Genomic DNA, 113,372 nt, shown 5'->3' on the forward strand with positions numbered 1-113,372 from the left:
CTGTCAAATAAATAAAATCTTAAGAAAAAAAAATTCCATCAGCCAAAAAAAAAAAAAAAATCATGAGCATGCATCCAACCATATGCATATTTACTTAATATATTGTTTAACATGCATGTGTACTTTACTAATACATTCTGTACATCATAAAATATACACACAAAAAAGGAACTAAAAGGATGAGATAAAAATAAGTGGAAATTGGAGTTGCCACACTTTTCTTTCCACATTCAGTGGATCATTACGCACACAACTCTGGGATGCAAACACCCCAATTTGGAGACTACCATCGTAAGCACTGGCATTCAGGATCCACCTTCTGGGTAAGCAGAGAGGAAGGGTAAGATTATTAAAATTAAGAACAATAGCAAACATATTTTGTATTCCTTCTCTATCTTCTATTGGCCAAAACCTAAAATTATTTCCACATCACACAATTCCTTTGAATTCAACATAGAGCAAACAAACAAAATCATGGGCAGGGCCTAGCGTGGCGGAAAACTCCTATACAACCTCAGCCTTTCATGGGATCAAACTGAAAAGACTCCATGTGGGTGAAATCAGTCATAAGCTGGGCACCAAAGAAGGGAAGGGACAAGATTGGCAGACAGAAGAAAGAAGGAATTTCCAGATGGGCCAAATAACCACAGGCTAGAGTGAAGAAGATATGGAGATGTGGGGAGATGGAAAGAATCTTTCCTGGACTGGAATGAATAGACCACTGACAGGAGAACAGTAATAAGGAGGGCAGTTGTGTGTGGGATGGTGGGACAATCTATGCCACCATTTAAAAAATACTTCAGGTTAACCTCAAAGATAACTGACAACCATTATAGGTCTCCATAAAGTGGTCAGACCCAAAGGATGTTTGGAGAACTCTCATATAGAGGGTGTGAGAGGTCTATTAGGCAATGAGGCCATCATCCCAGCCCAGAGTGGTTTGGGACCCACACTGGGTACTAGGAGCAGTGGAGGGGATGGCAGGAACAGAGAAGGGTGCAAAAAGAATTGATAGGGCATGGAAGGAGTACAAAAGAAAGAGGGAAATGAAAAGAACAGTACCCAAAAGAACAGTACCCAAATTTTACAGGTTCTCACCACTCATGGGCTTGTCCACACATAGTGATTATTGACACTGTTAACTTGAGACAGACCAGCCTTTGTCCAGAGCTTTCCAAAGCATGGTCTTCAGGACTTTTCTCAGCTTGGGGCTGCTTAGCACCAGGATGCTGGAGTGCAAACAGATGCCTGCATAGGTAACCACTTCCCAGGCCCAGTACCAGTGACTCTGGAAGACTGATTTTCATAGCAACAACAATCAGAGACAGGAAATATGATGTATAAAAGACAAGAAAGAAAACAAGTGACTTTCAGGGCCATGGTGTGAGCCTGGGTACTAGGATCACATGCTCCCAGTCTATGTTCCCTCATCCGCCCCAAGTGCTGGTACAGTGAGAACATGAACAAGAGCATGGACACCAAGAACAGGAAGAATGGGATCAACCATGTAAGCATTGTATGAGGTAGAATAAGAGACCAATAGAAGGGTTGTACTGTCAGCCAGGGTGCTGTTTCCTTGGGAACTCTGGGGGGTAAGCATCTGCATAAAAATTCTAGTCCCAGTGGCTGATGAGATGACTCTCAGGCCAGCTAAGACCAGAGAGCCCAGCAGCAGCCTGGGCATTGACTGAGAAATCCTCCACTTCAGCCAGAAGAAGACAGGGTAGAAGAAGACAGTGATCTTCACACAGTAGAAGACAGCAAGCCACACAGTGAGCCAGGAAGTGAGAGTGTTGATGAAGTTCCAAGGGATCTGGTAATAGTCTATTTCAGAGAAGGTCAAGAGGTTGTTCAAGATGGCCACCCCATGCAGGCAGAACTGGGAGGCGGCCAGGGAGGCCACAATCATGTCACCTGCAGGCAGCACCCACATTGCATTCACTCCATGCCCAGCACAATAACCATGAAGCCATTCTGCAACATCGCAGCCATCAACTCCAGGAAGAAGAGGACCACAAATATCAATGCAGGTGAGGAGGACATCATCTCCAGGAGGCTCTGCTCACACTGGGAGACTGGGATACATCCACAAGGAAAAGTGGCCTCTCTGGCTAGGCCACTCTGTTGAGACCAGAGATCCAAAAAGCTTTCTCCTTGGATTCATACAAAAGCCCAGCTAATAGCAAATACCTCCAGTCCCACAGGATTTGAAAAGAAGATCCCTGTGATCTCTCTTGACATGCAAATCACTTCCAGCTCAATGATCCATTGTCTATATTTGCCTATCCTGTTGCCTGCTTCTTACCAGAGCCAGGGAAAGGGAAATGTTAACAGAAGAGAGGCTGCATGAGTGAATGAAAATACTCATATTTTATACCTTATTTCTTAACCATATTATTTTTTTTCCTGACTTTTCTTTAAAAGATGTCCTTATCCTTGTTTGGCTCACCTAACCCCAAACCTTCCTGGATCCTTCATGTCCCAGTTTAATATTTTATTCACTAGTCTGTACACATTACAATAAGGCCCATCTCTTGAATGGGTAGAGTAAAAAGTCATCCATATGCACAAACACCAGGAAAAGGCTCATTTTCTCCTCCACTGACTACTCATGCTGCCTAAAATGTCACTGGCAGGCTCCATATTGAAATTTGAGGAGTCTCCAGTTAAAATGTGTATTTCCCTAATGTTAACATCAAATCTGTTAGCCACTAATGCCTTAGCTTCAATGTGCTTAGCAAACAGAAATTACTCCTTTCCTAAGAAGGCTCTGAGGAAATGAGAGAGTAGGTAAGTCATGAGAAGGGAAAAACAGAGAAGGGAAACTGGGAGACCAGATCCAGAGTGGACATACAACTGGAGCCAGGGAACCAAGAACTGGGATGACAAGAGGAGCTCAGAGCAATCCCATGGGGTGGGAGTGGCACAATAAGAGAATAGCAACCAACTTGTTAGAACACCTTGCCGTTGATAAGGTGAGTGCACACACTACATTTTGCCTCTACAATAAGAAAAAGAAAAAAGCAAAAGGGAAAGAGGAAGAGAGAGGAAGGTAGAAGGAAGCAGAAGTGCAGGAAGAAAAACAGGGAAGGGAGTCTCCTCTTCCACTATCAAAGATCCTGGAGTCACAGTCCTCCCCAAAGCCACTCACAAATAAAGGCTTCTCTCCCACTCAGTATGGTCTCACTCAAAACTCCACAGTAAGAGGTCTATTGTGAATGATGAAAGAGAATAAAAACAAGAATAAACATTTATAGAAACCTCAGGAAAAAGAGTTTGTTTTTAAAGATTTTATTTGACAGAGAGAGAGAGACAGCAAGAGAGGGAATACAAAGCAGCAAGAGTTGGAGATGGACAGGCAGGATTCCCGCTGGGCAGGAAGCCCGATGCGGGGCTCAATCCCAGGACCCTGGGATCAGGGCCTGAGCTGAATGCAGACGCTCAACAACTGAGCCGCCCAGGTGACCCAGGAAAAAGAGGTTTTGGCTACCTCTCAAACATGGCATTTGGTTGAAGAACTGCTTCAGTTTTCTCAAAAGATCACCAAAGAGCAGATAACCCACTCTGATCAATGGTTTAAAACTCAGCTTCCGTGACCTGATTTAGTTCTTTGCATGTTTTCCCCTGCCTTCTCCTTGAAGATAGCAGCAATGAGTGGCTCCTGCAAGTTTCACAATATTTTGGCTCTTCTTGTAATCCTTTTGGTGAAAGGCCAGCTTCATGATGTCATCAAGAAGCAAGTTGAGGCCATGGCACACACGCCCTGTTGCCATCACATGGAACCAAGTATCCCCCGTGTACTCACAGGCAACCTCGTGACTTACACGGTCATCAAAGCAAATACTTTGCTGGATATGGTTTTCCCGGGACTCTTCCTTTTCTACGGTTGATAGCTCTTCAAGTGTTTTCTTGTGTTTCCACACTCCTCTGTACGCAGGTTGAAAGAGTATTCTTCCGTGGGCACCAGTTCATCCATCTCTCAGTGCGCCACTAGATGTGAGCCTTAGAGAGGTCCCATGCCCCATGCATCGTCTGCCTCCAAATGAGGCCATAAGCAGGACAACTCATTTCATTGTTTTTGAGGCTCCTTCTAATATATACCACCAATCTAAATACCATGTGTTTCTCACCACAGTTTGGGGCATGTTTCTGTTTTCTAAAGGTGTCTCATGGTTGAAAATAAAACTGATAAATCCTTTTGTAGCACAATTGTCAAAAAAAATGTTTAGCATGATGCCTGAGTCGCCTGTGAAATTTTGCTGTTGTCAACACATAACAGCAGAAGGTCAGATTCAAGTGGATAATTCTGAAGAGACCTACCTGCACTCCCTTCATTTTGACTCTCTACACTAGAAAAGGACTTTTTTGGCTTCTGTTCATGAGGGAGTTTCTTTTGTTTTTCTCTTATTACATTAAAAAACACACTGGGTCACTTTAGTGACATGTAAAAATACATATTTCATTTAACAGCATTTGTAAATCCTGGTGTCCATTCCTGATTGGACCTATGAGTGACCTGCAGTGTACAAATACTTCCACATTCTTCCATGGTTTCATCAGGTAATTGATGGTCTGTGCCAGGGAAAGGTGGAGGAGGAAGGAAATAACAATGTTTTTAAAGGCTACACTGTGCATAAACATGAAGCTAAATTATGCACTAATTTAATAAGATTTCCTGGCAGAATAAGTTCAGAATATTCTTCTGGCCCTACAGACCTTCTCTCATCATATATTCACGTAAATAATTTTGAATAAAACACTGAATTTATTAGAAATCCAGTATAAAATAGGGGTGCCTGGGTGGCTCAGTGGGTTAAAGCCTCTGACTTCAGCTCAGGTCATGATCCTAGGGTCCTGGGATGGCATTGGGCTCTCTGCTCAGCAGGGAGCCTATTTCCTCCTCTCTCTGCCTGCCTCTCTGCCTACTTGTGATCTCTGTCAAATAAATAAAATCTTAAAAAAAAAAAAAGAAATCCAGTATAAAATAGAATTGTAGCTTTCTAAAAGTAAACTTGAGTTTACAATATCCTTGTTTTTCAAAATGTATAAGCATAGTTAAATATTGCCTAATATTCAGGTAAATTTATGTATTTTCCTTTTAGCTAAAGAAAATAGCACTTTAAAGTTATTTTTACAATGATAAAATTTGTTTGCAAGGAGGTCCAGAGTCTAATTTTATTCTAATTCCAAAAATTTTAGATTAGTTTTTTTTTTTTTTTTTCTCTCTGACTTGGACCATCTGAGCAATGGAGAGTAATAAAACTAATTTCTAAAGGAATAAATCAATGCTCCTTCCATAATTCCATAAACTTCACTCAAATGTTTAACATTTGGTAGAAGGATAAATCATGTTCAACTCCTAAATCGGCAGTTTACAAACCATGCCTTGAAGGAAGTTCTCATGGTAGACACAGCACAAGATGAGAACTGAAGAAGGGCAACCACAGGCACCCACTTCCTTTTCAAACAGAGCAGCTTTGGGGTGCCTGGGTGGCTCAGTCACTTAGCCTCTGACTCGATTTCAGCTCAGGTCATGATCTCAGGGTCATGGACGGAGTCTGCTTGTCCCTCCCCCACCCTGTGCATGCATGCTTGCTCTTTCTCTCACTCCCTCTCTCAAATAAATAAATAAATCTTAAAAAACAAAACAGAGTAGCTTTGCTCATATCTAGTTTATATACTTACACAAATATATATATATATATATTTGTGTAAGGTCTCAGTTAAAGACAGGACTGCACCACAAAAAGCAAATTTGGAGCTGATGTCCCAAATCGAAAGTCAAAGAGGGAAAGAGATTGAACCCCTACATATTCTTTCACCCTCTCCCCAAAACTCTTCTAAATTGACTATACAGAGATTTTTAGAAATTATTTTTCAAGCCTTCAATCTACAATAACAGAATGAGGGAAGGAAAAAAAAATTGGGGAGAAGCTGGAAAGTAGATGGACAAGTAGCCAAAAACATAGCAGATCTGAGAAAACTAAAGTCTATGCAAGCAGAAGGAAAAGTAAGAACTAACCTGACTTTTACTCTGGATTTTCAGTACCAGGAGCCTCTGGAGAAAAGTTGCTAAACATTGGTTATAAGTCAGTTTAAGATTCAGATTCCCAGTCACTTCCTCCCTTTTGTATAACTAGGCAACCACTCTTTCTCAGCCTTAGGGAAAGACTGGCGGTTATTCTCTGGAGACAATAAAACAGGGTCTCCAGCAGGGTGAATACCAAACACATCTGAGGTAAGGGTACACTGAAAATGACAAATTAAGTAAACTAACATCTTTCCCTCACTTGGGTTCCAAGAACACTGGCACCCAGGCCCTCAGCTTCCAGGCATGAAGTGAGTGTAGACTTTTCAAAGAATCCAAGCATTCCAAGAAAAAGATGTAAAGACACTATCAGAGATTCCTCAGATAATTGGCCCTGCCAGCATTCTACAGTGAAGCCTGGGGTCAACAATCTCATTCACAAGTTCACAGCTTCCAGTCAGTCCTCCACCCCTTACTCAACAGGAGCAGAAAACAAGAAGTTTAAAGTATCTGAGAAAATTGGAAGATAAAATGAAAACGAAGCAAAAAAAGAGCTACTTGTAGGAAATTCATCAATGCGAGGAGAAAAAAAACTTTCCTCACCAAAATTGACATTCTCAGAGAGTTCACAGTATCCAAAACAACCAAATAAAATAATGTTATTAAAAGAAAACATTCAAAACTTTTAAAAATTTCACTCAAATTAAAAACATGATTAGCTAAAATTAAAAACTCAATATAAGAGACAGAAGATAAAATTTACGAAGTATCTCAGAAAGGAGAGCCAAAAAACCCCACAAAACCATAGGTAGAAAACAACAACCCTAATCCAGGATATCGAATATCCAACTAACAAAGATTCTAAAAGGAGAAAAATAATAAATGAAGGGGAAAATCCCACCAACAAAATAACTGAAGAACTAAAAGACATAATTTTTTCTATTAAAAGGGCATTCCAAGTATCTGGGCCATCATAAAGTTTCAGAATATTGAGCATAAATTAAGGATCCCACAAGCTTCTCAAGAGGGCAAGAAGTGAAGAGGATACCATATTCAAAATATTAACAATTTGAGTATTTTTTAGACTTTTCAAAGGTAATTTTAGAAGCTAAAAAGACACTGCAACAATCATCTCTGACCTAGAATTTTCTATCTGGATACTCAAGTTCAAGGGCAAAATGGTCTATTCAGACAATCTTAGTCTCAAAACAGTTTACTTTCTATCTAATCTTTCCCTGGGAACCACTCCTTCAAAGCTAGAGTACAGCGTGATTAAGGAAGACATGGGGTATAGACAATGCAAGGTCCAGAATGAGAGACAGGATGACTGTGAAGACAGATCTCAGGGTGGAGAGAGGTGCACTGAGCATGGGGACAATTCTAGACTGGAACAAAATAAGAGGGTCTAGGAGAGACTTTCTCAGGCAAATAAAATCTTAGACTACTAAATGTGTCTGAAATTACTGGGAAGGATTTAGGCCACTGATGAAGAATTTGAAAGCAAAAGGCAAATAAAACAAGGCAATTATTAACACAACAGGAAACCAAAAAAGTGCACAGGAAAGAAAAAACAATTGTGGAATGCATAGTTCATCATGAATAACATTTTTTTTTCCTTAATAACACATTGCCATTAAAAGAAAACATGTTTCTCTACTCACAAAACCAGAAACCAAAATGCGGGAGTGGAGTTTCTCACACCAACCAATTCTCCAACTCTCCAGACATCAACTGGGTACCCTAGAATTCAACTCTGACACTAATTACTCAAAGTTAGCACAGACCCACAGGTTAAGGACTTAGTTCCCCAAGACTGCACCTACTTCCGAGGCCAGTCTCAGGCCTCAGGCTATCACCTGTACTTCTGACCAACCAGCTATACGTTGGAGGGTCCTACACTTCCTCCTAGGGTTCAATAATTTCCCATACCATCTCACAGAACTCTGGGAAACACTTTAGTTATATTTACTGCTTTATTACAAATGATTTAGATAAACAGCCAGATAAAGAGGTACAAGACCCAGAAGAGTTCCAAGTATAGAAGCTTCTGTCCCCATGGAGTTAGGGTTCCCCACTCTCTAGGCATTTGAATGTATTCACCAACCAGGAAGCTCTCTGAACCTCCTCATTTAGGGATTATATGGTGGTTTCATTATGTAGGTACAATTGATTAAATCATTGGCCACCAGTGATTGACTCAATGTCCAGAGGCTGAGGTGAGGCTCAAAGTTCCAACCTTCTAGTCATGTCTGGGTCTATCACCAGCTCCATTCTGATGCTAGGGCCACCAGCTACTAGTCATGTCATGAACATCAAAAAGACATTCCTGGGGCACCTGGGTGGCTCAGATGGTTAAGCATCTGCCTTCCATCTGCCTTCAGCTCAGGTCATGATCCCAGGGTCCTGGGATGGAGTTCTACATCAGGCTCCCTGCTCAGGGGGAAGCCTGCTTCTCCCTCTCCTTCTGCCTGTCATTCCCCCTGCTTGTGCATTCTCTCTCTTTCTCTATCAAATAAATAAATAAATCTTAAAAAAAAAAAAAAAAGACATCCCTATCACCCCAGAGATTCCAAGGGTCTTAGAAGCTCTGGATCAGGAACTAGGGTCAAAGACTATATATTGGAACAAAAGATGCTCCTTCCATCCCTATCACTCAGAAAATTACAAGGGTTTTAGTAGATCTGTATCAGGAACCAGAGGCAGGGACCAAATGTATATTTATTATTATGTGACAGTCATAACATTTCAAATACTGAACACTGATTTAACCAACATTACGATAAAATTACATTGAAAAGTGAGATGGAAAGGGTCTGCCATGGAAATGGGGTAAGGAAGAACTAAGTTTTCATATTCCATAGAGGAAAGTATGCCAGAGACTGAGAAATCAAAAGTAGGAGTACAAGCATATAATTTAGAGACAAGATACACACACACACACACACACAGGGGCAGTGAAAGCAGTTGCTTTGGGAAAGAGGAGGTTGTTAGAGAATGGGAACAAGAACCACTGTTTTTCAAAACAAACTGGTAGAAATATCTAGTTCTTTAAACTAGATGTATATATAAGTTTGATAAAATCTTAAGAAAAAAAATTAGAAAAGACAACAAGGAGAGAGCTAGAAGCAAATGTAGTCAAATTATTCCTCCTTGGTTTTTGTAAATAGCAGCGCTTCCTAGAAGCATGGACTCATTTTCCCCTTGCAATTAAGTATTGGACTGCTATCCTCCATAAACAGGAATTATAATGATCTAATATTACTCATAATCTTATTAAAATCTTCCAAGTATGTGTTTTTCATAATCATTTGGAGGAAGAAAGGGCAGAAGTCAATATATGAGTCATGTTTCTAAAATGGCTTAATCATTCTGCTAAAAAAAAATCATAATCTAAGATTTTCCATTGTTGAAATGGTGATTGTTCTCCTAACTTTTTTTCTCTTCACACCCCTCCATCTTGTCCCTCCTGGGATCCTCAAACATCCCCCATCCACCATTCATCATATACCTCTCTGGAGGCATACGGGGTGAAGGAGGCGTGAGACAGGAGGGAGTGTTGGTGATAGCATATTATAAAACACTTCCTAGGATGAGGCCAAAATGTGCTGACCATGCTTAATGGTGTGACAGTCCTGGGAACTGGGGGATAAAATAAAGGGGCAAAAGAAGAACACAGCATCCACTGTGTTCCCACCATGATGTGGGAGCTTACGTGTTTCCTCTTAAACTCAATAAAGGAGTTTAAAAATGCATTCCCAATCATCCAGTGACTCCTGACAAGTCCCTCAGAGAGCTCCCATCATTTTGTCTGCATGTGCAGAAATGAAAGCAATAAAGGGACTTCAGTGGGCTGCAGTGGTCAAGTTTCCAACTGGATAACCCAAGGGAAGAATTGCAGAATGGCTGCAGGAACACTGGGTGAGGGAGTGTGAACCTAGTAGGCACTGGGTACTGGGCTCCCGGGTAGGTAGATTGGTAGACTGGTTCATTTTCCCCCATCAGACCATGGTACTAAAAGTCAGAGGAGAGTTTTTGTTTGTTTTGTTTGTTTGTTTGTTTGTTTGCTTGTTTTTAATCACAAGGCGTTAAGTAGGGAGCTCTAGGAAAGAAATACAATCTCAAATTGAACCAACATTCACTGAAAACCTAATTGTGGCTGGCATTTTGCGAAGCACATTTGCATACATCATTTTCTCATTTAATTTTATTCCTGCCATATGTGCTCCAGATTTCGCTCTTAGTACTAGATACACTGTCTATACCTCTGTGTTTTTCCTAAGGAAAATACAAAGAAGCTGTTTCCACTCTGCCTTTGCCCTGAACAGAAGACTGGGATGCCGCATGCCACATGTGACCCAGCGCCTGGTGGGACCAAAAGAAACCAGCTTTATCTCCTTGCTGTTTCTCAGTAACCGGGTCTCAAATTTCGGAACCAAGATCGCTGTTTGGAGTAATGAACAAGTGCCTTCTTATATTCCTGTTTCTCCTCTTCCCCATAATATTTCTTATCTACCACCAGGGGACAATGCATAAAGACACCCAAGCAGACAAACATTAGAGAATCTGAGAAAATATCATGACATTCCCAAGAAAGCTACAAAAACACGATTTTCATCGTAACATTCTATGAATTCATATTCATTTAGAGCTGGTTTGTTGTAAAGGACATATGATGTAGATTTGGAAGCCCTGGGGTTGGGTTTTATTTCTGTCACTTTCTCAACCTATAACCTATGATTATAGGTCTTTTCCACCTGGGTGTGTACGATTGCAGTCATAAATACTTGCAACTCTATGAACGTTAGATGAGGCAATACATATAAAAATATTTGTGTCCATGGCTAAGCTCTATATAATACTGATTGAGAAAAAGAGCCACAGCCCAGGAAAGATAATGGAGACAAAGCAAAAGAAACACAAAGCAAACTCCTTGCTATCAGTCTATTGGTTTCCTTTTCTGAAGGGAAACTTATTCCCATGACATTCCTGCTCCAAAATCTTTCCTCGTTTACAAAAAATTGCCTTTTCTATTCCTTACTTATGAACAAATCTCAACTCTTTTCATGGCTTCTCTGTAATTTTTTGGAATCCTGCTTCTTTTTCTTAGGATATAAAGCAGTAGTACCTGCTGCATCTGAAGCTTTTGAAAGGGGTCTTGCTCGTGGAAAGGGCACCAAAAATCAGACTAAATGTCCTCCAAATTTCCTGCCAGCCTGAGAGTCCACATCTCTAACCCTTCTTTCTTGTTCCCAGTCACTCTTTGGGAACCTCTACCTCTTTTTTCTCATCAGTCTCTTTGGGAACAAGTCCAACTTCACCAGCTCTCCAAGAAACACCTTCAAGGTACTCATAATCTTCAACATGCACAATTAAGATACTTCATTATTTTAAAAAATCAACCTAATAGTTTCTGATATTTTACTTCTATTCTGAACTTGACATTTTGGCAAGTAGTGGCATCCGCACCAGCAGGGCATCCCACCAGAGATCACATCTCACAGTAGAAATTGTGAGGTACATTATGGCAGAAGAGTCACACTCACTGAGGACAGCCTCTGTGGAAGAGGAAGGTGGGCTCTTTGATGTCATGAATGTGCCACCTACCTTAGATGGACAGGTAAGAATGACCCACCTCAGAGGAGGGCTGCATTCCCAGAGACAGAAAGGAAGGCATGACTCTGAGCCTTCCGTGAATTGAAACCTGCTCTGACCCAGGTCTAGAAAATACCTGGAAAAGAGAAGAAATGTGGAACAGAAATGAGCATCCTCTAGAGAAGCCCTGCTTCATGCCCCTGATGACATGTGAGAACACCTTGGTTGAAATGACTTGAGGATTTATCTTTCCCTGAAGAACTGTTCTGACATGTGCATAAGGAGGCATATGTAAGGATATTCTTTGCTGCTCTGTTTATAATAGCCAAAATCCAGAGGGGAAAAAAGCATAAATATCCTCAGATCAGCGGTTCTTAATGAGGACAGTGTAACCCTCTCTGAAAGATACTTAGAATTTATGTGGGTGTTTAGATTTGTACCATCTTTGAGGTTACTATGGGCATTTATTGGTGGGAGGCCATGATGTATTCTGCACGGTGAAGAATTTTCCCAGCCAGCGAGAACTCTGGGTGTCCTGCCAGATAGCCCTGTAGGTGAAGGACAACTGAGCCAAGAATTTAACAGAGCTATATATAAACACAAAGTAATTTTTGCACAGCTTTAATACACAATGAGTCTTTTAAGAATGGAACAACCAAATAAATTGATATATCAGAATTTTGTGAAGTTTGAATCTTTGCCACAAGTTGTTCATCATCTCAGAGAAATCCTGAAATCGATAGCAACATCATCCCAAGTATTTAAATCAGCAAAAAACACACCTAAATTTGTCTTCGTGTGGGGCTGTAGCCATCCCTTAAGTCCACACTTGGTGCAAGCATCTGTCTACTTTATGATGTCATCTGTGGCAATGTGCATGAGTCATTTATACATCAAAATAACATATTCGCTTATTATAAATTGCTCTTCTTTATATCATTATACTGCACTTAAAGGGCTGTATAGATTTTAAGTCATATTTTAAGTAAGCCATTTATGAATTTCATTTCAGGATAATATAGGAGGTATTTCCCAATATTTTATAAGAAAGGGGGCATTGATTCAGATGGAGTATCTTTAATTATATAAAGTGATACATTATACTATGGAATAATCTGCAAGAGTTAAAGGATTAGCTAAATCTATATAAACGGATATGGAGAAATCTCTAAGACAGTTAAGTGAAGGAAACTACTTCAGGGAAACATATATAGCATATACAGGTAATACCAATTTATATAAAGATATATACACAAAATCATAAAACCATGTATGATGATAAACATGTATAGAGAGAAAAATGCATGGAAGAAACATCTGAAAGTTTACAAAATGAGCCAATAACAAGAGGATAGAATCAGGAATGGTAGTCAAGGTGGGTTTCCATTTTATTTGTAATGCTTGAATGTATACACAGAGAATGAATGCAGACATCTGCAACATAACTAAAAATTGCTAAAGTAAAAATTTTGAAAAGAAGTGCCAGGGGGAGAAAAGCTCTAGCCATGTTCTCACAGTTGTCACTCCTATGTCCTTGCCTAAATTTTGATGTGGCCCTGTGCAGCAGTAGCCTCTGCTGCTAGAGGGACCTCCCAGGTGCCAGGGCTCTCTGACCCCATTCTGCAGTGCCCTGACCCCCTCAGCTTTGGTCGGCCATACCTGGATTACTGCATCCTTCTGCACAAGAGATAGGAAAGCTATGACTCGGGTCTCACCTTTTAATCAAAGGTTTGTCACTCCAGGGAATGACACTGCATTATCACCATTAGCCATCAGGAACCTCCTAAACCTTCACCCAGTATAGAAAAGCCAATTTCATGCAGCCATTGAGGTAGGACTGAGTCAGACTGGGCTCCCTCCTGCTGCACCAGACCAAGACTGGATTAAGCATTAGGACACTCCGGACACAGAACAAGAAGGGGCAGGAGCATCAGAGGAGGATTGGGAGGAAGTCCTGAGCCTTCTTTCATCACGGTAGGGTAGAGGGCTTGATGCACTCCAAAGAAGCAGGCACCTATCCCATGATCCCGCGTGACTGAATCAGAATGATCTTGTGGTGGGGGGTTATGGTCAGCAAAAACTGCCCCCCTCCAAAGTTCACTGCACTGTCAATAGTAAGTACAACAAAAAAATCTGGAACTTACCCTCTGATGAGGCACCTACATCAATAGAGCAGTACATTCACATAGCCCAGTTTGGAAGATGTTCTTAACAGAAAAAAACACATTTGTCTATAGTAGTAACAGCTATTTCCCCAGGTTGCAACAGCCTGGGGGTCAAATGATGCATCTCAATGGCACTAGGTTCTGTGTGCCCTGCCAATCTGGTCTGTGCATCTCCACTCCCCCTCCCCCCATGGGCCTCCTCGCCCCCACACAGCTGTGCAGGGTTCTGCTCCCACAGCTGTTGGGCTCCCCGCTGTCGCTGTCCATCCTGGCCACTGGTCCGCCTGCTCATGTCCTCATATCACCACCTGTGTCCTGCGGCCCCCACACTTAGAGGAGCAGTCCCCCCTCCAAGGAACGTGCTCTTTCCCTCAACCTTAGAAAGTCAAGTCTTTAAGTCATCGATTGCACAGAAATTCTTTCCCTTCGGGAGACATGCTTTAGACAGGTAGCTCTGCGCCAGGATGGCTGAAGAAGCTTCCTTGATGAAAAGAGCAGTGTGCTGTGACAGCCGACACAAGATCTGGAGACGTGTGCAGAAGAAGCCACCACTACCACTTTCCTATGTGGCAATGTTAACGACCTGTATTCAGACTTTTATACGGTCTTATTTCTTTAGGATTGCCTTATCTCCGACCTCTTCCATGAAGAGTGGGAATTCTAAAATTATGCTGGATTGATTCTGACCTTGTTTCTGGGACCTAATAGTATTCACAGAACTGAAGATCTTACTAAAAGAGGGGCCTTTAGGAGATCATGTGGTCCTGCCCATTCAGGGAAGATCTTATCACCCCTACTCGAAGCCAGGAGACCTCAAAAGACTTGCCAAGGGTGTTCTAGCTAGTACAGGATGGGGGAATCAAAGACAGAAGGAAGTTACGATTACCCAATTAAATCAGGACATTTTTCACTTGATTGCCTGTGAGTGTATCCATGGTTCTTGGTGTCAAACTCTCAACTCCCTAAGGACCAAGAGTTTCTGGATAATAATTATGCTTGTTCCCCGCTATTCCCACAGACTAGTTACAATTCCATGCTTCTGCAAGATTCAGTGATAAACGTGACAATAGTCACAGTAATGACAAAATTAATGCCATTTTTCTGTTAATCTATTGGTTTTCGCTTTGGTTCTGAGAATTGCAAAATGACAGCAAGAGATGTATTTCAAGCTGGAAAATTGATAAAGGAAGAGGGAACCACAGCAAATCCTCACCAGGAAATGAAAGACAAATGAAGAACTGAGTAAACTTGCATCTCTTCCAAACAAATACCACCTTTGGGCAAAAAGCCAGACCCACAGGGAGGACTTTGAAGATCCTGGCACCCAGAGAGAGAGCTGGAGAGCAAAGGCAAGGCAGACAGTGACCTTTATTTTCAGTCCAGCTAGACTGTGGAGAGATATAAAGCAAAACCTACGTCACAGGGCAGGAGCACAGAGCAAAACATGGGGCTTAAAAGAGGAGAAGGTAGGAATAGAACACATTAAATAGAGAAAAAGAAAAATATCAGCATAGTTGAAATTTTCAACTGTTTCATTCTCTTACCAAGCAGCAGAGCAAACAAAAAGATTGACCTGATCATGGGGGACTGTCCTTGGCATCCTACACTTCCAAGAAAACCAAGAATCTGAGTCTAAAAGCCCCACATAATGACTTAGTTTCTATGGGGAGAGAGAAGAAGGCCACATCCCATGTGGTACTTCACTGCCAATCTTCACAAATGTCCCCTTCAAGTATCCAGCCATTTTTCATCAATGTTCTACTCTGGAAGGCACCTGCCATGTCATGATTTCTCCTCTTGTCCTCTTTCAAACTAGTTTCTGCCTGGCCTCTCTGGTTCCCTGCCTCTCACTTGCCACTGACAATCCTTTTCCCAGTCTCCCCAGCTGCACACCCCACTCCACCAGACAAAATCCTGGTTAACCATTCCAATTCAAGCTACAATTCTGATGGGTGGGCTTTTTCCCCACACCACAAAAGTCTGTAACAGCTGGGGGGTCTTTCCATTCAATTTTGACACTATCTACCCAGAAACAGTGTCAGATCCCACAGGTTACTCACTCAGTCCCACTAGACTGTCCCCCACTTCAGATGCCAAAGCAAGTCCAAATTTCCACCTGTGCTTCTGACAGACTGGCTGTAAATTAGGAATTATTATGCCCCTCCTCAGAGGGCGCCTCAAAAAACTGAGGAAAAGGGTTTACTTACTAGATTATCAGTTTATTATAAAAGTATATAACTCAGGAACAGACAGCTGGAAGAGATGCATAGGGTAGGATATGTGGGAAGGGGCACAGAGATTCCATACTGTCTCTGGACATACCACTTTCTGGCATCTCCACTCATTCACCAACCTGGAAGCTCTCAAAGGCCTTTATTTTAGGTTTTTAATTGGGACTTCATTATACAGTCAGGATTGATTGAGTCATGGACCACTGGTGACTGATTCAACCTCCAGCCTCACTCCTCTCCCTGGAGGTCAGGGTGGGACTGAAAGTTCCGACCCTCTTATCAGGGATTCCTTTCATTCCCCTAGCAACAAGCCCTTCCTATGGTGAACTAGGAGCTTTCCAAAAGTCACTCATTAGCATGGCAAAAGATATCTTCCCCACTCTCTGCACAGGAAGTTCCACTGTTTTTAAGAGTTCAGTGCCAGAAAAAGGACTAAGACCAAATATATATTTCTTACCAGGTATGGCAATATCCTACTGATTCATCATCATCTCTAAAGCATTTTCCAGAGGCCAGAAATTCCTCCCAGCACACCTACTTCCATAGAGATATGGTTTTCTAAAATAAAAAATATGACTCTCACCAATATGAATCTACATGAATTGGTGGATTTCCCTCACCTCCCCATCTAACTGGCCAACACACCCTATTATTCCATGAGTAAAATGTCACTCCCACATCCTTTCCACTCCCTGCCCAAGTTTGAACTCTTATTATTTCTTACCTGTAGAGGCCACGTTTAGGTAACAGGTGTGAGCACTGAAAACCTGACCAAGGCAAAAGGGACCACAGTGACTCCCAGCTGAATACAAACAGGCTCATGAAGGGACCCACCTCAAAAGAGCCACCCTAACTGAACAATTACAACCAGGCACCGTTCCTAAGATTACCAAAAAAGGAGAAATTCTATACATCCCCTATACATCTGCCCTATAACTATGGCCGCTCACCACTGCTTCACAGACAGTCTCTCCATTGGCGTCCTGCCCTCCATTTCCCTGAGGTATTATATTCAGTACTATCTCTTTAGTTCTGCCTTAGATGAATCTTTTACCACCTGTCCCACCGGCTTCCACCTGATCTGTCACCCCACATTTGGGGGGCCCCCATATGATTGGGAGATACACCACATTATCTGGACCATTATCTCTGCTTCCCTCCTCCCCTTGTACCTACAGTCTCTCCTCTGTTGTCCACCAGAGCTCAAACCCTCATCTGATCCTGTGCTCTCATGCTCAAAACTTTTGCTACACATCATCAAGGCCAATTCTACCCTGCCTTGTAGAGTTTATCTCCCGTCTCTTCCTCTTCACCCCAAGCAAGGCTATCACAACAGGAAGCCTGCCATTTCCTGATCAAGCCATCTTCCCACTCTAAAGTCAAATGGCTGCTGCCTGCTTGGTATAAAACAAGGTTTGCTGCACTATGACTCCCACCCTCCCCTGAACCCTCCAGAGCACTCTGCTTCAAGCCTTCCCATCTCTCCCAGGGGCCAAGACTGAGACCCCTAACTTGTCCCTGCTCTGCCCCCACCCCACCCCGATCTGTTCTCTGCACACTAGCCAGTAGCCCCTTGAAGAGCTCAGGCTGAGCACGCATCTTCTTTGACTGACTCCTGCTAAGGGTCCTCAACTCACTCAAACGAAAAGCCAAAAAGTCTTTCACATGGCTTAGAATGTCGTGTGTGTGCTGATCCTCTCCCAGGACCTCTCTAATCCCATTCTCCCTGCTGCTTGCTCTGATCTGAACCACTGGTCTCCTTGCCTTTCGCTGAACCTCTGTACACATGTGTCCAGGGCCTCGGGCTGTTTTCTGCCTGGGTTGTTCTTCCCTCCAATCTAAATCTGTATGGCACATTGCTTCCTCTCCTTAAATTCTCTGCCCCAAACTCACCTCATCTATATCAAATAGAGACCACCTCGCATAAACCTGACCCCCTTCCCTGTTTCAATTGTTCTCCCAGTATTTCTTACCATCTGAAAAACCCATTTATTTGTGTACTGCCTGGTTCCTCCCCCTGAGATGTAAACTCAGTGAGGACAGGTCTTTTTTGTTTGTTTTCCCTGCTTATAGGTATATCCCAACACCTGGAACAGTGCCTCACTCACAGTAAAAGCTGAATACATTTTTGTGGGATGAATGAATAAACTGCCCTATTGAAGTCTTTCTACTTCATTCTACTTGTGGCCCAACACAAAGGCTACCTTTTCCTTTGACAGGATATTGTTCCTGTATCCAGGTGGCTGTCTCCTTCTGCCTCCACCTGAGGGCTTATGGGAGCTGCCTTCCACTTGGGTGCATACCACACACACACACACACATGCACACACACGGAGGTACTCCCAAAAGGTAAATGAACCGTTTGCATGAGTGGAAGCCTAAGTATCAGAGAAGTAAGAAAAAGGGCCACACTCCTGCTCCTAGGAGGCAGAAACCCAGAATTCTACTCCAAGTCAATCTGAATCCAAAGGCTCCCAAACCTCCTTTCCATTAACCCTCAGTACCTCTCAAAAACAAATAGGAACTTTCTCCTTGCCCAACCAGAAGAATTATTGGGGCATATAATTAAACAGGATCAAATTGAGGCTTTAGCAACAGAGAAACCGACACCACCTCAGTATCATCTTCAATAAAATCTGGGCATCTTTGGACTTTTGGACATTTTTTTAAGTGTCTTGAGCATTATTAAGTAAAAATAAATTCTGAGTTAAAAAATATTTTTAAGTAAATGAAACACCAAATACAATAAGTACAAGTTTTGATTTTGGTATAATCAAACGTGCTTCCAGAGAATTATTTAAAAAAAAATAGAAAGAAGAGAGGGAGGGAGGGGTAGGAAGGGCAAGAGAGGGCAAGAAAGAAGAAAAAAGAGAAACACTGTTGCCATTCTTTCTTCATGGGTGCTCTGCCCAGCTTCAGGATAAGAGGACTGAAAGGGAGTAGAGAAGCATCTCTCTCCACCTTGTACCTGCTGGAAGCATTGCAAATAATGACTGAACTCTCCTCCAGCCAGCGCTTCCTAGGCAACTTGGATCCTACTTTCTTGCTTCAGTTCCGGATTCGCAAGAACTGAACTGAAGCAAGAAGGTAGGACAAGCCCTCATCAGGCCATGACAAACTCCTCCCTCCCTTCCTACCTGGACCTTCCCTTCCTCCCTTCAGAGGCTATCACTGCTGGGATGACACAGTCAAGCTCTGAAAGCTACTTTCTAGCCTATAGCCTACCCATTTTCATAATAATGAAAATCACTCTTTCATATTATGTCGATAATTATTCCCATGCTATTCTAAGATTTTATAAGGGGTAAATTAGCTATTGATAGCATACCTGAAGATACAGATGCAGATACCTACTTCTCCTCACCAGGTGGCGCTCAGATTTTATGACCCTTGGCCTGGATACTTTCCCAGCTAGGGGATATATTTGGAGAAGTGTACATTAATTTCTTAACAGAGGTGGTTGTAGCTGTATGTTCAAACATGCATGTTTCTGTGTGTATACATTTATAACAGTAACTTTCTAACTGGGACTTCGAAAAAAGTATGGATTGCTCCATTAGAATCTCTTTTATTGAAAACGTATTCAAAGCAAAATTTAAAAGGAATCAAATATGGACAATTAATAAGGTCCATACTTATTAAATACTTCTTTTATAAGACAACAAGGTAATATTACCTCTGGCCCACAGGACCAGTAGCTTAAAACTGAAAGCGTGGGTTATACCAATCTACATTCCAGTCCTCTCTAGAGGTTAGTTTCCCAGAACTTCCAGACTAGGCTAGCAATAAAATTGTAAGTTTTTCAAATAAATTTTGTTGTCCCAGTCCGGAAGACAAAGCTGACAGTTTGTTTCAGCCCTTTCCTCTCTCATACTAGCTAAACAAAAATTGACTTTACAACATAGGTAGTCTACCACTCCCTGTTCTCTTCCTGTGGTCTAACGAGTAAACATTTCGACAAGGACCGAGCTCTCACTCTTCTCCTGGGGGATTCTGGTATTTAACACTTGTCTCAACTTGTTCTTATTAAATTTCTGACGTGCCCCAGTTCACTGAGACACATTTGTTCTCTCCCTCCCTTCTACCTGCCTAAGCATTAATGGAGCGTATTAACTTCTCAGGGTAGCAATATTATCTTCTGAGGCAGTCAAGCAAACAAGTTAAGGTAGAAGCACAAGGAATTCTCATCAGACACACACAAATATTAGTATAAGGAATTCTGAGTCACAGCCCCTTTACTACTGACCACTCCATGACTGGAGTGTCACTACTCTAGAATTCCATGAAATAACAGGACAGACCGCAAATTGGTTTTATTTTCACTCTGGAATGAGATCAGTTAAGCCTGGGGGGTGGGGGCAGGGCACCTGGGTGGCTCAGTGAGTTAAGCGTCTGCCTTGGGCTAGGGTCATGATCCCAGGGTCCTGGAATCCAGTCCCACATAGGACACCCTGCTTAGAAGGGAGTCTGCTTCTCCCTCTGCCACTCCCCCACCCTCCCAAGCTTGTGCTTTCTCTCTCCCTCTCTCTTACTCTCTTTCTCTCTAAAATAAATAAATAAAATATTTTTAAAAATAAAGAATTAGAAAAAGAATGGGGGATGAGGAAGATGTTGAGGGAAAGCCCATACCTAAATATGCACTCGGATGGAAGGCAGAACCCCAAGTGAGTTCCCACTTCACACTGCCATGTATCTCCCATCAGCACCAGAAAGAGCCCCATCTCTTTTGTGGCTGCTACCACCCATCCTCCATCTTGAGTTTCCTCTCTTCTGGGGCCCATGCTAGAATGGGGCACAAGCTCATGGCTTTTTCACTACCTTCTTGCCTCTAAAACAAATGAAATGCTTGGGAGGATTCTAATATTGCAGAGGGAAACAGAAGCTTAAGAAAAACAAGAGCAGGCAGAATTGCAATATCTTCTGAAAGTGTTAGTGTCATATTTAGTCCCATAATGGCCTCATAATCTAAATGGATCAAGAGTAATTTCTCTTAGCTCCTGCTTTATTCTTCTCTTTCCTCTTCTTGAGGTCTGAGCTTCAAGCAAACATCCCTTATAATTTAGGGGCTGACACTACTTAGTCTCCTCCTTCCTTCAGCAGACTTACTATTATTCCCTGATTCTCCAAATCTATCTTGCAAATAACCCTGTACAGGAGGACACAAAAAGGAAAGCAGAAGCAGAAGCATCTGCTTGCATCCTTTATCCTGTTGGTACCCATCTCATCCACAGTGCTGTAGCTGCTTAGGACCAACATCCTATTACCACTTCCCCCATGTTTTAGAGGAGGAAGCTGAGATTCAAAACAGGTGATTTCCCCAAGGTCACATAGATATCCAGTCATAACAGTAGCACTTTCTAATTGATATTTTTTTCTCCTGAAATCCTCAGGAAAAAAAAATCCAAATGGCCTCTGTCTCGAAACAGTCCTACTCCTGGTATGAAGAGTTACAACTACTTAAATCAGGTGCTTTCCTCTTATCAAAGTGACATGGGAGGTGGGAGGGACAGACAAAGGTACAGGGGAGGGGGAGGGCGATAACCAGGCAATGGCATTGCTCATAGGCTGCCTCTGTTTAGATTTAATCAATTTAGGAATCATGGGGCTAGCAAGAAATCTCCTTTAAAAACAGAATTACTAGGGACGCCTGGGTGGCTCAGGTCATGATCCCAGCGTCCTGGGATTGAGTCCCGCATCGGGCTTCTTGCTTGGCAGGGAGCCTGCTTCTCCCTCTGCCTCAGCCTGCCATTCTGTCTGCCTGTGCTTGCTCTCTCTCCCTCTCTCTCTCTGACAAATAAATAAAATCTTAAAAAAAACAAAAAACAAAAAAAGAAACCAGAATTACCAGGCGCCTAGGGTGCTCAATCATTAAGCAGCTGCCTTCAGCTCAGGTAAGATCCCAGGGTCTTGGGATTGAGCCCCACATCAGGCTCCCTGCTCAGCGAGAGGCCTGCTTCTCCCTCTCCTACTCCCCCTGCTTGTGTTCCCTCTCTCTGAGGGTCTCTCTCTGTCAAATAAATCAAATCTTTAAAAAAAAAAAAATTAAAAAAATTAAAAAAAAAAAACAAAACAGAATTACCTTTTGGAAAGATCAAGCCTCTTTCAGAGATATCCAGACCAGTCAGCCACATAAACTCTGGGAGTCACCCAGTGTGACAATTCAAGTGTAGAATGTTTAATCAAGAGTAAAGAAATCTTTAAAAACAAGGTGTTCTTAATACAAGTGAATATCGTACAGCAGTGAGAGTGAGTTAGCACACAACTGCATAAATAAATCGCACAAACATAAGAGTAAATGGAAGAACTCAGATACCAAAGAATGCATATCACGATTCCATTTCTAAAGCTTGAAAACAGGCAAATCTAATGCATGCTGTTTTAAGCCAGGAGAGACGAAGGTAAGGAGGTAGGAAAACAAAATTTAGGTGTTGCCTACTTCTCTTTTTTTTTTTTTTTTTTTTTTTTTTTTTTTTTTCTGGAACTTCAAGTAGGGTCCATAGGCCCCAGAGTTGGATAGACCTGGATTCAAATCCTGATTCTGCAACTGAGGGATTTTGAACTAAAGTAACTTAAATTCCCTGTGCCTCAGGTTTTTCCATCTATAAAATAGAACTAATAATACCTTCTTCAAAGGGTTGGTGTGAGAAGTAAATGAAATAATGTATGTGAAGTGCCCTGGCAGCATGCGTAGGTGCAGTAATAAATGGTAACTATGATTATCCCCACCCCTGTTGCCTGATGGTAAACCAGGATCAGAGAACAGATAGGTAAGAGCACAGAGGCGAAGGAAAGGGTAGGACCAAATTAGTCTTGTGATCAAAGATGTGCAGAATTCACCAGAACACATTCAGAGAAGGCTGTTCTTTCGCTTCCCACTGCCCACACAGTCTCCTGCGCTTTGCTGCCTCCAAGTGCAGGCCAGCCTGAAACAGCCAAAACACAGCTGTTTGGTCCCATCTACACAGGCCCCTGCTAAGGAACTAATACCCATTTGATAACCAATTTGCACTAATGTTCTCAGAGTTTTACTGGCAGCTTACTGCGTTACCCTGCTGGTTAGGTTGTGTTTTAACCAGAACTTTATGGACGTGACAAGGCCTTGACCTAGGCTAGGTGAAATTTCCCTTTATCCCAGATCAGCAGAGCCAGGTGAGGCTGGGGAGGGGGAATCAGGGCAGGCAGGGGATGGGACAACATAAACATGGAAGTGTTAAGGTCCAGGTTATGGGAGCATGCCAGAAACCCAGGAAGTAGGGACATACAAGCTTCCCTTCCTTCTCAACTACAGAAGGAGAACAGGGCCAGACAACTTGGGCTCTTAAGAGGAAAAACAAGTGTCCCTCTGAGAAGCCTTATGAGTTAAGGGGCCAATAGTTCCTGGGGAAGCTGAACAGAGAAAGACTTTTGAGTTTGATTTTTATGTTAAATGATGTCTTGGGCATCCACACAGGGAATATACAGGTCAACAACCAGAAGGAACAAACGGCTGACACCCAGAACATGCATGGACCTAAGGATAAAGGGGGGAGGGGGGAACACTTATCTATACTGACGGGAAGACTGGGGCCATGGTGGTATCGATTGCAAAGTGCACAAGGTACCGTTTCTGGGTGATGACATTGTTCTGGATCTTGACTGAGGCAGTGGTTATGAGGGTGTATGCCTTTGTCAGAACACATTGAACTGTACACTTGAAATGGGTGCAATTCATTTTATGCAAATTATCCCTCAATAAATTTGCTTTTAAGAGAAAAAAAAAAAAAAGCTGATGCCTTAGTCACTGTGATTGTTCCACTCCAGATGTTCTCTAGAAAACCTGTAGGAGAACCTCAGTAAGCCACACCTCCAACGATCTCCTAGCACCTCAGTGTTTGTATGGTACCTCACTGTTAGGGAGCACTTTCTCCACTTTGGATTATCACATCTAGCTCCAGAAATGGGCTTGATTAATCCCGTTTGATAGCTAAGGAAACAGAGACACAGAATAGAGCCGCCCTATGTCTTCTGACTCCAAATCTTGCCATCTTTCCTGGAATGGGCTTCCAAGATCCCGAGTCCAAGGAAGCTAAGGTCCAGGGAGTATGAAGCGGCACTGCTAGTTAAGGGCAGAGGCCAAAACCAAAGGCCAAATGGAATGAGGAATTGTCAAACTGGGACCATCATGAATGGAGATAGAAGGTGGGCTTTCGTTCTCCTTCTGCATCACTTCCTGACCCTGGACAGAAAAGCAATCTTAAAACCAAAGTGAGGTTCCTTTCCAGCCCTCTCCACACCGCCTCTCACTGCATGGAACAGGCCCCCACCCCACCCCCTTCAGTCCCAAGGGGCTCATAACTTTAACAAACTACAGCAAGGAACACAGGCATTACCTCACCGCAGTCTGGCTTATTTCCTAGCAGCAATTGTCCAAAGCTTGCTCCATTTCCCCCCTTCTGTTGGCTATGCACCCTTCACCCGCCCATTCCTCCTCCCTGCTGAAATCACAAAGCTCTGACCCCTGTGGGCCTGCAGGAGCCTGGGCCTCCTTCCCAAAATACTTACCATTAGAAAGAGGCCCCTGGTGCATAACAGAGTATAACCCAGGGCCCCTCTGTATACATTCTAAAAGCATGTCTGTGTGTGTGTTTAGGAGAAAAATCCTGGGAGAATCTCAAAACAGGATTGGTGGCAGTTAACTCTGGGGAGAGGAACTGGAGGGTGGAAGGAGGGAGGGTGCTACTTTCCATTTTGCTTCTTATCTCTACAAAGCGAATTTTCCAACCAAGGAGCAGGGATTACATTTACTTATTTATTTATGCCAATGAGGATAGTCTGGGCCAGGAAATTATACACCATTTTCTTCTCATATGTATCTATATAAAAAAGAAGAAAGCCTGAGAAATATTAATTTTTGAAAATAAAGTATGCATCTGTAATGCACCACCTCCTTTTCTCCACAGTGACTGAAACATGCAGTTTAAATGATACAAAGACTATGAATGATTCACCCAAATGAGATGGAGCCAGGAAGGGGTATACGAAGGAGAGGACCTAGGAGAGGAGCCTCCACCATCCTCAGTGGGTCTATCACTCCCCTTTGAGCCACCATCACTCCCATTTCACACCTCAGCTGGGGTCTACTCCTGTCTGTCATTTTAGTCATATGCATTTGCTTTATGCCCTAGCCCTCAACACTCCTCCGACCAATAGCTTGTTTAGGGCAGGAACTGTCTTACTCTTCTTTGATTCTCTCAGAGCTTGATGTGTGCAGACTAGAAAGTGAATAAACATTTGTTAAACATAATGTAAGACAGTCTCCAAGAGGATGGGAAGGATGTGAATTGTCTCCCGATAGGGCTAAAGCAGCTGGACCTGCTCCCTCTCAACACCTGTGCTGAGAACCCTTCACGGAGTCCTCTCTTTTGCCCTGTGAAGTGCATGGTAACGTGTTTACCAAGACCTTCCCTGCTCTGGCCACACCTGCCTTTCTGCCCTGCTCCCAAGACAAATCCCATGCCCCAGCAGTCAGACTGGTCCATTTACCACTCCCAGAGTGCACCTTGAGGCTCCCTGCCTCAGGCCCTTGCCTTTCCCAATCTCTGCCACTGAAAACCCAGCTCACACCGTCTACTCCCTGAAGACTCACCTAAAGAGCCTTGAAGGCTGGGCTTGCTTCCTCTTTCAACCCCCTCGCTTCTCTAAGAGTTGTAGCCCACCTTGTACTATGGTTCTCTAACTCTCCCCTACTGCAGCATAAAACCCTGCCTTCCCCGGTGCCTATTACTTTGCTAGACCTTTAGAAAGGTAGAGGTGTAGTGCAAGTCAGAGGTAAAATTAGGTTAAAGGCTGGATCAAGACTGGGTTGGGTTTAGGGTTAGAACCGGGCTAGTCAATTCCTAATCCCACTCACTAGGCGGCGCCCGCAGTCTCAGTCCGGTCAACACGCCTCCAGTTTTGAAGTTTATTACCTGTTTAACAAGTTTCCTTCCTGCCCTACTGTCCCTTTAAGAAGGTGATCCAGGTGAGGCCGGGCTCCGCCCCTGGCGCTGGCCCCGCCCCCCACCCCCGCCCGGCCCTCCCTTCTATTCCAGTCCTCGCGACCTGACCCAGCCGTCTGGGCCGAGGTCCCAGGTCCCGGCCCGGCGCCATGGAGCGGCGCTGGCCCCTGGGGCTTGGGCTGCTGCTGCTGCTCTGCGCCCCGCTGCCCCCAGGGGCGCGCGCCAAGGAAGGTACCGACCCCCGCTCCCGCCCCCACTCCCTCCTCTGGGGCTCGGCCGGCATCCTCGTCCAGGAGCCGGCATTCCGGAGGAGGCCCTCTCCGCGCCCCCCTCTCCAGCGCTCTTGTTTTACCCCGCAGCCAGGCGACCGACTGGCCAGGCCAGTCTTTGGTCTTTGACCCCCCAAACAACTGCTTTCCCGGGTCAGTCACCCTAGCCTACAGTTTGTGCCTGGTGGTGGGGAGGGAGCTCCTGACCGCTGCGGGGAGGCAGGGTCCAGACCCCCACCCCAGGGATCATGGAGATCCCTCATTCCCAGGCGGTCTCAGCCTCAGTTGCCCAAGCCAGAGATCCGGACCATATGAAGTCAGGGGTGGGAAGTCGCTTTATGCCATCCTAGGCCCGAGGACAGAGGGACCTGATGCTGGGGGATGGATTAGAACTCAGGGTGCAGGGGTTCCCAGATGTACAGGTCAAGCCTTCCATGTGAAGGCTTGCACACCCTCTCTGGCGCTACCTCCCAGACTCAGCTATGCCTTGTACCCACACTGCGCACCCCCAACCACAGGAAGAGCAGGCCCTTTGCCAGTAGAAGCGAGCCTCCCCATCCAGGAACCCCCTCAAAGGTCCCCTGTCCACACCCTAACCACTTATGACCTCCAGGGGCTGAGATTCTCTTTTGCCTATCCACCCTTCCAGTTCTGCAGCGGGTGGATCCCCCAGGCAGCACCAGCCCCTGCTGAGTGAGAGGGTGCAAGTCTTGTGTGTGGCTGCTCTTCCCAACACTTCCTGCCTTGACTTTGGCCAAAGACCCAGACGTCCAGTCCTTGGCCCAGCCCTTCCCCGACTCTGCCTTCCTCCCTTCACACTCTGGAGGAAGACAGACTAATTCCTAGAGCTCTTCACTCCTCCTTCCTGGGCTAAACCTCAGGAAGTCGCAGCTGTTAGGAGCAGGATGTGGAAGCTTTGGGGCTGGGGGCCCAGGAGGAGGAATGTGGGTTGCATGGTGTAGGGCCTCCTCCCCCAGAGGTAACAGGCCCCTTTTCTCCCTACTTCAGTCACTCTGATGGACACAAGCACAGCACAGGGAGAGCTGGGCTGGCTGCCGGATCCCCCAGAGGATGGGGTAAGTGTCAGGGGAGGGAAGGCTCAAAGCTGCAGGCCAGTGGGAAATGGGCGGAGAGGTGGGTGGAGGAACAGAGAAAAGAGCAGGAAAAACTGGAAGTGTCTCCTCAGGGAGGGGGAGGGGAGGTGAGTCAGAGCCTCCTGAGGGGGGTTTTGGGGGGGGGGGGGTTAGGCTTTGCCCCATGAAGAACGCTTCAATGCCTGGTTCCCTCCCTCCTTATTCCAGCGAGAGAGGGCTAAATACTTAGAACTTGGGGGTGATGAGCCCACATCACCCAGGGAGAGGATGAGCCATACTAGAGATGGTTGAGGGCTACGAACCAAAACACCAGATGTGACCTCAGTCTGAGGTCTCATCTGTCCCAATAGAGTTGCACAGATAGGCTTCAGAGGGTCAGGGAACTCCATAAAAGTGTATATGCTAAATTGTGTATATGTATATGGAGAGGAGAGCCAAAGTTTTCACCTAACTCTTTAAAGGGTGTTTGCCTCCCCGAAGTTAAACGCTCCCCCCACCAGAGGTCCTGAGCCCTCAGCACCTTCTCTATCCTCCCCAGCCCAGGCACACCATGCGTTCCTTCCGTCTGAACCTGCTCCAAGTCCCTTCCCGCCTGGGGTGTTCCTAAAACCTTGTGAACAGAAGTAGGTTTTTGTGAGTCCCAGAGAGCACCTTCCACCACTCAGCAGAGCCAGCCACAGAACCATGGGAGGCTGACCGCTTTGGCTTCAGCTTCCAGGAGTTTGGCCTCAGGCCCTCCTCCCCTCTAGTCCTGGACCCCTTTCCCCTTCCTATTCCAGTAGGAATGCAGCCTCTATTTCTGGGATTGGGGTCACTTGCTTACTTTCCCTCTGGGTCCTAGGGTCCTGGCTCTACTCTTCCTTCTCCCACAGAGTGGCCTATAATTAGAATTAATAGACTAAACCATAATGTATCCTACAGGAGGGGCTGCTTGGAAAATCCTGGATTAGGCCAGCTGTAATAGGTGCCTCATCTCATAAACTAGCTAATCACTCCACAATGAGGGCTGCAGGTCCATTTGCTGGCTCCCACAGGCCTTCACCCCCTACCAAGTATGTACCAGCTGTCCCCAACCAAATAACTCTTCCCTTATTGGGCTGGAGTGGAAGCAAGACCCCTTTTGCAGCTCAAGCCAAACAGCTTTGCACCAGGAGGGCATAGAGACAGCCCCAGTCACATACTCCTGATGTCTACCTTGCCCCCTCCCCTCCTTATCTTTTCAACACACACACACACACACACACACACACACACACACACGCAAATTCAGGCTCCCCAGAATGTACCCATGGAGCAGCCAGCAGCCTAAATGATAAGCAAAAGGATTCTTGCTGCTGATCCTGGGCATCTGGTTCTCCCCCGTCTGTCACTGCTGGGACTTGGAGAGACAAGTTACAGCTGGGAACATCTGTGCCTGGCTCCAGCCGCAGCTATGGCAATCTAGCTAATGAGCTGCACATTAACCACCTACTACCCTTCCACCTGACCTCCATCCCAGACCTTCCACTTGGGCTTCCCCATCATACTTCCTCTTAAGAACAGGCCCTGCATGTCTTCACTGCCGGGACTCCCTTGCCCAATCTTTGAACTATATACCTCATGGATTTCTGCCCCTGCCGCACCCCACCCAATTCTTAGTTAAGTTAATGGTGCTTTCTCTTGCCTTTTCCCAGAGGTGACTGTAGCAATGAACACCCTTGGAAAAGGAGATATTCTGAGGGCCTCAGACTCCACTATAAGATAAAGGGGTTGCAACCAAAATATCAACGGAATATTTTATAGAATTTGAGAGCTCCTTTTTTAAATCCATCTAGCCGAAAAAAATACATAAGAATGGCTGAGAATTTTTGAAAAAGAATAATGGAATAGAATACTTGTCCTACTAGATATCAGAACATACAATACATCACCTATAATTAAAACATGTGACATTGCACAAGAATACCCAGGTCAATGGAACAGAATAGAAAACCCACATACATGAGACTTTAGTATGTGATAACATTGGAATTGCAAATCAATGTGCAAAGTATAGACTAGATAGTAAATTGACATTCGGATGTCCATAATTTTAAAAAGAAGACAAGTTAGAAGAATGCTGTAAAGTTACATCTCCATTTCACACTATACACAAAAATACAAATGCTAGGGAGATTCAAATCTAAACCTAAAAACCAAGCCTACAAAAATATTAGGAGAAAATATAGAAGATCTTTATAAGCTTGGGATGGGAGAGCTTTCCAAGCACAGTACATAACCCAGAAATCATAAGGAGAGAAGAGAGATGTGATGATGTGAAATTTTTAAGGTACCAACATCAGAGACATCATTAGCAAATTAAGTGGCATGATGGGAAGAAAACATTTGAAACATATTTCAAGCAAATTATTAACATTTATAATGTTAAAAAAAAAAAAAAAAGCCTCATCCAAATGCATACTCCAAAAAGATAAGAACAGGCTATCAGGCAAAGTTTAGGAACAGATAATTACATAGAAATAGAAATAGCCAGTGAACAAATTAGAAATGCAAAACCTCCTTCTCAAAAAAATGTAAATTAAAATGGCAAGAAGCTGTGTTTGTGTCCATAAGATAGGCCAAAAGTAAAGAGATCGTTAATATCCAGGTTTTCAAAAAATGGGGCCTCATGCATTGGTGGTAAAAGTGTAAATTGATAAATCCTTTTTGGAGGCCAATTTGACAGTATCTTCTTTAAACATTTATAATACTTATCCTTTGATACAGCAGTTCTACAGAAATCATGTAGAAATCTGTACATGTTTACTTAAAAAAAAAAAACTAGAAACTACCTAAATGTCCAACAATAGGTGAATGATTAAATGAATTATAGTTCATTCATACAATAGAATACTATTTTGTGGTTTGTTAAAAAGAATTAGATCTGTTTATACTCTTGTGAACATCTTTTTTTAAGATTTTATTTATTTATTTGAGAGAGAGAGAGAGTACGAGTGGGGGGAGAGGGAGATTCTCTACTGAGCTCGATCCCAGAACCCTGAGATCATGACCTGAGCTGAAGGCAGATGCTTAACTGACTGGGTCACCCAGGCCCCACTTATGAACATCTTTCAAAGACTTTATTTGTTAAGATAAGAGCAAAAAGCAGGTTACAAAATAGCACTTAAATTTTTTAAAAATATATATACGTTAAAAACACATCCACACAAAAATCTTCAGCCATTTCTATAGAGGTACTGAAAATGGTGTGGTGAGCTTTATTCCAAGTCGTTCAGAGTGGCTCCCTGTGAAGGGGTAGTCGGGCGAGAGGACATTCACTTTACACTATGTATGTTCTCTGACTTCGACTGACAAGTGCGTAGAGACATAATGATCAAGAGCATAAACTTGAACCTAGAGTGCCTGGGTACATGCCCCAGCTCAGCCTCTTAACAACTGAGGGCATAGGGCAAGTCCTTTAACCTTGCTGTGACTCAGTTTCCTCATGGAAAGTGCTTACAACGGTGAGTGGCCCGTTTGTGCTATGATTATTAGTAAGTTTGAAAAAAATTATTTTAAGGTAAAAGCAATTAAGGGGACATGGACTGCATGGTGTCCAGGAGTCCACCCAGTCCTGCCTGTTGTTGATTTTGATAGTGACCATAACTGGAAGGAATATTAGAGAGGGTGAGTTCCCCCTATACAGAAGAGTGCTGTGCCCGTTCTTGCCCTCCAAAAGCTTAGGGGCCTTGATATTAAATGCAGTAGCCTCTTCTCTGAACAAACAGGCAGAGAGCTTTTGGACTGGGCTTATGCCATAACGGTCTCCCTTTAGGGCACTTGAGAGCTCTGCTAATGAGAGCCAGTAAAAACTGGTGCTCAAACTTCAGTTGGGAGTGGACTCATCCAAGGCTGCAGGCTGTCTTGCCTGTCCTGCATATCTCAATAGCTCCTCACCCCAAACATTTAACTGACCTTCCTTGGGACCAGGGGTGGGAAGAGAGCAGGACAAGTAGCGTGAACCCCTGGAGCCCTGACAACAGCTTCCCCATCATCAGCTCCACAAAACCAGAGTTTGGGGAGCACGCGCTGACTTGGCGCCTGACTGGGATTTTCCTCCCGCAGTGGAGTGAGGTGCAGCAGATACTGAACGGGACGCCGCTCTACATGTACCAGGACTGCCCCGTGCAAGCAGGCGGAGACACTGACCACTGGCTGCGCTCCAACTGGATTTACCGAGGGGAGGAAGCTTCTCGGGTCCATGTGGAGCTGCAGTTCACCGTGAGGGACTGCAAGAGTTTCCCCGGGGGAGCCGGGCCTCTCGGCTGCAAGGAGACCTTCAACCTCCTCTACATGGAGAGTGACCAGGACGTGGGCATCCAGCTCCGACGGCCCTTGTTCCAGAAGGTGCTTTGAGACCCCCACCGTTCGGTCCTAACGCTGGTCCCTGCCTCCCTCCTCCCTGTGACCCCGCTCCGCTAAGGAAAAGGCAAAGTGGCAGAAACAAAGAGGGTCTAGGTGTCGAATAAGGAGGAGAATGTGGGCCTAGAGCTCAGAAGGGGTGGATGTGAATAGAGCAGCCCCCCGCTTAGCCGGGGGGTGCACGTCCCAGAACCCCCGCTGGATGCCCGAGCCGCGGGCAGTACTGCACCCCAGACGTGCTGTGTTGTTTCCGTGCACCCATCCCTGCGCACACGAGGCACCGCAGGAGAGGACTAACAGTAACTAGTAAAGAACGACGACAGTTAGAGCAGCATACGGTGACAAAGGTCTTCGGACTGTAGTCTCTTACCCTGTCGGTCTCTCTCCATCTCTCTCTCTCTCTCTCTCTCTCTCTCTCTCTCTCTCTCTCTCAATATCCCATTGTTGGGTACTCACCCTTTTCCTTCTGGTGATGCCGTGAGCGGACAAAGCGCCCTGGGAGGAGATGAGGTGAGGCCAGCGGCGAGGTGTTGAGTCCTGACGCTGGGCTTGCGGTGTGACGTTGGGCTTGCGGCGTGATGACGCAATGACGTGACGCAGCGTGAGGCTGCTGTTGACCGTCTCACGAAAGGTCGGAAGGGGGATCACCTGTTTCGGCGGCGGCTGACGGCCGTGGTTAACACCTGCAGCCCCCAAAGCCAGCCTGCGGATAAGGAGGAGCCGCTGTGCCTTTTCTTCCGCGTCCCATCTTCGGGCTCAGCTTACCCCCTCCCAGGTTTCCCGGTGCGGAAAGAGTGTTGCTCCCAGTGCCGGCCTTGCCCGTTGCAGAGGCCAGCCTCCGCTGAGCTAACAGCCTTCCCTGGCGGAGGCTGGGAGGAGGTATTTGGACTTTTGCTATCAGCACGCAGGGCGCTGGTGTGCGATACGCCCCTGCGAGTCCGCCTGGAGTTGTGTAGGGAGACCGTTCTCGGCAGGCTGGCTCTCTAATTGCGTCCGTTTCTTTCCTGCTCGGGAAAACGCACTGGAAGGCGGAGGTATACAGAGCATATTATCATAGGAAGTGCTCGCATTTTTTTTCCAAAGGGAAGATGTTGTAAAGTTTATTATTAGTAATAAATTAATGATGATGCACTCTATAACTGATCACCTCATTGGCACAGAGGTTGGGAACACCTTCGAGTAATGGAAATTATATGGGCTGTGGCGTCTCACGGCCTGGATTCCAGTCCTGTCATGTAGTGACTGTGTGATCTTGGACGAGGTCTGGAACCTCTCTTAGCCTTAATTTCTCTGTCTGTCAAGTGGGGCTGGTAATCCATTCTGCCTCATAGGTTTATTGTATGGACCCAAAGAGCATAACACACATAAGATGCTTAGCTCACTAGCTCACAGGTAATAAGCCCTTGGTTTATGGACGTGTAAACTATGAAGAATTACACAAATAATCGTTTTCTGTTCCATGGAAATGAAGCATGACTTCGCCATAGCCCCTTTCCCCCTGCTCCTTCCCAGGTAACCACTGTGGCTGCAGACCAGAGCTTCACCATCCGAGACCTGGCATCTGGTGCGGTGAAACTGAATGTGGAGCGCTGCTCCTTGGGCCGCCTGACCCGCAGAGGCCTTTACCTCGCTTTCCACAACCCAGGTGCCTGTGTGGCCCTGGTGTCTGTGAGGGTGTTCTACCAGCGCTGTCCCGAGGCTGTGCACGGCTTGGCCCGGTTCCCCGACACTCTCCCTGGCCCTGGCGGGTTGGTGGAAGTGGGAGGGACCTGCTTGCCCCATGCCCAGGCCAGCCCTGGCCCTTCAGGGGCGCCCCGCATGCACTGCAGCCCCGACGGTGAGTGGTTGGTGCCCGTGGGGCAGTGCCACTGTGAGCCAGGCTATGAGGAAGACGGCAACGGTGAAGGATGCCTGGGTAAGGAACCTTGAGGAGGGGGTGAGGAAACGCAGAGGCCGCTTGGGGGAGGGAAGGATGCCTGTCCCCCAAGGAGACACATGTAGGGTGTTTCTGGTACAAAGGCTTGGGGGAGAGGGGTTGAATGGGGAGGAGTCTGCCCTTAAAAACTGGACATCCATGGCTCTCCTGCATTCTCTCTCCAGCTTGCCCTAGCGGCTCCTACCGAGCGGACACAGATGTACCCCATTGTCTCAAGTGCCCTGGACACAGCACAGCAGAGTCTGAGGGGGCCACCATCTGTCCCTGTGAGAGCGGCCATTTCCGAGCCCCTGGGGAGGGCCCGCAGGTGTCATGCACACGTGAGTCCAAGGAGGCAGGGCTTGGTTATCTGCAAGGAGGTGCAGCCCTTTGTTGAGCCCAAGCTAAGGTTGGAATTTTCCAGAGCTTTCTTATACTGGGCATCCTTTAAAGCAACAAACCCTTAAAGCTCCTCCCTTGCGCCTTACTTTCCCTAGAAGAATGCAGAAATGAGGTGATTCCTCATTTCTGGAATCAGATCTCCCAGCACGGTCTTCAGAGGTGGAAGGAGGCAGGGGCCAGCAGCTTGGATGAGAGCAAAGCTTAACGGCCCCTCTTCTCCTTACAGGGCCCCCCTCAGTTCCCCAAAACCTGAGCTTCTCTGTTTTGGGGACTCAGCTCTCCCTGCGTTGGGAACCCCCAGCAGATATGGGGGGGCGCCAGGATGTGAGGTACAGTGTGTGGTGTTCTCAGTGTCGGGGAGCAGCGGTGGACGGAGGACCCTGCCAGCCCTGTGGGGGAAGTGTGCACTTTTCACCGGGAGCCAGTGGGCTCACGGTACCGGCTGTGCGTGTCAACGGCCTTGAGCCCTATGCCAACTACACCTTTAATGTTGAGGCCCAGAATGGAGTGTCGGGGCTGGGCCCCTCCACGCAGGCCAGCGCCTCCCTGAGCATCAGCCTGGGGCATGCAGGTGAGCAACCAGGGCAGAACTGGAAGAAACCAGAAGGGCTTAGAACCACAGGGACAAATGGATGGGCAGGAAGCAATCAAAAGGCCATTAAAGTTACTTCCTCTTTCTTTCCAAACCCACTGGAACTCCCCCGACTTACAGAGTCCCTGTCAGGCCTGTCCCTGAGGCTGGTGAAGAAGGAGCCACGGCAGCTGGAACTGACCTGGGCAGGATCCCGGCCCCGCAGCCCCGGGGGGAACTTGAGCTATGAGCTACATGTGCTGAATCAGGTGAGGGCGGGGCTGAGAGACCGTGTCCAGTGTCCATGCCTGGGCACACCCCAGCATCCCTGGCCTGGGTGATGGGATGGAGGGAAATCTGACCACAGTGAACTGTGCAGCTTTCTCAGGACAAAAGCCCACAAAGAGCCTTTGCCCTGGCCATCCCCCACCCGCCCCACTCCACGTGATCCCAAGACTGCCCATCCCCTTCACCGGGTCTGGCTTGGCACAGCCCAGTTAAGGTTAGCTCTCATCAACAGGACGAAGAACGGCACCAGATGGTTCTGGAACCCAGGGTCTTGCTGACTGAACTGCAGCCAGACACCACGTACATTGTCAGAGTTCGAATGCTGACCCCTCTAGGGCCTGGTCCTTTCTCCCCTGACCATGAGTTTCGGACAAGCCCTCCAGGTGGGTGGATTCTCCTGTGTTCTACCCCAAACACACACGCACCTGTCATCCCTCTGAGGCTTCTCAGACCGTGCTCCAGTCAGTGACCTTTCCCCTTCCTGTATGCATGTGCACAGACGCACAGGAGCTGCCCAGGGTGCAGGGAGAGCCCCACACATTGGCACACGAAGCCCCCGCCTCTTCATAATCTCCTCAGATACACCTTCTGATGTGATGCTGCCAGCCAGCTCCCTATCAGACGTGCTAATCCCTCAGTTTTGTGCTCATCAGTAGGCCTTCCCAAGTGAGTGGTCCCAGCGTGAGGCCTCCATGTGCTGGCCCTCTTTCACACACACATACACCCATCTCCTTGGGGAGGGGGCACACGCCTGAGGCCCACTGAGAGCCCTGCCCCTGAATGTGCCCTTTCAGCCTCCATCATCCCGGTAGACTCTGAGCCCTCCAAATTTCCTCATCCCATGTGCCACAGTTTCCAGGGGCCTGACTGGAGGAGAGATTGTTGCCATCATCTTCGGGCTGCTGCTGGCTATCGCTCTGCTGCTTGGGATCCTCTTCTTCCGCTCCAGGTGCTGTCCCTGCCCCTCCCCGGCCACCCTCTGTGCTCCCTCGGCCTGGCCAGAGCCCCAAAGGCAGCCTAGTATGAAAGCTCTGGCATACCCCCACCCTATCCTATGCCCCCATCCCCTGTCGTTTGTGGGGGAAAAGCCAGCCAGAGGCCCTTGGGTGCATGCAGTCATGCCGAGACTCTGAAGAAGCTGCCCCCTCACCCCCACAGGAAAACCCAGCAGCGACACCGGCAGAGGCAATGTGATCGCGTCGCCAACGTGAACCGAGGTGAGTGAACTGAGGTGAGCCGGGGGCACCTGTGTGTGTCTATGTGGGGAAGGTTATTGGGAACTACCACTGGGATGGAACCAGAGAACCCACATTTGTAGGCCAACTCTGGGAGCACAGGTTGGGGCTGTTGACTCTAGGGCTTTTCTGTTTTGCTACCTAATTAACTTTGGTTAATTAACTTTGTTCTGATAGCCCCACAGAGGCTCTGTGCAATTACCTGGTAGCTCTTGGTGCCACTGTTCTGGCACCCGGGCCCTGGGCAGCCTCCCCCATCCTGGCTGGCCAAGTCTGTGGACTGAGGCTCAGCGGGAAAGGGATTGCTGGCAGGCTTCCTAAAGTCCTCTAAGGCATGTGGCCTTCCTGCTGGTCACCTCATTAGGTGCCCCACCAAAGGGGGAGTCAGTGGTCCATCCAAGTGTAGGAGTGAGAGTGAGCCTTGTCTGTGAATGTGAATGAGGTGTGAGTGATTAGGGGAGTATGGCTAGCAGGGGTGAGGAGGAAGGGCAAGGAATTTGAAGTGTGGTCAGTGAGCCGTGGGAAGATTAGGTCACTGGAGGCCGTGAACGGCTTTCAGGCCCAGGTTCTGGCCCAGTGCTCTGGGCCCCTGGGAGCAGGGACACAGCTTTGCACATGGACAGAGAAAGACCCCATTGCTACAGAGACTTTCTCCCACTTTAGCCAAAATGGGACTCCTAAGGGAACAGAAGAATCAGAAAGCTCGGGAGTGCTTCTGGCCTCACCTCTCCTCACCACCCCCCAAAAAAACCCTCCTGAGCCTTACAGTTGGAGCTTCTGTGGCCGAGCACTCCCTGTTCTCCCCACAGAGGACAAGCTGTGGCTGAAGCCTTATGTGGACCTCCAAGCATATGAGGACCCTGCCCAGGGAGCCCTGGACTTCACCCAGGAGCTTGATCCAGGCTGGCTCATTGTGGACACTGTCATAGGGGAAGGTGAGCCGGGCAGGTCCCCTGTAATGTGGCAACCCAGAGCTCCTAGCCAGCCAGCCTCTCAGCTGGCCCAAGAGCTCCTAGATGAGTTCCTTCCCTCTTCTACCCTATGTTCTCCTTGAATTACTGTGGTCATGTTGTACCCCCTTATCATGTGTCTGAGAGCCGCCCCTGCTCCCCACACAATCTGCTTCTGTGGTTGTGGACTTTCTGATGAAGCCTACACATGTCCTCCTTGTCAACAGAGGGGTCACTATGCCCAGGCCCAGGATATTCTCACATGGTTCCCAAATGTGGGAGAGATTCAGAGCCTCCCTCTGAATCTCCACCTTCTACCCCACCAGAGGCCCAGTGTCCTTGGGCTGCCCTGATCCCTTGGGTCAGCAGAGGAAATGAATCTGAGCAGGAGAACAAAGCCTGGCAGTGTCCTTGCCAACTGTGCAGCCATGCCAGCTGAGCTGTGACCGGAGGATCTTGCAGAAGAGAGGAGGCAGTGGTCAGCTTCCCTGGTCATTGGTGCGCTGGCCCCGGCCCCGCCTGCCCTTTGTAAACACAGCCCAGAGCCACTGCATGACCGCCTTCACCGGGCATTTGCCGAGCAGCTCCTGTTAGCCAAGAGCTATGCTCATGTGGGAGACAGTCCTAGACAGGTCATAGAGCTACACTCCTCTTCCAGACTCCTGTCCCCTTCCCAGGAAGGGCAGCCCAACCCCGTGGCAGAACAAGGGCAAGCCACTTCTTCGATCAGAGAAGACAGGAACCTGGGGACTGGGAGGATATGGCTCCCCGTCCCCTCAGGGGAGCCTGACAGGGCATCGGGCCACGGCCTATTTTCTTTCCATCCAGGAGAGTTTGGGGAAGTATATCGAGGGACTCTGAGAATCCCCAGCCAGGACTGCAAGACTGTGGCCATCAAGACCTTGAAGGACACCTCTCCAGACGGCCAGTGGTGGAACTTCCTTCGAGAGGCAACTATCATGGGCCAGTTCAACCACCCACACATTTTGCACCTGGAAGGCGTTGTCACAAAGAGTACGAGCAGCGGCCCCTCGGAGCATGGGGAGGGAAAGGAAAGAGGAGGAAAGGAGGGCATGAGACCACTGGGAGTGATGGGAAGAAAATGATGCCAATGGCAGGAAGTCTAGTTCTGGGTAAAGATGGGGCAGAGGCTGCCGTGCTGACGTGTGCTTTGTGTCTCAGAAAAGCCCATCATGATCATCACAGAGTTTATGGAGAATGGAGCCCTGGACGCCTTCCTGAGGGTGAGGAGGGCAGAGCCAGCTGGGCAGGGGAGTGCACCGTGGATCCCTGGGGTTGGCTCCTGGTTTGGGAAGAGGAGACCCTGCCCATTCCCTAACCTGCCCACTCACTGTGCTGCAGGAGCGGGAGGACCAGCTGGTCCCTGGGCAGCTGGTGGCCATGCTGCAGGGCATTGCAGCTGGCATGAACTACCTCAGTGACCACAGTTACGTCCACCGGGACCTCGCCGCCAGGAACATCCTAGTTAGTCAGAACCTGTGCTGCAAGGTGTCTGACTTTGGCTTGACCCGCCTCCTGGACAATTTGGATGGCACATATGAAACACAGGTTAGAGCCCTGTACTCATGACGCGCATGCACACATGCGTGCGTGCAATTATGTGCCATATATATAGTCACGTGCATGCGTAAGGAGACATGTTTTTGTGGACATAATAATTACTCATCCCTTTGACAGTTGTTTTCTCACCCACTCCCCCCACCATGCCCTGAAACATGTCACCTTTCTGTCCTACATGCCCCATTAGGGAGGAAAGATTCCCATCCGTTGGACAGCCCCTGAAGCCATCGCCCATCGCACCTTCACCACGGCCAGCGATGTGTGGAGCTTTGGGATTGTGATGTGGGAGGTGCTAAGCTTTGGAGACAAGCCCTATGGAGAGATGAGCAATCAGGAGGTGAGCCTGGAGTACTTCTCCCCTCATGTCACCCCTAACTCGCTTCTCATCTCCTCCCAGAATCCTCCCAGGGCTCTTGCCTGCAAATATCCTATTCCTTCTTCCTGACCCGCAGCTTTTCTGCACTCTTGTTCTCAGTCCCCTTTGTCTTATTCCCTGTTCTCTTTACTACTGTCAGGGGCAGGTAGAGGCTCAGTTGCCTCTATCTTATGTGAACAGAGATTTCTCAGGGGCCACCAGAGAAGGTGAGCTTCTCCCTCAAGCCTGCACCCCGTCCCCACTGCAGGTAATGAAGAGCATTGAGGATGGGTACCGGCTGCCACCTCCAGTGGACTGCCCTGCCCCTCTCTATGAACTCATGAAGAACTGCTGGGCCTATGACCGTGCCCGTCGGCCCTCCTTCCACCAGCTGAAGGCACACCTGGAACAATTGCTTGCCAACCCACATTCCCTGCGGACCATTGCCAACTTTGATCCCAGGTACCCACATTGGAGAGGGCAAGGGCTTTCAGAGGGCAGACCTGCAAGAATGGAAGTAGACATTCAGCTACATTCACTGAGTTCTGGGCCTGTGGATTTCTGGGAAGAGCACAGCATACTCCTGAGGCAGGACTGTAGTCAGCGTCCTTGGGGACAGTCCACCCTGATGGGAGAGCTGTCTAGCCCTAGCTTGGCGGTAGAGAGGAAGCAAGTGCACAGAGATGGAAAGCCCATAGAAGCAGTGCTGACAACCTGATACTGACTCCAGGGAGCTTGGTCCCGGGTGGGGAAGACAGAGACCAGCAAGTACCGGTGGGCTGCATGTCGCGCGGCCTTGTGGGTCTCCCAGGACACATGGCCAGCATGGGTTGGGGAGCAGAGGGCAGGCTGATTACAAATAGTGTAGCGTTGTTTTGGGCCCAGGGCCAGAGATGAAGCTGGAGAGGTGGCAGGGTCAGTGCCAGGAAGACCAGCTCTGCTAAGAAGTTTGCACTTCACCCTGAGCATGGAGAACTGTTGACCAGTTTTTAAATGGGAGGGGCAGGATCAGAATTGTGTTTTACCAAAAAGGTTACCAGAATGTGAGGAATGAACTGGTGGCAGGAGTAAGGTGGGGGAGATGGGCAAGGCTGGACTTTGAATGCTTAACCAAGTAAGCCAGCCCTGGCATGCCAGCCTCTGTATCAAACCACCATATATAACCTTGTTTCTGGGAGAAAATGTGCTCCAAGTTCCAACTTTGAAGCTATCTTTTGGAGCACAACTCCCTCGTATACTAGAGAGTGCATGTGCTAATCTTTCTGGAATGCTGAACATTTTTCCCCCAGCAGATTTACTTTGCTAATGGTTTTGGCTGTGGTTGGCTTTAGCACAGGAACACTCATTGTCTTGTGGGTGTCGGAGGGCAAGAATAACAGCCGGGCTTGGAGGGGGCGAGCAGTGGCTGCTCCTGGCATTCACGGGGGCCACTCTAACAACGGCAGGAGCCTGTGCGGCTTCCCAGGCCTCTGCTCTCCTGCCTTCTGCATCCCCTCGGCTGGGATGGTTGACTCTTGCACATCAGCCCCTAATCAGGCAGCACTGGCCACGCTGACGGAAGGTGGGCTAGCGGTCTGCTGGTGTGCAGGCCTCCCAGGGCGGCCACTAACTCCTGGGCCCGTCAGTGCAGCAGGACTGTCAGCCTGCCCATTGCCCTGAGCAGACCAGGAATCGGGCCAGGAAATGAGTTCACAGACAATGGCCAGGCTAATCCACAAAGTCCAGATAATCTCTGTGCTCAGACACCCAACTTGAATGCTGGCTGCAGATGCTCACAGGCTGGGAAGCTGGAGGGGGAAGGCAGAGGACAGCGCCTGCCTCTCCCACAGGACTGAGGTACCCTGCATCCCACAGGGTGACGCTTCGCCTGCCCAGCTTGAGCGGCTCGGACGGGATCCCCTATCGCAGCGTCCCGGAGTGGCTGGAGTCCATCCGCATGAAACGCTACATCCTGCACTTCCGCTCAGCGGGGCTGGACACCATGGAGTGTGTGCTGGAGCTGACGGCCGAGTGAGGACCCCGCGGGCCTGGGCTGGGAGGACTGCTGGGAGGTACGCCCACACTCACACTCCCCTTTCATCACCCACAGGGACCTGGCACAGATGGGGATCACACTGCCAGGACATCAGAAGCGCATTCTTTGCAGTATTCAGGGTTTCAAGGACTGAGCCCCTCCTTCACGCACAAAGATGAGGGCCGTGGTCACTCCCCACAGTCCTCACCTCAGCCTACGAGATGTAGGCCTTTGGTGCTGCTCCTGCCCACCCTTCCCTGAGGAACTCACCTCTGGGCCTGGGGGCCTTTGTTTTAAAAAGGGAGGTGGGGGTAGAAATAAAAAGGTAATTGGGGGAGGGACCTGGGGAAGGGTTTAATATATACACATATACATATATATTTTTGTAAATAAACAGTTTTCTCCTTTACCCCTGGCTTCTTTATCCTTGTTATTTCCTCCAACCCACCCATGAGGGTTGTAGGCACAGAAGAGTTGACTCCTAAGAATTCTGGAAAACAGGGTTTTTTATTTGTAGCTGTAGCCACAACCTGGCAGCATGGGGGTGAGTGGGAATGTCCAGGCCGGTCTGCCCGGCCCAGTCCAGCCTCCTGGAGTCAGGGCATCTCCTGGCCTCAGCAAGCAGAGGACGCAGCTGCTCAGGTGCCAGCCAAGGGCATCGGTGCAGCAGTGAAAGCAGCAGCGCTCAACCTGGTGCCCCCACAGGTGGGGTACACCTAGAGGATGGTGCGTGGTCCCTGCGGGATGGGGTGGGCTAGAAACCCGGAGCTGGGACTCTGCAGCCCTAGGCCGTGCTGGGACCCCCGGACAGGGTGCTTGGGATCCCGGGGTGGGGGCTGGCGTGGAAGGAGGGGCTGGACATCAAAAAAATAACTGAAGGGGGCGCAGGGTGGTCTGAGTGTGGGTGGTACGCTGATAGGGAAGGGACTCGCCCATCCCCTGCTTAGGTCTGGGCTCTGGCAGTGTGGCACTTCCGGCAGAGCACATGGCCATCCAGGGGGAAGCAGCCATTGTCATCCGCCTCGATGGACAGCGCTTTCCCACAGTCCTGGGAGACAGGAAGAAGAGTCTGCTGGTGGAAGGCCCCTGTGTCCCCCCACACCTCCATCTTTAAAGTAGGAAGACCAAATGCCTCATGGCTTGGCTGATATCCAGGTCACTTCCTATGTCCCCAACCACACACACCCCCAACTCCTAGCCTCACCTCTATTGCCACTCTTGTCCCCTAGACCCCTCCCACCCAAGGCAGGCAGTGTGGGTAGAGCCATTTCCAAAGCACCCACCCAATAAAAGGACCTCACCTCTCCCACCTGCCTCAGCTCCCTTCTCTGCTTCCTTTAACTTCACCCAGCACGTCCTCCTACCCCTTCCCCTCCACTATAGCAAAGCACAAGCCCCTTACCTCCCACTGGTCACATTCTTTCTTGGTTTATCCAAACTCAGGTACCCCAAAGCCCTCCCCCTCATCTTGCACAGGGACAGGAGCACTGGACGGGGCAGGCTCGGGCATCGCCCCCACCACCACCCAGCCCAGGGGGCCGGAGGCACAGCCAACCTCACACTTGTAGCACTTCATGTGGAAGTTCTTATCCAGAGCCACCACTCGCACGGTCTCCTCGCGGCCAGGCTCAGGCATGATGGGTCCTTCGCAGACAGAGCACCTGGGGGCGTACTGCCTAGAGGGGCCCAAAAGTGGGGCGGGAGTCAGAATGGGGGCACAGGGTACCCAGGCCTATCCATCAAGTGCAGGGAAGGAGAGGACATGCTGGCTGCATGGCAATGGGGCAGACATCTTAGCCCACTTGCCTCACATCCCTAGGCAGAGGAAACTCAACAGGGGACTCCTAAGACAAGCCACCTTCGAGGGCCCTTATCAAGGGGAATTTCCTGCCTTTCCCCCACCCTCCCAAAGGCCCATCCACTCCAGGGACCTCTGCCACGAGGTCTTTACCTGGTGGTACAGACCACAGCCAAAGATACCCTTCTCCAGCCCCCATGCCTGGACCCGGGACCCTAGCCTCTCCTGTCATGCAGGTGTCTCTGCTCCACTGGTGGGATGGGTGGAGGGAGGGATGTGAAATTCTGGACACATCAGGTGGAATTCTGAAAACGTACACCTCAAACACTGGTAGAGGTGGGAATGAGACTGTGCAATTTTCCCACACCGACCTCGAGATACACTGTGGGATTCTGCTGAGGACCTAGGAAGTAGCCACCTTGTAAACAGTGTTTCTAGGAGAACACCAGAACTCCAAAAAGCTGATCTCCAAAAGAACTTTCAGAGCCCAGCCTGTGTGTGAAACGAAGTCATTCCAGCACACATGGTTGAACCTGAGACCACACCCAAAAGAAGCCTCAGTGAACCCAAGGCCAAGTGGGCCCTACCAGGAGTGCGACTTGCTACCAAGTTCTGAGACCCCTGGACAGCTACATCCAGACAAATGGGGCTCCTGCTGTTGGGCAGAATGTGGGACCGGAGAGCGAGGCCAGCAGTGGAGTGGTCTTGGACTTGGGAGGGCAGCCGAACTCTCAGACAACCTCAGAGAAGAGCCCAGGAGACAGGAGGTGGTTCCTCACTTGTGGTAGTCAGGTACACAGTGGGGCCGGTTGGCCTGGTCCACAATGAAGGAGGTGCCTTCCAGGGGGCAGGCGCAGACCACACAGGTGAAGCACTGCGGGTGGTAGGCTTTGCCCGTGGCCCTCAGCATGCGGTCAGTGATGGGCTGCCCACACGTGTTGCACTTCTCCAGAGTGTCCTAAGGAGGCAGCAGTAGGGCATTGGCAGGGAACTGGCACCCAAAAACCAGCCGCGAGGGCACATCTGCCCTGCACTGCCCCCCACCCGCTGGCGGAGGCTCCAGGCAGCATCGCTCAGCCCCAACCCGGACTCACAGTGTAGCAGCCCTCGCAGTAGGGCGCCCCCTCCAGGCTGTAGAACTGCTGTCCTTGAAGCTGCTGCTCACACTGGTGGCAGGTGAAGCAGGTGATGTGGAACAGCTGCCCCAGAGCCCGGACCGCGGGCTGTGTGCGTGCCAGCGGCTGACGGCACCGGCCACAGGACTCTGGGAAGGCCGGAGAGGACAGAAGTAAAGAGGAGAAAGGAGCGCGCGAGGGTCCGGCCACCCCGACAGGGAGCAGAGCCAAGGTGCTGGCCAGCACTGCAAGGCCAGGGGCGAGGTCCCAACGGCTCTCCAGGGAGCTCACCGTTGACAGCCACGTTCTGCCTCTGAGGGTGCTCCATGTCATGCATCAGCTGCTGGGTCAGCTGCTCCAGCTCCTCCACCTCCTTCAAAGTCAGAGGTCCTGGGGCCCCAGGGGAGCGTCCCTGAAACGCCAACACTCTCTTCATACTCTCCCGAGGGCCACCCTCTCTAAGAACTTTCCCCAGCCAGCTTGCTCACTTTCTTCCAAGACAGACTAACTCCCCTCCCATCTCCCAGACACTCAGGTTTGACTCAGAAAGCTGCTCATCCTCCCTCCCTGACCCCCAGCACCACAAGATCAAGGGGAAGGGGATGACCCTTCCGCCCACTTTGCCCAAACCCCCCAGGGCAGTGACGGACAGGCCAGAACAACTGAGCAGACAGAGGCCACACACACACAGCAGCTGAGGTTACTGAAGCACCCGACACACCAGGCCACGCGTCAAGTCCACGGAGCATGCTCAGACATGGCCCCCCACAGGAGAGGTTGGCACGTGATGGCATGTGCACCCAGGTGCACACACACCTACCCGGCCCGCCTGCCGCCAAGCGCCCCTGTCAGCGTGAGGATGCAACACAGGCGGGAATCACAAGTTAAACCCCCCAGTGCCATCTTCTGGAGCCCAGCCCCCAGCTCCCCAAGCAGGGGTCCAGGAGTACCAGACCCCACTCCCTTCCCCGTAGGCCTCAGAGCACCACTCGCCAGACCTGCCTACCCTTCTATTAATGGCATCCTGAGAGAGCTGGAGATGGGGGTGGGGGTGCCGGTAAGGTTAGGGGGGCACCTCCAGTCACCCTGAGCCCTGCCAGGGACTGTGTGGCCTGTACCAGCATTTCTATGACACTCCAACAGAAACACTATGTTGGTTTTCTCTGTACTGGATAAGCCCAGCCAGGACTGAGGCCCCAACCACCGAATGTTCTACCTGCCAATCCCCTCATTCCTGTAACGCCTGGAACCTCAAAGCCTCCCAGCTCCCTCTCAGCCCTGGTTCCCCCATACTCACACCTGCATGCATCCAGAGCAGCCATCAGCCTGGGGAAGCAGGGCTTCATGGAGGCTCCAGCTCCTAGCCCTTTCCCCCCCAGACTCCTACCACCCCCTGCCCTTCCATGACTGTGGCCCCTTCCCCAATGTAAGCCTCCCCATCTCTTCTCCCAGTCTTCCCTTCCTAGCATCTTGGGGACAGACGAAGGGCACTCAGCCAGCCCTTGCTCTCTGGAGCCACCTGAGGTGTCCATCCCATTCTTTTAAGTATGAGCTATCCATACACATCAGCTCCCCATGGGTATGCACACACCTTCAAGACCCACTCCATCCAGCCACAGTTTCCCCTCTCTGCCTGTCAGCACCAATGTCCCAGCTTCAACATCTATGGTCAGACCCCTAGCTCTTCCACTCCAACAGCTCCAAATGTCCTTCTGTCTCGGGCACCTTCCACCACGAACACTTTGGACCCGAGATTCACCCGTCTCAAGTAAATCTTCCTCCAAGACCCTGGTCTTGACCTCCCAACAATCACCTTCCTTTCTCCTTTCCCCTCCGTACCTACTGAATGCACCAACTCAGAAAAGGTTCCTCTGCTTCCTGACCGTCCCCAGGTATCTTGTGCATCAAAACCTTCCAGCTTGCCTCCCCCAGGTCTGGTCCCTGAACCATCTATTTCAACAAGGCCCTTGCAGCTACTCATGCCACCCTCAGCCACCATCGCTGGCTTAGCTGGCCCCATCTCAACCCTGGCTCATGCCACTGCCCGCTTCCTGCTTCTGCCTCCCAGCTGCAGAAAGTAGGTGGAGAGATCCCTGAACACTGCAGAGTGAGTTCATAAAACACTGCAGCGCCCTCTGTGCCCTCCAGCCTCAGCCCCGGGGGGGTGGGGGGGGGCTGTCTGGTATTTGGCTCCTGCAGATTCCCAGTCGCCTTCCCCACAGCAGCTGTTCCAAACCTTTCCATCTCCTAGAGCCCCTGACTGCATCGCCCCCTCGCTCACCGATGACCTCACCTCCTACATGACTGAGAAGATGGAAGCCAGCCAGCTCCAGCTCCCTGCTCATTCCTCCTCTCCCAGAAAGCACAGTGGCCATAGTGCCCTTGCTCTCTGGGAATGCCTGGGGCGGCGGCATCACCGTGTTCCCTCCAGGAGGCCATGCCAGCAGCAGCCCCGGCTCGCAAGCATCATAAACCCCTCTTCCAACAGCTTCTTCCTCCCGGTTTTCACACACGCACACTCTCTTCCCTGCTGCTTCACCTCCCTGACAACCTGGGGGCAGGGCAGGCTACTCTGGCAGCTCCATTTCTCACCACCTACTGACTCACCTCCTTTCACTCTGTCCCCAACACAGGGCGCCAAAGGGCCACAACAAAGTTATCTAGGACTTCAGAATAGCCAAATCTCTCACCTTAGTCCTCGTCCACCTCAAACCCTGACTGAGGAACTCCTCCCCCATCACACTGTCTTGAGACCCCGCCCTGACTTGTGACCCTCTTCCTCCTGCTGCCCGTCTTCCCCCTCCCACCTGGCCAGCCTGAGCATCACCCAAGGTTCTAACTGCTAGACCCTCAGCTCCTCTTCTCAGCATCCCCTGGGCCCCTCAGCAGCCCCTGCTGCTCTGGTATCATCACACGCTCCTCAAGAGTTCGAGGCCCTCTCCTGAAACCCAGTCCTCCATTTCTAACTAGATGACAGTTCCAGCCGAGACCAAGTCCTCCTGGAACCTGTTGCTCAACACACTGACAGCTGGGCCCCTCCTCTTCCCGTCCAAACCATTTCCCCTTCTGGACTTCTCTATTTTGTCAGCAATACCATCATTCCCCAACACACCCCTCCTCTTCCACTGGCTTATCGGTTACCAAGCCCGGAGGCTCTTCCTTTTTAACAGTCATCGTATCTGGGCTTTATTTTTCACTGCAACTAACACTACCACGGTCACCCAGGAGTGAACTCCCCTGCATCACTGACCTCCCACCTCTAGCCCATGCTTGTGCTGGAAGATTTTCCCCCAAAGCTTCCAAAAGCACAGCTGTCACCAGCCCTCCAACCTGGCCACATGACTCCTCAAAACCCAGTACCGACTCTCCAGGACTCACAGGCTCCCTTGGTGTGTTGTCTTACTTCCTCCTCCCTCAAGCCCCCACCTATCTCTGTAAGTCCAGCTCTGCCTTACTGCCATAGGAACTACTTTCTCTTCTCCAAACACCCCGGCATAACTGTGCCCTTGAGTCTTGTTCATGCCGTTCCCAAATGCCCTTCCCTCTCCTCTCGGGTACCTCAAGTCCCACCAATCCTTCAAGGTACACTAGGGCTGTCACACCTTTCCTAACCTGCAGCCTCCCATGTTGATGCCTGTCTGGAGCTCCTGTAGCAGCAATTCTGTAAAACTCACAGGCACTTGCATCCCTTCAACTGTGCCTGCCCACTAACACATTCATGCCATCGACTAACACGACAGTTTGTAGGACTATGTGACCGGCAGAGTCCCCTCAACTCAGATCTTGCCCCCTGCACCAGAAAGTAAAAATGGTCAAACAGGAATGATCACTTTCCTATGCTTAGCATTCAAGAGCTAGATAGAGATCCCAGGCCTTTCTATGAGTTAGCTCACTTAATCTTCAGAACCACTGTGTAGGGTTACAAGGTGGGGAAACTGAAGGCCAAAGTTCACCCAACTTGCCTAGGGTCTTGTGAGCCAAGGAATTCTATCCCAGGCCCATCTGACTCACTCAGAATTCACCTCTTCGAGAGAGCTCTTCCCTCCAGATCACAGTGCCTGGCACTCAGCGGACACTGGCTCAGCCAGTGTTTACTGACACTGTGACTCTTATCATCAGATGGGCCCCAGGGCACTGAGAGTGGTTCAGAGCAGCAGAGAGATTAACTCAAGAATCCAAGAAGGGGAAGAAGCAAGATTGGACCGGTGATGATCTCATCCCTCCATTTAACATTCTAGTGGGCAGGGTGCAAGGAAAAGTCCACCTTAAGGCCCCACCCAGACCCAGAACCTCCAGAAAACTTTTTCTTACCACTCACCCACCAGGCCAACTTCAGAGGCTTATAAGTCCTATCCCACTGTGTCCATGTCCCCCTCACTCTCTGAAGCCACCTCTGCCCTCATTCTCTGGCTCCTGACTTAGCCCCTTCCCCAGCTCCCTGGTCTCAGCCTGGTCCTCCCACCCTTCCTCACCTGATTTTGGTTTTGAGCCGGTGGGGGCACCGGATGCTGTTTCTCCTGCACTCGGGGCTTCTCCTTCTGCTGAGCATAGGTGAAGCTGGGGGGTTGAGGGGAGCCTGTGCTACTGGAAGAGGGAGGTTCAGGGGACCCCAACTTCTGACTGGGCTGTGACCCGGGTCCACCTGGGGCTCCAGGGCTGAACTTGGAAGCCACAGGAGTAAACTTGGGAGGGACTGGGGAAAACTTAGGGGCTGGAGATGGGGTTGGGGGTCCTCGAGGCTGGATGTTAGCCAAAGGCACAGGCTGGGAATGAGCCTGGGGCTGGGGCTGCACCTGAGGCTTGGCTTGGGGCTGCACATGGAACTGGGTCTGACTGGGAGGCTTAGCCTGAGCCTGGGCCTGGGGCAGAGGCTGGGAGCTAGAAGGGGACTTCCAAGGAGGCAGGGGTGCTGTGCCCCCAGCTGCAGGCTTAGTACTGGACTTGGGAATGAATGGAGTGGCAACTGGTGGGGGTACATATCCAGAGGACACCTGCAAGGAAGGGGAGGGAAGGGAAAAGAAGCTCCGTTAGAGGGGTGGGTGCCTTTCCTCCCTGCCCTGCCTCTCCTACTCTCCTGTCTCTTACCCGGGCTTTGAAGGGATCATTCCTGGTCATGTCATCCAGCAGCGAGGACAGAGAGTCGATCTCCAAATCAATACTGCTCACCTTCTCCCTGGGCTAGAGGGTCAGGGGTCAGAGCAGGGATCCCAGGTCTCCATTCCCACCTCACCCCCATCAGGCCAGAGGTGCAGAGGTCAGAGGTAAGGACTCGCCTCTCCTCCCTGCCAGTGTCCCACTGTAGCCTACCCTCCCAAGCCACCATACCTGTGGTGGGGGAGGTATGGCAGCCTCAGGCCCTCCCTCTTCCTCCAACGGAGGCGGAGGGGAAGGGAAGATCTCCTCCTCCAGAGCCTCAGAGGGAAACGGTTCCTCCACAGGCGGAGGGGGAGGTGGGAAGGCACCTCCTAGAGCACCCTCTGAGTCGTCGCCATCACCAAGGACAGGAGGCGGTGGTAGGGGAAAGTCTGAGGTAGGAGAGCGAGAGAGAACAGTCTGGTGAGAAGACAGTCTGCAGGCAACCCCTCCACCCCTTCCCCAAGCTACTCTCCTTCTACAGCTCTCACCCCTAACCCAAGAACTCTCCCGGGGCCCCCGAGCTTGCGGGAAAGAAAGGGAGAGGCAGGGCGCCCTGGGAGCACTGGGTCAGTAAAGGCGGGGGACTCCACAGTGGGGTGATGCAGCTCCCGTTACACTTGGGAAAACGGACCCAGAGGGGAAGATTCGTGCCCCACATTCCCGCCTCCCACCCCCAGGCGGGGGACTTGGAACGGTCCCAGGAGCCCTGGCTCCCAGCCATGAGCTCCACGATGAGGTAAGAACATCTGCTCGGGACAGGCTAGCTGCGCCCAGCCCCCTTCGTGCAATCAGACCCCCAAACTCCCGAGACCACTGCCCCCGGCCCGGCGCATACTCGCTGCCGGGGTTCAGCCGCCAAGCCCAGCCGCATACCTTCAGGGGGCGGCGGGGGGATCTCGCCCACCCGGCCCATCTGCGCGCGCTGGACCCCGGCGGCCGAGGGAGGCTCGCTGTCTCCGGGCCGGAAAGGATTTACTTTGGGCTTTGGGGCCACCACCGGGCCGAACTTCTTCTGTGGGGCGTAAAAAGCCGGAGCCGAGACCGAGACGGAGATCGCGGGTGGTGGGCGGGGGGCCGCCATGGCCAAGCCGGGCTGCTGGGGGGAGGTGGCCAGGTTACGCGGCGCGCGGCCGGCCCGAGGACCCCCAGCCCGCCCGGCTCCCCGCCGCGCCCGCGCCCCGCCCCTCCCCGTGCGCGGCCGCCGAGCGGTTCCCTACTCCTCACCGCGGGCTGGAGCGTGCGCGCCGCGTCTGGGGTGGCCGCCTCGCAGCCGGGTCCCAGGACTCTGCGTTCGGGTCCCGAGCAGCCTCCAGCCTGGGCGGGGAGGGACGCAGGGAAGAGGGAGGGAGGGAGGGGGCGGGAAGAGAGCGGCGCTCAGACCATACAAGGAGCGGCCCGGAGAGGGGGGCGGGGAGAGGCGGGGAGAGGCAGGGAGGGCGGACCCGGCAGGAAACTCCCCCAGGAAGGGGCCCTGCTCCGGACCCCGGGCCCGAGGCTCTGCCAAGGTCCTCCCGCCCCCGCCCCGCCGCCCCCGCCGCCCCCGCCGCCCCGGCTGGGCTGAGACCTCCCCTCCCCAGGCACAGGCCTCTGATGTCATTTCCTGACTCGCCACCACCACCACCAGCGCCCCCGCCCGACCCGCGGGTGCCCGAGTTCTGACTCACCGTCCCCACTCCCGGCGAAGCCGGCGGAGGTCGAGCGACTGCCCCCGAGGTGGCGAAGCAGCCGGACTGCGCCTCCGCCGGGGCCCAACCCGCTCCTCTCCCGGCCTGCCGCTACCTGCCCCCGCCACCTCCAGCTGCTCCGCCACCTCCTACCCGGCCGCCGGCCACGTCCCCCGTCCCCTCCGGCTCAGCCCAGACCGGCAGGACTGGGATGGAAGCGGGCTCCAGGGCAGACGGGGATGGTGAGTGGGGGATTCTCCCCGCCCACGTCCCCCGGGTCCTTCTGTGCCCCCGAGGCGGGGTGTGAGCATGAACCTGGAGGGTCCTTGGAGGATCCTAACTTAAAATCTTGGGTAGCCGCCTAAGGCTTCTAGGAATTCGCATCACCCGCGCCCCCGCCTGCGGATCCGTGAAGCTTCGTGGGAGAGAGAGACTGGGAATGGGAGTCGGGGGCCCCCGAGGCAAGGGCGGCGGGCGGACTTGGGGCTGGGGGAGGACGGAGGTGGACCCCCGCAACCTGGCTTCGACACTACTTCAGCGCCCACCGTGACCCACCCTTCCGAGAGGCTTTGAGCCGCGAGGCCGCCCCAGGACAAGCGGAGCCTGCGTTCGGTGGAGCCCCCCACTGGTCCGACCGGATTCCTCCGCCTGGGACTAGGCCCCTGGCTACGAAAACGGGCTAGACCTAGGCTCTTTTCCTCTTTGTTTTTAATTCAAATGGGAAATTTACCAAATTGCTGCCTGAATCCCAACACGTCACCGCTTGCACAGTAGGAGACATAGGGCATTTCGGCCTGTGGGGCCAATACATCACCCGCGGGTGCTTCCTTTTTTTTCATTCTGTGCTGCCGGCCTTCACCGCCATCTAAGGCGGTCAGCGCCCTGGTGCGCACCATACTCCGTGTGCTCTTTCAGTCCTTGGCCCTAGGAATGGGCCATTCCCCATAGTCAGGGAGCCTCCGGGCTGTGCTCTAGAGACCTCCAGACTCAGCCCTCACATTCGCACAAGAAACTGGCTGGGGACTTAGGAGATGGGGCCAGGTCCCACCCAGTAAGCTGCAGGGTCTAGACTAGAACTAGGTGTCTTCAGGGCTGTAATGTGAGAGCTCATTCCCCTGCGCCCTGGTATCAGGTAAAGCAACCCTGGATACAAGAGAGCAGAATGAGGTCAGGGTTCAGAGACCCAGCCTGAGTGCCCCAAATAAGTGACAACTGTCTTCATTCTCTCTGCTTCATTTTTCTCTGTAAAAGAGGGGGTGATCTTCAATCCACCAACCTTATTGCTGTGTTATGGAAAAATAAATAAAACTCCATACCTGAAAGTGCCATATATTGCTCAGTATTATTTTCAAGCCCCAGTTCTGCCCAGAAGGGGAATTCTGGTGGATTAACCTAGAATCAGTTCCCCTTGGAGGTTGGCAGGCAGACCTCTCATGGGCCTTGGTACACACAAAGCCCTGCTCCTTTCAACTACCTTATCCAAGAACTTATTCTACCTGTGACTACATTTTCATCTCCTTCTATGACCTCACTCTTCTTTTCTCTAGCGTCCTACGGTTGTCACTGGGATTTCTCGCAGCCACAAGCATGTGTGGCCATGTATGATACTAAGCCTGCAGTGCAGATCTCCTCTGACACGTAGGAGCAGGTCCTGGACCTGTCCCTATTAAGATCTGCTAGAAATCTGATACTAGATTTTCCGTGCATGTCGGAGATTGTGTCTTCATCTTTGCAGACCCAAAGTCTCATTGCCAACCCTTCAAAAGACAGTTGGCCCTTGAACGGCATTAGTTTGAACTGTGAAGGTCTATTTATAAACAGGGTTATTTTGTTTTGTCTTTTGAGAATTACAGTACTGTAAATGTATTTACTCTTCCTTAAGATCTAGTTAACATTTTCTCTAGTTTCCTTTATTGTGAGAATACAGTATATAATACATATAGCATATAAAATATGTGTTCATGGTCTGTTTATGTTACTTCCAGACAACAGCAGTCTGTTGGTGAAGTCTGGGGGAATCAGAAGTTATTGGTGGATTTTTGACTGCACAGGGGTCAGGTCCCCTAACCCCCATGTTGTTCAACAATCGACTATATGTCCACTTGGGGAAAAAAGTTAGGAAGATGGTTTCCAGATAGCATCGCAAGAGTAAAAGTCATCTACCCTCCAAATGTCTCCTAAGGAATATGCATGTGCAAAATATAGTACGTTTAATTGTTAAACAGCTGAACCTATTTATAAATCAAGAATAGAAGAGTGCGTAGGCAGGCTTACTTTTACTGACAACTAAGAGCATTTGGGATACAGAATATTAAACCCAAGAGTTTTAAGCCAGCTTTCCTAAATACAAGTAGAAACACTGCAGAGCATCTCAGAAGGACACATTCACTAGGCCAAGATGTCTTAAGTGCAGCTTCAGGGTCAATGCTATCAGAACGTAACACAATGAATAAGAGAAGCCCTACAGATTCTTAAGGATTTTCTTAAGTAAGCAGTTCTAATTGGCTTTTTTGGGTAATATGTGTAAAGTGCAGCAAGTGTATAGATGTTCCCACCAAATCATTTCCAACAGCCTGGGGCCAGGTGAGCGAGAGGACAGGGGAAAACTAGCAGTGACCTTTTGCCACAGAAAACATCCCTACACACCTCTGAGGATTTATATTCACCAGGTCTCAGACAGTTTGCTTCAAGGGCATACAACATAAATAAGAAGTTAGAGGCAGTCAAGGAAAAAAAAAAGAGGAAGAAGGGAACAGGGCAATGAATTCAGAAATGAAAAGAGGGATGTCATCACGAATGTCATCACGAAGTTCTTTCTGTGTGCTGGCTGCCAATGGACAGAGGGTCAACAGGGCTCCAGGCGTGGTGCTGGCTGCTGAGACAGCAGCAGGAACTACAACCACCATACCACCACCCATGTAACATCACCCACACCACTAATAATAGCACACGAGGTAAGGGTTTGTGTGTGCGGCTAGGCACAAAACTAAACACTTTAAACATATACCCCTATTTTATCCTCACAATAAACCTGTGAGGAATCTACATTATTATCCCATTTTTCAGGTAAGGAAACTGAAGCCAACCAGATGTTGGATTTTCTTCACCTCCAAAACTGAAAAAAGAAGAAAAAAAAATTGTAACACCAAAAAAAAGAGAGAAATTCCCATGCAAATACTTTATTATTTGAAGACATCCCCACCCTCCACTTACACTCTCGCAATCCCTCATTTCTTCCCTTCGACAGCCCCAGCCTGCTGCATCGACGACCTCTTCAGGTCAGCCTCCAGCTCCATCCCTTATTGAAGTCCTGGTGCCTATCTGTCTGTCTGTCCATCTGCATGTGTGTATACACACTCGTGTTTTGTATTTGTGATATTAGATAAAGATATAGATATTTGGATATAGATAGGCAGTTTGGAGATTTCATATATATATACAAGAGACAAGCCTTTATACCCAAGTGTGAGCTGCTATCAGAGGACATGCTTAGGCTACAAGAAACCTTTTTGTATATTATACTTTTGTATAATACATAGTTTTGTATAATGGAACATTTCCAGGAGGCTTCTCAAAGAGTTGTTAACAGTGGTTGGTGTTATGGTCTGGAACTGGGGGCAAGCAGAAGACTTTTATAACCATTGTTTTTTTCTCCGTGAACGTGCGTTACTTTTATAATTTTTTAAAAAAGGAAAAGAAAGAAAGAGGAGCAATGACAAGGCCATAGTCTCTTTCCTCCTGTTGGAGTGCTCTCTTGCACTCCCAGGAGTACCGGGAGCACATGGTCTGCGGTTCTCCCCCTTCCTCCAATATTTACTCCTCTCCCAGTCCCACTTGCATTTCTTGTGGGTACAAAATAAACTCGTAGCTGGAAGAACAGATACCAGGCAGGGGCTGGATAGGGGCTGGGTAGGGGCTGCTGAAGTACTCAACAAGACCCAGGAAGCTTGGTGGCAAAACCAAGGAAGAGGAGGGTCCTGCCCCGCCCAGGAGTCACACCCGCCCCCACACACACAACCCCCCTGGAAAGGATGCACTGACAACCACAAATGCCCCCTTTGTCCTCCTTTCTTCCAGGGTCACCCCAACAGGCTGATATCGAAACAGCATCCTCAACATACTTTTCTCTTCCCTCTCTCACTTCGGTTCAACCAATATTTACTAATAACTTGTATATTCTAGGCACTCTGGATATAAAGATAAAGCCAGTTCTTGTCTTCAAGGAACTCTCCATCAAGAGGAGAAAACACTTACATGGATATTTTAGTATAATAGGGTAAAAAAAGGTTAGGAAAGAAGCTTTCACCCACCCCACAGTGCTGCTTGGTGAGGTCACACTCCTTACAATAGCTAGGTGGCTTTCTGGTCCCTTAAACCTCTTGATGATCATCCCACCAGGTCCCAAACAGCAGTGAGCAGAGCCTGCATAGGTCATCCAGGGAACAGAGGTCAGATGAGCAGCAGAAGTCAGGACTCCATACATCCCCAGGTCTGAGCCAGATGGGCACCCAAAGGCACCGCAAGTGTCAGCAAGGCAGAAATGCATGGTGGTTATGGAGGGCAGAGTAAGACAGATGGTCAGATGGCGGAGAGTCAGCAGCCCAGGGAGCTGGGAAGGGCAGACAGGAAAAGACACCCAGGCCTCCCACAGCAGCACAGGCAGGTTCCTGGCACCGGGGGATGAAGGCGGGAGGCGGCCACTAGTGAGACATCTGCTGCCTTCCTTCTCCCTGAACCCAGGCAAGCCAAAATCAGAGACGGTCTGGCCTCAAAGCTCCTGTGTTCACCATGGAAAATTGCAGATTAGGTGGCTCTAGAGAGTAAACACCTCGGGAAGTAGGGGGGTTAACTATAGAGAGATAACCTAGCTGCTTGAGATGAGGAGTACTGATGTTTCTCTAGTGGTTCCTGCCACCTCCACTCCCTTTAAGAAGATGGGCCTAATATGAAGAAACCCACCAGCCAATCTGACAAAGGAAGTGGGCGCTCCCGAGCAAAGCCACAGAGCTTATTCAAGCTTCCTCAGGAGCCTTCCTGCCCCTGGGTTTATTTACCTGCCATCCAGAGATGCCACCCACGTGGCAAACGGACACCCAGTCTTAGAAAGATGAGAGAGGATCCACCCAGAACACAGAGATCTTCCTCCACAGGCTCTCTTCTCTCGCTTCTCTGGGAAGCCAAAAGACAAGCCTTTGTACCCAAGTGTGAGAAGCTAGCAGAGGACACGCTTAGGCTACAAGCAACCCACCCAATTCCCCCCAACCTGCCGTAATCTCTGTAGTAGCAGAGCCTAGCAGACCTAGCACAGCGCCCGCCAAAGAGCGAGGGGTGGGGGGACAGGGGCCGTGGTTGCCCTTGCACCCTGAAAGTGAGTTCCCGAGCCATGGAAATCTCATGCCAGATCAGAAAGGCCTGTATTTAAGGGCTTTTCAATTATCTCGAATCGTTCGTTTATCCATTTAAGATTTATTGAGTACCTACTGTGTGCAGGACTATTGTCAGGCGCTGGAGATGCAATATTGAGCAAGGAGCTCAAGCCCGCACGAAGGGCCACGCCCTTGGAGAGGCTACTAGGGGAGATAAATATTAATCAAATATCGTAAATGCAAAACTGCAGCTGTTACTAGGACCTCAAGGGAAAGACATATGATGCCTCAAGGGAGATGCGATCTGGTGCGGGAGCTTAAGGAAGGGATGCCCACGCTGAGATCTGAAAGATAAGAGTTAAGGAGGCAAAGTGGGAGGGAAAAAGCAGTCCACGCCTTGGCAGGAGCAAGAGCAAAGCCCTCGCTGGCTGTAGGCATGCGCTGCCCGGGTGAGAGGAGGGAAGGCGGGCGGGGCCGGGCCCTCCGAGGGTGCGGCGGAAGCGCGCTCCGGGACAGGTAGAGAAGGGGCGGGGCAGAGATGCGGAGCGCACTTTGTCCCGTGAGCAGTGGGGAACCACTGCTGACTTTCAGGTTGAAAAGAATGGCATGAAAAGACAGGGATTTTGAAAATCTCACGTTGGGGGCAAGGTGGAGAACAGCAGGAGGGTCTGGTACAGATATGGACAGACTCGTGGGAGGAGGATGTTTGTGGAGATGCACAAAAGTGGATAGATTGAGGGGCGCCTGGGTGGCTCAGTGGGTTAAAGCCTATGCCTTCGGCTCAGGTCATGATCTCAGAGCCCTGGGATCGAGCCCCCCCATCGGGCTCTCTGCTCAGCAGGGAGCCTACTTTCTCCTCTCTCTCTGCCTGCCTCTCTGCCTACTTGTAATCTCTGTCAAATAAATAAATAAAATCTAAAAAAAAAAAAAAAGTGGATAGATTGAGGACTGTTTAGAGAAGAAATAATCGGCAGAACCTAAGGATGGCTTGAATCTGATGCCTGGGCAGGGAGGGGAGAGGACGGGGGCGTTGAGGAGAAAGAGACATCGTGGACCCAGCACAGCGTCTGGCTGGTACCTACCCAGAGTGTGGTGCTCAGGGCTGAGAGCTGCAGGTCTGGGAGGAAGACTGTGTGTTTTCCTCCAGATTTGCCAAGAATGAGAGGGTGTACAGTAGGCAGTGGGCTGTCCTGGTCCAGAGCAGAGCAGAGAGAACTCCCCCAAATATCCACATTTACAAGTCATCTGGCTCCAGGTAGTAATGTGAAGCTGCTATTGACTGAAAAAACCTCCTTGTGAGTAGTTGAGAGGACCTAAGATGGGCTTTGACGGATTACAGCATTTGTGGGACATGTGGATAGGGAGGCGCGACTCTCAGAATAAGGAAGCCCCTCTCCAGGCCCCTCTGCACCTCCAGTAGGAGTGATGAAAGGACACCTCCTCTCCGCTCCCCCCCCCACCACCACCTGGCCTCCCTGTGCTCAATTGCATTAAGCCCCTTAACCCCATGTGTCTGTCACTGTAAGAAGCCTCAGGTGCCCAGCTCACCCCACATGCTTGCTATTCTGCCCACCTTTGGAAACCAGTGCCTGGCCCTCTGGATCTCATAGTTGGGGCCCTCGGGATCTCATAGCTGCTGCCAGCCTGTTCTTCCAGCATTCTCTCCCAACTTGCTCTAACCTGAATCACCTCTGAGGACACACCTCCCTCTGCAGCCCACTCAAGTGGCAGTAAAAAATTTCTCCCTAGACTGCTTACCAGTAGCACTGGATGTGGACACAGATCTCCCTTTCGAGCCTCATTACTATTTCCACACTATTCTCCTTGCCTCCTCCCTAAAATCCCCAGCTTTGACTATCTCATCATCAAACTATACCACCTCCTGCCCGTCTGTGGCACAGCCATCTATTGCCATGAGCCATTTCTCCTTGTTTCTTAAACATTGTCATGTCCTAGCTCACTAGCACTTTCTCCAAAACAATGTTGCTATTAAGTCTTGGTGATTTCAACATCACAAAGACGATCCTTCCTTCCCTCTGCATCTCTCTGTTCCTTACACTTCTCTCATCCCATGTCTTTGCTCTGTCTCAACCACTATTCCCATGGTAATACCCTAACCCAATATTGACCAACAGAAATGTGACATGAACCATTATTTAATTTAAAAATAATTTAAAGGGGGGCTCCTGGGTGGCTCAGTCAGTTAAGCATCTGCCTTTGGCTCAGCTCATGATCCCAGTGTCCTGGAATTGAGCCCAGGTCAGGCTCTCTGCTCAGTGGGGAGCCTGCTTCTCCCTCTCCCTCTGCCTGCCACTCCCCCACTTCTGCACGCTCTCTGTCTCTGTCAAATAATAAATAAAATCTTTTTAAAAAAAAAGAAGAGGGGCACCTGGGTGGCTCAGTGGGTTAAGCGGGTTAAGCATCTGCCTTGGGCTCAGGTCATGATCTCAGGGTCCTGGAATCCGGCCCCCTCCCCCCAATGGGCTCTCTCCTCAGCAGGGAGCCTGCTTCCTCCTCTTTCTCTGCCTGCCTCTCTGCCTAATTGTGATCTCTGCCTCTCTCTCTCTCTCTCTCTAATAAATAAAATCTTTAAAAAAAAAAAGAAGAAGAAGAAACAGGTCACAGTAACTTCAATAATACATTTAATGTAATATATCTAAAATATTATCATTTCAAAATGTAAACAATAATCTAAAATTATTAATAAAACATTTTACATTTTTTGTACTAAGCCTTGGGGATTTGGTATGCATTTTACCGTTACAGCACATCTGGATTCAGAAGAGGTCCATTTTAGTGCTCAGCCACTAGTGACTACTGTAATGGACAGCCCAGCTCTAGAAGCCCTTGTGCTACCCCTTCCCAATCACAATTTCAAGCAACCCTCTCTCCAACCAGCTCCTTATATGTTTCCAGTTTATTCCCTTCTTCTAGCTTACCCTTAACAATGCTTGGACACACTGGGACCTACAACTAATGTCAGCTTTTCTCTTTACCTCCCCCTACATCATGCCCTCCCATGCCCTCCCTACCCAGCTTAAATGTCTCAGGCAATCATGGGAGGTACTCCCTTACACCTGCTTTCAACTTCCTTGTGCCTCCCATTTTGTGGTCCTTGCTGGGCAAAACCCAACCCTGGGTTCAACCCAACTCTACCAAACCCACTGCCGCAGCCAGGCAGCTCTGTGGAGTGGAGGCAAACACACAGCCCTTCTGACCAATCTCATTTTAAAATTCATGACAACAGGCCTTCAGGTGCTACTCAGCAACTCTACTTCCCCATAAGCACAGCAATTTCTCTTGTCCATTCACTTCCTTACTCTTTTGAAAGACTTCTAGATCTTCCCTCTCTTCAACTTCTTCCCCAACCACCACCACAGCTGATGACCTTGCTTCCTGTTGCACTGAGAAAATTGACAAAATGGAAAAGCCCTTGCCCAGGCTCCCCTCGTGTCCACCCTCAACCTGATTCTGCATTCCTGCCCTCTGCTCTCCTTCCTCTTAGTGTCATAAAATGATGCATAAAGATACCACCACTCATGCACTAGATTCTACAACTTCTCATCTGCTCCAGGATGTTGCTCCAGGAATTAATGCACTCCCCTGAATGTCAGTGTCCTTCTCTACCAGATCATTCTCAGCAGTATACAGATATTTGCTAGTGTTTGCCCCAACTTAAAAATTAACCCCATCCCCCCTCCCAGCTAGCTCTCCATTTCTCTGCTCATTTCCTGAGTTCTGTATACATGTTATGTCTAATTCCTCTTTTCCCATTTTCTCTTAACTTACTCTAGTCATCTTTGACCACCAGCACCGTACCGACATTATCTTTCTCAAGTTCAGCGATGACTTCCTTATTACCAGTCAATGAACAACTCTCGGTTCCTGCTTTTCTTGACATATCTGCTATATCTGATTCAGTTGTTTACTCTCTTTTTTATGAAGCATCTGTTGCTTCACTCCCTGTGCATCATGTACTCTTATTTTCCTCAACCTAGCTGGTCCATACTTCTCATTCTCCTTCTCTGGCTCCAGCTTTTCTGCTCAGCCTCTAAGTGTTGGGATTGAGTTCTTGCATCTTGAGTCCACCCTGAGTCCATCCATCTGTGCACTCTTCTTGATGACCATACCCAGTCTCAAGCCTGTAAATGCCCTCTCTATGCTAATGATCCCCAAATGTGTACCTCTATGTGGATCTTTCCTATTACCCAACAACACATACATCCAACCTCTTACTCTTCATTCTCACTTGATTATCTAGTTGACATTTCAAATATGCCCAAAACCTAACTTCTACTCTCTCCCCCCCCAAAACTTGTTCTACCCATAACCTTCCCTCATTCAGCTGATAGAAACTCCATTCTTTGGTTCAGGCTAAAAATTTTGGAGACATCTCTGACATCTCTCTTTCTTTGGCACTCCAAATCCATGGAATCTTGTTCACCCTGCTTTCAAAACATTTCCAGAATCTGGCCACTCCTCCCCATCTCTATCACTACCCTCTTGGTCAGAGTCTCCATCATCTCCCCCGGTTTACTGAACTATCTTGCCTCCCTACAGTCTACTCAAAATACAGATGCCAATGTTATCCTTTCATCTTATTTCACATCATGTGAAATAATCAAAACTCTGATCAAAACTCTCCTTTCTCATTTCACTCAGAATGAAAGCCAGAGTACAAGGCTCTACCCAAATGAGTCCCACATACTCTCTGAGCTCATATTCTATGACTCATTCTGCTCCATACACACTGGCCTCCTTGCTTCCCCTCCAACATGAAAGTCACATTCCCACCCAAGAGCCTTGCACCTGCTATCCCTCTGCTTAGAAGCCTTTCCCCCAGACATCTGCATGGGTCACTCTAACATCTCCTTCATATTCTTCCTCAAATGCCACCTTCTCAGTGAGGCCACCCTGACCACCCAAGTTAAAACTACATATGCTTAAAACTATAAACTAAAAAACTACATGGGTCACCCGGCTGGCTCAGTCAGTTAAGCATCCAGCTCTTAATTTTGTGTCAGGTCATGATCTCAGAGTGGTGAAATCAAGCCTTGCATAGAGCCTGCTTAAGATTCCCTCTCTCTCCCTCTGCTCCTCCCCCAGTGCACGCATAAGCATGTGCATGCACATGTTCTTTCTCTCTAAAAAAGGAAAAAAGAAAAAGTAAAACTACATACATTAATGCCGTTTATTTATTATCCTCCTTTCTTTCATTTTTCTTCATAGCATTTATCTCCTTAAATATATTCTACTATTAGAATATATTTGGGCTTCAATAGCCAAAAAAAAAAAAAATTATAATACTTATTTAATTTCTATATTGATATCTCCTCCCAACTACTTCTCACTAAACTGTGAGCCCCATGAAGGCATGAGTTTGGGCCCATAATATTTGGAATAGTTCTGCTAGATAGGTGCTCAAGAAATACTTGTAATATGGAATGAATGAATAAATGAATGAACAAGCAAAGAAAGAAGACAGAGAAGGAGCAGTCAGAAAGACAGGAGAAAAACCAGGAAAGGATGATCAGGGACAAGGGAGTGGTCAACTGTGGAATGCTCCTGATGTGTCAAGTTAATATTAGAAATGAACCCCATCTGCTGACATGGAGGATACGTGAGACCACCATGTAAGCTGTTTCAGTGAAGTGAAGACACCAGATTGGTGTGGGATGAGGAGTGAATGGAGGTGAGGAAATGAGGATGGATGTTGGCAGCTCCTCCAAGAACTTGGGCTATGAAGGAAACTTGAGATACAGGGAGAGAAAGATCAAGTGGCAAATTCCACTCCCACTTTAGAATACAGAAATTGCTCCTGTTTCCTCCCTCAACACAGTTTTCCACCGTCAGTAATAAAATCCAGTGTCAACTACCACCAACCGTGTCAGTGCGTATAGATGCATGAGTCAGTTTGAAAGGAAATGCTGTAAAATACTGATAGTGTAAGAAATAGGTGAGGGCTTTGGTGTCCTTCTTTCTGCTTGTGTGTATTTAGATTTTTTTGCGGGGGGGGGGGGTGGTCTGTGGCTGGCTCAGTCAACAGAGCATGTGACTCTTAATCTCAGGACCATGAGTTCAAGCCCCATGTGGGGCTGTGGAGCCAACTTAAGAATAAATAAAAATTTTTCCCCCTAAAACAAGTATATATTGTCTGAGAAAAACATGAGCTCAAAATTTCCAGTCTCTTTTGGACTTTCCCATCTGGGTGGGTCCACTGCCCATTGGCAAGACAATCGTGATTACTTTGGTGCATGAGCAGCCCTCAAGTGAACACCCACCCACCCCAACACCCAGGAAAGGAAAGCCTTGTCCCCTGCAGCTTATCACCATGAAAAACACCTAAACCAAACAATTTCCTGAACATATACACAAAGATTATACACCCATTCTTTTTTTTTTCCCCCCTTACACACCCATTCTCAAGCACAAAGAACAAACCTCTGGAACTCCTAAGTTAAAACAATGTTCTTTACTTTTTTTCTTTTTTTTTAAATTTTATTGTGGTAAGAACACTTAACACGAAATCCACCTTCTTAGAACAATGTTGTTTTTACCTTTTAGCTCCCAGAAGGAGCTGATCAATCTACATGAGCAAAAAGAGTAGGGGGTCTGAGAGTATTTCAACAGGGTTTAGTGTTACACACATTTTACATAATATAAACCAGAAAAATGACCCACCATACATTTAAGGTAGCATCATAGATAGGGAAAAGAATGCTAGAAGAGAGTTGGAGAACATGAATTTAGGTCATAACTGAGCCACTTAGCCATAGGATTGTGAAGACTGGAGAGACCAATCTTCCGTGTCTGTGAAACGCTAGCAGCAGACTTGATGTCTAAGGTCTTGTCTAGTTCCAACACTTGCAGACCACTACTTAATGCCCTGCATATCCTCTGCTCTTCCACTGTCGGAAAGACGCCTCTGCCGTCCTCTCTGAACCTGAGTGGCTCGCTCATGGGAGAAGATAACAGACTGAGACGGGCAGAGCTGGAGCTACACTGACCCATTTTGCAGTAAACCCACCATTGGGGATCAGGACCAGTCACAGGAAAGAAGAAAAGGTTCCAGGCAGTTAGACTTTGCAGCAAAAACAGATGCTTGTCCAAGAAAACATTTGCAAGAGGGATCCATGCTGAGATTGCAGGACATCCCAACATTTAAGGAAGGCAAGGGGCTGGGAACCCAGAACGGGGGTAAATTCAGGGAATCCGAAAAGGGGACTGTCAACTGTCAGCTGTGGCATTGAAGTCTGGAAGGTAGTCATGGAGCCTCAGCCAGCAGGCTATGATTCAGAGGCAAGACCAGGGGAGGGTGTGTTGTAAGCAGAGGCAGGGGCTCTCCTGGGGGAGCTGGGCATAAAGTTGGGGGCAGAGGTGTGCCAGCAGGGGGGTGAGAGGGCTCTAGAGGCATGATGTGCTGTGGCTGCTCCTCTCGTCTGAGTTAGTAAATACTAGCCCAGAAGCTATCAGTGATGCTCAGGACCCAGTCTTCCAATTTCGGGTTCTCCCTGATTCTCTCAGACGGAAGACTATGACATTGGCAGGTAGGCTGCAAGAAGCAGCTGCCCGGCGTTCCCCATCTGATTCTTCCCTTCTGTGTCAGGGGCTCCGGGATGTGTGAATGCTGAGAATTTGCTGGACCTCTGAAGATCCCATCTGCTCCGTCTCTCTTGCTATTGATGAACTCCCTTTTTAAATTGTTGCCTCACGGTTGCCTACACTTCAGGCTTGCTTCCTTGGTCCTGGCACCCTGCCTGATCTGCTGCTGGCTGTGACCTGGACATGATGAAGATGGTACCCCCAAAACCCTAAATATACTTGGGGCCACCATGGAAGCAGTTGTAAAGCACCGACATCGTTTGAGCCCGTTGGACCAAAGCCTCCCCTTCTCTGAGGGACGTAAGATCCCACTGGCTTAGAACCCGCTGGCCTTTCTCATCAGAATGTTTGGAGGGAAACCCCAAATCTTCAGTAATTCTCTTATAGCCTTTCCCCCAGGGCTGCTTTTCAAAGAGAAGACGGGACAAATACATCCCCTTGATAAAAAGAATAGAGTCCATTAGAGTCACCAGGGAAACATTCGTTTAGGTACTCTCCTGTGCTGAATGAAACCACAGGACCCTGGACAATGGATTCTGTGATGGTGAGCTGCCCAGGCAGGAGACTTTGCCTCACACGTAGAGGTGCGTCTCCGGCCGCTGCACCAGAGACAGCTCGCTGCCACTGCCCACGCTGCCAAGTTCCTTATCTCAGTACACGTGGCCATGAGTTCACCTTACTTTGATCCCTAATGTTCTGTAAAGTTTCAAACTTCCTCTAAAAGTCAAACCAGCAATGACCTATGCCAATCTAAAAGGTTTTATCTTCCGCAACGTCCAACAGATCAGACATTGGTCAAGTGAGGTCTCTCTGCCCCCACCAGCCACACTGAAACCGGAGAATTTCTGTTATGGAATGTGTTGTCCTGTATAATCAGCTGCCCTGAGTCGCCCGTCTCCCTCAGCAAACTTGCTCTGCCCTGGGAAAGCCCTATCCCCCGACAATGGCCAGGAAACTCATCAACTGATTACTCGGGGAATCCAGTCTAAGGTGGGGGTGGGGTGGGGAAGAGAACTCCACAGACCACCTAAGATTCAGGGGGTACTTCCTCCTCCGTGGGAATTCCATCTGCACACCACTGACTCCCCCGCCCACTCATGACTTAGCTCTGAGCCTGTTCCTCTGTGTCAGCAACTTCTACCCCAAGCTCCCTTCTTTGTCTACCTGTTCCCAGAGGATTAAGTAAATGACTCCCATTTAAAGGAATCCCTGCCACCATCACTGCTGTTCTGACTTCCATGCAGATGCGCTGCCATTCCAGGCGCTACCACCAGATAACTTCCTGCGGCCCTTTCCCAGAGTTCCCTAAGTTCCCTAGTAGCCGTATGCCCACTTAGGGTGCCTTCAGCCAATGAGGCCTCCTGCGAGCCACTAAGAGCTGCCCCAAGGCTGACTAAATGTGGGGGTGGCCTGAGTCACTTTCTTGTTTCCCTGAGAAAGAGACTCTGATACAAAACACCGACATTGATAAATAGGAACCGACACTCTGGTCATCTGTGCCTCGTGACAGCACCAGAGACCTACACCAGGGGCTGCAAGTCTCCCTTGGCATTTCAAAATTTAGGAGTGTGGATAGACATGTTCCTCTCTTCAGCTTACGGCCCCACCTTCTTAAAAGAAAGACAACAGTGAGAGAAGGTGTAGCAAATAAAACCCTGAACAAAGTAGCTCTAATCATTTAAAAAAACAGATGAACAGACAGATAAAGCTTTTTCCTACAGCCTCCCGAGTGAATTTTCTACCTGAGGGGCTGAGTTTATGCTCCTGCTCCTTCTTTTTCCAGCTGGGTAATTTGGGGGGAAAGATAGTTAGTTAATGGGCCTCTAAGCCCAGATTTCTCAGCTGCAACACAAAGACAATGATTTCCCTCTTGGACTGTTGTAGGAAGACAATGAAAACTCTTTGTCAACTGCTAACTGATATTTGCACATTACTTATTATTATTTTATGCCATCTCCCCCATTCCCAGACTTAGTAGATGACTTGCTTCCCACTTCTCAGAGAAAACAGACACCATCAGACTGGAATCCCTCAACTCCCCAACACCAAATGTGCGACCTACTGGCATCTGCTCCATGTTTTCATCTGCAAGAATAGCTGGGCTCCTCGGTCTGGGCCCAGTCCCCCTCCCTGAGCCTTGTGCGCATCCCTTGTGGTTGCCTTAGGAACTCCCTCTCTGCCTCATGAACTTCCTCTCCAGTACTTTGAACCTCCGCCTCTCAGCTGGATCTTTTCATCCGCCCTTAACTGTGATTTAGTGTCTCCCAGTAAAACCAAAGAAATTCTTTATTAAGTTGTTGTTGTCGTTGTTGTTTTAGGGTTTGCTCTGGATTTGTTGAGGGAGGGCATGAAGCTTGAGTGTGACTGACTCTTTTAGTCCTGCAGATAAAAGGGACCTATCTTTGTTCCTGGCTTGGGGACCAAGTCTTCAAAATGAGATGTCAATTGTCTTGCTTGGTCATTGAAGTCGGTACTATTAACGGGATTATTAAACTCCTGCAGAATCAGAGACCACCCCATATCACCGCCAACACCAAAAATATATTTAGAAGCCAGAGATTTTTTTTTTAAGTTTTTTTAAAAAATTATTTTTAAGCAATCTCTACACCCAAAGTGGGACTTGAACTTACAACCCCAAGATTAAGAGTCACAAGCTTTGCTGACTGATCCAGCCAGGTATCCCTGAGGCCAGGGATTCTCAAATGTTTTTCTGGCCTGGATCCCTTGGCAATCTAGAAAATCCATGGCTTCCCTGTCAGAGTAATACTAAATACTAAATAATAAACAATAATATAAAAAGGGAACAACTAATATAAAAAAAACCAATTATTATAAAATGGTGATATAGTAATAAATTTGCTTCTTTATCAAAGCATTTAATAGGAACATTTACAGGCAGGTTTACTACCACAATAATTTCAATGTAGCAATGAACATAAAGGATAGTGTAAGAAATCTGCAACAACCGTTGTATAATAGAAACATCTATGATTTCTATGGGCGATAAAGACACAGAACAACAGCTCTAATACCACTGTGCTTTGCTGCCTATACACATACCTGAAGGACACGGAGAATTTCAGTTACAAGTCAGGGAACATAAAGATGTAAGTACTTCCTAACTTTCAAGTTAGACACTCTGGATGCTGCCTGTGTATCCTGGGACAAGAGTTCCTGTTTTAGGGACACCTGGGTGGCCCAGTTGGTTAAGCATCTGCCTTCGGCTCATGTTGGGCTCCCTGCTCAGCTAGAAGACCGCTTCTCCCTCTCCCTCTGCTTCTCCCCCTCCCTCTGCTTCTCCCCACGCCTGTGCTCTTTCTCTCTCTCTGTCAAATAAATAAATGAAAGCTTCACAAAAAGTTCCTGTTGTATTTAATATTTATTTATTGATTGAGAGAGAGAAAGATAGAGCAAGCCAGGGGAGTGGCAGAGGGAGGGAGAGAATCTGGAGCAGACTCCTCATTGAGTGTGGAGCTTGACCCTGGTCTTGATTTCAAGACCCAAGCCAAAACCAAGAGTCAGAGGTTTAATCCACTGTACCACCCAGGCATCTCTAGAGTCCCTGTTTTAGATGGTGGTGCTGTTTCTTTCTTTCTTTTTTTAGAGCAGGCTCCATGCCCAGTGTGGAGCCCAATGTGGGGCTCGAATTCACAACCCTGAGATCAAGACCTGGGCTAAAGAATCAGATACTTGGGCGCCTGGGTGGCTCAGTGGGTTAAAGCCTCTGCCTTCGGCTCAGGCCCTGATCCCAGGGTTCTGGGATCGAGCCCCGCATCGGGCTCTCTGCTCAGCAGGAAGCCTGCTTCTCCCTCTCTCTCTCTCTGCCTACTTGTGATCTCTGTCAAATAAATAAATAAAATCTTAAAAAAAAAAAAAATCAGACACTTCACCAACTGAGCCACCTAGGCACCCCTAGACAGTACTGTTTCTGAACTCAGTTCTATTCCTTCTGTCCAAGAGCTATCCATAGGAGATTAGGGGCATGAAACAGCAACCACACCGAAGGGGGAAACATCATTCCACCCCGTCATGTTCCAAAAGGGACCAGTTAGGAAGTACCAATGCCATACTTGGGCATTCAGCCAAAGTCCTCTATTTTTAGAGTTTGGAAATAGACTAATAATGTGATTTCATTGAGAGCCAAACTTACCTGATGAGTGAGCCTGGACGTCTGTGAAACATAGACTTTCCTCAGGGAATCCCATAAATTACTTGGGATGGAAAGCCTGACAAAAGGCAGACGAATGTGTGTATGCGATTTTTAAACAAACATTGATATATTCTAATTCTTCTATTACAGTTTGCTTCTTTATAATGTCATATCATGAGTAATTTGTCAACAAACTCAGTTATCAAATATTAGCAGTGGCTACATAGTATTCTTTTATAAGCATATACGTAACTTATTTAATTAATCCCCAGGTTTGAGCATGTGGGGTGTGTACAATCTTTCATTATTATGTAAATAGTGCTCTGATGGGTGCTGTAGATTAAATCTTTGTCCACATTCTATTTTTATTTCCTTAGAATATTTCTATAAATGGAATAGCTGTGTCACAATTTAGTAATGCGCAAAAACAGCAATGCATATTTTAAAGATTTTTTGATCAGTACTGTCAAATCGTCCTCCAGAAAGGTTGTTCCTGTTCATGTCAGAACTGGAATCTTTGACCTTGGCTCTGAAGATAGCAAAAAGACCGGGAAAGAATGCTTCTAAATGGGGAGAAGTAAGAGGATCCTGAACTAGAAGCAGAAAGAGAGCAGGCCAGTGTTGTGCCTCTGACATTCTGTGTTTCTCTCGTGCTGGAAATAACCTTTAAGACAGAATGGGAACCAGGACTGATTCCTTAAAACCTGGGGTGCCTTTTGTTGACTGGATTTCAATCATTAGGATAAACCCAGCCTTGTACAGCTGTGGCAAGGGGAACAGGAGCGGGGTTTGTATCCATGTTTGGATATGGATATCTGGGTTTGTATCCAGATGAACAGTGGGAATACTGGAATCAGAGAGTACCCCAAAGGGAGAGCGGTTTCAAGTGGGAAGGTTGAGCAGAGCTGGCCCCTTGGTGTGTTACTTCCTGGGCTGGAAGTTCCCATCAGTGCTTTCCCTCCACAAGCAGAAGGGACTGAGTGGCGCTGATGTAGTATTGGAAGCCGTTTCTTCTTCCTCTTCCCCTTCCCCTTCTTCTCCTTCCTCTCCTCCTCCTCCTCTTTCTTCTCCTCCTCCTTCTTTCCCTCCATCTTTCCATGTTCTTTCCTTCGCAGCTAGACAATATATTCCAGAAGGGCAGAAACCACATGATGCTCCTTTGTATAACCAACAACAGTAAATATGGGGAAAAAATACTTGCTAATTCTTCTCACTGTCAAAATAAGGTATCAGATCTGGCCACAAATGATACTGGATGATTAAAATCTCAGGATACCTACTGACGACTCCCTCTTCTCTCTCATGCTTTTATAGATGCAGAATGGATTTTTTTTGTCATGCACAGAGACCAAAGATCAGTTCTCTCTCCATAATTCCATCTCCCAGATCTACAATTAGATTATTATCACCGTCTCGCACATCTTTCATCTGGGACTCCACAGAATGTGGTGGTTATCACCCTAAAATTTAGCTCCCCATTCAGACTATACAGGGTTAAAAGGTGCATCTATGAGACTTGGTATTTTGTCCTGTTACATACCCACACCAGGGACAGTGCCCTGCTCCCTGCCCAACCCGGGAGGGACATGAAGGCAGGTGAGGAACACACAACCCTGGGTAAGCATTTGCTGTCATTGGTGCTGACCCCATCAGCTCTCTCACACTCGGGGTTTGTGGGCGCTGCTTACACAAGAGCCTCTGGTCCCTTTCTTGTGTGACTTTTCTGGACTTCACTTCCTCCCTGCTATACTATAGTACTTGACCCCGACCACATAGATCACTCCTTCTTTCTCTCAATCTCTTACCCACCGCACCCTTGGTACCTACCTGACCCCTTCTGGCCAGCCAGAGGGCAATCCTCCCTTCTCTCGACTGCTTCCTGACATCCATGCTGTCATTTGTCAGAGGAGATCATCGCACAGAAAGTTAAATTGGATATAAAACTGTGCCGTCTAGTCAGTCTTGAATCCTGGTTTTTATTCCCCTCTAGCTGGGACTGAATTATCTCATTCTACTCTCCCATCCCCAGGCAGGCCTGGAAGGATCTGCACCAACCCCATACTTATCCCCGAGTATCCAGAGAGCGCCCAGTACAGGAAAGCTTAGCACACGATCCCCTCGCAGAGACTCCGCGATCTGTTTGGGTGGACAAAACAGCGCACAGGAAACGCAGAGCAACCGAAGCTGTATCCAATCACGCTCGCGTTTGTGTCCCAGATGAGGCCCCAGGAAGAAAACAAGTGTTTGCGGAATTTGGCGGCCAAGGCCCTTCATCCAAGCTTTATTGCACGTCCCCCGCGCGCCGCCCCCCCACCCCAATCCCGCGCCTTTCTCGCTGGGCATCCCCGAACCCGGCCCTCGAAATCCATCTACCAGAACCGGAGGGCGGGCTCTGGGTTCTTTCCCAGCGGTCCAGACCGGGGACCGAAGGGGGACGTTCTCCGGGTCTCCAGCACCCCCAGACGCCAGCCCGGCCGGGACCGGGCGAGGAGCCCCCGCTCCGGCCACGGACACGGCGGGCGGAGGGGAGCGCCGCGAGGTGCGCGCGGAGCGCGGCGGCGGGGTCGAGGGCAGGGGCGGGGAGGCGCCGCGCGCAGCCAATCCCCGGGCCGCCCCCTCCCCGCCGCCGCCAGCCGAGCCGGGGCGGGGGAGCCAGGCGGCGGCGGCGGCGGCGGCGGCGACGGAGGCTGCCGCGGGGAGGGATGGAGAGGGGAGGGGGGAGCGGAGCCGAGCGGAGACAGCCGCGGCGCTGCAGAGCGGCTGGGGCGGCGGCGCGGCTCCCGGTGCTGCCCCCGGCGCCCGCCCCGCGGCGGTGAGCGCCCGGCCCCGGAGGCGCCCGAGCCATGGGCTGCATCGGCTCCCGGACCGTGGGTGGGTACCGCGGCGGGGCGGGGGCGGGGACGGGCGGAGGCAGGCTCGGCCCGCGCCGCTCCCTGACCCCCTCCCCCACCGCCCCCCGGCGCCCCCCGGCCCCCGCCCCGGCCTGGCTCCCGCACTTTCCCCGCGCTCGGCTCTCCTCCGCGCTCTCCCCTCGCGCCTCCGGTGCCGGACGCCCTCCCGGCTGCTCCGCTCCCTCGTCTCCCTCCAGCCTCCTTCCGCCGTCCTCCCCCCGCGCCGCGGTCCCTCTCCATCATCTCTCCAGCAGCCTCCTCTCGCTACTCGCGCGTCCCCGCGCCCGCCACCTCCCGGCCATCCGCCTCGACCCTGCCTCCCCGCCCGCGCCTTTCTCCCCTTCCATTTCTGGGGCAGCCCCCTTCCAAGGACCCCCGGCCCCCGCCTCGGCCCCCGTCCCCCCGCCTCCGTCTGTCTTGGGTGTTTTGCTCCCACCTCTTTCCCTCTGTCTTGTTGCCTTTTTCTGCCGTTTCGGCCTCCCCCGATTCGCTTTGTTCACGTGCATCTTCCCTCCAGGGCGGGGGCGGGATGCGCCCGGTGCCTCGGGGAGGGGAACTGGGTCCACGCCCGGAGAAAACGGGGCCGGGCTGGGCTGGAGGAAAGGGCCGGGGGCGCGGGGAGGAGGCTGGGGGATTTAGAGGGGCGGACTGGGGTGGGGAGCCCGCTCCCAGGAGGGTGGGGCAGGCCGGCCGGAGGAACGGGGTCCAGCACCTGTCGGCGGGGGCTGGCGGGGCGGGGCCGCCTCTTTATTTACCTTGGACTGGGGGCGGGCACAGGCGCCTCCTAAGTCGTCTCTCCCCTCAGCCTTTGCCTTGCTTCCACCCCCTTACCCCCCGCCCCACGCACCCACTCACGCTCACAGCTCCATGAATTAGTCCAACCCTCTCCCAAACCCCCCAATTTTTCCCATTCCAACTCCCAATTTCTCCCGCCTACACGACCCAGTGACCTCAGGCTGAGAGAGTAAATCGTATTATTATTACAAACAAACTCACTCTCCGGAAGCCTGATTTCTCTGAGACCCCGTTTATTTCCATGGATACTCCCCTCCTCTGCTTTCACCTCTTCCTGGGGTTCTCTTCCCCCCCCTGCCCCCCCCCCCCAGCTCTGACTCAGCTCTCCCTCCTCTACAAAGGCCACCCCCCTCCTTCTCTGCCCTCCTCATCCCTCCTCTTCTCTGCCCCCTTCCTACTCTCTACCCTAGGGGTCAATTATTTCCTCTTCCCTGACAGCCACAGCCCCTGGTCTGACCCATCTCATCACTCCCCTGTAGCTCCAAGGGAGAGGGGCTCACTTAGGAGGGGGCTACCTCCTTCCCACCCATTAACCACCATCCCTTTTGCACTAGCTGTGTGGATTCCTGCTGAATGCCTCCCCATGCTTAAGCAAGCCATCTGATGGTTGAGTCCCTTTCCAACTGCCCAAGGGGTTCTTCCCCAACCTCTCAGGAGAGGCACCACCCTGCCCTCTTGCCAGCATCTGCCTTGGCCACAAGCTCTGGCTTCACCTGAACCATTCCCAGCCTCCTCTGCCCTCCAGCTCTCCAGTCCGCCCTCAAATCCTGTCCACCAGCCCCCTCATTATTTTTTGTCTTCTCCTTGACTTGAATGCCTATTCTTTTAGGTCCTCTTTTTAAAAGTCCCCTTCTCTTCTCCCCCTGTGCCATTTTGCTCCTATTCCATCCATGGCCTGTCTCCCACCAGTCAGGGCAGATGATCGCATCTCAGTCTTTCCTTTCTCCCCTCTCACCATTTCTGAGTGAACATACCCAAATCCTGCCTTTATCCCTGCCAAACCTGCTTCCCGCCAGAGAGATTCACCAACTCCAAGATACAAGTCACAAAGCCCACATATAGAGAAGCTTACCCCTAAAGAAGTTGTGCCCTTATTTGTGTTAACAGAATGGATGAAAGGCACCGTTCCCATATACTCCCATATAGAAACCCTCAAAGATTCCTCAGGACAGGATAAAGAATGGTTTTCCTGGTAAAACCCAACCACTGACTCCTCCATTTAAACAACAACAAATAAGGATATAAACACTTTCTCTGAGTATGCTATTCTTGGGTGAGCTCAAAGGGAATATTCTGGCTCAGCATTAGGGTTTGTCCTACCAAAAATTGGGGAAGAGTAGGGACCAGAAAGGAATGTACTTTCAGAAGGAGTGGGAGCTGGAGGGAAGGGAGGGTTCTGGGGGTCTGCCCCTGAGCAACACTCTGCAACCCTGGAAGGGTCTTTTGGGGGGGGATCGGCAGGGGGTGTTGAAGGTGGAGCAACTAATGAGCCTGTGGCTACTTCAGGGAATGAGGTGATTGCAGTGGACTGGAAGGGCCTGAAGGATGTCGACCAGATCCACATGGACAGCACCAGCTCGCTGCACGGGAGCAGTCTCCACCGGCCGTCCACTGAGGTGAGACCCCATGCCCGGCTGCCCCCTAGCCAAAGGAGTTTGTTTGTTTTTTGTTTTTTTTTTTTTTTTTTACATTTTATTTATTTATTTGTGTGTGAGAGAGAGTGAGCGGGGGAGGCACAGAGGCAGAGGGAGGAAGCAGGCTCTTTGCTGAGCAGGGAGCCCAAAGTGGGACTCCATCCCAGGACCCTGGGATCAGGACTGGAGGGGAAGGCACATGCTTAACTGACTGAGCCACCCAGGCGCAGCAACCGAAGGACTTTTCAAAGACCCCAGAAACCCTCATGAACAAAGCCTCCCAGCTGCCTGATCCTTGAATTATCTTCCTAAATTCCAAGGGAACAGCCCAAATACTTCTTCAGACTGACACTTTTAAGGAACATTTCTCCTGCTTTCCTCAAAACACAGGCCAAATGTTCCACATTGAACTCCTAATCCCGTAAATTAAGCTGGGGAAAAACCTCTCTACTTCACACACTCCTGGAAGTCCCTGGAATGGGGGGTGGGGTGCGGGCTACGTGCATTCCTGGGAGTGCCTGGGATCCCCACTCCATTTGCTCTCTCCTCACAGCAAAGCCGGACTGATTTCTCCTGGGACGGCATCAATGTGAGTGCAGCCAGCCCTCCCCAGGGCACCCTAGCTCCTCTCCCTTATACTCTCCCTTGATGTGCCACAGCGGGCACCATGAACCTCACATTTCCTAAGGATTCCCCATATTTTCAAGGGCAGTTGTGGGATAAGCGTCCTTGGGACTCCTGGGCATAATGTTTCCCCATCACCTGCCCTAACTCAGACCCTTTCTCCTGGAAGCTCTGAACTCCTCTCTGCCCCTCCTCCACGTTCCCTCTCCCAGCTCTCCATGGAGGACACCACTTCCATTCTTCCAAAGCTGAAGCGAAACTCTAACGCCTATGGCATTGGGGCCCTGGCCAAGTCATCCTTCTCAGGTGAGACTCCTGACCTGGGGATGCATCCAGACAGGAGAATACTTATGCGCTCCTGGTCTCAGTCTCCTTGCTCCTTGAGGCCTAAAGAAGACTCCTACCCCTGACCTATTTGCCCTTTCCATCAAGCCCTCCTGTCTAGGCTGCCCATCACATGGAGCTCCCGCATCGGATGGAGTCCCATGGGACTTGGGTGGGGACACGGGGTGGATCTTGTATGGGTATTGTGTGCTATTCTGGAGGATGTGGAGAATGTCTGGCCCCTCAGGGATTTCTCGCAGCATGAAGGACCATGTGACGAAGCCCACAGCCATGGGGCAAGGCCGGGTGGCCCACATGATTGAGTGGCAGGGCTGGGGGAAGACACCAGCCATTCAGCCACAACACGAGGCGGTGCGCCGGGATACTGATGCCTACTCGGACCTCAGCGATGGCGAGAAGGAGGCACGTTTCCTAGCAGGTACTTATTCTGGGGACCCTCAAGAGACATGTTTTCAGGATGACTAGAGATTGACCTTCCAGCCCAATCCCTGATGGTAGGATTGGCTCTGTCCATATGATGAACATAGTCATAATTTCCCCATCAGCTCCGATTTCAAGTACTTTGACTGATTCGGGTAGGTGCCCTCAAACTTATTTTTATTATTATCTCAGAAATTAAAGAGAATTACATGGGACTATGGGTCCACCTGTTCCAAATTCCTTCTTTCCTAAATGGCAGCACTATCAGTATAGATCAAAAAGGCAGGGGCCTTCAACTCTGAAAGACTTTCCTTCCACTCATGTCTCTTGAGGAAAAAGAAGAAAAGGCAGTGGGAAGTCCCTTCGAGACTTTGCCCCTCAGCACATTGCAGTAGTGGGTTCACTTACTTGACTCATTGCTTATGACAGCCCCTAGAAGATCAAGGAAGCTTGGTGAGGTGAGGGTGGTAGACAGAAGAGGTTTCGGTTCAGGACAGTGGAATCCCTGCAAGACAGGCATATGGCGTGATTACAGTAAGACAGCTGGGAAGAATGATAGATCTGGAAGAGAAGGGAGGTCTCTCTGTGCTGGTGCCATGAAGGTAGAACTATCAGCAGGGAGGGGGGAGACAAACGTGTATTCATAGGGGGTAGTCTAGGGCAATTGGAAATGTAAGCTTCAACCTACAGCTTTGACTAGAATGGGGACCCACAGATCTACCCAGCCTCCCTAGTCTGCCCTCCCTCCCTTCTCCCAGTTGCTGGAACTTTCCTCTTGATACCACTGTGGACCTACAAGCCCATGGTGCTTCCTTGGGGATTTTCTATTGAAATTGAGCCCCCTCATTTAGTTTCCCCTGTCTTTGATGACCTAGTACTGGCTAATATTCTTAAAACCGTCCAAAGAGAAACTTCTGGAAATTCCTCATTTAAATCCCTTTAGATATCTCACCAGAAGGACCCCCCCCCCCACCAACTCTCTCAGTTTAGAATTCTTAACCTGACCTCTGGAAGTTCCACATGGTTTTGCCTTGTGTGGGGGTTAGTCTGTGCTATCCCATATAGTAGCCACTTGAATGTGAACTTGAAATGTGTCTGAATGGAGATGTACAGTCAGTGTAAAAGACCAGCTGGATTTCAAAAACATGTATGAATAAAATAATGTGACATACCTTGTTAATAATTTTTATATGGATGACATGTTGAAAGATAATCCAAGATATATGTTGGGTTAAATAAGATATGTTATAAAAATTAATTTCACCTGCTTCTTTTATGTTTTCTTTAATATGGCTGTGAGAAAATTTTAAATTGCACAGGTGGCTTGCATTGTATTTCTAGGACAGTGCTGCCCCCATGTCACCAAACCCTGCACGTTTGTCTAAGAGTTCCAGAGGTATCTCGTGCCAACTCTGTTTCTTCTTGCAGGTGTCATGGAACAGTTCGCTATCTCTGAGGCCACACTCATGGCCTGGTCTTCCATGGATGGCGAGGACATGAGTGTCAACTCCACCCAGGAGCCACTGGGCTGCAACTACAGTGACAACTACCAGGAGCTGATGGAGAGTCAAGGTGAGGGATGGCCCCTCCGAGGTCTGAGAGGCCTCCCCGACTTCACTGGTCTCCCTCCATTCCTGTGGGCTCCTGGTTCGTCTCAGCTTTCCTTTTCTCATCCCTACGCTGTTGCCCTCTCTATTCAGTTTTGTGGGCTGTTGCTGCCACCTTCAGTGTTCTGTGACCCTGCTGACTTCCCTGATTCTCTTTACAGATGCCCTGGCTCAAGGCCCCATGGATGGATGGCCTCACTCCTATGTGTCCCAGGGCATGTACTGTCTGGGGTCATCGGATGCCTGGGAAGCCAGCGACCAGTCCCTCATTGCCTCTCCCGCCACGGGATCCTATCTTGGCCCTGCATTTGATGACTCCCAGCCTAGCTTGCATGAAATGGGGCCTTCCCAGCCTGCTTGCGGATACTCTGCTCAGGAGCCTCCACCTTTGCTGGCGTCAGACACGGACTGGGCTCCGGGGATGGGGGGAGTGGACCTGGCAAGGGGCCCTGCCGAGGAGGAGAAGAGGCCATTGGCCCCCGAGGAGGAAGAGGATGCAGGATGCCGGGACCTGGAGTCTCTGTCCCCACGAGAAGATCCCGAGATGTCCACTGCTCTCAGTCGGAAGGTGTCTGATGTCACATCCTCAGGTGTGCAGTCCTTCGATGAGGAGGAGGGTGAGGCTAACAACTAGCTTCCCCCCACTCCACGCCCAGCCTTCCACTCCCACCTGAGGGGCATGGCTGCAACGAAACCCTCCCTACCCCAGCGGCACAGCTGAAACCCGGGCAGAAGACCATGAGGTTACCCAGGAGTTGCCAGTCCTTGCTGGGAAAATGGAGAGCCAGGATGGGATTTTACCCAGGCTTATGCTGTAGAAACCACAGGTCCAGGAACTGAGGCCCAGACCACCAGATGGCCCTAACTTTGCTTGGCGGTAGGCTTCTGGGTCTGTAATGATGAGGCTCCCATGTTGCTCCTAAGGACCAGAGCACAGAGCAGCTCGTGGTCGTCGACTGGGCCTCAGTTCTTCACCCTCTGATTCGTCTTCCAGGAGCCTTGACTGTGGCTGTGGGAATGCCTCCTTTCTGTGTCACTCCTGCTTTTCCTGACTCTGTTTTCTCTGACTGTGGCCCCAGCTCATCCCCACTATGAGGAACAGACCTCGGGGGCTCTTGGTATGGCTCGACGACCCAAAGTTGTGTGCCCTTGGAGGGTGGAGAGTCTGTCCTCGGCGAGAAATTGGCTTCTGAGATCAGGAGTCATGGGGGAGGGGGAAGTGGCAGCTGGGATGCACAGGACACAAACGTGACTCTCTGTACTGACAGGGCCTGCTCAGAGACCAGAAAGTCATTGATGAGACCGAGAACAAACATGGCCGCCTGTTCCGCGATCTTGATTATTCCCTTGTCTGGAAGGAGGATCCAAGGATCTGGGAAAGGGCCCAGCCGGGGCTGGCTGCCCCAGCTCTTGCTTCCGTTTTCTGCCTTCTTCTGTCTCCTGCTCTGGGAGCCCTGGCCCTGAGGGGGTGACACAGAATGCAGGTGTCCTGGCCAAATGGGGAAGCATGAGGGCTGTGTCTCCTTCCATCCACCCTCTAATTCTCTGGAGCTGTTTACACTTTTCTCTTTGCCTTTTCTACATTTTTATAACTTCTTGGGGACTCAGGGTTGAGTGGGTTGGAGGGAGGAGTCCGGTGCTGTCAGGCCCCGGCCAGGGCGGGCTGTTTGCTGAGGAGCAGTGTGGGCTCTCGGGTCCTTTGCCCCTTCTTCAGCTCCTCCCAGGACTCTAAGGAGGGCCTCACAGATGTCCTCCCTCCCTCCCCAGGCCTCTTGTGGAGGAAGAGAGGAGAATCAGAGTGTTCTTCCCTCCAGGACGGGTTACAGTGAGGCGTACGCCCCGAAAGGGCTTGTCCTCTCACTCCCTGTTTCCATTGTGGTGGGGACTTCTGCGTAGCCCTTCTGTGAGAGATCCTGCCAGCAGAGGCCCAGGGGGAGAGAGAAGGACGCCACAGCTGTGGAGATGGCTGGCACATTGCCCCTTCCCACTGCAGGGGCACAGGGAGACTCTGGGTAGAAGAGAGAAGCTGAGAGCTTCACTGCTGCCTTCCCTCCTGCCTCGTGCCGGGCTAAGGCTCCAGCTCCAAGGCCTTGTGTCCTACCCAAACTTCGTCAGGGGTCCCACCTCTTTACCCTCTGCCAGGAAGGGGGCACTGTCACTCTCTCCCAGACCCTGGACAGAACTGCCCTCCCACCCCATGCCCCAGACTTCTATTTCTTTGGAATGAGGAGGTTGAGAGTCGGGGTGTTTCTGTCCATCTGTGACCGGACCCCACCCCGCACTGAGTTCACACTGTCATTCACATGTGCTCTTGCAATGCAGCTGAGGCCAGGATCCCATGTCCTCCAGAGGAGAGGGACAGTGGCTTTCCTGGGGTTGGTCCTTGGAGGACCCAGGAGTGGGCATGGTGAGTGTGGGTAGGGGGTCACCTTATCCACAGCTGTCTCAACAGAAGACCTCTCTTGTGTTTGGTGATGGGACCTGACACAGGAGGGAGCAGGATGGCGCAGAGAACAGCTCTGGGAGGTGGCCCTGCATGCCCTCGCTCGTTGCCCCTCACTGGAGACTCCTCCCCTCCTGCTGTAGGACCTCCGGGCTTTGCATGCTCACGGTTCCCTCTTCCCACTGGTCCCTGTTTCCTCGCCTCATGTCACCTGCTGTCTCAGTGCACCATCTTTTCCCTCTCAGTCTCACACCCTCTTGCCTAGGTTCTGCCCCGAGACCACGGTGGACATCCAATCCAGTGGGCTCATTCATTACAGTTTGCTCTTGCTCAGGGCCTATGGAGTTGGGAAAGGTGGACTAAAGCCGTGTTCTTTCTTTCCTCCCTCCCACCCTCCCTCCCTTCCCAGAGGAAGCTAAATGGTCCCTGCAACAGTGGCTGAAACCTTGAGGGAATCTAGCAGACTTTACTTGTGGAGGGGGCTCGCAGACCGTAGGTCAGGTGGGGGCCTGCATTTTCCATTCTGAAGAGGGAGAAGAGCCAAGGAGCTGGCCTGGGACCCTCTTAGGACTCTTCTGGAGGGAGAAACTGCCTCTCTGGTGCTGGGGGCAGGGTGCATGGGGTTTGCTTATAGCCTATTCTGGGGGAGGGGAGGGGCATGTGCAGGAAGAGGCTATCAGGGGTGGGGTGGGGTGGGGGAGGGTTGCTTTTCCTTTGGGGTTAAAGGCTGTGCAGCACGTTTTCCAACAGTCCTGGAACAGGGCTGTTTTTATATTCTTGTGAATGAAACTGCTCTTGCTAAATGATTTTCCTTTGGTGGGGGGGTGCACTTTCATTTTCGAATCACTTTATTAAAGAAAAATCCAAATCTCCCATTCCTCCCCTTCCACTGCCCCACCTCCCCCAATGACTCCCTTCTTATCCTTGTGCTGGGGGTGGGGGTGGGGGGGCGGCTCTTGGTGAATGAGTGTATGACCTTTTCTTTGTCCCCACCTCTACATCCCATACTCTGTCTTCCAGGTCTGGGAAATAACCATTTTTACGGCCAGTCTTAGCATGTTTTCTTAATGTGACATTCCCACCCCAGGCCCAAGAGAGATTCTATGACATATATTACAGAGAGAATTATATATAAATATATATATATATAAATATCATAGATTATATACACATGGGCATGGGCTCAAATGCCCACTGCCAGCCCCCCTGCCCAGGCTGCACCCTCTCTTGGCCTGGGGGCGGGGGTGGAAGGGACATCCTGTTGGAGAGGGCTACAGGCTGTGTTCAATGGCACTAAACAGAATGTGGTGGCACCTCTGACTATGAGTGTCTTCTTTGGGGGATGATGGAGAGTGGGCACAGGGGAGGGGAAGGAGGAGAATGTCGGAAAAGGAGTACAACTGTAGAACTAGATAGGGACCAAAAGGAGGGAGGGAGGGAAGAAAGCCTTGGGTGTGGAAGCCAGGGCGGCTAGGGGCTCAGAGCACCCAGGACCATTTCAGAGGAAAGACAGGCTAACGACAGGCACCGTATTGCTGATTTGGGGAGGATAAGTCTCTGGCTTCCCTGGCATGGGAAACATCCAAGAGGTTTGCCATCTTGACATTGAACCCCCATCTCCCCACCTCTAGAAGAGGAACACAAAGAACCAGTCTAAGAAAGGCTGGTGTCTGAGTGACACAGTGACCTGGCTGCCCTGAGCCTTGGTTCTTGGCAGGAGAAGCCACAGTGGCAGCAGCTGGAGGGCACAGCGGACCCTGGGGCGGGAGAGGTCAATGAGGACAGTGGAGAGGGGATGTAGTGGCCAGGGTGACCTGGAAACTGGAGGGTGAGGAAGCTGTCGTTGGTGCGAGATAGGATGGATTTGTGCCTGAAGGAGGCATGAGCGTTCGGCAACAAGACACTTGCTTCCTGCACAGAGCCCTTTGCTCTTGGGGGTTGCTCCTCCTTTATCCACAACGCACTGCTTACACCCTGGGATGAAGAGGGGCCAATGGGACGGGCCTTTCACTACCTTAGTGATGGCCCCTGCCTGGTGACAGGTAGTGGGAGCCAGAATGGAGTGGGAGGCAAATTTCAGGGAGTGGAGGTCCGCAAGCCAGAGGATGGGGTGGGGGTGTGTGTGAGAGAGGGCCGTGGGTAAGCGTATTCAGGGCTGGCACTCTATGAGGCCAGGAGGTGACCCTCTCCTCCGAGGCCACAGTCATTGTGGGCCTCGCCCTGCAGAGCCTGTCAGTCACAGGGGCAAAGCCAAGGCGGTGTTGGGTCAAGACACTGGGGACTGCGGGGGACTGAAGGGAGGCTGAGAGAGGCAGGGGATTTCCCACCCATGTTCCAGGAAGGCTCAGGAAGTGCCATGGAATATCAGGTCCTCCCCTGGGCGTGGAACCCCCACCTATCTGGACGTGGCCTAAAGAGCTGACTGAGGCTACTCTCTCTGCCCACATTTTAACCCTCCTCTAAGACTAAAACTATCACCTTTTAAAATTCCCAGGAGGGGTCGGGACATTGGTGTGCTCTCCAGCTTCAGGACATACCCCTCCACACGCACACTGGCCTGGGGCTCTGGGCAGTCTTTAAGAGGAGGTCCTGGAGATGGTCACAGGATCAGCTCGTCCTCATCCTCCTCGTCAGTGGATCGCAGGCTGGGGCCCTGCAGGATGTCGGCCAGCTCCTCCAGCCCCGGGCTCCCCGCCAGCTCCAGCTCCTCCAGCTCGCCCTCTGCCTTGTCTGGAGCCACGGACAGAGGGGGCTCTGGGGAGGGGGAGGGTACGGGGGTCTCTGGGGAGGCGGGAGTCCCATCCTCTGCCCCAGAAGCCCCTGTTCCACCCTCAGGCAGGCTCCAGGCCTCTGTGGGAGGGGGCGGGCCCCCAGGGTTCTTCCGAATGGAAGTTGTGTTCCGGAAGCTGGCAAGGGGAGGGCGGAGCTGCACCCCAGACTTGGTGTGCCCCTCAATGGCCTTCTGCAGCTGGTGGGGAGAGGGAAAGGGGTAAGAAATTGGGAAGAGAAAGAAGATGGGACAGGGTGAGACAAACAGGCATGCGAGAAGGACACATTCATGCAAGGAGGACGAGCGGGAAAGACACGGAGGGGCACGAGAAGGGGCATGGGGGGGGAGATGCACCTGTGGACCTGAGAACCTCAAGCTCCTCTGGCAAGGCCCCTTCCCAGTGACCTTCAGCATCCTTTAGCCACACCCCATCTCTTCCCTCTTTCCAGGCCCTCCCCAGAGCAAACACATGAAACCGTGACTCATGCCCAGAATTCTCATCCCAAACCCCCGGGCCGTGGAAAGTCCTGGAGCATTCCTCTTCACCTGCCACTTGCTCCCTCCATCCCCTCCAATCTCTGCCTAAGAAATAGAGAGGGAGATCTGGGGGACCCCAGAAGTTAAACCACCCCCTCCGTACTCCCACACCCTTATCCTGTGTCCACTCTTCCTCCTGCTGCTCAAATGGGACCTGTCCCCTTTACCTCTTCCAATGCCAACACGCCCCTGAGCTTCCCCATGCTGGTCACGTAAGCAAGGTGGAGGCCAAGGAGTGAGAACAGTGTGTGTGTCTGCAGGGAAAGAGCAGCACGTCGGCTCACGTTCACCCCAGACCTCCCCTGCCCTCGGCAGCCCTGAACGGTCAGGGGCCAGCACTTGCCTTGTGCAGGGACGTCTGCTCCACCAGCTGGAAGGGGGACTGGTCAATGCAGCAGGAGTCAAAACAGACGGGCTGGCTCAGCTGCTCCTGCTCCCAGGCTTCAATCTGTGTGGCGGAGTAGGGCAGTCACTCAGTATCGTGGAGCCCCCTTCAGCCTCAGACCGGCAGCTTGACCCCAAACAGCCCTCCTAGCCCCAGCCCAGACCCTGAAATATGCAACGAACTCTCACAAATGCTCCGGATCCCTAGACCTGCTCCCTTCCTCCCAGGGGCCTCTCCTCCCTCACCAGGCCCCCCATCACTGATCTTCACCCTTCGGCACTTAGAGCGTGGCTCTGTCTTCTTGTCTTCCGCCTCCCCCCCTTCCCTCCAACACTTTGTCATTTCCAGCCCTTCTGCCCAGCTTTATTTTCCACCACTCCTGCAGTACCCAGTGCTCAGTGAAACCAGGCATGTCTTCTCGAATCTGCGTTTGCTCTTCCGGATTCCCCTTATTCCCCCACCTGCCTGCACGCTGTTCTCCTGAGGATCCCAGGAGCACACTTTTTCTGTCCCTATCGTACTTTGCTGGTCTCTCCTTTTCCGAGATGACCTGGATTTGTGCTCAGGCTCTTACTGGTGTTTGTCTTCTCTCTCCCTACAGGACAGAGGTGAGGGTGTCACCCCTTAAGAGTGTTCTGTGGGGTTGCCGCCAGAATGCTGTGCAGAATTTAGCACATTTGTCTCTTACAGATCACGGCAGCTACCCGTTGGGTTTGAAGAGCTGTCCTGGATCACGTGGCACTTGGTTGGCTTGAGTAAAACCCTTGTATTTTGTCTGTGACAGAAGCATGAAGGCATGAAGGCCTTAACCTCTTTTTGATTTTAGAGATACATCTGAAATCCCCAAGATTCCAAATAATCCAGGAGAGCTCTCACTTTCATAACTGAATTGAAAATTTCTTGAAATCTCTTTTCAGTCGGTACCCCCTGAACTCTGTACTATTTTCTTTTCCTAATGTCCAAATTCGCATGTCTCAGGCGTCAGAGACAGTCTCCGAAGGCCGCCTCATAGTTCTCATGCCCAGTGTGGAGTCCTTAGTGGGGTGCCCTCCACCTGTCCCTTCCTGGCAGTTCCGGACTACAACCCCACCTCCTCTAAACCTCACTCCCCCTGGATGAATGTTCACACCAGGTCCGGCTGGCCCTCACAGCACATGGATCCATGGATGGATGGATGGATGGATGAGCATTCGGCAGGTGTGCTGTGGATACGATTCACTTGTAGGACCCTTGCCAACCCTGGTGAGGTGGGTCCTGTCCTCCTGGACCATTTCCTGCCCTTCCCAGTGCCCATGCACCAAGCACTTCCTCTGGGCCATGCATTATTCCAGCTGCTTTACAGGTCTTCACTCATTGAATCATCTGCAACAGCCTCTCATTGTCTCTGTCTTACGGATGAGGAGACGGAAGCGTGGAGTACGTCCGTGGTCTGCCCAAGATGACACAGGTGGAGCCGGGCTTCCGACCTTGGCTGAAGATCCTGTTCCGGGAAGCCCCAGCTTATCTCCAAAGGGCAGGGTTTGTCTGCTTCAGGGTCTGACATGTCCCACTACTTGCAAAGGCTCCGCCCCTTTACCAGACCGGAGCTCTGTGTGTGCTCCGAACAGGGGAGCCGAAGGAAACACTTCTGGTGACATGTAACTGAGCTCTTCCCGCAGGTGTCATCGGGATATTGCCAAGGGTGCCTCCTCGATCTTGTCTGAAAACCAGTTTCAAAATATCCTGAATTTTTACTCCTATGGGATCTTATCCCTCTAGAATATCCCAGTGAGTGACAGGGGAGCTTAGATACCCAAAATCTTCTTTGGGAAAGACATAAGCTAAAAATGTATGCTTTGTTTATACCCCTCGTTGCACTTTATTTCCAGTGGTTGTTGAATAGCCTCACGGGTCAGCTAGCCAGCTATCCCTCTGGTGTGCTTCTTTGAAGAGTATGATTATTGGGTTAGCTCTGAGCAAGGCCCTCCTCAACCACAGTTATGACCCATCTGATTCCTGCTTGGGGGCAAGAGCTATTTTGTTCCTCTGTGCTCATCGATCTTTTCATTAAGCATTGATCAGAAAAGTGCGTGTTTTGAGAGGTGACAAGGGGAGAAGGGGAAGACTTCCTTCTCTCCTATGACTCCCTCCCCCCACATCTAGTCTGGATAACCAAGGAGATGTTTATTTTAAAATAACACCTGCTATGGTTCTTTGTCATCTACATACTTTTAAAGCTGTGGCTGTTCAGCCTCCGCAGGAGGCCTGCATTCTTTTACCAAACAGAATGGCTGCTAGTAGACTCTGCTGTTTCTCTGCAACGCTGGGGTCTCTTTCCATCAGGACTGTGATCAGGACCGCCCTGCTGCCTCCAAATCATTGCTCCATGTCTGTCCCCTCCTCACAACCAAGCCCATTCAGGGCTGGGTTTTCTCTCTCAAGTACTTAATAATTACCTTTTTCAGGAAACAGGTGTTTGTCCCAATGAGAAACCACTGTCCATATTGGCCCTCTGTTTTCCATTCTTTCCAGTCTTGCTTTAGGGCATTTCCTAGTTGTTCACTGTCTCGAAGCCCTGTCTAGTCCGGTATTGTAACCTCAAGCAGGCACTGACCACCTTAGTTTCCATGCTGCTCCTCCACGCTGGTACGCGTAACTGCTGGCTGCCTGGGGCCATCTTACTTCAGGTGAAGCTCATCCTTCCTGCACGGCCTTTTCCTGGTCCAGAACGTCCCTAATGTCTAAAAGATCTGAGGCTCATCTTAGCACTGTTGGTCCCATCTATGCATGGAAGCTCACAGTCTTTCTCCTCTGATCCCTCTGAGACCATCACATGTTTCCTTCACCTCTTAGCAATGGGCCCATCCCTTTCTCCATAATCACGTCTCATTCCCAGCCTCTCAGAATGCTTTCTGGCCTAGACTAGCATCTTACTGTTACAACACAATGAAGCAAGTGAGCAAAGCCTTCATCCGACAGAACGATACACCCCAGGTGGCTGTTTCTCTTACCTCTTCAGGAGACATGTTGTCCACTAAATCCGTTGACTCCTAGAGAAGAAAGCCACAGGTCCAAGTTCTTTCCCTTTTCTCCCCATGACAGCTGTGGTTCCCCTGGCCATTAGCAACCCTCACAGGCCAGGGCCACAGATGCCTGCTTTCCTGCTCATCCTTCCTGCCCTGTGATGAAGAGTCCCTGTGCTGGGACCTCCTCCCCCTTGACCTCCTCTCCCTTGATTTAAGGACCATGGTTCTCTCAGTCTTCAGAGGCATGGTCCTTTCCCTGTCCACCCTCCACAGCACATCTGCTCTTACCTGGATTGTTTTCTTCTTTGTGGGGCGAGGTCTGCCCAGTAAGCAGCGCAGCAGGGACCGAAAGACAGAGGGTCTTTGACCTGAGGAGTGGCGAGCAGGTGGAAATGGAAACAAAGTCCTGTCTGGCCTGGGAGGGGCCACGGGCGATGGGAGGCAGCGAGGGGCCCCTGACACTTTGCCACACACAGTGTGCTCTTCCCAGATGCCTCACCTCTACAGATACCCTCTATCCTACCCTCCTGAATCAGCCCTTACTCCCACCACTCGGGACAGTCATATGGAGATTCAGTGATTACAACTCCCTTCCCGCCTCCCTCTGCCCTCATCCCTCCTCATAGTAGCAGCCCTTGGGTGGAGGAGAGCCCAGAGAGAGCCCGGGGGGCATGAATGCGGGTGCATGCTGGGAGAATCTTCACCTGCAGGTTCCGGTGCTTCTGGCTGCTGTTTGTGGCTGGGCAGGGGCCCATTGGACCCTTCGGAGGACAACGGGGCAGTAGGAAAGGGATGAGGAGGAGGGAGAGGAGGCAGCTATAAGGAACAGTAAAAATTCTCAGTCCTGGGGAAGAGGCTGGTGTCCTAGGAATTCTATCTACATCCATTCACCCTCACACCTGTTCAGAATTCCTATATCCCTTTTAATTCTCATTGGTACCATCATCTGCAGCCTGATCTCCTTCAGTCCCTGCCCCCAGGTGCACTGGTCTCTTTGACTTTCTCGGTGACCAGCATCCCATCTCCCTCCTCCCACTTTCCCTTTGCCCCAGTCCATCCTACTCCCGCAGCCCGTCCCTGCCTGGTCACCTCCGGCTTCCCAGAGAGGTCCTCATCTTCATCCTCATCCACAAATGCAAAGGACTCCCTCCGGCCCTCAAGGGAGATGCCTTGGTGTCCCTTGCCAGCCAGCAGAGCTTTCCCGTCAAAGGGCAGCTCGGACAGCTTCCTGGCCATGTCCTGGGCTGCCTGCAGCCTCCGCTCGGGGCACAGGTGACGCTGTAGGAGGGCCTGCAGCTCTGACCGCTCCACGGAGCCCAGCAGGATCATTGAATCTGGGGGAGAGCCAAGCTCAGCCTGAGGGCCTGCACGGTTCCCTGCCCCCTCCAACCTGCTCTGCAGGACTGAGCTGGGGACAGAAGCCAAGCACCCCTGCTTCTTTTCCCAGCTCTTCCCCTCTCTTCCTGAAGATTCATTTCATACATCTTTCAGGATTGACCTCATTCAACCCCTTTTATTTCACTCATTTAGCACTTAGAGACCCAATTGATAGTATGCTAATTGGTGTTGATTTATACTTATTTTGATGCAAGCCCTTCCTTATACAGGCTGTTTGTAAATAGGTGAACTTGGTACTAAAATGGCTAATCAATCCTGTCTCGAGAGAAAGAAAGAAAGAAAGACAGACTTCAAAATCCATTTACATAGACTGAGATGTAAATATACTTTGAAAGAAGTCTACAAGGATATCTGAGGCTTAATCACTTAAAGACTGTGGGTCCTTCTAGGATATAAACAAAATGTCTCCTTTTCCTGGGAAGATCTTTCATATATGGAAATTCTGCTACCACAATGAGCATTTTTGTTGTTTTAAGCCCATAAAATTACAACAGTGTTACTAAGATAAATCTTACCATTAGGTCTTAGTCACTATTATGAAAACCCTCTACTTCCTTGGCTGTACCCCTGCTCCAGTGAAAAGCCACTGCTTTAGAGACCACTTACAAAGTATTTGGGATTTGGGAAAAATATTAAAATGAATCTAACTTGAACAACATGGACATTCTGATTATCTGAAGTCAGGAACTAACAAACTTAATGGCTCCAAATGGCCCTACATGATTCTTCTTAATTACATGAATTCAAACATTAGGCAGTGTTTACTTAATATCTAGTAAATACCTAGAAGGAGGCAGTCTGAAGGAGATAGAAGTTATAGTCTCTGCCCTCAAACAATTCTCAGCCTAGTGAGACATAGATATAAACTCCAGTAAGAAATAATATAGAGGCGCCTGGGTGGTTCAGTCGGTTAAACGTCTGCCTTTGGCTCAGGTCATGATCCCGGGTTCCTGGGATTAAGCCCCACAAAGGGCTCCCTGCTCAGTGGGGAGGCCTGCTTCTCCCTCTCCCTCTGCCTACTGTTCCCCCTGCTTGTGCTCTGTCAAATAAATGAAAAAAAAAAAAACTTAAAAAAATCATAATACAGAGCAGGATTAAATGCCAAAGGTGGACGAAAAGGATGGTGAAGGAAGGGACATGAAAGAACTGCTTTAAGCCATTCCATAAACAAACAAAGAAGCAAATGAATAATTTTAAAAAGGGGTGCCTGGGGGTGCAGTTGGCTAAGGGTCCAACTCTTGGTTTCAGTCTGGTTTGTGATCTCAGTGTCATGAGATCAAGACCCGTGTTGGGCTCCGGGCTCAGCATAGAATCTGCTTGGATTTCTCTCTCTTCTTTTCCCTCTGCCCCTCCCTCCCGCTCTCTCTCTCTCTCTCTCTCTGTTTCTCTCTTTCTTTAAGAATAATAAATAAATTCTTTAAAAAAAATTAGAAAGGAGTAAAACCACTCACTCTTTCATATGGAACAGTTTCATTTGCCCCTCAAGTTGGGCGTTGAAGAACAGCTACCATTCAACTAAGTAGCAAAGAGAACCACATAAGGGGCTAGGGTTTTACAGCAGAGCCTCACTATTCATGAATGCCCTATTTGCGAATTTGCCTCCTGGCTAAAGTACAGGTATTTGTAAACCCCAAATTAGGGCTCAAGATGCCGCCACCATCGTTCACAGACCTGCACAGCGCAGCAGTGGGGCCTCCCCCCACACGTTTCCAGCTGAGGTTAGAAAAGTAACATTCTGCTTCTTCTCTCAGCCCTCATATTATAAGCAAGCATTCTTTTCATTGTCCATTTAATGTCACACTTTTTTCACACTTTTGTTGGTTTTGTGTTAGTGATTCTGCTGTTTGACATCCTTCCCACCCCTCCCCCCTACCACCCAAACAAGAAGGCTGTGATGTACCTTATGGAGAAAATATACCTGTTAGGTAAGCTTTGTTCAGGCATGAGGTGTAGCCCTGTTGGCCATGAATTCTAGTTAATGAATCGACAGTATATACTAAATATGGTGTCTTTAAAGAGAGACACACATAAAATAAATGTATGCATTCATCGGTTGAAGAAAATGAGATGAGAGGAACCTAACCCTGTATTTTTTCCAGGGCAGTGTTTCAGTATAGTAACCCTAGTTCAGTGTTCAGTGACTTTAAAGGACATAGCTATAGTGACTAAAGAGCATCGGCTGTAGTTCTCTAATTGAATTTTTTTTTTTTTAAGATTCATTTATTTTAGAGAGAGCGAGAACGGGGGGAGGGGCAGAGGGAGAGAAAGAATCCCAAGCAGATACCCCACTGAGCATGGAGCCCAGTTCAGCCTTGATTTCACGACCCAGAGATTATGACCCAGAAAGTGCAACCCCAGCCGAAATCAAGAGTCCGGTGCTCAACTCACTGAGCCACCTGGTGCCCCTCTCTGACTGCATTTTTAACTATCTTCTTTTGCTTGTGTTCTGGCAGTATTTTTCCTTCTTGAAGATGATCGTGTTCACTAGGAACACAAGCTGGGTATCCTGTGGCAGACTGGGTGATCCCTAAAGATAAGCCCGCACTACAGTGCCTCCTCCAGCTCTGTGGAGCCCTGGTTCAGGTCACTAGCTCAGGAGTCTGCTTCCTTTCTTCCCACTCACCTTTTGAATCAACCAGTGGTAAAGTCTTGACTGTGGTGGTCTGGAGCAGGGTTTGCAATTCCCCGTAAGTGCAAGTGGCTGAAACAAACTTCACATCACGTACCATGATGTCCTCAACAAAGATGGTGAATTTACTACGGGGGGAGAAGGCATGGGGCGTTAGCCCCACCATAAACTTGTTCCTTTGCTGTCCCTTCCATTCCTCGCATGAGGTTTACCATGCATCATGTCACTCATAATACTCATTAAGTACATGGGAACATAAAAATAAGTAAAAAGCAGTATTCCCAAATGTTGATCCTAATCTCAGTAGCTCCCACCTCCACCCCATCAAGCCTGAACTAATTCCAGCTGGTGCCCTGACCTGAGCTGGTTCCAACCAAGGTCAGGCAAGTAGGGTAGCTTCTTGACCTGGATGATGCTGTCATAGAGGGAGGGCTGAAGGCTCTGAGCCACCATGTTGGCCAAGATGACCGCCACCATCATGGGTAAGATGTGGGCAATCTGACCCGTTAATTCGAAGCAAATCACAGCTGTGGAGACTGTGTGGGATACTGCACCGGTCAGCGCGGCTGCCCCTAGAATGACACAGGAATGTACCAGTGGGTTAGGGCTGCCACGTGCGGGATGTGATCCTGGTCAGTGCCAACACTCCTGACACAACCATCTGTCAAGAGTAGGAGCTAGAAAACTGTCAGCAAATCATTTTGATCTCATTCTGTGTCCCTTGGCAATTTATAAAATGATTGTGTGTGCCCAAATTTTCATTTGTAAGATGAAGATAGTGATGTCCTCTCTATTCCTTGCTTTTGAAAGTTTGGAACATTTTTTTTTTTTTAATATTCTCTATATCCAACATGAGGCTCAAACTCACAACCCTCAGATCAAGAATCACATATTCTACTGACTGAACCAGGTAGGCACCCCAAAAGTTTGGATCATTCTTAATTGAGGATTCTAAAACCCAGTGACAGCATTTTCTACTGGACCTCGGGTTTTGATGTCAACAATATATGAGTGAAGGGAGTCAAAACCCAGGACTCATGGTGTGGACCTGGAGTAATAACACCTGTGTCAGATTCTGATTCTATAGTTTCTCAACTGTGTGTGTAGAACTCGATCCTTTTGGAATCCCATACTATCATCTCTAAGGTAAAAAAGGTCATTGAATAAGTTGTAAGGCCCTTGCAGATCTAAAACGTTACGATTCTATGAACTCTTTGAAAACAGAATCTTATTTTTCATTGTTTTCCCATCAACAGAAATAGTCACTAGAAGGTATACGTGAGAAGAGAACAGGAAAAAGACACAAACGACAGGGGCGTAATTGAGAGAGCACGTGACTCTTGATCTCAGGGTTGTGAGTTCAGGTCCCTAGTTGGGTGTAGAGCTTACTTAAAAAAAAAAAAAGAAAGAAAATTCACAAAAGGGAAATACTGGGAGGTCTAATTCTGCAAGATGGTACAAATAACATACTTCAGAACATAAACTGTCACAAGAGATATGTATTCCGGGAAACGTCCACCAGGGAAGATGGGTGACACCTGAGAGTCACGAAGATGGGGAATAAGAGCAGAGGACTCTTATGGATGAAAGAGGCTTTTTGTAAAGGTCTGTGATGGGGGGTAAGGACACCATATGCACTGGAAAGCTGCCTAATGCTTCTATATTTAAGGGAGGCACGGCCGTAGGTGTTATGGGGTTTTGATGGGGAAGAGCAAGAGCGGGGAGGCATAATAATTTTGAGGATTATACAGGCCACTGTGTTTGTTAGACAGGGTTTCGGTTGGATGGGATTGTGGATTTAATGTGAAAAAGATTATCACAGATTCTCAGAATGTTAGGGCTGTAAGATATCTCAGAAGTCATTTTATAATAAAGAAACTCTGGTGCAGAAAGGTAGGTAACTTGATCCACTGTCATCCAGGTGACAAGTGACAGGGATGAGTAGAGACCATGTTTCTTTGCTCTTAGTCAGGTACTTTAAAGTCCTGTCAGTATTAGCCCATCTGCAGTTTGGGAGTATCCAAGCCAGTCACCTGCACTGCAGTTTCTATAATTCTTTGGAAGGAAGGAAAAAACCCTTACCAAACATTCAGACACAATCCTAGGTGCTTTCATTCTTATTATCTCATTTAATTCCCATAATCCCTTTTCTACATAAAGAAACTAAGCTTCAAAAACGTTCAGTAAGAGCTAATGAGAGTCAAAGCCAAGGGTTGATTATTTGAATGAAAGTTGAATCAAATAGCATAAAATTAAAACCACATTATGTAGTTTGTCTGGAATAAAGATGTCATGGGAGAGTTTGTGTGTGGCTATTAGGGGTTACCAGAGGGTGGAATGTGTCTCACCAATTACTGCATAGCCCCCGGGTAGGATCTTGTAGATGATATCATCAAATAAGATACCATCAGGGAATAGCATAGCCATGATCTCTCCTACCAGCCTTCCGAATGCAGCTCCTAGAGGAAAGACAAAAGGAAGGAAGGTGTTGAAAGATCCAAGTTCCTTATCCTCTATATTCCAGAGCCAATCCCTTCTTGGACATTAAGAACAAATACAAGCCCCTGGCATTCCAGGCCTTTCTTTAATTTCCCAGTACCCTAGATTGCAGCTGTCAGCAAGATCCCAGGTTTCCCATCAGAACTTACCTAGTACGAACACAGGCATGAAGCCTCCACAGGGTATGGGCATAGTGGTGGCCACGATGGACATCCAGAACTGGGGTAAAAAGAGGCATCAGGACACCCTCTCAACTCTGCCCAACATACACACACACACACACACACACACACACACACACCTATTCCACTTCCTCCCCACTTCCAACCCTTCCTCTTGCCTCAAGAGTCACAGAAACCCTGGGGTAGCTAATTCATCCAGAAGCCATCTTGTCTGTACTCTGTCTCCAGAATCAAAAAACATGGAGTGCTCACCCAGGCTAAAAACCACCAAAGACAACACTGTAAGAGTTCCTCTTGATGATCGTTTCCCCTTGGAATGACTATATTTGCCTTTAAGCAATCTAGAACAAGAAGCGGAGCCTCTGAAGATTCCTGTCACTGCTCCAGAAGGTATAGTATAGCCTATACTATACCCTCCTAGCCCAAAAAGTTCACCTCAGCAGAACAGCCTGAAACTCTTGAAGCTGGAGGGTTATCTTTTCCTGGTCAGATTGTTTCTGAAAAAGAGCTCAGCTCTAAGTGTCAGACATCTTAGAGGCTCAGTGACTTCCTCTGTGACTAATTTAATGATATAGTTATTTATAAACCCATTTATATGGCAAACCGCACAAGGGAACCTGGAGTGAAGACTGTCCTGCCTGAGTCATTTCCTTCAACATCAAACCACATTAAACAGAGGTTCAAAAGATCAAATCTATCCTAGCCATACTGGAAGGACACATTGAGAAAGTTAGCCAGTGCAACAGAAAAGATCTCAAAGGCCAACTTTGTCAGGTAGTATTCCAAAAGAAACCAGAACAATTTTAGCAAAAGTAATACATACATTTTGTGGCAAAGAAATGTGGAAGAATTGAGAAATAGAATGGAAAAATGAGCATTGGTTGAACCTTTAAAATATCTGTAAAAGAAATAAAAATATGAGATACACCATGAAAATGTAGAAACAGGTTTTACATATTACTTCCAAAATAAGTAAGCCAATTTTACAAAAGGATCTCAAACTCATGTGGTGAAAGATGGTAGCAGCTAAATTAGAACAAACTGCCAGGATTGAAATATTTGTAATTGAAAATCTGTACCAAGTGCATTGTAAACTAATGAGAAATACATTTCTTACTATTCTGAACCATAGAAAGAGTCCCTTGATCTAGGGCTGATGTCAAGAGGCCATGCCAAAGGCTCTAAGAAGGCTTCATCCCAGAAGCTCTGAGATGAGGCAAAAATGTATACTTCTTCATGTCAGAATATGACCATGTAAAACAGCTGATAATGGCCAAGTCAAAGGTACAGATGAAGATATTATAGACTGAGAAAGCCTTGAGTATAAAGCAACCTTGTGTCTTGTTTTCTCTGCCTGCTCTCAGTCCTGGTGGGGTGCTCATCAATGCGGGTAGCATGTAGGTAGGTCACTGGGGAGGGAAGGAGGAAGGAAGGAAAGAAAGAAGAGAGCTTGGTCAAATAGCGTTCATGCAACACAGAAAAGGCTTCTCAGAGCTACTATTTGCGGAAACGCCCAACAGAAATGCTCGTTGGGGAATTTGTTGAACCTGCAGATGACCAGACACCATGTCGGTCAGTGTGGACACGGAGTTCTGGGTATTTGTAGCTTACTTAACCTTTGCAAATGATTTTGACATGTAACAACTGGAGACCCCTTGAACTACTTTGTACCATCTCTTTGGAATAAGCACATGAAAGCCGTATGGGATTTTGTAGGCTCGGGTTAATCTGAAAGCTCCAGTAATACAGATTATAGGTGGCTAATAGATCTGATTTCAGAGGATGAATTTTGGATTATCCTCCAAGATATATGTAAGAACAGATGAGGATCAGAGGGCCCTGAAGTGAACAACTCCTAAGGACAAAGAATGACCCAAGGTTAGCAAACTTTGCCAGCTATTAGCACACCAAAGGAAAGATCCAGATGCAATGTAAATAATGTAGAACACAAATAACTCCCAAGAATTTAAACACCCAGCGCTAGAGAACTGGGAAGCTAGAGTCCCACCATGACAGATTCTACTTTAGTCAGACCCTTCACAGAAGGAGTGCCACAGAGAATTCTACAGAGCCTCAGGCTATGCTGGTCAGTGATACTAGGTAATGACTTTAGACTTATTAAATAGGGAAACTGAGAAGTTGTAATTTTATTCATACCCATGATACCCAGCTGTTAACTTACAACATGCTGGTATTTCCATGTCTTAAGACTGGGGAAGATGGAAGTTCCCTTCATCAATAGGGGAGAATCTTATCTGCCTGTGTGAATACCGCCGGAAGCCCACACAGGCTAAATTTCAAACCAGACTGTGGAAAAATAGTTCCAGTCACTTTCATATTCTAATTTGGTTATGTAGCCTATCACCTACACTTAGGAATAGATAAAGGGATGGATGCATATGTGTCCAATAACAGAAAAGTGAAAATGCTGGAAGCAGTGATAATTGGACAATACCATGGATTTATAGCAATGAGTGGTGTTAGTTACATTTTTATTTTCATTTTTTTTAAAATATTTTATTTATTTATTTGACAGACAGAGATCACAAGCAGGCAGAGAGAGAGGCAGGGAAGCAGGCTCCCCACTGAGCAGAGAGCCCAATGCAGGGCTCAATCCCAGGACCCTGAGATCATGACCTGAGCCGAAGGCAGAGGTCTTAACCCACTGAGCCACCCAGATGCCCCTACATTTTTAAATATTATGGAATGGCATAGGCCTGATGCAAACTGTGAGGCTTGAAATATAGCCCAGGAAGTATGTGAGCTTCTTCCCCTGTTACGTGCATGATGTAAACATTATCAAGGATGTGATTCAGTGAGAAATTAATAATAGCGACATACAGCTGAGTCCAGCTGTACAATCCAAGTAGACCTCTGAGAATAAACTTTAATCTGTGAAGTCAAATCCAGATACATACTTGGGAATCTGGGGAGGTGAGGTGAGGTGTAGGGGAAATGTTGAAAAATATATGGTATTTTGTTTCTACAAAACTTTGCAAGAGCTTGACATTTTAAAAATATGTATAATCCCAAAGTTACCATATAGTTCAGTCTAGAGGAACATCAGGAAAACGCAATCATTATCCTTGAACAATAAATCCTGAGAGGCTATCAAAGCTTGGATTTGGTTACTTACAGGAAGCTGGGATTTATAAGTTAGAGAAGAGGAACTCTGTATGGAAAGTCCTAAAGTCAATTCCTTAACAAGGCTGAGAACTTACAATGAAAATATCAAATCTCTTGAAGGTAATAAAGTGGGTGTACAAAATACTGAAGCTGCCGACCCACTGAACCCACACGGAGTGGAATGGGAAAGAACATGCAGAGATGCAGTTTCCAGAAACCCAGAGCAAATCCTGAGAATATACGTCACAAAGTTGGAACCTGGTGTGTCAAGCACCTGGTGTCTTTAATCACAGGGTCCTTGACAAGTACATTAAAGGAGCAGCCAAAAACAAAGACATTTTTTTCAACCATAAGCATGAGATTTGCCAAAGTACAACAATCAAATATTATATATTTGGCACACGGTAGGTGTGTAATAACATTTATGGAATAAATGAACCCATGACAGCTATTATAATGTAAATATAACTTAGTGACTCATATCCTGGGAAAATATAGATTCAAAAAATGTGTCACGAATAAGTGAATATTCAAAAGCATGAACGTTCAGTGTGGACAAACTTTTGAATGAGAACCTTAATGTACAGAGGAAAATGTTGGATCATTCAGGCAAGACATAGGATTTGTAATAAGGCAATCACTGAGAAAGAAAACAAAATGGGGAAAGCAGCAATTATAATAGATGTCACAACTGGGGGTGGAAATAAAAGTGTGCTTGTATAAAGCCGTGACTGATAAGCCTATGAAGATGTGGAAGAGGCCAGCTTTGGTTTCCTAATTGAAATGAAGAGAAAATAGCTTGCAAGTGGCAAAATTCTCATGGCCTCACCAGCAAAAAGGGAAATAACAACATGTATAAAAATTACTTATAGAGGGGCACCTGGGTGGCCTAGCTGGTTAAGCATCTGCCTTCAGCTCAGGTCATGAATCCACAGTCCTGGGATCAAGCCCCACATAAGGCTCCCTGCTCAGCAGGGAGTCTGCTTCTCCCTCTCCTGCTGCTGCTCCCCTAGCTTGTGCTCTCTCTCTCTCTCTCTCAAAAAAAAAAATAAAAAAATCTTAAAAAAAAAATTACTTATACGGCGCCTGCATGGCTCCGTCAGTTAAGTGTCTGACTCTTGATTTTTGCCTCAGGTCATGATCCTAGGTTTGTGGGATTGAGTCCCATGTTGGGCTCCATGCTCAGCAGGGAGTCTGGGTAGGATTCTCTCTCTCTCCTGCTCCCTCTGTTCCTCTCTGAGCTCATGAGCATGCTCTCTCTAAATAAATAAATAAAGTCTTAAAAATTATTTATAGTCACTAAAAAATTGAGTTAAATATTTAATCTCTTTGGCAATTCTAGAAAAGAGATTACCCACTAGGTAGGGACAAATGGATATGCAAATCATCTAAAGATAGATAATTGGATATAGGAGAATGAAGTACCTAATTATCTAATGTGTGGGGGATTTGGTTAATTTATGTCGGGTGTTTACACAGTTATCTAAATTGCTCAACCCTGTCTCTTCCTCATTTACTAGGCTGCTGTGACATCTTGATCATTTAGCAAGTGGAACCTTTAGCAGGCTTATGGTAATTACGGCAACATTGCTAGGTTGACATGAAGGGAGCAATTAACCCAGATATGGGCTTACTTCTGTAGGTGAGCAACTCACCTAGGCTATGGGAGCATAGCTATTTCTCATTAGGTTGGACAAAGCCCCAATGAAGTTCTTATGCAAACCGTGGGTTCCCGGTTGAAAAGGGACAGGAGCTTAAGGGGTTAGGAGTGCAAGGAGGGGTACCTTCATGATAAAGAAGAGGAAGATGATGATGACCACATTGACCTGTGGGTGGATCCACACGGCCGACCGGCCCAGGCTTTCAGGGTCACCCACATGCTTTACCCACGTGTTGTTGTCAAACAGGGTACTGATGGCTTCACGAGGCATCAGCTGTGAGAGGAGGAAGTAAAAGGGGGAGGTCTCCAAGGATGTCAGGTACTAGCGCTCTGTACAGAACTGCTCCCCCAGTCTCATTGTTCGAGGGGCCCTCCTGCTCTTCTCTCAGGGGAGAGGTTCTACCCTTGAGCAAAAGAGCTCAGAAGCCTGAGGAATGTCTGCTGTGGCCCTGCCCTGGCTGAGTCTGGTCATGTGCTCAGTGACGTGCCTCCCACCCCCCAGACTCCTTGGAGCTGACCTCTCCAGCCATGAATTGACCCATTCCTGGTGGAAAGGTGAATGAGGCAATGATGAAGGTGACTATTCCGGGATACAGCAGGCGGCTGAAAAAGAAACAGATTGGAACCCTGCAAGTTAGCCCCAGGGGACGCCACGCTGAGCCAGCGAGCTGGGCCCACACAGCCTCAGCTCTTTAAACACATGACATTCTTGTCACCAAAAAGCAACTTTTAAGGGGCAGACCACACCCCTTGCTCCCCTGTGTGGTATATTGGGTTCCTATATTTCATCGCAAGCAACCTACAGGCAAGGACGGCCTTTGACAAAGATTAAAAGGGAGGGGCTCATGGAGAAAGCAGAATGGAAAAGGGTAGGACACAGAAGGGCAGTGACTCACTGCTTCGCCAGAAACTGGCTGAGGGCCTTGTTCTTTCGGACACCAAGCATGACTTGGCGATGCAGGTACACAAATACAGCTCCCAGGAAGCCACAGCAAATCCTGAGGGCGTAAGTTATACAGCAATTGAACCCTCTTCGCAGACCTGCCCTCAGCGGGAGACAAATACCAGGTGTCCACCCTCCCTTTCTGCCCTCTTGCCCTCAGCAATTCACACTTATCCAGGTCTGCCCCACCTTCTTCCAGCCGGGGCCCCTTCCGGCTGACGCCGCACCCCACGCCCTGTTCACCACTCCCAAGCAGCCAACCCCACTGACCCGATGATGGCGAAGGCTGGGAGCTCCTGCAGATCAAAGGGGAAATCCATTCGGAAATTGGTTCTGAAGAGAGCAGTGATGGTGACTGTGGGATGGAAAGGCCAGGCATCATGGTGGGAGCACCACAGAAACCCGGTGCTGGGGGTGGGGGTAGGGGAGGCTGGAGTCATCAGCTGAGGGTCAGCTCTTTCCTTCCTTCCAGGCTATGACCTAGATCTTTGCCCTATATCCTTGGGCCTTGGGCCCTCTTTCCAAATAATGGCATCCATTCCTTTTCTAAACGGCTCCAAGGAGATTTGTTCCCCACCCCAGTTCCAGCCTCCACCTCAGGCTGCCCTGTTACCTGCATCCTTGTTCCACACGGCCAGTACGCGGAAAACAAAGGCGCTGAACGTGGCCGCAAAGAATCCTCGCCAGTAGTTCCGCACGGCAAAGTAGGTAGAGGTGACCTCAATGCTGAACAGCACTCCTGCAGGGGCGTGGAGGTAGTCAGGTGCAGAGGAAAGCGAGAAGCTCTCCCACCTGCGGGCCTGAGGTGTTTTTGCTGAAACCCGAATCATGAAGGAAGCAGTAGTGGGAAGTGATGGTCTCCTGGAACCTCGTGCTCTAAACCATACACTGGCTCCTGCTGGCAGTGGTTTGCAGGCCGGGGATGTGGTCCAACAAAGATACAGGGAGGAGGGGGGGAGGAGAGGTGGGGTGGGAAGAGGGGTGGTCCTCAACCCACAAACCAGGAAGATCAGGTGGTCCTCCCTCTCTCTCCCTTAGAAAGTAGGGTTGGGTGGGATTCACAATTGTCACATGTCCACAGTTATGCAAGTTTCTGCAGAGAAGTTAGGAGAGAGAACCTTTCCAGAGCAGGTGCTCAGCAGCGTTGCCAAGCAGAGCTCGGGATTTATAGGGACTCTCCTTCACATTCCTCCCATGCGCCATATACCATAGGGCAAGTTTATAAAGAAAAAATAACCAAAACGAACACAAAAAGACTTCATGAGAGGGGCGCCTGGGTGGCTCAGTGGGTTAAAGCCTCTGCCTTCGGCTCAGGTCATGATCTCAGGGTCCTGGGATCGAGCCCTGCATCAGGCTCTCTGCTCAGCGGGGAGCCTGCTTCCCCCCCTCTCTCTGCCTGCCTCTCTGCCTACTTGTGATCTCTGTCTGTCCAATAAATAAATATAATCTTAAAAACAATAACAACAAAACTTCATGAGAGCTGACAATACTCAATGTTCCAAGAAAAGAAAGTAGAAGATTCACCCAGAGTTTAAAAAAAACAAAAGAAAACATTAAAAACCTGAGTTAAAAGAACCAAACAAGGAGAAAAACCAAGAGGCTAGAAGTTAACAATTTTGCTTAAGAAAAAGGTGAGTGAGACAGGAGGAAAGCTAATCGAAAGTCCTAAGCACTACTGTTTCCAAGAGCAGATGGTGGACTGGAAAATGAGTTGGTAGATACACAGACCAACAGTAGGCATGGGGAGGGACAAAGTAAGGAACGCTAAGGAGGGCATAAAAACAAAATTCAAGAGACGGCAAAAAAAGTAACCTTTGAACATATTAAGAATAAGGGAGTGGACTTCGATTAGATGCAAAGTAAAAATTGATGACAAATCTTTATCAGAAATGAGGAGGAGAAACCAGGGAACTGAGGCATATCATCAGATAAATGGAGAAGAACTTGGCCCCATGAGAGGCCATGAGCCAGATGAGGTTTGTCTCCTCCTTTCTCCCCATGGTGGACAGTTGCTGGCCTGCCTGAGACCCCCACCGGCTCCCCTCTTCCCCTTCAGGGAGCATCTCACACCCCAGCCATTTTTCTCCCTGTTCTGTACTCGAAGTTACATTTCTCAAATTCCTCAAGAGTCCCCCCTCTATTTCACAGTCACAGGAAGTTACTTGCAGCATGGGGGTGGGGGGGGTGGGGGCCCAACCATTACCCGCTCGTCTAGTAGCTGCAGCACTTGGCTGAAGGGCCCTAGTGGTGAGCTCAAACGCCACCCTCTCCCAGAAAGCATTCCCAGCACCCCTCATCAAGTAGAAAAGGCCCCTCTCATCACCTTCCTGTCTCAGAGTTTGGGACTTTTGGGGCACTTGCCACTTGCAGACAGAGTGATTTGTTTCCATCTCAGAGTTCTCTCTAGGATCAAAAATTCCTTGGAGCACCCCACCTAATCCCATGCCTGGTACATTATCAAGCCTTAGTGCCTATTCTGTGTATGAACAGTGAGGAGAGGATGGGAAGGAAAGAGAACAAAAGAGAACAAAACGGGTGAAATTTCAGAAAACGGAGAGAGGGACGGTGGAATTGGGGGCAGAGAGAGCTGCCAGCCACCCCTTCTGCCCCTGCTCCTCAAATCACATCAGGTGAGGCATCTGTGTCCTCGGGCTAAAAGGATGATTTGACACAGTGGGGAAGAAGGTGGGGCAACTCTCTCCTTCTCTTGAGTAGTAATAAAACCAAACCAGCTTTGATTTGCTGGGGTGTAAGCTATCCAACTTATGCATATTTTACAACCATTTTTTTTTTCTTTTTGAAACCCCAGGCTAGATTTTCTTTCCTACGAGGTGGTTCTGGGATGCTTTCCCTAGCAGTCTGTCACTGTATCCTCAGGAATGAGAACTGATTTTAATATTCGTCGGAGCCAAACAGAAAATGTGCTTCTAAAAGCAAACAAAGCCTTACAAACACAAACAGCTTTTGCAAACTCTCTAGTCTCTAAGGTTCTGGAGTTGGCTCTCTCCTGGCACCCTGGGTGTTCTCTGTGCCCCTGCTCTGGCTCCTTTGCCTCCGCCCAGGCTAGGGCCTTCCTTGCCTTGGTGTCCTGTCCTTGCTACTCACAGGCGCACTCTCTTAGCTCCATTTATGCCCACGGCTTCAGCTGCCGCCTCCACGCTACTGGGTCGCCGAGTGATGTTTCCAGCTCGGTTCCTGAACCTCAAACTCACGCGTCTGGCTGCCTATTTGGTATCACTTGGCTCTGCCACAGGAACTTCAAACTCAACCTATCTACAGTAAAACCGGGGGCAGCTGGGAGGCTCAGTGGGTAAAGCGTCTGACTCTGGACTCTTGGTTTCGGGTCGGGTCATGATCTTGTGGGTGGAGGGGTGGAGCGCTGGGCTCAGCAGGGAGTCTGCCTGAAGGTTCTCTCCCTCTGCCCCTCCAGCCCTCCCCTCTCTCTCCTTCGTCAAAATAAATAAACAAATCTCTCTTTTTTAAAAACATAAAGTAAAATTGATCAACTCCTCCAGACCTGTTTCACTTCCTATATTCCTCGTTTGGCTTACGAGCACCACTGGCCATCCAGTTTTCTTCGAAATGAACTTTGGGAACTGGCCCAAATTCCTCTTCCTCTCTCATCCTTTATAACCTTGCACAAAATCAACCTCCCGGTCCCATCAATTTGACCTCCTATCACTCGTATGTATCATCCCCTTCTCTCTCTCTCTCTCCTCTGCCCCCATCCAGTTCACTCTCTCATCATCTAGTGTTAGGGCTACAATGGTCTTCTTGTTAATCTCAGATGAATCCTGTTAATCCACAGGCCAGTTCTACTGCGCACACTTCTGCCAAAGCGATCGGACGAACGCAGTTGGACATGTCACTTCCTTGTTCAGAATTCTTCTGTGGCTCCCCTTCGCCCATGACGGAATCTCCCAAAGTCCATCTGTGAGATACTAGGAGCCTCATGAGAAGTTCCTCGCTAAAGGGCTTCTGTGGGAAAGGCTGTGTTTGAGCCACAGTTTGCATATTCACAATGCCTCCCGGCATAGCCAACATTCTGGTCACTTCTCCAGTTTAAAAAAACGGTCTGTTTAACATAGCACCTTCCAACTTATTTGACCTTGGGGCCCTTTCACATGTTACATCTATTAACACCGTGGAGAACTATGTTCTGTAAAACACATTTGGACAAAGTCTAGCCTGGAGAACAGAATCTATGTTCTCGTGTGTGGCTGCTGAGGACCCTCACGATGCAGTCCATAAGTTCCCCTGCATCCTCTAGCGATTCTTTCATCTCCTGTGATTAGAGCCCCCAGATCGTGACTATGCGATGCCTTTTCTTCTGTCCAGAGCACCCTGTCCTCACAGCCTTCTTTGTACTTTGCCCAAGAGGCCCTGGAGACAACTCTTTGAGTGGGCTGGAGGACCGGTCTGTCTGCCCGGCCACCCTCTCAGCTGTGAGTGCCTGGGAGCACAGTACCCAGAGGACAGATGATGGAAGAAAAAGGATGTTTGCCGTTTTAGCAGAATGTGGAAGCATTCTTTTTGCAGTGGTGTAAGGAATTAAGAGTTGGCTACGTAGCGAATAAATTACCTTATTACTAATTGTTTTTCTTTCAGGATTATTCTATGATCGTTAAAAAAAAGGAAAACAATCAAATAAAACTACCTGCCAGGACATTTGTTACTTGTATTCAATATAAACATCCTGAAAATGGCACCTCAATTTTTCAGTCCGGAACCTTTTCTCACATCAAGAGGCATGTTTTACCTGTAACGCTCTTATCTTTCCTATAGTCTCCACTGAACCAAGGGAACCTTCCTCGTTCATCCTAGAAATTCTAGTTTTATGCAAACAAAACAAAACAAAACAAAAAACCCCAAACCCAGATTCTCTTCATTTTAAAAGAATCTGGCTGATTACAACCAAAATTTAAAAAGTCTACCTGTCTAAAAATGTTTTTAGATCTTCTGGATTTGTAAGGCGAAAAGAGTAAGTAAAGGTGAAAGTGGGAATAAATGTAAGTGTGTGATGTCTAACCTGTACGGAAATTCAGACACACCCCTCACTCATGGGACTAGTGACTTCAATGACAAGAGCCAGAGTGCAGAGGGATGCTAGCTGATGTGACCTCCTTGAGCTGTGCGGGCTGGTGCAGCGTCAGGATAAGCGAGCAGGACGTACTTCCATTCACTCTGAACGCTTATCCCTATGTCATTCCTGAGCCAGGTCCTGTTAGCTACCTGGACACTCCTCTACGAAGGCACTGACGACATTTTCATAATCGAAAAGGTACCTCTCACAGCAGGTGTGTGGAAGAGGCACAGGCTTTTCCAGGAATTTGGCTCCCCAGCTGTCAGCTGGAATCCAATGAATCCAATGAAGGATCCATGTAATCCCACCTGCGTTCATCCCATTACAACTCGCCCTGAGTCGTAAACAAACAGGTACAGCTGCTCTCCCTGTCCGGACCCATTTGTTCGTGTTCCAGGACACAGGTGACAGTCCGAAAAGCCACCCTTTGCCTTCTACATGCAGAAAGAGCTAACATCAGGTTTAAGCTGCTATCAGGGAGCTACGGGGTTTAACTCCCATCTGTAGCCCTCGTGAAAGCTGACCGTGAGTCTAAGTAAGGCCCACCTACACACCCGTGTCCTAATAACACGCACAAATGGAAGTTTTTCCTTGGAGAACAAACCACGGAGAGTCCCCTGGTAAAAGACGTAGTCGTAAGTGGAGGGCAAACATGTCCAACAATATCGACAGGCTTTATTTAAGACAAGGACAGAAACCGGGAGGCTGCTCAGGTTTTCATTCCTGGCTCTCCCACTCACTCAAGTCCCTTACCCTCTCTGTAATCAGTTTTCTCCTTCCTCTCCTCTGCACTGTGGCTCTCATATGGCTTTTCGCAGGAGTGAATGTGGAGAGACACTTAGAATGTCACTAGCTCATAGTAAATGCTCAGTAAAAGTTCGCTATTCTTGCCATACTTCCATTTTAAGTGGCAATATTGCACTTGGGGATGCTGACAAAACCTGGCTGGAGAGCCAGCCTAGGCAGTGGACTGGTACAGGAGGGGGTGAATCACTTGCCTCCAAGTGGCGTCCCAAAGCAACAGCCGACTCCTACCGCGCAGCCCACGGTCAGCATGTCAGTGTAATAGTATGGCTGCTACTGGGGGAGAGACAGACAGACAGACAGATGGGAGGGGCAGGGAAGGGGGCCAGAGAGGAATGGAGAACAAGCAAGGGTGGAGAATAAGGCAGAAGGGGAGGCTTAAGTCACAGGGAATCAGAGTGGCCCCCTCCTCCCCAGTGATTCCCAGGCCAAGTGAAACTCAGTTAGTTTGGCAAACAGGAAGTGACCTCATAGCGCAAGTCCAAACACAGAAAATGAAATAAAAGATAAATATGTGGAAGGCACGTCAGCCAATAAGGGATCATCAGAGAGGGGCTGGAGATGGGGATGGCCCAGGGCAAGAAGTGTCAGTAGCAAGAGAAACAGAAAGGACTCCAGACAAACAGTACCAGTAAAGCCTGCGTAAACCAGCCGCCAGCCACAAAGGAACACACAGCCCTCTGGTAGAGAAGTATGGGTGCCTGCAAGCCAGGGGCTGCGATCTGGGTCACTCTTTGAATGCCCACGCACTAGTCCTGTTGGCGAGCACCCTCTCCACCCCAAAGGTTAGGCAGCCACTCCAACCCCCTTCCAAGTCGTGCTCGGGGAACAGGGTAGGGAGGAAGTGGGACTTGCCTCCAATAGGGGCTGCAAAGCAGCATCCCACGCCCACCGCACAGGCCGACACCAGGAGATCAAGCTGCCCAGACACGGTCTGCAACAGAGAAGCACGCAGGACGAGGAGAGTAGAGGGCTGGGGCTGGCAGCAGTGTTCATGAGGGATGGGGTGGGGGCTAGGGAGACCAAGGGACAGGGCTAGACAGGAGGGCAGCAGAGGAACTGGCCAGGGTGCAGGTCTAGAGCAGGGGTGTGGATCAAAAAGGGAGGGGTGTCTTGGAGATGGCAATATGTGGCTGGGGTAGGCGGGTGGGGGTATGTGTGAAGAGGATAAGGGAGCGTGGGTTAGCGCAGTGCCCCACGTCAGCATCGCGGCCAGCCCAGCACAGACAGCCCTCCCGAGGCCCCGAACACACACAGCCCCTCCCTCATTTTACTTTCTCAACCTTACCTCATAGACTCCACAGAACATCGACATAAACCTGCTGAGGACAGCAGCACAGATGCTGGCGATGTGGACAAAAGGGCCCTGAGAGAGAGAAGGAGTGGACAGGTCAGGAGCTGGGGGTCCAGATGGGAGATTTGTGGCTCCAGGCACTGAGCAAGGTGCCCAAAATACAGTAGTGAGCAAGACAGAGGGTGTGCCCTCGGGATCTACAATCCAGAGAGCAAGGGGTGGGGTGGGCCAGCATCTCAGGGAAGCTCTGGGGACAGAAGATGAGGGAGGGTGAGGGGAGGAGGAGGCAGGACAGACGAGGGTACAGTGGGGGACTAGAGAAGGCACTCAGCCATCACAACTGAGCAGTATCTCCACTGAGATGAAGTTGGGAGCCACATGCATGTCAGGAAGAACAGAGAACAGCAGGGGCAGGAGCCCTGGTACAGGAACAGCTTGTGTGGTTGAGGGACGGGAAGAGCTTGTCACCCAAACACAGTGAATGAAGGGCAGCTTGAGAGGCCCAGTGACCAGAGAGAAGCCAGATCCCCATAGGTCTCCTAGGCCCCAGTAAGAAGTTGAGGTTTTATTGTGAGAAGACTGGGAAGCCATTAGAAGTTCCGAAGCACACGTCAACCAGTACTGACTGCTTTTTGGAAAGACGACTCTGGCTGCCATGTGGATCCCCGATTGTAGCAGGGCAAGAATGCACAGCAGCGAAACCTTGGAAAAAGCACAGCCTTTTTCTGGGTCTCAGCTTCCACATATTAAAACAAGGAAATTGGTGCTCAACTGGGGGAGACTCTCTATTCCCCCCAACCCCGGGGACATTTGCCAGTGTCTGGAGATATTCTGATTGTCAAAACTGGGGGGTACTCCTGGCATCTAGGGAGTAGAGGTCAGGGGTACTGCTAACCTCCTACAATGCACAGGGGAGCCCCTCAGAACCCAGAATTATCCAGCCCCAAATGTCCACAGTGCCCAGGCTGGAGGCTCTGCTCTAAGTCACTACCAGCTCAGACAGGTCTGTCATTCTGCGTCAGGACTAGGAACTTCCTGAGTATTGATTTCCTTCCCCAGTGCCCCTTGGCGCTGCCTGTTCCTGGGCCCGGGGCTCCCTCTGGGCTCAGTGCTGCCCTCTGCTGGAGTACCAGTGGACCTACCTCCTTCCCCACAGGAATGCCACTGCCCAGCCCCGCAGTCAAGGCCACAACCTTGGCCACAAAGGCCTTGAGGGTGAGATATTCCTTCAGGATCACCCCACGGAGTATTGTCTTCATTTCAGGGATTCCAGAGCCTAGAAGGGTCAAAGAATGATTATGCGCAGCTTCCAACAAGAGGTTCAAAGGGAGAGGAATGTCCAGACAGTGGACCTGGCGATGGGGGTGGGTGGGGGGACGATGGCAGAGCAGGGGAAAGGGTTGTCAGGAGGGCTGGGAGGAGGAGAAAGGGGACTGGAAAGGTCTGGAGGCCAATGAGATTGTGCTGACGACATGACACGGGGAGGATGGGGTCAGTTCTCACCAACAGCCTGGGGAGAGATGAGGTGGCAGAAGAGGGCACTGAAGAGGATGAGAGTTAGTGGGAAGGTGACCCAGACCAGGTACTGCAGAGGCAGGTTGGGCTGCATCTGGTAATAGCTCCACTTGTAGGCTGCAGAGACACGAGCCTGGGTTCAGTCCCAGGGTGGCGGGGATGTCGCCGCTCCCCCACGGCCGCAGCGCACTGGTGTGCCGTGAACGTCCTCATGCCCCGGCGATGCTGCCGACCCCACTCGAGCAGGCACACTGTTAGCAACTGTGCCGGCTGGCCCAGAACTGAGGGGTGCCTGGGACTCGGGGTAGTCAGTGCTCAAACCAAAAAAGTCCTGGGAAAATGGGGAGGAGTTGGTCACCTAATTAGAGGGGCATCGTCAGCTTGGCTGGTAGCAGGTGAAGGGGCAGGAGAAATGGATCTGGGTCCAGATCTGGTCTTATCCTGGGCCAGATCTCCTCTGGGCAACACCTGCCTCCCCGAACACCCAACTTGTCCTAGGTAGGAACTCAAGAAACACCCATCGTGAGGGAGAGGCTGAAGGGCCCCGGTAAACCTACCCTGAAGGGTTTTGGCACTGACATAGTCCATGCTCCAGCTAACCAGAGCCATAAGCAGTCCCAGGAGCACCAGAAAGATCCAGTCTTCTCCTAATTTTCTTCTCATCACATGTCCCAGGCGGTGGACACAGCCTGAGAAGAGGGAAGGGCAAAGGAGAGCAGCTATCCAGTCACCACTGTGGGCTCTGACTGAGGACTGGACTGGAAGAGCGGGGCCCCCAGGGTCTTGCTGTATGGTTCATTCACCAAGCTTCTATTCACCTCTCTGCCAGCTGTGCCCCTGTCCCTTCCAAAGGCACCCCAGTCCAATTCCCCTTGGGATACCTGAATGCCTTCTGAAACTCTTGTTTCCTGGGGGGCAAGTGGGAGAGTAGGGAATAAGGCAAAGTGAGAGGAGACAGGGAGGGATGCCTTTCCTTGTTGCTAGGAGGACTCCAGTGTGGATATGGGGAGGGTGGAGAGTGGGTACTTCACAGTTATTCTCCTAGACCCTGTACTTCCTTCCACTCCAGATGCCTTTAGCCCACAGGCCCCATCACCTTGACATTTAGAATAGTGATCCTCATCCTTGCTGTCCACGCTCTCACTGGAGCCCGTCTTCTTGGGCATCCCTGTGTCCTGCTCCTTGTCTGAGAATTGCTGTTTGTAATGACCATAAATCTGGACACAGAGAGAATGGGAAATGTCTGTTTTGCTGGAGGTAGAAGAAATAGATAAGAGGGAAGCGCAGTGACCTGCAGGGAAAACAGCTTTTTAAACTCCTGGGTGTTGAGGGCCTAGCATAGGACCCTTTTGTGGCCGAACCCGCCCTGAGCTCTCTGCATGCTTCTACTCCTTACCTACCTGTCCATCCCCATCCTCTCTCTGTCTGCGCCCATCTTGGTCAAGGGAGGCCTTCAAGGAGGCCAATTCCTACTCTGCAGTAGAGGCACAGGAACTCTGCTAAGACTGGACATCCGTGTCAATTAGGTGTTTTGTTCCAGCTTACGGTGTTTCAGCCTCTGTCTCTCTACCATCCTAGCCACCCCCTTCCTTCCTAGGAATCCTCACATGGACCCATGAGGACAGACAAGAAGGTGACTCTTGGTTTTTCCATCTTGGTGTGTCTGGCCTTTCTTGAGGCCCCTCAGATGCTCTGCCAAGCTCAGAGAAAGCCCATCCACCTTGCCTCCCTGTGCTCATGTGCACAAACAGGAGCCAGTCCTGGTAAGGGACTCCCTAGACCAGGATAACTAGATGCTCACTAAGTGTGGGGAGGGCAGAGTGGTACCCCTCTGATCTGGTAGCCCTCTGCTCTCATTGCTGTGCAGAGCATGTGTGTTTGGGGCACGGGGAGCAAGGGCTCTCACTGCTTTTAGTCTGTCCTTCCCCAACTGTACTAGGTCTGTCCTCCGAGGCCAGGGTCAGGCCAGGCCGTGTTGCTGGTTCTGGGAGAGCCTGGGTAAGAGAGATCTGATTTCACAATATGAGTGGCAGCGTTTACGCCCCAGTTCTGGACAGGCGCACACTAACGGCCTGGCTCATGGCTGTTTCATCTTCTGGGATGAGGTTAGTGACTGAGGGAGACAGTGTGTCCCTCCCTGTCCCACCTGGCCTCAGAGGGCAGACACTACCCGTGCAGTTTAGGGCATGTCCCTCTCCACTTGCTGTCTCGGCTGCCTCTGGTCCTAGGCTGGTGGAGGTGAGGGAGGGGGTCCTCCAAACCAAACCCTGGCTGGGAAACACCTAAAGGAGCCAAATCAGAGCCAGCTGGTTCAGGGCTGAGCACAGCATCAAAGCAGGTCTGGGGAGGGAAAGGACGACCCAAATCTGAAGGGGATGCTGCGTCTGGGATTCATGGACAGAAACACCAGTGTGTGGAGCAGGGAGGCTGGGCATGGGAAGGACAGCTGAAACAATGTCGACAAAATATTGCTAATTGTTGAAGCTGGGTAAGGGGTGCTTGGGGATTCATCATATGAGTCTATTTTTAAGTTTGACATTTTCCATAATGAAAATTAAGACTTAAGACTTAAGTCCAAACCCCTTGTCTTTGCTTTCAAGCCAACTCTACTTCCCAAATTAATTTACCATTCCTTTCCCGCATGAAGCTCCATGCTAGTCTGCCTGGTCTCCTGTCAGCAGAAAGTGCCTTTTACTTTTCACTCTCCCCACCCAGGTAGCTTGGTGAACACGGTGAGAAGAGCCCAAGGCCATGAGCAGGGGTCTTTCTGTCCAATCCCATCCTGTGTTCCAAGGCCAGAGCAGGCTCCAGCTTCCCTAGGAAACGCCCTCCCTTCCACTCACCATTCCAGCCTCCTCTGACTTTGTGCCCCCCCCCCCCCCCCCTCCCCCCCCCCCCCCCCCCCCCCCGCCGCCCCTTTTCCCCAGGGTTGCCTCATGTTGGGGACTAAGACTGCAGCGTGAATCTTACAGACTCGTGGCCCCCAATGCTGGCATCACCCGTGAAGTCCCCCTCAGGTCCCCACCCTGTCTAGATCCCCCTAATCACTCCTAGACCTATCTTCAGCTAAAACACTTTTAAAGTCTGGCTTCCTGGTCCTGACAGGATCCATCCTGTGATACTCTACAATCGCCTTTCCTCACTGACCCTCACTCACTTCCCTGTCAATCCATGGCAACCTCAGAAGCTTTCCTGTGGTCGTGCCCTCCCATTTCCCCTTTCTAGATGTCTGCGATGCACCACTCCCCACTCCTGGGCAGGGAGGTTATTCCTGGATATCCCTGGACACTCCCAATCCCCTCTCCCCAGGAACATGCACCTCGACCTTCCCAGGCCCCTACCACTTAATAGGTTCTTATCTGATCAACCCTTCCCACCTAAAAGTTTGATTGCATTTCTTCTGCTCCTGTTGACCCCGGTGTATCTTTGATCACTCACAAGCAATCCAGTTAGTTTCCTCTACTTATCTTAGCACCTTCCTTCTGCCTTCTCAGAAGTGTTTGTGCGTGTTCTGCTGAGGGTCAGGAGGGAGAGCTCTGACGGTGTCTGCATTGGGGTGAGGGTGTAAGACACAGCTTGCACACACAGGGGTGTGGGTTCCCATGCCTATCACTCCATGCAGGTTATGTAAGCACGAGCTAGTCCAGCATGTGTCGCTGTGCCGGTCCCCCCAGGATTCGGGTGTTCCGTTAGTCAGGGTTATATAAAACCGCATGGGTCTCTAAATGCATGCTTGGCTGAGCTCGGCCCTTTGAAGGATTTTCGTATTTTGAACACATTACCATGTACTTTTTTAAGTTAAAAGATTAACACTTTTGCCTCTTCTCACCTAATTCCTAATTTCCCCCAATCCATCACACAACTATCTCCTTGATTCCACCACCCTTTCCCCTTAGGACTTTACCTGTGTGGGGCGGGTGTTGGCACGGGGGCCTGCATCCCTCCGGAGCCTGTGCTGAAGGGCCCCGCTCTCAGAGGGCAGTCCGTAGCTGGTGCAGTGTTCGAAGGGCACATACTGGTACTGGGGAGCACTACCCCACCAGCTTTGTTCGCCCCCACGCCGCAGGGACCCAGCTGGCTCCATGTTCCCTCCCTGGGCCAGGCCTTGGCCTGCTCGCCCCCGTCCTCCTCCCAATACAGCTCCTTAAGCCTGTCCTCTTGCCTGTCCCCAAGGCGTCTGGGGCAGCATGCCCACCCCCAGCTATTTATAGCCATCTCTCTGTCACATGACCCCCCCCCCACTGCCACATCTGATCTGCTTGGGGTCGAAGCAGGTGTGAGAGCAGTATGGGGGAGGGGCTGGGAGGAGAACCTGAGGGACAGCCCCACAGGGAATTCCCTCAGCAGGGCCAGCGGCACTGTCCCCCTCCATAGCCACAAGGAGGCTTCCAGCCCCAAGGCACTGGGCCCTCTATAAATATTGCTCAGACCAGGACAGAGAGCAGCTCAGCATGCTCTCCAACCTTCGTGCTCCCAGGGAGTGGCAGATCTGCACCCTCTTCCACGCGTGGAGAGGTGAGGGGTGGCCACTGGAGGGATTCTAACGTCTGGGAACACGGGAGGGTAACTCACCGGAGAGAGCAACTGGTGCCTTTCTGCCCGCTTTTCCTGTTGGGCTGCTCCCAGCTCAGTATCTTCCCAAGACTGAGTCCTCATCTGTTGGACCAGCTCTCCCAACCCATCCGATTTTCAGTTTTCTCCTCCAGCTTTGCTATTTCTATCTGCCAGATGCTGCTAATAATGCTTTGGTGTCATCCCCTTGACCCCACCCTTATTACCCATTGGGTGTGGGAAGCAGGGGTAACAGCCATGGATTCTGGCCTTTCTCCCACTTCCCAGACAGATATGTCAATCACACCAGAAGCCTGGACTCTTCACGGAGGGACTGAGCTTCTACTTAGACTGTGAAGCACCTGCCTAGGTCTGTCAGGGCAGGTTAGATAACAGGGGAGAAGGGGAAGTGGGCCAGAGGCGTGCAGGAGGCCGGAGTCGGGGCAGGGAGTAAGTTTATCTCATCACAAGTCCCACAAACATAAAAGATGAGGGGAAGTACTCTGCTCTTCTTCCCTTTTCCAATCAATAAACAGATTTTGGCCAAGGCCAAACTACTTTATCCGCTGTCACTTTTTAAAAAAACGGATTTTCCTAGGACATTCCTTCCCCTGTGAACTCTTCACCTTAGAAGAAGTTACAAACACGAGCCAATGTATAGTTTACAATCTGTCACTAAGTAGGGTCTGCCCCAGAATATTCCAAGTTCAGGGACAGCAGAATAGGGACACCAATCATCTGGTCTACAGTTAAATCTTGATCTCAGCTAACTGAAACCACCCAAAGCAGGTGAGACAGATGCCGTTAAAAGCAGGTTGTCTGGGGCACCAGGTTGGCTCATCTGATGGAGGATAGGGCTCCTGATCTTGAGGGTATAAGTCGGGCCCCATGTTGAGTATAGAGATTACTTACAGAAATAAATCTTTTTTTTTTTTTAATAAAAGCATGTTTTCTAACATAAATCCTACAGCTTGAAGGCCTATAATCCACCAGCAATGATTAAAAACATATGACAGTTTGAGGGACTTGAAGGCTGTGACTTTCACCTTCTCTCTAGGCAGAATGAACATAAGAGATCTAAGTATTAGGTATAAAATGAAAGGAATATTTCTTAATAAGGACAGTACAGTGCCAAGGTGAAGGTGGATTCTTTGGGGGGTTTCGGAAACAGAAAGACTGTCACCTGTTTGTGGAGCATGGCTCTCCTGAAGGGAGCCAGTTTTTACAAGGACATCAATAATCCCGAGAACACAATTACTATTTCTACACTATTCCTTAGAAAATCAGGACCTGGTTACAGATTCCAAGATTTGAAGGCCAGTGGGACCAGGAAAATCCTCATTCCACCAAACCAAGTAGAAATGCCAGCTGCAATTCTAAAGACCAGATCCTGAAACTGGGAGGGTCAAGGAAATGTACAGCGGCTAATGCTAGAGAGCAAGGATTTGTAATTATCTTGAGTTTGACATCACAAAGAGTTAAAATCTCATGGGCTACCAACCTTTAAGAGAACAAGAAAATAAAATGTAAACTATGACTACCCTCCACCCAACAACTCACAGGGACCGGTGCTTAGGGTCTTATTTGGAAGATGGGTTTCTAAGGAGTTCTGTGAAAAGCTCCAAAATCTGGAAACAAACTTGTAAGCATGCATGCGTTCTATTAGGTATGTATATTGTGTAAGTAAGTATTCTTCTGATATTTTGATTTTCTTGAGGTCCATGATACCAAATAAAACCTAGAGGCTTCTGGAATTGCTATTTGAAGGAAGGCTGTCAAAAATAACCATAGTGTGTGTTGGAGTATAGGTGGGTGCGAGCGAGCCAGCCCCTTGGCATTCCATCAATTTAAGCATGAGCTTTCTGGGTTACACCCCTGTTTCCAGACCTCTTCAAATCTGGCCCCCCAGCCCACTGGACAACACACCATTATTCTTTTAAGGGCTTCTGGCTGTCACTTTCCCTTTGCACATCCAGCCTGGCACCAAACCCAGAACCACCTACTTTCTAGTATCACCTAGGCAACAGTGACCCCCTCACCCCACACTTTCTCTCTAGATGTACTCACTGGTAGTCATTTCTCCTCTACTCCCCATTGGACCTTGCCCCACAGATCTTGAGAAATCCTTGGTCCCTTCCAAGGCCTACAGAAGACCTTCCTGATAGCCCTGGACAGGTCTCTCTCTCCCACTTCTGGTTTTTCAAACACGATACACTTTTTGCCTATTCTCTACCTAGCTGGCACAAAGATGGAATAGTCTTTGGTCTCAGGCTCATTCTCCCAGTTCAGTGGGAGAAATCTTTCTTCCCCCAAAAGTGAGGGGGGGAAAAAAAAATCTCATGCTAGGAAGCCCC

At 49.5% G+C, this 113,372-nt stretch overlaps 4 protein-coding genes, 1 long non-coding RNA gene and 1 pseudogene across 10 annotated transcripts; 2 read left to right on the forward strand and 4 right to left on the reverse strand.

Moving 5' to 3' along the window:
- Positions 1 to 1,138: 1,138 nt before the first annotated feature.
- On the reverse strand, positions 1,139 to 2,043 carry LOC116872778 (annotated as a pseudogene).
- Positions 2,044 to 26,089: 24,046 nt separating this feature from the next.
- On the forward strand, positions 26,090 to 41,456 carry EPHA1 (EPH receptor A1). Its single transcript, XM_032866982.1, has 18 exons — positions 26,090 to 26,224; positions 27,271 to 27,338; positions 31,440 to 31,721; positions 33,249 to 33,651; positions 33,837 to 33,992; positions 34,280 to 34,624; positions 34,766 to 34,893; positions 35,145 to 35,295; positions 35,765 to 35,861; positions 36,071 to 36,129; positions 36,957 to 37,082; positions 37,926 to 38,111; positions 38,280 to 38,341; positions 38,460 to 38,666; positions 38,866 to 39,015; positions 39,302 to 39,495; positions 40,888 to 41,043; positions 41,123 to 41,456. The coding sequence occupies exons 1-18, from the start codon at positions 26,143 to 26,145 to the stop codon at positions 41,199 to 41,201; spliced, it is 2,931 nt and encodes a 976-aa protein (XP_032722873.1). The 5' UTR covers positions 26,090 to 26,142; the 3' UTR covers positions 41,202 to 41,456.
- Positions 41,457 to 41,535: 79 nt separating this feature from the next.
- Positions 41,536 to 50,431, reverse strand: ZYX (zyxin). Of its 3 annotated transcripts, none has more exons than XM_032866993.1 (10): positions 50,321 to 50,431; positions 49,970 to 50,189; positions 49,286 to 49,485; positions 49,046 to 49,138; positions 48,433 to 48,951; positions 44,252 to 44,372; positions 43,940 to 44,109; positions 43,625 to 43,803; positions 42,603 to 42,723; positions 41,536 to 42,095 (listed from the first exon to the last, which is right to left on the reverse strand). In XM_032866993.1, exons 2-10 carry the CDS (start codon positions 50,175 to 50,177, stop codon positions 41,991 to 41,993), a joined length of 1,716 nt encoding a protein of 571 aa, XP_032722884.1. In that variant the 5' UTR covers positions 50,178 to 50,189; positions 50,321 to 50,431; the 3' UTR covers positions 41,536 to 41,990. The 3 variants fall into 3 exon arrangements, with proteins under 3 accessions (XP_032722884.1, XP_032722893.1, XP_032722902.1); XM_032867002.1 differs by having other exon boundaries at positions 49,970 to 50,192; positions 50,321 to 50,416; XM_032867011.1 differs by lacking the exons at positions 43,940 to 44,109; positions 44,252 to 44,372.
- Positions 50,432 to 68,932: 18,501 nt separating this feature from the next.
- On the reverse strand, positions 68,933 to 71,440 carry LOC116873285. Its single transcript, XR_004383771.1, has 3 exons — positions 71,206 to 71,440; positions 69,706 to 69,769; positions 68,933 to 69,035 (listed from the first exon to the last, which is right to left on the reverse strand). It is a non-coding gene; the product is annotated as an uncharacterized LOC116873285 (long non-coding RNA).
- Positions 70,220 to 79,950, forward strand: FAM131B (family with sequence similarity 131 member B). 3 transcript variants are annotated; one of them, XM_032867023.1, is made up of 7 exons: positions 70,220 to 70,417; positions 73,071 to 73,180; positions 73,752 to 73,787; positions 74,035 to 74,128; positions 74,394 to 74,585; positions 76,016 to 76,159; positions 76,356 to 79,950. In XM_032867023.1, the coding sequence occupies exons 2-7, from the start codon at positions 73,127 to 73,129 to the stop codon at positions 76,826 to 76,828; spliced, it is 993 nt and encodes a 330-aa protein (XP_032722914.1). In that variant the 5' UTR covers positions 70,220 to 70,417; positions 73,071 to 73,126; the 3' UTR covers positions 76,829 to 79,950. The 3 variants fall into 3 exon arrangements, with proteins under 3 accessions (XP_032722914.1, XP_032722912.1, XP_032722910.1); XM_032867019.1 differs by lacking the exon at positions 70,220 to 70,417 and adding an exon at positions 70,561 to 70,749; XM_032867021.1 differs by lacking the exons at positions 70,220 to 70,417; positions 73,752 to 73,787 and adding an exon at positions 70,559 to 70,749.
- Positions 79,951 to 81,044: 1,094 nt separating this feature from the next.
- On the reverse strand, positions 81,045 to 110,624 carry CLCN1 (chloride voltage-gated channel 1). Of its 2 annotated transcripts, none has more exons than XM_032867034.1 (23): positions 110,372 to 110,624; positions 107,564 to 107,684; positions 107,025 to 107,156; positions 106,456 to 106,584; positions 106,095 to 106,228; positions 104,947 to 105,024; positions 103,853 to 103,931; positions 98,385 to 98,510; positions 98,042 to 98,126; positions 97,725 to 97,826; positions 97,347 to 97,431; positions 96,953 to 97,102; positions 92,010 to 92,079; positions 91,710 to 91,820; positions 89,720 to 89,933; positions 89,356 to 89,489; positions 86,424 to 86,668; positions 86,039 to 86,150; positions 85,623 to 85,702; positions 85,320 to 85,358; positions 82,288 to 82,392; positions 82,112 to 82,198; positions 81,045 to 81,605 (listed from the first exon to the last, which is right to left on the reverse strand). In XM_032867034.1, the coding sequence occupies exons 1-23, from the start codon at positions 110,549 to 110,551 to the stop codon at positions 81,237 to 81,239; spliced, it is 2,967 nt and encodes a 988-aa protein (XP_032722925.1). In that variant the 5' UTR covers positions 110,552 to 110,624; the 3' UTR covers positions 81,045 to 81,236. The 2 variants fall into 2 exon arrangements, with proteins under 2 accessions (XP_032722925.1, XP_032722926.1); XM_032867035.1 differs by lacking the exon at positions 103,853 to 103,931 and adding an exon at positions 104,514 to 104,592.
- Positions 110,625 to 113,372: the final 2,748 nt, after the last annotated feature.

Source organism: Lontra canadensis, unplaced genomic scaffold, assembly GCF_010015895.1.
Source record: "Lontra canadensis isolate GAN:19392208 unplaced genomic scaffold, GSC_riverotter_1.0 scaffold2, whole genome shotgun sequence".
NCBI classification, from domain to species: Eukaryota; Metazoa; Chordata; class Mammalia; order Carnivora; family Mustelidae; genus Lontra; species Lontra canadensis.

What these genes read in the sequence shown, in the direction of transcription:
- FAM131B (XM_032867019.1), top strand. Translation starts at nt 70,722, where the DNA reads ATGGGCTGCATCGGCTCCCGGACCGTGG. An exon ending in CATCGGCTCCCGGACCGTGG is followed by an intron (nt 70,750 to 73,070) that starts GTGGGTACCGCG and finishes TGGCTACTTCAG; the next exon opens with GGAATGAGGTGATTGCAGTG. An exon ending in GGCCAAGTCATCCTTCTCAG is followed by an intron (nt 74,129 to 74,393) that starts GTGAGACTCCTG and finishes CTGGCCCCTCAG; the next exon opens with GGATTTCTCGCAGCATGAAG.
- EPHA1 (XM_032866982.1), top strand. Translation starts at nt 26,143, where the DNA reads ATGGAGCGGCGCTGGCCCCTGGGGCTTGGGCTGCTGCTGCTGCTCTGC. An exon ending in CAACGGTGAAGGATGCCTGG is followed by an intron (nt 33,652 to 33,836) that starts GTAAGGAACCTT and finishes TTCTCTCTCCAG; the next exon opens with CTTGCCCTAGCGGCTCCTAC. An exon ending in CGTCGCCAACGTGAACCGAG is followed by an intron (nt 36,130 to 36,956) that starts GTGAGTGAACTG and finishes TTCTCCCCACAG; the next exon opens with AGGACAAGCTGTGGCTGAAG.
- CLCN1 (XM_032867034.1), bottom strand. Translation starts at nt 110,551, where the DNA reads ATGGAGCCAGCTGGGTCCCTGCGGCGTGGGGGCGAACAAAGCTGGTGG. An exon ending in GCATTCCTGTGGGGAAGGAG is followed by an intron (nt 105,025 to 106,094) that starts GTAGGTCCACTG and finishes TCTCTCTCTCAG; the next exon opens with GGCCCTTTTGTCCACATCGC. An exon ending in CATGCCTGTGTTCGTACTAG is followed by an intron (nt 91,821 to 92,009) that starts GTAAGTTCTGAT and finishes TCTTTCCTCTAG; the next exon opens with GAGCTGCATTCGGAAGGCTG.
- ZYX (XM_032866993.1), bottom strand. Translation starts at nt 50,177, where the DNA reads ATGGCGGCCCCCCGCCCACCACCCGCGATCTCCGTCTCGGTCTCGGCT. An exon ending in CCCCCCGCCGCCCCCTGAAG is followed by an intron (nt 49,486 to 49,969) that starts GTATGCGGCTGG and finishes CTCCTACCTCAG; the next exon opens with ACTTTCCCCTACCACCGCCT. An exon ending in CCATACCTCCCCCACCACAG is followed by an intron (nt 49,139 to 49,285) that starts GTATGGTGGCTT and finishes CTGACCCTCTAG; the next exon opens with CCCAGGGAGAAGGTGAGCAG.